General features: G+C 36.1%; 2 protein-coding genes across 2 annotated transcripts; both read right to left on the reverse strand.

Moving 5' to 3' along the window:
- Nucleotides 1-25,116: 25,116 nt before the first annotated feature.
- Nucleotides 25,117-84,766, reverse strand: LOC137400633 (atlastin-3-like). The gene is made up of 12 exons (XM_068086963.1): nucleotides 84,703-84,766; nucleotides 75,937-76,005; nucleotides 71,608-71,799; nucleotides 70,068-70,193; nucleotides 68,624-68,782; nucleotides 62,936-63,046; nucleotides 57,289-57,430; nucleotides 50,101-50,210; nucleotides 49,659-49,775; nucleotides 49,333-49,484; nucleotides 39,190-39,348; nucleotides 25,117-25,446 (listed from the first exon to the last, which is right to left on the reverse strand). Exons 2-12 carry the CDS (start codon nucleotides 75,952-75,954, stop codon nucleotides 25,161-25,163), a joined length of 1,572 nt encoding a protein of 523 aa, XP_067943064.1. The 5' UTR covers nucleotides 75,955-76,005; nucleotides 84,703-84,766; the 3' UTR covers nucleotides 25,117-25,160.
- A 7,243-nt stretch (nucleotides 84,767-92,009) lies between these two features.
- LOC137401082 (uncharacterized) lies at nucleotides 92,010-118,341 on the reverse strand. Its single transcript, XM_068087434.1, has 7 exons — nucleotides 118,281-118,341; nucleotides 106,238-106,387; nucleotides 101,546-101,758; nucleotides 100,314-100,523; nucleotides 97,872-98,026; nucleotides 95,528-95,751; nucleotides 92,010-93,591 (listed from the first exon to the last, which is right to left on the reverse strand). Exons 2-7 carry the CDS (start codon nucleotides 106,365-106,367, stop codon nucleotides 92,385-92,387), a joined length of 2,139 nt encoding a protein of 712 aa, XP_067943535.1. The 5' UTR covers nucleotides 106,368-106,387; nucleotides 118,281-118,341; the 3' UTR covers nucleotides 92,010-92,384.
- Between the last annotated feature and the right edge of the window lie 25,838 nt (nucleotides 118,342-144,179).

Here is a 144,179-nt window from a genome sequence, read left to right on the forward strand (position 1 = left end):
AAGAAAAATAAAACTTTAAATGTGTTTAAAAGTGAAATAATTAGCAAGTAATGGCTAAATATAATCTCTTTAGCTATGATTACAATGAAAAATTATTTATTAAACAAGGTAGGCCTAATAAAAAAGTCTTTGGACAGAAAATTTATTTGTACATAACATACTGTATACAACATTTACCATTCTAACTTTTAAACTTCATATCCTCAAAACTATTTTCAAGCAGTTCAAATGAAAGAAAAAGAAAACAACTGTAAAGGTTTTCCAGCTTTTTTCAAAGAACTACAACTTTTAAATTTCATATCATGAAAGATGTGTTTTGTTGAAATAAATTAAAAAGAAAAATAAAACTGTAAATGTGTTAAAAAGTAAATGTGAAATCATTAGCAATTAATGGCTAAATATAATCCGTTTAGCTATGATTGCAATGAAAAATTATTTAATAAATAAAGTAATAAAAATGTCTATTTTACCTTTATATAATTATAATTTAGTATAACTAAGTATAATTTATTTTTATTTACCATATAACAAAATTTGTCATTCTAACTTTCAAACTACATATCATGAGAAAAGTGCGATAAATTATGACAGAAAACAAAATACACTGTAAAGGTTTTTAAACTTTTTTAAACAACTGTAACTTTCAAACTTTATTTCATGAGGAAAAGGTTTTGTGCAGGAAAACTAAATCAAAAATAAAGAAAACAACTGTGAAGGTTTTCAAACCACTGTAAAGTTAAATTTTCATAACTTTCAGCGGCGTGTAAGAAGGTTGTTCGAAAACCGAGTTGTTCAAAATTTGAAACAATTTTTCCATTAAAATAAAACTATGTAAATTATGTAATCCGTTCCAAGGCAAAAAAACAACTTCGGCAAAGTGTTTTTTCAACATTTTACACTATAAGCTGTACTCTATACTGCATACTATAAATAGAATCGGGTAAATATAGATCGTGTTTAATTTTAATAAAAAGTTTTCTATTTATGATGATGGAAAAAGAAAACAAATGTAAAAATTTTCATAAAGTTTCAAACTTTCAAAATTTTCCAACATTTCAAATTGTATAAAATGCGATGCCTTTTTTTTGCGCTTTTGTGAACTTCTATTTTCCGCTTTTCGTAAGGTTCAATTGCTAAATCATTGTAAAGGTTAATACTTTTCACGTAAACAATTGCATTATCTCGAGTAGGAAGGCTTCTAGATTTTCTCACTTTTGATCAGACAAAGACACTACAAGATTTGTGAGATAAGTATATCTCGACGACAAACCTTCTCTACCTAACTAATGCCTCTACATACCAGCATCCTTCCGTTCCCATGTCAAAGCTAAATGACAATCGCTCCAACATACATTAATTCTAATAAACTTTATTTGATCTATAGATACAAATAACATTAGATGGTTAAACAATATCATTTTGGAATTCAAAGCCAGACATTGACATACACTAAATATACATTTGATGCCAATGTAAGATTTGATCATTTGACATCATAACATGCCAGCTTTAATGTTGGAGCCTGTTTATCCAAAGACATCTCTATATATTTGTCTGTTGCTTCTGCCTCTGTGTGTCTGAAACAAAATTATTGTTGTTATGTTATTCTGTTTCTTTTTGTATCTTTTGTTTGGCTCATGTCAAAATAGTTTAGCTTTGCACTGTTATATAAAAGCGAATGCCATCCTTTGTTGGATAGTCAGTTTTTCTACTTGCTTCACCTGTGTGTGACATTATAGCAAATAGACTCTGTGAATTTGAACCTTGTCTCTATTACTAAAGTAGCAAATCAATACAATATTGGGCTACTAAGAAAAGCCCCCCTTGGGATAGCACCGTTGAAATAACACACTATCACATCTGGTGTCAGAAGTTTGTATTGGTTAAACACGTGATAGGAGATAGTGAGGAAAACTCTTTAGTGAGCTGCCAAGATCCGATGGACCAAATAAACGAGAGATTTGAAGCTATGGGAGACATAGTAGATGAGCAGCAAAACCCTCTCAACGCAGTTGACCGTAAGGCAGAAAACATTGAACAGACGATACAAACACTAACGCAGAAAGTGTCGCAGTTGACTGACCGAGAACCAGAAATGATAGGAGAGAGCCGTTTCCTACCACAACAAAACCACGAGCTAAGTTATTTTTTGGGCATACGCCAGAAAGAGAAAGCTATGAAGTGCGTAAGTGCCATAAAAATGACTGGGTGAAGTTTGAGGCACCTTTAATGCCTTGACCCTTAGTACCTTGACTTTGAGGCATCTTTAATGCAATTGAAACTTGTTGCTTATTAAACGAAGTTCCGAAGTCTTCTTTTGTATTAATACTACAACTTTACCTCAAATATTTGGCAGCAGCCTATCTAAAAAAAATGATTACATCTGAAGGTAGCTCAGTGAGCTATGAAAGAGTGAAAAAGCTCATGAAAAAAAATTGCACGCTGAGAAAGGAGAGGAGCAGATAGCTATGGAAGTCTCCGCAGTGAGACAGGGTAGCATTAAAACTGCCTATCTAAAAAAAATGATTACAACTGAAGGTAGCTCAGTGAGCTATGAAAGAGTGAAAAAGCTCATGAAAAAAAATTGCACGCTGAGAAAGGAGAGGAGCAGATAGCTATGGAAGTCTCCGCAGTGAGACAGGGTAGCATTAAAACTGCCTATCTAAAAAAAATTATTACATCTGAAGGTAGCTCAGTGAGCTATGAAAGAGTGAAAAAGCTCATGAAAAAAAATTGCATGCTGAGAAAGGAGAGGAGCAGATAGCTATGGAAGTCTCCGCAGTGAGACAGGGTAGCACTAAAACTTTTCGAATGTATTACGAGCGCTTTAAAATTGTTGCTTGCGGAAGTGCGGGCGAAGATAGCCCGTATATCCTATTGCATTTCAGAACTGGCCTACGCCACGAAATAAAAGAAAAGATTATGTGAGGTTCATCGCAAAATCTCTCAAATATTTTACGCTCTGCTATGAGTGTAGAAACTGCACTCCTTGCAGATAAAAATATTTCTGATGCAGGTGCGAATTTCCAAAATGCCAGACTTCACCCAAGTCAAAACAGAAGATTTGAAAAATTGGTAAGAAGATGCTTTATATGCTTGTCTAAGAAACATTTGGCTCATTTTTGCGATAAGCGGGTGGCTAGCCGAAAGAGTCAGCCTAATATAGCCAATAAAGGCAGGTCTTCGGCTTACCAACAGCCTGCATATAGACCTAACTATAACAGTGGCAAAAATGAAGGTCAGCGTAGAGTGACCAATGAGCAACATGAGATGCCACACCGGTTTAGGGACTGGTTAGCCAGTCAAAAGTCTCAAGCTGCTCCACAGTCAAGCAAATATAAGCCACCAGTAGCATATGATTCGGCAGCAGTGCCTACAGCTACCGAGAAGCAATCGGCTATGGCGGCACCCAGCCAAATATAAAAACAAAACAGTCATTTCTGACAAATTGGCTATAGAAAGCATTGATATGCCTGTTGAGAAGGCAACAGTAAGACTAGCAGAAATTGTACCTTTTAACGTGGCCAATAAAGTGCCAGCTGTAACTTTTGAGGTAGCAAGAAGTTCTCACCTAAGTGTGAAGACAAGCGAAGTCAGCATTGCCTTTGAGAATGTTGGGATAGCGGGCAACGCAGAAATGGTTTCAGCTGTTGAAAATAATCACACAAGGCTGAAACAAACATATGATTTTGTCTCATTTGATGAGACAGTTAGCAATAAGCAATTAGGAAGCAATAGCAAAGCTTGTGTAAGCCAAGTTGATAGAAATTTAAATGGTTTGAGCCTACAAGTAAGGGATACTAGCAGAGCTTATTACCACTCGTCTAGACCATCAAGTTCAAACAAAAGAGCTAGAAATAGGACTGGAATTTCGTGGACACTAATTCTTTTACTGTCTTTCCTTGTAGTTTTGACAGAAAGTCAAGCTCAGTCTCTTATGCTTTGTAGGACTGGGCATACAGGCACAAATCTTCAACTGCCCAAGTTACTACCTTGTATATTACCAGACACTACTGCTGCACATGAACCGTACGGCCTGACGTTGACTCTGTACAAACCTAATTTAATACAATACAAAAATGCAGCATTTCATTGTAAAACTGTACAGACTAAGATTGTGACACACTCTGGATATTTTGGTGAAGGACAGACCAGGACTACTGACTATTTAGACCAACTAATTTCATGAGACTTTTGCTACTCTATGCTTAAGTGTCACACATCTTCACATGGTGAAATCAAAAAAATTTTCAGTACTTTCAGTAATCTCATGTCTACAGTGATCGACAAAACACAGATCAATTGAGTTGACATGACTACATACGTTTTGCATGCTTATAACAATATTACCCATAGTTCAACCCAATTCAGCCTTAGTTATATGCTGTATGGAAGAGAGCTAGACATGCCCTTTGAACTCTGCATGCCAATCACAATTCTCAGGAGCTATGGGAGTGAACAATCTAGTATAGACATGCGTGAATCTTTAGCTATTGCATCGCAACAACATTGAAAGCGCTCAGGCTAGCTATAGGCCTAAGTACTATCATGACAAACATATTAAGGTACAAGATTATGCAGTAGATAATTGTGTATACATTCTGGTAGCTAGGGTAATGCCTGGCAAAGGAAAGACATTTACCAGTCGATACCATGGCCCATATATTATCACAAAACTGACAGGGACAGTGAATACCCTAAACATACCTACAACCTTAGACCAATGGTTTAAGATTTGTTATGGCTTAACTAGCTTTTTACTAATGTTAATCCTTACTAAAATGATTTAGTTATTGCTTATTCCCCTAATGAGCTAATGCTATCATAGATTGAACGCTGAATGAATGCAAGGAATGCTCTATTAGAAGGCTCCCATGATATTATCCTATCGCTTCAGTACAAGGCATTACATTAGCTTGGAACTTAAACCATAACTGCCACAAACAGTGTTTTTGTTTTTACATATGTAAATCAGACATGCTGATTCCGATTTTGTAATCAAAATAAAAATTGGTCCACTAGTTTTCCAAGTTGTTTTTGTTTTTGAAGGTTTTTCACAGCGATTCAATATCGGTGTCAAAAACGACACTTCAAGCCCCGCCCATAAACATGTGACATAACCTAGCTTTTTAGGGACGGAAGTTGGAGATGTTTAGTCGACTGAGAAACATATAGCTATGCGAGCTGACCAATGAAAATCGACGTCGCAGATGTCAAATCATTGAAGGTCAAGGTAATTTTTCATAAATTTTTTCGAACTGCTCAGAAAACGCTTTATACAGAAAACGCTCTCAATGGCAGGAATCCAAGTACCCATGGATGAAGGTATGCATGGTTTTGTGGCTGCACCTCTTGTTAGGATAGAAGACAACGAGGTTGTGAACATGAGTAATATTATTTTTATTTCATTTAAGTGTAAATAATTTCATATTGATATTGATATATATAGATATACATGTATATTATATACATGTATTTCTCAAAGTATGTTTTATGTCTGTATGTCAGATGTCTGTCTGCATTCCGGCTATAGCTATTATTAGAATAGCTGCTCTGGCAACAATGCTGACACAATGCTACTGCGCAGTTTAGGCCTCATCATTATTTTTTTTTCTGTTTTCAAATCTTTTGATGAAATAAAATAAAACAAAAACAATCTCATGGCTTACCGGCATTTGAAGCTTACTAACTAGGTTAGTGGAATTTTCCATTGGCAATGTGCCAGGCCACTTGGCAATGGCCTGCCACTTGCTGGAGAGTTGCCTGCCAGCAAGTTCTAAGCAAATCTCATCACTTCTCATTGTTTATAAGCTGATTTTTAATACCCGGGCAACGCCGGAAGGCACAGCTAGTATATACATGTACATGTATATATAAACAGGACAGATAGCGCAGTTGGTAAGGTATCGGGACCGTGATCATTAGGTCCTCGGTTCAAACCCCAACAGCTGCACTTTTCTGGTGGTCCTTGGACAAGACCCTTGCTTGTATAACGTCTACAACCTCTATGATGAGTGCAATAACCAAAGCCATGCCGGCTCGGACGTCGCTCGGTCAAACAAGGTCCACGCTGCCTGTAGCTGAACCAGAACAAGGCAGTGAAATGGTTCAAAACTACTGGTTCAAAACGGATGAAATGAACTCGGACTGATAACACGGACCTCATGCAGTGCTACTTTATGAGTGAACCTCAAAAGTGGGGCTATATGGGAAGGATGCGGCAACTGTGGATAAACATGCGCCCTGAATTGCCACTAACCGCTAAGCAACTTGTAGCTCAGAGGAGTAACATAATCAAGCGACACCTCATATCGGAACTTGAGGTAGATGAAATTAGGGAACAGTTCACTCAGGTAACCTCAACCAACGAGAAGTGCATGTCAACACACACTGTCACACATACACGATAATGGGTTGACTCACGGGTTGAAGAAAACATGCATTTGGACCTTGACCCAAGGGTGAAAGAACTTGCGGAAAATATCATCAACAAGATGCCAGCTGCTAATGATTATGGAAGCAGGGTACCACTACAAAGATTTAGCAAGGCCATACCTAAGAAGCTGTTAGAAGACAAACTTGGCACTGGAGTCGATCTCAACTGGATCAATCAGTGAGACTAATGCCTTAATCTACAGTACAACTGTCATCTTGGAGGAGATGGGTATTAAGCCACTGCCAACAAGGCTTCAAGCCATTCCTTCCTGGCAGCTGAGGCTACAAAATAAGATCAAAGATTTGCGCAAGAAAGTTAGTAGGCTCAGTGAGAGATCTTACCACAGTTTGGAGCGTCCAAAAAGGGAAGCCACAATAGAAGCTCTAGAATCTGCCAAACAGCAGCTAGTAGCGCTCTCGGCACGACTGAAGCGGTACACCAAAGAGCGGGATAACAAGAGAATGAACAAACTGTTCATCAATAATCCATCTAGAGTGTATTCCCAGTTCAAAGGTGAACTGCAAAGGCCAATGTCTGAGCCTCCCCGATCTAGCACTTCAAAGTTCTGGAAGGACATCTGGGAGAAAGAGACTACTCATAACATCACTGCCAATTGGCTGAAGAGGCTTAAAGAGAACCATCAACACACTGTGGCTCAGCAAGGACTCACCATCAGCAAAGAGGACATTAAGTGCAGAGTGCAGCGTATGAAGAACTGGGCAGCACCTAGCCATGACATGATTCAAGCCTTCTGGTTAAAAAAATTGACACCACTTCACACTAAAATGGCTAAGCAGATGGAATGCCGAATAGAACAAGGTGACCATCCAGAATGGCTGACCAAAGGACGAACTGTACTTCTGATAAAAAATCCAAAGCAGGGGCCGATTCCCAAAAACTATCGACCAATAACTTGCTTGCCCACCACTTGGAAACTGCTCTCAGGAATAGTTGCAGACAAACTGGAAGAGCACATGAGTCACTATATGACCAGTGCTCAGAAAGGAATTGGGCGCAACACCTGAGGAGCTAAACATCAGTTACTGGTGGATCGGACGGTCTGTCAAGACAGCAGGAGAAGGCAAACCAATATTACGATGGCAAGGATTGACTACAAAAAGGCCTATGACTCAATTCCCCATAGTTAGATACTTGAGTGCCTCAGTATGTACAATGTTCACCCTGCTCTTGTGGCATTCATCAAGAAGGCAATGACCAAATGGAAGACGGAACTGGAGGCTAATGGCAAAAAGCTGGCGAGTGTACAAATTAAGCGAGGCATCTATCAAGGTGACTCCTTATCACCGCTGCTTTTCTGCATATGCCTAAACCCTCTAAGCAATATGCTGGAGGAGACTCAATATGGGTTCCAGTTTAAGAGTGGCACCAAGATAAACCACCTCTTCTACATGGATGACATCAAGCTGTACGCTAACAAAGAAAGGGACGTTGATTCGGTAATACACCTCACTCAGGTATACAGCAAGGACATCGGAATGACCTTCGGCATTGAGAAATGTGGAAGGCTAATTCTTAAGAAAGGCCATTCTATGCTCACAGATGGCCTAAGAATGCCAAATGGTATCATCAAAGATATAGAAGAAGGGTACAAGTACTTGGGGATTATGCAAAGCAACATCAACCACGAAGCCGAGGTACGTCACAAAGCCATTACCGAATACAAGAAACGCCTTCGGCAGGTCTTATGGAGCCAGCTCAATGCCAAGAACCAAATCATGGCAATAAATACCTACGCACTGCCAGTAATAAGATATCCAGCAGGCATAATAAAGTGGACTGAGGAAGCCATTAAAGAAACAGATATAGCAACTCGTAAACTGCTGATCATGCATGGAGCACTCCACCCAAAATCTGATACTACTAGATTGTATCTTGATAGGAAAGATGGCGGTAGGGGACTGTCATGCAAGTGCCAAGTATTATTGGTACTTTGCCAACAAACATTATGCTTTTTAGCTAAAGCTTTATACAAGCTAATATTATATAGTACTGTCTCATTATAGCTATTAATAATGCTTGTAGCTTTTTACAAAGCTTTTCTATGACCAAACATATAAATACTTGGGTTTTCTGTTATCAAATCAGTTGTCTCTGGAGTGTGCAATAAACCATTTCTCTAATTTAATACTCTATTTAATTGCTTCTGTGCAGAAACATAACAGAAGCTAATTGGCGACCAGGATTTCTCTTTTGAACAGTTACAAAGAGTTTTGTTCAGATTTTATCATTGATAAAATCGATACAAAGAGTTCTAGTTTATTACAAGAGTAACTGTTCAAAATTGCACCACTACAATGGCAGAAGTAGCAGACCTGATCAAGCTAATGCAGAAGCAGCAGGAGGACCAGAGACAGCAGCAAGAGGAGCAGAGAAAGCAGCAAGAAGAGCATAGACAAAAGCAGCATGAGGAGTTCAAGCAGCAACAAGAGGAATACAGACGTCAGCAAGATGAAAGAATGGAGGAGAATAAGAAACTGATGGAGCTACTACTACAAAACCTACAACGGAAACAGGAAACAGCTGCAACCACTGTTCCAGCCTTCCCAGGTTTTGACCCAACAGCAGAGCTACTAACAGATTACATAGACAGATTCAACACATTCATTGCAGCAAATTCTATTCATCAAGACAAGATTGCTGGCACTTTTCTCACCAACCAACAGCCTACACTCTAAAAGCAGCTTAGTAATATGGCAGCTCAGCTTCCAACACCCAAGCAGATCAACGACCTCAACATGGATGAAATACTGGAATTTCTCAAAGACCAGTATGACCCTAAGCGCTTCATTGTTAGAGAGCGTTACAAGTATTGGAGTGACATGCAGAGGAAACCTGGAGAAACTATTCAAGAGTTAGCTGCCAGAATTCGTCAAGATGCAACTACATGTGCCTTCATAGACATTACAGATCCATTAGATGAGGCTCTCAGAACAAGATTTATCTGCTCTGTAAACAATGAAGCAGTTCTCAAATCTCTCTTCAAGGTCAAGGACAATGAACTCAACTTCAACAAAGCTATACAGGTAGCACAGGAAACAGAAGAAGCAGCTAAAGTTGCCAAAGAGACAGTTTATGGAAACTCGTCTAAAGTCAACAAGGTTGCTCAACAGAAATCAAGATACAAACCAATCCAGAAAAACAACTCTACACCTGACAAGCAGAAGGAAGGAAAGCTATGCTACAGATGTGACCGAACTAACCATACAGCGGATGACTGCAGATTCAAAGCAGCCACCTGCAACTTTTGTTCTAAACAAGGTCACATAGAAAGAGCATGCAAGAAAAAGAAATCATCTGCAGCAGAAAAACCAGTAAAGATGATAGAATGCACATCAACCAAGATGGTGAAACTTGCTGAAAACATCAAACTGGAGGGAGACAACTTCACACTTGAACTGGACACTGGAGCATGTGACAACTTCATCTGTAAATCAATATGGGAGAAGCTAGGAAAGCCAAACCTAAAACCTACTACAGTTAACTATAAATCAGCCTCAGGACATCTCATAGAGACGCTTGGCAGATGTGAGCTAACTGCCCAATTGGATGCACAGAAAGAAGTCAGACTACCATTTGTGATTAGTGCTGTACAAGATCTCAACCTACTAGGAAGAACTGCTATACAGCAACTAGGCATCTCTATTGATGACAAGCTACAACAGAACCTTGTATCAACAATCACAGAGAACCAGCCAGATGGGAGGTTACAAATCAAGTGTAAGGAGATGTGCAAAGAATTTCCAGAAATATTCAAAGACGAGCTAGGATGTCTCAAGAACTTTGAACTAGAGATAAACTTCAAACCTTCAACAAAGCCAGTCTTCTGCCGACCCAGACCAGTTCCTATTGCCTTGACAGAAGAGCTCAACCAAGCATACGAAGCAGGTGTAGCTAAAGGCATATGGGAACCAACTCAATTCAACCAGTATGGAACACCAGTTGTACCTGTACGCAAATCTACAACAGGTCAAGCTGCAGGGAAGATCAGAGTATGTGGAGACTACTCCAAGACTATCAATAATCAGCTAGAAACACATAGGAAACCTATCCCACTACCAGAAGATCTAATCAGAAAACTAGGTGGAGGCTATTGCTACACAAAGATTGATTTAGCAGATGCATGCCTACAATCAAATATTGTTGGCACCAGAAAGTCAACGACGACTAGCACTATCAACACACCGAGGAGTACTACTACAGAAGAGGTTGCCCTTTGGCATAAGCTCAGCACCAGGGTATTTTCAAGAAATCATGGAGCAACTGACACAAGACCTCCCAGGAGTAGCAGTATACCTAGATGATATACTAGTGAGTGGAGCCAATGCAGAGAGCCATCTACAAAACTTACGTCGACTTCTTCAAAGATTAGAAGAAAAAGGGCTCAGATGTAGAAAAGACAAGTGCTGTTTTGCTCAACCTACAGTAGAGTATCTGGGACACAAACTCACTTCAAAGGGAATCACTAAAGGAAAGAAGGCAGATGCAGTACAACAGATGCCAGTCCCAACAGACTTAACTCAGCTAAGATCTTTCTTAGGAGCTACACAATTCTACAGCAAGTTCATACCCAATCTGTCACAACTCACAGGACCATTGCACAAACTGACACGCAAAGGAGAGACCTGGAAGTGGGGCACTGAACAAGAAAAGAGCTTCAACAAACTGAAAGATATGCTATCAACTGATAGTGTCTTAGCACACTTCAACCCAGATCTTGACATTGGAATCTCATGTGATGCTTCAGAAACTGGACTGGGAGCTGTACTATTTCATCGTTATCCTGATGGAAGTGAGAGACCAATAGCCAATGTTTCAAAAACACTGACCAGCACACAGAGGAAATATGGACAAATACAAAAAGAAGCTCTCTCAATCATATTTGCTCTAAAGAAGTATCACCAGTACCTGTATGGTCGACGGGTTATCTTGGTAACTGACCACAGACCTCTTCTCACACTTCTAGGACCTACCAAAGGAGTTCCAGCTCTAGCAGCCAACAGACTAGCAAGATGGGCACTGGTACTAAATCAGTATGACTACACCATAGATTACAGATCTACCCAGCATCATCAAAATGCAGATGTCCTCTCAAGACTGCCAGTTGGACCTGATAAAGAGTTTGATGCAAGAGAAGATGAGGATGATGTTGATACAGTATGCACTATTCACACTATTGGACAACAGCTCAACTCTACAGACTACAATGTTCTAGCAAAGGAGACAAAGAAAGACCCAACACTAGCCACAGTAATGCGCTACACAGCAGAAGGATGGCCTGGTAACAAAGAGATGAAGGAGACTCAGCTGTCACTCTTCCACAAGATCTCAGATTCACTTTCTATCACTGAAGGTTGTCTTCTATATGGCAACAGAGTAGTCATTCCTGTCAAGTTACAACAGGAAGTATTAAAGATCCTTCACCTTGGACACTTTGGAATGGAAAGAATGAAGAAGCTAGCTCGAACTGCTGTCTATTGGCCTCGCATTGACTCTGATATAGAGGAGACAAGCCGACAGTGCACTGCCTGTGCTGAACACCAGAAGCTTCCACAGAAGTATCCTATACATCCCTGGATGCTACCTGAGAAGCCATGGAGTCGTCTTCACTTAGATCATGCAGTGAACTTCATGGGCAGCCAATGGCTAGTGATGATAGATGCCTACTCAAAGTATCCATGCATACACAGGACGTCATCTACTTCTACCAGAGCTACCACAGACATCTTAGAGGAGTTATTCGCACACTTTGGATACCCTCACACCATAGTCACTGACAATGCTACCAGCTTCACCTCAGGAGAGTTTCAGCAGTGGTGTCAAGAGAGAAGCATTGTTCACCTCACTGGAGCACCCTACTATCCAGCTACAAATGGCGCAGCTGAAAGGCTAGTACAATCCTTCAAACAAGCCATGAAGAAATTGTCACTCTCACCTAAATCTGCACTACAACAGTTCCTGATGCACTATAGAAGGACACCACTTCCTACAGGATACTCTCCCAGTCAGCTGCTGAATGGAAGACAGATGAGATGCAAGATTGACACCCTATTGCCATCACCCGCACACATAGCACAGTTTCATCAATCCAGAGAAGTCAACCGATCGGCAGAAAAGACAGTTAGCAAGATACACAGCTACAATCTTGGAGCACCATGCTATGCCTTGTATCATGGACCTAGACGCAACAGACAACCTAGATGGGTTCCAGCCATTGTTACTAAGATATATGGAACTCGTAGTCTCAATGTCAAAGTGGTACCAAAGGGACCTACTTGGAGAAGACATGTTGAACAACTCAGACCAAGATACTCAACAGAAGAAGATCAAGACCCTGGAGATAAACCTGATATAACAGAGGAGACAAAACTGCAACTACCAGCCCCTACAACTGTAACAGAGCAACCTCCGTCTAGAAGAAGACCACGCAACCCTCGTCTACCTGATGGAGATGAGTATAGCAGAGACAAACCCCGAAGGTCTAAGAGAACCAGAAAGAACCTTTAGCTTAGTGAGGAGGTGTCATGCAAGTGCCAAGTATTATTGGTACTTTGCCAACAAACATTATGCTTTTTAGCTAAAGCTTTATACAAGCTAATATTATATAGTACTGTCTCATTATAGCTATTAATAATGCTTGTAGCTTTTTACAAAGCTTTTCTATGACCAAACATATAAATACTTGGGTTTTCTGTTATCAAATCAGTTGTCTCTGGAGTGTGCAATAAACCATTTCTCTAATTTAATACTCTATTTAATTGCTTCTGTGCAGAAACATAACAGGGACTCAAAAGTGTACAGCAGACAGTGAAAGAGGAAGAGCAAAGCATCAAAGCATATGCAGCCTCCATGGCCATCTCAGATGAGTTGCTAGCTGAATTTCAATCGGCTGCTCTTACAACGGACCTACGTCTTGATGATGAGGAAATTGACTGGCACACGAAACCTCTTCATGGTGCTTACCACCAACAAATATCTAAGGTTGGCGATATTCACCAGACATATATGTGGCTGAACAAAGGAAACCTAACGGCCAATACAGAGTCGCTAATCATGGCAGCCCAGGAGCAAGTGCTCCCAACAAGGCAACTCCAAATGAAAATCTATCACGCTAGAGACGATCCTAGATGCAGACTGTGCAAAGATGCACCTGAGACCATCCAACACATCATCAGTGGATGCAAGCAGCTAGCAGGAAATGCATACACTGTGCGGCATAATCATGTCGCAGGTGTTGTGTATAGAAGTCTATGTGATGAGTATGGCCTTAATAAACCACAACACTGGAGGGAAGCTACTGGTAAGGTCAATGAAAATGACCGCGCTAAGATCCTCTGGGACTTCTACATCCAAACTGACAAGCATGTGTTAGCAAACCAACCAGATATAGTGGTGGTAGACAAGGAGAACAAGAGGGGTACTATAATAGATATAGCAGTACCAAATGACTACAATATAGCCAGCAAAGAAAAAGAAAAGGTCGAGAAATATCTCCCTCTTGGAGAAAAAATTGAAAAATGCTGGAATGTAAGAACAACTGTAATCCCAGTAGTCATTGGGGCACTGGGCGCAATAACACTGGCGCATAAAATGTGGCTTGCCCAAATACCAACAACAATCAACTCAAGTGAGTTGCAGAAAAGTGCGCTATTGGGAACAGCTAAGATCTTGAGGCGAGTGCTCAAACTCCCAGGTCTCTGGTAGGAGACCCGAGTTAGAGCAGAAGTTACCACCCATACGGGGTATCCGGGGTGAGGAAACAATTTTTTTATATATATATATACATGTATTTATACATATATATATATATATGTATACACGAAAGGAAATATGTATAGGAAAGATGGCGGTAGGGGACTCAAAAGTGTACAGGAGACAGTGAAAGAGGAGGAGCAAAGAATCAAAGCATATGCAGTCTCCATGGCCACTACAGATAAGTTGCTAGCTGAATTTCAATCGGCTGCTCTTACAATAGACCTACGCCCTGATGATGAGGAAATTGACTGGCACACGAAACCTTTTCATTGTGCTTACCACCGACAAATATCTAAGGTTGGCGATCTTCACCAGACATATATGTGGCTGAACAAAGGAAAGCTAATGAACAATACAGAGTCGCTAATCATGGCAGTCCAGGAGCAAGTGCTCCCAACAAGGCAACTCCAAACAGAAATCTATCACATTAGAGACGATCCTAGATGCAGACTGTGCAAAGATGCACCTGAGACCATGCAACACATCATCCGTGGATGCAAGCAGCTAGCAGGAAATGCATACACTGAGCGGCATAATCATGTTGCAGGTGTTGTGTACAGAAGTCTATGTGATGAGTATGGCCTTAATAAACCACAACACTGGTGGGAAGCTCCTGGTAAGGTCAATGAAAATGACCGCGTTGAGATTCTCTGGGACTTCTACATCCGGACTGACAAGCATGTCCTAGCAAACCAACCAGATAGAGTGGTGGTGGACAAGGAGAACAAGAGGGCTTCTACGTGTATAATAGATATAGCAGTATCCAATGACTACAATATAGCCAGCAAAGAAAAAGAAAAGGTAGAGAAATACAATGTATCTCCCTCTTGGAGAAGAGATTGAAAAATGCTGGAATGTAAGAACAACTGTAATCCCAGTAGTCATTGGGGCACTGGGCGCAATAACACCGGCGCATAAAATGTGGCTTGCCCAAATACCAAGAGCAATCAACTCAATTTATATATATATATATATATATATATATATCACAGTCGTTACTTTTTAGTGTACCTATAACTACATATCTATTAGCAATTTGCTTTTCAAACTAATACCTAGACTGGCAGTAAAATTTGATTTGAAAGAGAGATATTACATAATGTAATTAATGTAATGTAATTATAATGTAATTTAGTGTAATGTAATTACACTATGTAATTGTCTTACACTGAATCATTAGGTTAATGCGCTTTTGAAATACTTGTTTTTTTCTAAATAGTAATTAAACAATAAATAATAATGAATCAAACATTAAACAACACTATGTTGTATGGAAATACTGCGAAGACAAGATACCAATAGGGAATACAGCCAGACCACAGAATAAGCATATAATACGTACAAGCAGCAAGACGCCCAAAGGCATCAAAAGATCCAATAATTAATAAACGTCAAAAGCAAATTAAACACTTCAAAATTAGAGAAATCAATCATAGAAAGTGCGTCAACACCAAATGGAAAATACGATAAAGGGAAGTTGCAGCAATTAAACTTACCAACAACCATCACCAAAAAAACCACCAGCGAAACATTAGAGAAGAGTCAAATGAGTCACATACAGATCTACCACTCCTGTCAAACATGGCCTAGATACCAGCTGAAGACTTACACAAGCAGGATATTTTCACACGCCTGACAGAAAGCATTGGACCTTAACACTTAACCTGCACTCACAGGTTAACCATCCCGCATGCCAGACATCTATAAAAGAGAACAGCTCCAATGACTCAGCGTTTCTATTTCTGGCCCTCTCCTTCTCTCTCCATCTCCCTCTCTCTCTCTCCCCCTCTTTCTCTTTCCCTCTCTTTCTCCTTCTCCCTCCCTCTTTTTCCCTCTCCTTCCCTCTTTCCCTCTCTCTTTCTCTCTCTCTCTCCCTCTCTCTCTCTCGCTCTTTCCCTCTCCTTCTCTCTCCCTCTTCCTCTTTCCCTCTCTCTTTCTCTCTCTTTCTCTCTCTCTCCCTCTCTCTCGAGCTCTTTCTCTCTCTCCCTCTCTCGCTGTCTCTCTCTCTCTCTCTCTCTCTTTCTCTCTCTGTCTCTCTCTCTCTCTCTCTCTCTCTCTCTGTCTCTCTCTCTGTCTCTCTCTCTCTTTCGCTCTGTCTCTCGCTCTGTCTCTCGCTCTGTCTCTCGCTCTGTCTCTCGCTCTGTCTCTCGCTCTGTCTCTCGCTCGGTCTCTCGCTCTGTCTCTCGCTCTGTCTCTCGCTCTGCCTCTCGCTCTGCCTCTCGCTCTGTCTCTCTCTCTGTCTCTCGCTCTGTCTCTCGCTCCCTCTTTTGCTCTATCTCTCACTCTGTCTCTCGCTCTGTCTCTCGCTCTGTCTCTCGCTCTCTCGCTCGCTCTCTCGCTCGCTCTCTCGCTCGCTCTCTTGCTCTCGCTCTCTTTCTGTTGCTCTTTCTCTCTTTCGCTCTCTCTCTCTTGCTCTCTTTCTCGCGCGCTCTCGCTTTTCTTGAGGGTCTCCTTGGACGCTTTCTCATCTGCCTGCTCTGCTGAGGAGCCTCTCTCTCTTCTCTGCCAATGGAGCCTCTTTCTCTTTCATCAGTTGAGCCTCTTCTACACCACTACATCAACTTCTGACACTCTCTACATATGGCCTCTAACGACTCTCACTTTACTGTGGAAATTCACAGCTGTACAGGACTGATCAACAAGCATAGATGACCGTTTGAGTAAGGATGTATTTTTTATTAACGCTTCTAATTGTTTGTCATTAATATTTGGGTTTTAATATTTTGTTGCAGTAGTTGTGTATTTCATCGTTTGTCTTATAGAATAAAAAAGTAAGTTTGACTGGTAGATATTAGTAATGCTTACGATAGCTTAACACCTTCACTATACTTGAACCAGTAATAATTAAATTAGTTTTCACAAGCTAAGCAAAAGGGCACAAACTAAACATAGTCACAATAGAATAATATGACAAGCAAATTCAACACTGATGTAGTGTGTGAATCTGAATTAGTTGTGAATAACACAATTTCTCCACAACCACACGTAACAACTAACTAGTTTTGTCTGTAACAATATAATTATAAATAGTGTCAAATTCTTAATTAAAATGTTTTTCTTTTTACACAAAATTTAATAGTATTTTTTAAATATAGCATCTGAAAGGATTTAATATTTTTAATATATGATGTAATATATTACATACATTGTTTACTTGGTTTTAAATCGCCTTTCACATTTACTATCTAAATATTATTCAATGTATAAGATCCAAATATGAAATACTTTTATTATTACTGGTTATTCTAATAATTAATAAAAATGGTACCACGTCACATTAAAGTATCACTTAGGCTCAGATTACAATGACTATTAGCATACATTTATTGTTCATATTTTGCCACATTTTTGTTAGGTGTTGCAAATGTTAGTTAATAACAGTTCGGTCAGTTATAAGACGAGTTACTATTTTTAGTTAGTAAAATTGGTAAACAAAACAAATTTTAAATATCTTTCATTAAATATAGATAGGTTTATTGACTGCAGCATTTGTATATTGTTGCAATTTTTTTATGTTGACTCTCTTTAATTTGTTAATGGATGTGCTGATACATTCTATGCATAAACTAAAAAATGTTTTACTTCGATTGATTTGAGAACAAAGTACTATAATAGCTACACAAGTTATCAATGAGACAGCATGAAATTTTCAATATATCATAGACCAATAAACCAATTTCATAATTTTTTTTAAGTTTCAGATAGCTAAGACATTGTATTATAGCATACTAAAATTTTTTCCGGTGTTGGCATAGTAAAGCTAAAATGTTGTATAAAGAGGTATAAAAATCCATAGCAATTATTGAATGCAAGCAACCCCTAATAAAAAAACCTCCAAACTTTGTATATGTATTGTACATATTAAAAATTAGTAGCAAAATAGTATATTAACTTTAGTAATTATAGTTACCTACAGTAACTTTAGTGTGTTTAGTGGTTACTATCTGCAATAAAATGTAACATTACATTGTACTATGTGCAGTATGTACCAAAGGGAGTTTTTACCTTTAAGACAGATGAATAACATGGACTTAGAATTTTACTTAAATAAATTTAGCTTATTAAACACACACATAAAGCAAGCTTCAAGTATGTATTTTACTAAACTAAAGTCTTATTTTTTCATCAGGTAAGAGTTTTTCCAGGATCTGTTTCCGGTTTCATTTGTACTATAAGTAATTAAAAGTAATACAGAACTGATAAAGAACAAGAATTGTATCACTTTTAGGCCTGTTGGTAAACAAGGCCTCGACTACCGAATTTGAATTTCAAAAGAAGTTTTTGTTGATTAGGATGACATTACGATGACCGACATCACGACGAAGTGGGCAAAAAGACACCAGGCAGAAGACATGACCAGCAGTGTGGTCTCCGGTCAGCTAAAAGTCGGCTGCCGAGTCAGATCGGTGGCTGATGAGGCGGAGTCAATTGAGGATGAAATGATATAAAAGGAGCGCCTGAAGTAATGATGAGCAAATATCCCTGGCAGTCTCTTGTATGCTGTTCATTGTACGGACACACTCTGAGTTTCTTGTATGTTTATATATATTGTCAAACATATATATCTTATTGCTTTGCGCTCAAAGGTTTCAATTTTTGTGGATCAGTAATGGGAACACAGCAGTTTTCTTTGCAGCTGCCCAAAGAGTAGAGGCCATCTTCGATTCGCTGCGAGCTTGGTTTGGCCTTTTTCCCAGGCAGACTCAGTTTGAGCTGAGCACATGAGGAGAGTCACAGCCACTACCTTCCAGGAGCGCTCTTGCCAAGCAGAGAGCCTAGTCCAAGTGGCGCACAGAAACTTGCTCACACCCTATATGGTAGACATGTCCGAAGGGCTGTTCTGCTGCTCTGTGAGCCACTTGGGACTGCGGGGGCATCTTTTGGCAAGGTCAAGCACTATGTTGACTAATGTGGTTTGAGCTGAAACAGAATTCTTCCAGGTTAAGTCTTAACGACGCCAGCCAACAGCCATCAAGTTCGTGAGTGCAACACAGACAGAAGGGGCTGTTGTATTTTAAGATCAGACTATCAGTCAGCTGGAACTACTCATGGTGCAGCTAGCTAAGGAGGTTTAGCGGCTACAGCAGAAGAACACTGGGCGCAATGATGAGGATGCTGAGAAAAGGGACATGTTCATAAGGAATGCATTACTTGAAGGCCACAAAACTAGGAAAACGGCAAAGGGCCGCAACAATAATGCCAACTACTGGTTGCACTAAGGTCCCAAACCGATCTCAACTTGGCAAAAAAACAGTCTGACCTGCTAGTCAGAAACATCCTATGAGAAGGGACTTTAGCCTAAAAAGCCCAAAGAGTGATAAGAAGACGAGACAGGAAAGGTCTGCCACTACCACAGCAGTCAAGATGGCTTTGAATGTTAATCCAGTCATAACTTTTAGAAATTGTTACAAGGCCACATAGGAGCTGGAATCTGAATGCTTAGAGGACAGCACGGCCATAGAAACATGCTTTGAACCAGATTGAGCAACATCAAGCTGTATTGCCAAGAGAGAGCTTAATAGTCAGCTAGAGGAACCCTCGCCAGTGCATTGTCGGCAGCCTGCTTTAAAATTGCATGGCTTACATGCATTACGCCTTTTTTCTGGATTGAATCAACACACCAGGAGTTTACTTCTGGAGTGTTTCTCCCAAAATTACCCTTGACACTGAGCCCAAAGAACCTTGGCCGTTCACAGTCAGAAAGCTACCTAAATGGCAGTAGAGCTAACGTACATTAAACTGCCTTTTCGAACTCAGAAAGCACTTCAGAAAACTACTGCGGTATATTCAGGAGTGTCTGCATGCTACTTTTTCCTCAAAAAATTAGAAAGGCTACCCAACCAGTTCTTGATGACACAGAATGTACCACAAATTTGCTAAACAAGTTGGTGTTTGACAAGCTTCCTCAAAGCAGGAGAAGCTTATTTGAAGAGAGTGACAGTTATGGTCTCATGGCCAATGAGACTTTACAGCCTTTCTACAAAATTATGCATCTGCCCATATGACTCAGAAATGTATAGACTGCAAAGTTATTTGTGGTGAGTCACATTGGTAAGGACTCTAACCTAAGAATACATATTTTTGGTGGCACGCCAGTGTGCTTTGGAATTTCAGCAACCTATGATTTCTGTGGGTGGTTGGTTCCTAACCTGCATGGACAGACACGAACGGCTGCAGTTCAGCAAAGTGCAGATAGCGTGAGATAAAGTGGTGTGGGTCTAGGCCGACATGGCCATTCATGTCGAGACACCACGAACAACTACCTCTCTTTGAGGTTGATAGAGGGTTGCCCGGAGGCCCGTCACTGGCTATAAGCTTGAATCGGCCTGAACCAAAAGGAAGTGTAGTCCCACAGTACCTTAAACTCACAAACCAATCACTACAGCTTCGAGTTGACATCACTATCAGCTTGTACATAAGAGTGGAGGGTAACTAGGTAAATGATAAACCACCACTCTTTGGCTCAGATATCGCATCTCGAAGTACAAAAACGTTAGAGGCAAAGGTGCCAGTCTACCTGAAAGACCTGTTTAGGGCAGCTAGGATAAACTGCATAGAACCAGTACATACAGAGCAACTGGAAAGACTGCTGACAAGCTACAACAGCATGTTCAGCACAGGCAACAGAGATGTGGTACGAACCATCAAGGTGGGGCAATCCATTCTACTGGCGAACCGGAGCCAACCTATTTGGCAGCCTCCCAATCGACCCGAAAGAGAGAAAGAAGCCAAGGCTAAGCAACAAATCCAAGAGCTCCCCAGTAGTGTTAGTCTGGAAGAAGGACAAAAATTGGCGTTTATATGTTGATTACTGTCAGCTGAATGATTTCACTGAACAGAATGCTTACCCTTTTTTCTGCTCAACAACAGCCTAAATAGTTCTTAGAAGCAGGTTTTTAGCACATTGGACCTAGTTAGTGGATATTGGCAGGTGCTTCTGAATGCCGATGTGCAGGTACTTTAGTACTTTTTCCTACTTGTAGAAATGGAAGGTCCTGCTTTCTGAAATTATCTCTACTCCAGCCACCTTCCAGAGGCTGATGGAGCGTATACTACATGGCGTCCGTTGGAAGACTGTTGCTCTACTTAGATAACATCATTGTCATTGTCCCTGACTTCAACACCCACCTACACCAGTTGAAGGAAGCATTCCAATGACTAAGATGAGCCGGACTGAAGCTGAAATCATGCAAGTGCGAGCTACTCTAGTCAGGGATGGGTTAGTCAGGCTATGTAGTTTGTACTGAAGGAGTGCCTACTAACTCGGAGAAAATGAGGGCGGTTTTGAAAATGGCCAACTCCCCAGTGGGCTCAGGAAGCTGCAAAGCTTACTAGTAGGATACTACCGGCAGTATATCTCGAGCTTCATTGACGCAACATGGCCTTTACACCAGCTAACAGGAAAAAGAGAAAAATGAATGTGGGTGAGGAAGAGCAGACCGCTTTCAAAAAGCTTGAGAGGCACTTGCCCTCGTTACTTGTTCCGAGCTATCCTAATCTGAGCCAGTCGTACATCCTCCTGGGCTGTTGCAAATACAAGATGGGACAGAAAAGGTCATTGCTTTATTCAGCACAGCATTGGTTCCTGTGAAAAAAAACTACTGTGATGCCTAAAGGAAGCTACTGTCTGTAATCAAGGCTGTGAGACACTTTGGCCTTACCTCTAAGAAAGACAGTTATTTCTTAGGACTGATCTTGATTTTCTGCAGTAGCTGTGCAAGAAGAAAAAACCCTCAAATCAGGTAGCCAGGTGGCTAGAGATCCTGACTGAGTTTCATTACACCCCAGAGCACTGAGCCAGAAAAGGCCAATGGGCTCAGCAGATGGACTTATGAGGACTGCTGGCAATGCGAGCCCATTGGGCTGAAAGATGGAGAATCGACTCAAAATAAGCTTGCCATAGAAAGCCAGGCATTGTTGGGAAAACTTGAGGGAAGACCAACAGCGGTTTTAGGGGTTGCCAGAACTGCCTGCAAAGTGGTCGGTTGCACTGGTCAGCTCCCAACTGTCAGCACCAGCTAGGCGATTAACCCAGGACTGGCCGAGGCCACTCTGGAACTTTTTGACAGATCTCGGGTGATGACTCGAGGTGACAGCATCAAGAAGCTAGTCCAGATGCAGCCAACTGGTCGGGAAACGATGGCAGCAAAACACGGAGGTACAAAGACAGCCAGCTGCGACACAGGATGCCTCAGACAGAAGGTGACTGTGGTTCTGGTGGGACAGATGCCCACAACTTTGAGAGGAAACAAGTGGATCTGAATCTTGGCATACCACTTTATCAAAGGGCACGCTGCATAGGCCCTCCTGGAAGTCACGACTCTAATGGTGGTTGATGCTTTGAACAAGTGAATATTCTGCTATATGTACCTGCCGGAAAAGATCCACACTGACCAGGGGGCAAAGGTTTGAGAGTCAGCTAATAACGGAAGTGTGCCAGCTCTGGCACATGGAAAAAATGCACACCACTCTTACCAACCTCAGGCCAATGATATGGTGGAGTGAACAACCAACAATTGGTGACTTACTCTAAGCACTGCTGCCGACACGAGACCAGGAGGAGTGAGATAGGTTGCTCTCTCAGCTGATGAAAGCGTATTAAGACACACCTCATTCGACAACAGGGAGACTGTCAATTACTGATCCTTGGTCGAGATTTGCTCCTGTCAGATTAGCTGGAGGTCCATCCACTACCCAGGGAAGCCAAGCCAATGGGTGGACTCAAATGAGAATAAAAAGGGCACTTGAAACGATAATGACCAGAGATCCTTAACAGTTTTTTGCATGCTGTTCATTGTAAATGCACACTTTGAATTGTCTGTTTGCTCATATCTATTATCAAATATATATCTCTTATTGCTTTGGAAGACCAGTAAAAGGAACTTGGCAGTTTCTTTGCAAATACATATCATTACTTTTTGTTGCTTCGAGTCTTTGTTGATAAAATAATGACAATATAAAATGCAATGTTTTGATTTTTTTTAGTAAAAATGCAACAATAGTTCTATAGTTCTGTGTGTAATGGTTAGCTTATGGACCGCAAGTTCAATTTTTCCTAAAACAGATTTTGACTGTAGACAAAGTGGCACTTCTGCCTCACAAAAATCAAACTGTTACTGCTATAAAGTAAAATTGAGCTAACAAATTAATCAATGGAATCGAGCACTTATGTCTCTAATTTTCTTTTAAATTGTATTATGGCAGTATTGTAATGTTGCCAATGATGAGCCTAAGTATTAATGTTCAAAACAAATAGTGTTAGGCTTTGAGCCATTTGAAAGTAATTATCTCATATAAACAACAACAGGTCAGAGGCTATGTTCCGAGTATCTTGAAGCTTTATTTATCTTCAAAAGGTTGAAGTATCAATTATTCTAGAAATACTCCCAAGCCCAAGCAAACATAGCACCTAGTGTACATTTAATGTATACTTAGCCCTATTTGTTATAGCTTTTTTAGGTTCAATGGGTATGTGTCTACTAGGCATGTCAGGATAGCTCTTTTTATTAGCAGGGTCTGATTAAACTTTGTTGCTCTCAGAGCTTCACGGCTTCCTGACTTGCCACCTTTTAAAGGAAATTGCGTATGCTGTGTATTTCCTTCCAGATGAGTCAATCCTCCCTAAGCTGCTCGCTGCAAGATCTTTGGTTATCGTGGGTTTTTGCTAACTTCTCCAGTTTGGCGCCTCTCTTCTTGCGGCCTTTTTTCTGTACTTGCTTCACTGGTTGCCTCGGCGGTTCGCCCATTGATTTTGTCCTTTTTTTATATTTGTCCTTGAGTCTATGCCAAATTTCGTTTGTTGGTTGAGTTTTGCTAGTGGTTCTTGCATCATTCCTAGTGTAATATTTATTATAAGAGCATTGTGGTCAGCTGACATTTCTCACTAATATTGGGATTCCAAGACAAACATGTAAAATTATTCAAGTCTAGCAACAAAATCTACAAAACTGGCCATAACTCAAAAACTATAAATAGTAACATTGCGAAATTATTTTTCCTGTAATCCTCATTCTAACACGCTTTTAGTTAATCAACTTACACAAAGCAAAAACCAGTTTATTCTATGCCATTGTTTTCACAGCCATTTTGGCTATCTTTTCTCGTAAAATACAATATCTGAATTCAAAAATAATTATGTTCGATTTTTTGGCTGCTGTACAACACGACATTGTCTATAATGAAGTGGTTTTTTAAGCTATATGCCAATATCTGTAATATACTAAAAAGAGTATTGTAAATATTCGTCTCGCTGAAGGTTGGTTGCTGATCTGGTGTATGCTGACTGCTACAATACTTCGGCAGGTTTTAAATCTGGCTGGCTCCTTAAAAATTGGTAACATACCTCTGATTGTGCCTGAAACTCTGCAAAGTCATTTGCTTTGCTGAATATCTATTGTTAATTGCTGTAGCCAGCTAATCTTTTTATATGCTGTAGTGATGATCAATAATAATCATGATTCAGAACTTTATGCAGTTTTTCATTTATAAGTTATTCATTATAACTGTCACACAACTTCCAAATCTACTCATGTCCCAGATATTACCATCTTATCAACTGTGGTTTGACAATTCTCATGTCTGATTGCTTCTTGATGTATAGCAGTGTTCCATGCGCTATTTTGTAGCAGTTGTTGTTGTGCTGACCCTGCAGTTTACTATTTTTTCAACTTGTCTGTCATCAATGTTTCAAATCCTGACTCCATCTTTCCATCTACTAAAATGAGATGATACATGATATGGTTTACGATATTTTATTTGATCAATCACTTCTGTTCCTGTCTAACAAAGTAAGATAAGAAATATTATGTTATGTAATAGCTTAATTAGAAAATCATATAAGGTAACCAGTACCTACTTCTAAAAAGCTTGAAAAAATTTATTCGTTTGAAATGTTTCTCTTTGTTTTTTATTTCGTATTCAAGTGTTTATTATGGATGTAATAACAAAAACTTTACATTATAGAACAACATTTGCTTTCTGATTTTTCTGCTTTTTCTTTTTCAGCTTCTGCGCGTTCTGCTTCTTTTTTAGCTTTTTCCTGAGCAGCTTTTTCCTTCATCAACTTGGCTTGTGCTTCTTCTCGTGCTTGCTTTGCTTTTCTGGCAGTTTCTTCTGCCTCTTTAAGTTGTTTATTTACCTGATTTAGTTCTTGCTGACGTTTCTGTTGTTGCAGAGTCTCAACGGTACCTTGTAATTTACACATTTGCCTTGCCAGATTGTGTTTTTCTGCTGTCGCTCTGGAAGCAAAGAATGTTTAATTTATTTGATACTATGTAGCCTATGACGATGATAAAGCTGTTGTTAATTCAGAAATGTAGGGCTTTAATAGTTTTCAAGTAAACAGCAGACGTTTTCATATCATTTAAAGATGTATGGCAGTGATAGTAAAGTTCAATTTTCTATAATTTTTTGATTTTAGTATTTACAGATGGAAAACAGAAATTAGACCCTAGTTACACATTTCATTCTAGAACTCAATGGCGCTAATCTCCAAGACCAGTTTTTTGTTGTCTGCCAAGTGTTGGCCGGTTAATGGATGAATTGTTTTAGTTTTCTTTTCAAACAAATAAGCTATTAGACAGTTTAACTATTTCTTTAAGTTGACTGCATAACTAGTAAAATTGCAGGGAAAAAACCTACAGATCCTGAATCTTTTTTCACAATGATGTCTACTAAATGGTTTAACAGGTGGTTTAGTTCAATTAACGATATTGTACTACATATTTTGTATTGAGAAAATGAGTAATGTTACAGTATAAGCATAAAGTAAATCCACCAACTGAAAATAAACCTCAAAGGTCAGTAAGGCTAAAGGAAATTTAAAGGTTTAACTCACCAGACAATATTAAGTTATGATGAATGGTTAGAATGATCTGAAATTAACAGTAAATGCTTGCAGAAAACATGAAATAATTCAGAAAAAAAAGGAATAAACCTATTGATAAATGGAGTCATCTTGCATTTTCCTACAATCCAGTAATTCAGTATTCATCAAAACCTGTCATGAATATCAGTTCAATGTCAAAATTATGTTCCAAATGTGCAAGAATGAGATGGGAAAAGGAGACCTAAAAGATCTGTTGTTCAGAGAGAAAATAAACTTTCACCATATCCGTCTGGAGCTTCAAAAGCTTTTTACAATATGTGGCGGAAGATTGCCGAGGCCAGGGCCGGAGCCTAGCTAACCTCAAGGCTGACATTACGACAGAGCCAAGCCCCAGCTTAGCAGATAACACAGCTGCCGGTGAGACTTCTGGTCAGCCGCCAAGACTGACACGCTACCGATATACCGATGGGACGGAGCCAGCCAAAGACGAAAGAGTAAATAAAGCTCAAATGAGCTAAGGAAAACAGTGATTCCTGGCCGTTTCTTACATGCTGTTCAGTGTATGCGTATGCATTGAATAGGTTATATGCTTATCTCTTTCGCTACCGTAAGCCATGTATCGGCTATCGCGGTAATAGAAGTACAGACCGTAAACCGATGAATTGGCTTATTAAATAGGGTTTCACTTTTCTTTTCATTTCGAAACCTAAACATTAGCTACACCAATCAAATTTTGTCTCTAACATAACAGCCCTGTTTTCAATTAGATACAACCAATCAAAAATCTTTTGGCTCAGCAATTCCAATTATAATTGTTTTTCAAAATGGGAACACTAAATCGTTATTGTCATGACAATAAAAAATTCACCGCATTCGATCAATGCAAAGAAAGCGTCAGAAACTTTGCGAGTGGGATTCACTAAACAACTTATTAATTATGTTGTAAAAAATTTTGATCAAAAAAAGATGAATTTTACAGTAAAACAATTTCTGCATTGATTCTCGAGATATTGCTTAAATACTAGAAGTATATCAATTTTTTCGAAAATTCGTTTGAATGAATTTGATCAGAATAACAAATTTAGCGCCGTAATGAAAGAGTTATTATATATACATGTATATTGTCAAATATATATTTCTTTTTTCCTTGCACTCAGTGGTTTTGATTCTTGTGAAGCAGTAAAGGAAACGCCAGTTTCTTTCACACTGTTGGCAGCAGTGCTATTAGGTTCACAAAAAGTGGCAGGCCTCCAGATGCTTTCACCGAAGCTATCCTAGTGGTTTTAAGCAAAGAGCTGCTGAAACAGAGGCTATCCAAATAATAGTAAGGAGTGCTCTGAGGCGATACCAGCTGATGATCCTGGAGAGCCATAGCTGCCCAAAGGGCAGATTGTCTCCAAAAATCTGCAAGGTACTCTAATGAGAATTGGCACAGAATGACTACCAGACACACTCAGAGCATGGATTGAGGTACTGACTATCTTGCCGAGGTACTAATAAAGATAATAATGGTGCCCCGGGCCCCGGCTCACCAGTTTAAATCACGTGGGTACTCTGAATTGGGAGACGTAAAGTATTTCATCAGCTGATTACAGGAGGTGGCAATACAAATGGCTGAACAAAAGCTGCCAGCCTACACCATCTCCAAGAAGCTCTGTGAGAGGTGGCAGAGAACTGTAGACAAGCCAACAGAGTAGAGGCCATCCTCGATGCGCTGCAAACACAGTTTGACTTTTTTTTAGGCAGGTTCGATGTAAACTGATCACCCCGAAGAAAGCCATGACCACTTCTTTCCAGGAGTACGTCTGCCAAATAGAGCGTTTGAGTGTTTTACGGAGAATTGCCTGTGCACTATAGGCCAGACATAGCCAAAGAGTTGTTTCACTGCATCATGGACCACTCAGAAAAATGGTGCTATCTGTTGATGGTGCCGACTCTTACGGTGATAGACGCGGTTCAAGCAAGAACAGAGTTTCTCCAGGTTAAGCCTGAAGAACGTCAGTCGTTGGCTTCGTCAGGGACTACTCGTGCAGTAGCTGATGAAGCAGCCTCAGCAGGTACATTACAGAAAGACAGGCCTGCAATGCTGGAGGTGCATAGGACAGGAACATGTCCATAACGACTGCCCTAGTTGGAGATACAAAGCCGTGGAAACGGCAAACGGTTGCAACAATAGTGCCAACTACTGGTTGCACTAGAGCCTCAACTGAATCTCACCCCTGCATTTGGCACTCGGATCTGCTGGTCAAAGATGGTCGAATAGCCCAAAGAACAGTAAAGTGACACGAAGGGGGAGTTTTATCCCTACTACACTAGCTAGTAACAAAAACTACGGCTGTAGCTCTTCAGAATTTTTACAAGGACCTAAAGGAGCTAGAGCCCAGTTGCTTACAGAACAGCACCAACATGAAAACATGATCCAAATCAAATCAAGCCACACCAAGCTGTGTTGCAGGAGGAAGCTCAAGAGATAGCTAAAAGGACCTGACAGGTGCATAGTTGGAAGTCTACTTGAAAAACGGCAGGGATGACTTGCCTTATGCCCCAGTCCATTTGAACTTGGAAGACATTTCAGAATGCTGCCTGGGCAAATTCAGGAAATTCCAAGAATCTTGCTTTGCAAGGCAAGGGTGGTATAGAACTGATCAGAGCACAGGCTGTGAACTAGCCTAAATCTGTAAGATACTTGCTTCCCGAGAAACTAGATGGGTAACCCAGCCAGTTCCGGATCAACATTGGATGTACCACCAACTTGGCGAGCCAGAAAGCGTTTGACAAGCTCCCTCAAAGCGAGGTACTAATTCAAGGCAAGTGACAGTCTTGGTCTCATGGCTGCTGAGACCCAAATGTCATTTGACGGAGTCGTGCGTCTGCTTATACGGCTCCGTGATGTAAAGGCTGAGGATGTCTTTGCTGTCAGCCACATTAGTGAAGATGCTATCTTAGGGATGCCCTTTTTGGTTGCACACCGGTGCGCTATGGAGTTCCAACAACCCGTAGATGGTCACCCCTGACCTGTACAGACAGACACAAGTGGCGGCTGCTGCTGAGCAAAGTGCAGATAGTGCAGGACATGGTGGTGGCCCCTAGACTGAGTAGGCTATGTCGAGTTACTACAGCTAAAATTTTAAAAGTCTCGATGTGTGTTCAGTTTGAATCGCAGAATAGCAACCGATTCTATTTCATCAGAAAAATAGTGAATAGAAAAGCTGTCAGAAAAGTCATTGATTCAGCAAGAGCATAAGGAAAAGCTAAGCAGCATCACATGGCTCTAACATCACATCAACATCACTCATCTCTTTTTAAATTGATTTTTTTCACCACAAGTGTAATTTTTTGTTATCATCCATCTTTTCTGAGAATCTTGACAACAATCACAGTTTTTTAATTTGTTCACATTTGATTTGGACATTGACTATCATTTGCTTTTTTTGGGGTTGCACATTGAACACAAGCTTTGCAAGCATCACGATATGGTCTGTGACACAATCAGAACGTCCCATGATTTTGGTGTTGTCACAGTGTGTGCTCACACTGAATGCTAATGACTCTACCGGCCCTACAGTAGCTGAGTCAGTTTATCCTATTATAATAAGATTACCTATGCTATCTGTGTTTGCGCTAGCTATGTTTGTCAGTCGCTTACACACATCCTATGCATACAGTTGACATTGAATATAACATTATTAAACTGACAAATACTGGCTTTATGATATGGTGTCAGGACAGGATTTTTGAGGAGAGCGAAAAGGAAGCATGGCAGGAGGGTTGAAACCGCCGAAAAGTTTTGTAAATTCTACAGACAACCCAAGCGACACTAGTAGAGGTTGAAAAGCATGGCTCGAGCCATATGATTTTTACATGATAGCGACAGAAAAGACTAAAAATGATGGAGAGATACAAGTTGCGACTTTATTGACACAACTTGGCGCACAAGACCAAGACATATTTCGGACACTGAACATAGCGGACCGAAAATACATTGCAGAAGTAAAGAAAGCATTTACTCAACACTTAAATCCTCAAGTAAAGACAGTCTTTGAGCGATTCAAATTTCACAGCAGAGTTCAGAAGCAAGGTGAGCCCTTTGAAATCTTTGTGACAGCGCTGAGAGATCTCATCACAATTTGCGAATTCTATGCTGATGAGAAAGACAAAGCGCTAGTGGACAGAATCGTAGCAGATATATCGTCTAAGTCAGTTCGTGAGCATGTATTCAACTTGCCGGGCAATCCTACATTACAGGAGGTTATCTCAGTATGCCAACGTAAAGAGGCTACAGCGCAATACTTCAGAGAAATGAACCACCCGAAAGATGGTGTTAATGCCATACAAACTGTCGTACCTCTACAACAGAAAGTATCATTGTCACAGAGCAAAAGCCCAAACCCACAATCGGATAAACAATATAGAACTGGACTATTACGAATAATAAAGAACTGTAAATACTGTGCTATAGAACATCAACGAGGGAGGTGCCCGGCTTACGGAAAGGTGTGCAAGAAATGTTGCCGTAAAAATCACTTTTCCACTGCATGCTTGTCTCCAGGAGATGACAGTAACAACACTGCCAATGAGGAATCGGAACCTAACAACGTTAATACCGGAGACATTGCATTCGCCATCAATGATGTAAGAAAATGGACAATCAACGCTAAGTGCAATAGTAAACCATTTCGATTAAAAGTGGATACGGGAGCATCATGTAATGTACTTTCACAGACTGTACTAAACAGCGTAAATAGTCAGGTGGCAATTGTCAAGCACGCTAGATCGTTAGTCTCTTTTAGTGAACATGCACTTGATGTATTAGGCAAGGTTATGTTACTGTTGGATGTATGTAATAAGTATCATACAGTGGAGTATATAGTCATAAAAACTGATACAAACATGGCAACTTTATTGGGGCTGCCCAGTTGCATTGAGGTTGGGTTGGTTGATTGGGCTGATTACGTTACAGATAGGGTAGCTAAACAATTCCCTGATGTGTTCAATGGTCTTGGCAGGTTGCCATGTAAGCATGCTTTGCAGCTAAAAGAGAACACTCAGCCTATTATACAAAGTGCTAGGAGGGACCCAGTTAGACTAAGAGATAAACTAAAGTTCACGTTACAAGATATGGAAAGTGAGGGCACAATAGCTAGAGTAAGACAGGCAACTGACTGGGTGCACCCTAAAGTAAACATACTGAAACCTGACGGGTCACTCAGGATTTTTCTATACCCTACACAGTTAAATAAAAATCTAAAACATGAACATTTTGCATTCCCAACAGCTAGCGAAATATTCGCTAAACCTTCAAAGTCTCGAGTATTCACTATGTTAGATGCAACCTCAGAATTTTTGCAGATTGAATTAGATGAGGCTAGCAGTTTGTTGATGATATTTGCCACTCCATTTAGTAGATATCGATTTTTTAGATTGCCTTATGGGATATACTCTAGTCCTGAGATATTCTGTCGAACCGTGTCAGAATTATTTGAAAACATTAAAGGAGTGGAATGGTACGTAGATGATTTGTTGATTCATGCAGGAACTGAGGCCAAACACAATAAAATCTTAGAGTTGGTATTGCAGAGATGCAGAGATTATAATCTGAAATTGAAAGAGTCAAAAGGCAATTTTAGGCAATCTGAGTTGAAATATCTAGGTCACATTATAGGTGATGGTACTATGGTAGGGTGGAAGCAATTACAAAAATGCCAAAACTAGAGTGTAAAGATGACGTCAGTAGGCTCTTAGAAATGGCCACATATCTAGCTAAGTTCTGTCTGAATTTGTCGGAAGTTACCACCCCACTGCGCGAGCTACATGTAACTAAAAAGGGTGTAGAATGGTCCTGGAGCAAAAGAGCTGAGGTGTTTGAGAAACAAAAATTCTTCGTATCATCTAGCCTAGCACTAAAAATGTTTGATCCGGAGTTGCCAGTTACTCTATCAATTGATGCCAGTCAGTTTGGCATGGGAGCAGTAATAATGCATGCAGGCCAACCAATAGAATATGCCAGTTGCTCCCTTACGAAAACTCAGAGAAAATATGCACAAATTGAGAAGGAGTACCTCGCGGTTCAATATGGTCTGAGGCGGTTTCATCAGTACATATACAGCCAGCATGTCATGGTAGAAACTGATCATCTTCCATTAATTGCAATTATGAAAAAGGGTTTAAATGATCTTAGCCTTAGATTGATGCGCGTAGGAGACTACGTGATCAAGAATATGATTACACTTTAATTCATAAACCAGGTAGAAACCTAATTTTGGCTGATACATTGTCACCCACATTTTTCCTTAGCTACAATGCTGAGGCTAATAAACTTGAAGCACTAGATCATGATCAGATTGATTCAATAACCACAGGCATTATCACACAAATTCTGTTCAAGGAAAAGTTGAGTCAGGCAACCAAACTACATGTAGATCCGACAATGCAGATACTCACGCCATACATAGAGCACGGTTGGACAATGACTAAACATGCTTGCCTTGAGCCACTAAAACCTTACTGGAATGTAAAATCTGATCTCACAACTCATAATGACCTGCTACTGTGCCAGGCCCAGGTTGTTATTCCTATAGCAATGAGGAAAACGGTGTTGGACCAAATACATGCTGGTCACACGGGAGTTAGTAAATGTACTGAGCGAGCCAAATGTGCAGTTTATTATCCAGGCTATTTAGGTCAGATTAGAGACTAGGTAGAATCGTGTTCTGTTGGTCAAGAACACATGAGATCGAACAGTCAGTATACTGTTGAACCATATGCTATCCCAGAATAACCTATGCAGTCAGTATGGATATTTTCCACCTGGATGGCAACGATTATTTGGTAACAGTAGATCGATACTCGAAGTGGCCTGCCTGCTATCAATTAAAAACTTCTCGGTCTTTAGAAGTCATATAATTACTAAAAAGGCAGCTCATCGGCTTTGGTCGGCCTGAAACCTTGGTGAGTGACTATGCGTCATATTTCAAGTCTTATGAATTTAAATGCTTCATTGAGGATAATGACGTTAAGCACATAACTTCCTCTCCCTGTCATTCACGCTCTAATGGGTTGGCCAAACGCATGAATCAAACCATCAAAAACCGTCTCAGAAAGGCGTTGATATATGGTGAGACATTGTGTGATGTTTTAGCCACATTACAGTCAACTCCATTGGGTGACCAACTCTACCAACTGCTACAGGCTCAAAATTTAAGAGGACAACTACATTGCCTACCCCACCAACTGAAGCCCCAAGGACTACATTTAGAAGAAGTACACAAGCGCTTTGTTAGAAATAATCACAAGCTATATTTCAGAACAACACAGCTACCCCTCCTACTGAGTGTTGCGTAGGAATGAAGGTTTGGTGTAAGCTAGGCCATAGAAGTTGGGCTGGTGTTAGTGTTGAACACCCGGAAACGCCTCAAAGTTACTACATCAAATTAGTGGATGGCAAAGTTCTCAAGCACAACATTAAGGCTCTGGGACCTAACCAATCTTCTCATGCTTATAATAAAACTTCAATTAATGATAACATTAAAAAACAACAGAGACTCGTTGAAAGCACTAATTCTGATACAACTTTGATTCCGGTTCAGTCTGCTCAGCAAGGGCAGCTAGCTGTTGTTCCCAATTCTGTTGACCAGAGCGGCACTGCCACTCCTGCATCGACAGGTTCAACCAATCTTAATCAAATGAGTTCAAGCTTTTCCTCAGCTGTCACTACGTCGGGAAGAGTGTCCAAACCACCCAATCGTTTAAGGTGAAAACACACTAGGCGATATTTAGAGCGATATTGCGCTGTGTGGCGCTAATCTGCGCTAGAATTCACTCAGTGCGCTCATGCAGAGTGATAACGTTAGACTTTCTCTACACAAATTAATTGCTAGCGAGATGCATTTCGATTGGTTGGATTTTACCAGAATGCAATTTTATGGCGGGTAATTATTTTTTATCGATGTTCACCAACGTACAGCGGCGACAATTTGCTATTTTGTTAATATTGAAGCATCTTCAGAACAAACACTGAACTGTTCAAAAATTTAATAATAGCACTCTCAGTCCTGTACACCATAACAAACAAAAAATACAAAAAAATCTGAGTTGAAAACCAACATTTGGAGTCAATTGTTGCGCAGGTTGACCATCTTGAGAACGGTAAATATTTAATATATTAAATATAAAAAACCACTAAAAAATAAAATATGTATTAAAATCGTAAAAATGTTACAGTTAAAAATACAATAATCGTTTTTTCTTATGTCTTGTTGCAGTGTAGGCAGTGTGAAATTCGTGAAAGTGAGATAGGTTTAATAACAAATGCGTAAGTTGTTTACGTTGTCACCTAAACGGCGCTATATTGACTTACCTAAATTTATTAACAACTCCGAAGAAACTAATGATACAGAATTTTGTTGGCAGTTTGTGAGCGTGCTCATTATATTGTTTGCTAGTGAATTGCTCAAGTGTGTTTATGCAAATGCCAGCGATATCTCCGCCCTTTTCATGACGCTCGCGATAAAATCGCCTAGTGTGTTTGGACCTTTAGGCTTCTCTTGATTAGGACAAAGTATTGTCCTAAACGACAATAATTTTGTTCCACCAGATTGTCCACCAGATTGTCCTACATCCACCAGATTTTTGTGATTTTCTATTTAAAAAGTCATTCATGTTTTGTTTTTGCGTGGTTTTGGACTAAGAGTCAATTTCTACCAAAAATCAGTTTTTGTACAATTGTGTTTTTGCAATCAACTTCTATTATTTTAAACTGTTATGCAGATATGGTATTTTTCTATAAGTGTCTAACTGGTGATATTTTAGAGCAGTTTGAATTGTAATAACAAATAAAAGAGGAAGATGTCACAGTGTGCGCTCACACTGAATGCTAATGACTCTACCAGCCCTACAGTAGCTGAGTCAGCTTATCCTATTATTGTAAGATTATCTATGCTAGCTATGTTGCCCTAGCTATGTTTGTCAGTCGCTTACACAAATCCTATGCATACAGTAACTGTTGACATTGAATATAACATTATTAAACTGACAAATACTGGCTTTATGATAGGTGTCAAACACATCCTTTAGATGTGATTGTCTTTAAATAATGTCGTCTAAAAGTGCCAGTACTTTGATCATGAATGTAGTGCATTCAAATAGTTTGACTATGTTCATTATGCTAAAAAACAGTGTTTGTGATGACCAATCCGTAATCTGAACAGTTACTCAGAGAAATTTGATTGTTTGAGTTGCATTTGTCTGTACTTTGTGCTCCTAAAACACCAACTCAGTCTTTCAACCTTGCCCCTACTTTAGCATTCATGTCTCCAGCAATAATTAAATTTTTGGTAGCGGAGACACCTTCAAGGTATTCCATAAGCAATTGTAGAATTCCTTGTTTTCTTGTCAGAGTTTGTCATAGTGGAAGCATAAGCGCTTGCGATGGTAACATACTTTTTCCCTTTTTGTCTGTTTAAAACATTAGGTGATTGAATACTTGATAGCCAATATGACCCCAGCATATCTTCACTAGTTATCTCGTCTTCTACTCCAAAAGAAAGTGTATCCAACTCTACCACACTGTCATGCTCCAACAGGCAAGTTTTGCATAGGGCGGATATATCTACCTTAACACCTCTAATTGAGTGTCACCTTATTTGAACAACACCTCTATTTGAATGCCACCTCTATTTGACTGCTACCCCGAGAGAAGGATTGAAAAAAAAGCGCCACTCTCTCATTGAACGGCACCTCCATTTAACTTTTGAACCGTAACGGCCAGTTTTCCGGCATTGCGTAGGGTGTATCAAGAATCCTAACGACTGAAAACCTGGCATTCGCATAGCTCTGTTTACAAAAGCTGTTTTTAAGTAACAGTCTAAATCAATTGAATTAATTCTTGCACACGATGTTAGACCAGAAATTTCACTTCTATTTGTAACAGTTTTGAAATATTTTGATCGACTTCCTTTGTTATAATAAAATATTTTACTAGCATTATACCACCAAAAAATCGGTACGACTCATTCGTTGGTAAGTAATAAATGATTGTGATGCAAGTGAAGAGTTTTATTATAATAATTATAATTTTCCAGCACATTTTGAGTCATGAAATTATGATTAACATGTGATCGATAGATATGATACTACTGCAAATGTTTTTAAGAGTTTTTTAAAAATCATACAAACTTCTATAGTTTCAGCCTGAATAATGATGCAATACTGTTTTTTTCTGTTGGATGAGACTTTCTGTGGATTGCCCAATTATTTAACTAGTGTTTTACCGACTATCATTGTATTATGAGCATATTTAGATTCATTTATTAAAAGTTTAAAAACTTCGGATAGCTGGACAAAGTGCCCAAGGCTACAGCTTATACACATTGGCGAGAACGGTCAGGGTTCCAATGGTTAATATTCTTTGATCTTTACTAGCCAATAATATCAATTGATCAGTAGAAAAGTTTCCACAAAATTGTATTAATAATGAACTTTTTATGTCAATACCAACTAATTCTCTCGTCGTCTAATTCCAAAGCTTTCAGTTTTTTTTTGTTAAAACTTTGAAAGCAACACCATGAAATAATTAATAACTGTCTCAGACTAATAGTAGTTCTTTGTTTAACATTGTCTTGATACTTTGATGTACATATAAATATAAAATGGTTTACATTTACGATGGTAGATTAACGACTAGTTTTGTGCCAAAGGCTACGTTTACCAAGCCAAACTGTGACGTGTTGCATTTGCGCTAAATGCAACGTGCAAAAGTTTAGCTGTGCCAAAAAATTGTTTATACACCAATATCAACTAGTTCAGCAGTGCAGAAGAGTCAGAAGACATTGTGGAAGGTATTGGACAACCAGAAGAAGTTTGTTCCGTCGAAAGCAACAATCAGAATGCAGCCATCCAAGCAAAATATTCAAAGATTTTTGTTTCAAAAACAATTAGTTTTGTATCTGCACGTAGTATAAGTATGGTTCGTTTATATCACTTGTTCATGAATATATATTTGCAACATCTGATAGATTATCATTATGCAACTTGATAGTTTATAAGTTGACTCAGAAACAGTGTCTTCAATTCAACTTATAAAATTGCAGATTTATACCATATTATTTAATAGCATCCTTACGGTTATCTTAACACGGCTTCCAATGGATTGTTGCTCATAACTCCTCTTCTATTGCCCATAAAAAAGAGTTAGTGCTTCATCATCATCCGACAGTGGTTCGGGTTATGATCCTATCCTATCCGATCATTCAAGTGACCATATTCAAGAGGAAAAAGAGCCAGAAGATGAAGCATCATCAGTCACAAAACAAATGCTTGAAGTTGGAATGTTTGTACTAGTAGAATACACAACCAAAAAATCGAAGTGCTGCTAGCTTAACTTGAAGAGATATTGAGGGATGAGTTTAATATCGATTGTCTAAGAAAAGTTGGAATTACTAACCAGTTCAGAAAGCCGGATATTAAAAACCCAGATATACATTGATCGTGTTAGGAAGATTATGATTTCTAGCAATCTTGCAATAGCTAGATTGCTAGAAATAGGCTCTAGCAATAGATTCCTAGCAATAGGGTCTAACTAGTTGTGGAGGCTATACTTTTGGCGTAGACTCAAGAATGGACATTCGTTGGAACTGCCTTGAACCAAGGCTTGTCCTTACTTTGTTTTCGTCAAATTCAACAATCAATAGTATAATTAACATTAGAAGTATCATATAATAATCAAAATATACTTTAAACGTACTACAAAAAACACAATGCTTCAATATATTATTTTATTTTGGTCTAGGAGGTAAGTATAACACCCATTTTCAATTTAATTCGTGCTGTGGTTCAACTTATACCACCTCCGGATAAATTGATCTGCATACAGGCTTTTGCAACAGATGACAGGTCACAAAAATATTACTGATCATGTATTGATATTTAGTAATAAGATATAATACATAATAGCCTACTGATTACAAAAAAGTTTCTGGTTGTTCCTATATTTAAATTGCTGTTGACTGACTTGAACCAAAAATGGTGGGAGTTTACCTCACCCTCCCCTACTAATAATGACTCAGTTACATCAATAACAATTAATTTTTGTTGTTGTAGTGGTTGCCATGCTTTTAGTAATGGTTTACCTAAAAAGATAGATTATCACAATCATCAGGACTACCCTCCGATTCAAGTTCACTAAAGTCACAAATACTATCTGTTGTTTTCCAATTTATTCATAATTCGGTTTACAATTTTACCTGAAGACTCTCAAGTGTTTTGATGAACAATGAGAATACTCTCTTCAGGAACATTGTACAATGTAATACTAGCAAAAGTTATGGCATATCAAAGTTCATTTTCTGACTGAAGATTTATTCTTGTTCTCTAAGACCTTGAGGTGACACTATCGGAATATATAATAACTATATGTGACTAATATGTCTTAGTCAAAGTAGCTCTTTATTTAACTCTTTTGATAAAAACGAAGTGGTTAAACAAAAGATTTGGTTAGCTTTGACATATACAAAAAATGTTTAGCAAGCATGCTGAGGCCGATGGCATTACTATCACTCCACGTGAAGAAGAGGGCAAAATATAGGTGAGAATAGCATCGCTTTACCCATAATTTGGTTACATTTTTTCCTAAAATTTCTGAGGAGCTCATCAAAAAATACTGTGCTACGCTCTATTTGAACATCAGCTCTAATTAAATGCTACTATAGAGAAATGGTTAAAAAATACAGCGGCATAGTGCCTTATCTGAATTTTTCTTTCTGTACAAAAGACCTCTGCAATTAGTTGATCCTGCCACTGATTTATATTCCTTGATATTTTTGACTCAGGTGGCTATTCAGTAAGCCCAAATAATTAACTATTTCGATTTGAAAGGCTAAGGAGGTTAGCAATTGCATTTGTTGAAAATATAAGTAAAACGTTTTTATCTAATATGCAATCCCAGTTAAAAAAGCAATCGATGTTGCAACAAAATATTTTAAAACCATTGAGTAGAACCGTCTACCCACTAGCTGGTAAGATATGTGTCACCTTGTTAAAGCAGATAGCTCCCAACTTGTCATTGGTTACCATAAGGATGGGTAACTTTTGCTGCTAAACTTTTTACATGTCTGCCTCAAACAGGCCCACGATAAAACTCTAATACACAATAACAAACCTGTCACATTCTCTGTTAGCCTCGGTCAATTTGCGTTCTGAGTCTGCAACCAACTTTTCCTTCGCTTGTAGCTTTTCCTTAGCTTCTCGTGCTTCATATTCACATTTCACAATGGTCACAATCTTCTGGTACATGGCCTTTATGAAGTTGCGGTATTCACTTAAAAAACAAATGGCACAAATGGCGAAAGCACTTAAAAAGCAAATGTTAATATACAATTCTGTAATATTTATAAAATGTATCACTCATGACACTCGATTAACTGAACATAAACTCTGATAAAATATGTTCAAGTACCTTGGCATCTGGTAGTGTTTGTAGCTCCGCCTCAAACACGGCGGCTCTATGGCACATTTCAAAACTATCATACAAAATACCTCTTTGAGTAAAATATCACACAAATAACCTTTACTTGCAATCCAAGTTTAAAACTGTTAAAAACAAACTATGTCCTGGACAAAAACCAATTCAAACACTTGATATATACATATATATATACATATACATATATATATATATATAACAGTTATAATAGTTATAACACTCCGCACTTTTTAGAGCGTTGAGTGCTGTTAGCAGTAGGCCTGACCACTTATCTATTATATATATATATATATATATATATATATATATATATATATATATATACATATATATAAAATCAATAAGACAGACTCGCTCTGATTTTATTATTAAGCACTCTGCTCGGATCTTACGCTTTCACTTATGTGTATATATATATATATATATATAGGATAGATGAGTATAAATTAAAAAATTAAATAATTTACTGATCTTTATTCAGCTACTGGCAGTTTCTTGCTAGTGCAATCCTCAGGCTGTAGACTTCAACTCGTTGAAGTTGAACGTGAACGGTGAACGCTCATTGTTTGAGGCGTGTTTGAGGCCCCGTGTTTGAGGCGGAGCTACAAACACCACCAACAACACCAGGAGAGGCAATCCCACCAGCCATTTAAGACAAGTCACCTGAAGAGTGCACCAGCACGGAACAGACATGCCGTGACTCCAAAATAAAACATCAATCAGGAAGAAAGATAAGTAACATTAACCTATACAGTAATATATATATATTTTTTTTACTGTATATTAATACATATATATTATATATATATATATGTGTGTATGTATATATATATATATATATATATATATATATATATATATATATATATATATATATGTGTGTGTATGTATATATATATATATATCATATTATATATATATATATATTTATATATATATATTATATATATTATATATATTATATATATTTATATATATATATTATATTATATATATATTATATTATATATATATATATATATATATATACTAGCTGTGCCACTCGGCGTTGCCCGTGTAATGGAAGAGTCTTTAGACAGAAAATTGATTTGTATTTAACATATAACAACATTTGCCATTCTAACTTTCAAACTACATATCATGAGAAGTTTTTTGTCTTATAAGCAATGAGAAGTAGTGAGAGTTTTGCTATTAGCCAGTTTAATAATGTGAGCAAATCGTTTCTCGTAACGTTATGCTATGACCCGTGTCATACGCAAAGCAGTTAGGTATTGCTCTGATATAATGACTTATATTGGCAGGCTAGCGATTCGACTTCCGTAGTCTAGTGGTCAAGGCGTCAGACTAGTAAACGGCTTGGTCTGAGATTGAATCCTCTTCGGTTTGGAATATTTATTCCAAAATTTTAAGATCTATAGCCGGATTTCCGACAGACGGATTTCCAACACGTGGACAGACTTTGAGAAATATATACATGTATATATTTCTCAAAGTCTGTCTGTTGGAAATCCGTATGTTGGAAATCTATCTATCTATCAAGTCTCTTCAACAAAGATTCTCCATCACCAGCTCTTCCTGGGTTGCTCTGCCATCCCTCAGCTCAATGAGCTCACACTGCGGGAAGTCTTCACATGTCTGTTGGCTTGGACTATCGTAATTCCTGTGGTGTTCTATCCCAGTGTTTCGGTAGATATCGGAACTCTGCCAAAGCTTTCAACCACCTTCCCACCAGATTGAATGGCTTTCTCTTCTGGCATAGCCAGCGGAGTGAAACATGGTCAGTCCAGAGAAAAAACTGCTGGTCATACGGGTATGCCCAGAAGTGCTTCACATTCTTGACTATAGCAAGCAGCTCTCTCCATGTGACAAAGTAATTCCTTTTGGTGACTGCTAGGGTCTTGCTAAAGTAGGCAACTACTCTCTTCACTTCTTCTTGCACCTAGAAAAGCACCATCCCTACTACACTTACTGGATTCCCTTTTTAAGATATAAGGCTGACTTAGATTGAGGTATCCCATTCTGAAGAAAGGCACAAAGGAGCCAGAAAAATTAAGTTTTTCATAGACTTAAAAGCAGTTTGCTTCGCTTCCCATTTGTCTCTTTTACGCTTTCCAGCCGCTTGTTCAAAGGACGTGATGTAGCAGAGAAGCTCATGGTGTGCTGACAGTAGCATCACGCTGTGCCTAAAAAATCTCACAGCTCCCGAAGCACACTGAAGATCAGTCATTGTAGGACTGCACTAAACTTCTCAGAGACTTCAGTGATCACTTGGCCCAGGTATTGCAGTAGAAAAAGCCTGCACTTGCCTAAATTGAGACCGGCTCCCTTCAATTGATGTAATACCTTTTCTAACCAGTGCAAGTGTGTGTCAAAGTTTGGTGCAGCAACTATCATACTAACTAAGGTAAACCAACAGCGTTCACCAATGCAGGCCATTCAATGCTAGCTCCACTAGCCCCTTTAAAATTGTTAGCGGGAGAGTGAGTCCGAATTGCAGAACCTTCTATTTCCACAAACCGCAGTTGGGTGAAAACACTGATTTATCTTGGGAGTCAGCATCCAATGACACTAGCTAGTAGCCACTGACCAGATACAATGTACAGAAAAAATTGTTGCCAGAAAGAGTATCGAGGCTACTGTCAATATGAAGAGGAGGGTAGGCATCTTGCTCTGTGACTGCATTAGGCCACTGATTGCTGACGCAAAATTGCCGTTTTCTATCTTTCTGGCTAAGACTACTAGAGAGCTCCAGGTGCTTCCTGTTGGCTCAATAATCTTTTTGCTAAGGAGCTCCTTCCTGTACTTAGCAAAATAATTTGGCTTCTCTCTCTGGTCTACGCCAGTAGAAAGGTTGATGTATAGGCAAGTCCACATTTCAAGAGAATAGAGTACTTCACTTCAGAGATCCAACTCGCATCATCTTTTTCTGTGTTTAATGTGCTCAGGTAGTGCATTAGTAGCCCTGCTAACCGCTCAGCTTGTCCCCGCCCCGTGCATTTTTTTTACTTGCTCATAACAGGTCATCCAAGTGAGTATGAATCCTTGCCTCAAATGCTTTCACACCAAAGGTTATGTAACTTGAGCCAAAGAAAGGCAGTTTGTCATTTACCTGGTGGTTTTCTACTCCGTATATTTGCTGTCCCACAGTGTCGACCCATAGTGTCGGCTCAGAGCTTAAGATGTTGGTCTGCGAAGCTCAGGCACTATGTAACTATGTTTATCTTTAGCCTGAGCCAGTTCCAGCTCATAGTCAACAAAAATCTCCTGGGTCCAAGCTCTCAGCTCTAATGGACAGTATTTCCAAGTAGTGATCCAACCCAAAACGGCCATTTGAGTCCACTAGCACCACTATGTCTCTCACCATCTGTACCTTGCTGAGCAACAGTCGCCCTTGTCTATCCATATAAGTCAACAGTTGCTCATCGGCAGAAACTACAGGCTGCTGGAACTACATAGCACACCGACGAGCGACCTAAAATGCATCCTCAAGATGGCACCCTCAGATATGTGACTTGCCAAAAAAGCACTTCAGTCCTTACATTTTGTATATTAAGCAATCGTGCAATGCAGCTGCAATAGCAGCTGTGTCTCATCGTGTCAATCAGACTGTGGTTGTCCCTTTTCTCGCATCGGTCCCTTGAGCTTTGAGAGGCAGCCTTTTAAACACTTCCTTATTCAGCAAGTTGCTGGTGCATCGGTGCTCAGCAAGAACTAGCTGGACTGTTCCCTAACCTCCTGGAGAGAAGGTAGCACGTAGGCTATAGTCAGTCCGGAGCTTGTGCTCTGATCAGCTCGGCAACACTTTTGCCTCAAGAGGGAACATAACTGGCTGCAGACACTTCTAAATTGGTCAGGGCTGACTTCTGATTTGCCGTCTCAACTCAAAAGAAGGCAAGCCATGCGACCTTAAATATTGGTTCCCGGCCACTTTAAAACTTTTTTTTCAGACCCCGCCCAAGCACTCTTCTAACAACACAGTCTTGAGTGCTCGCTTAGACCCCAGCTTTGCTTCTACAACTGAATAAGGTTCCAGGTGCTTGGGCTGCAGCATTTTTAAGGCCTCATGGTAGTTTTGAGTGGCTATGGCAGCAGAATTTCATGTCTTTCTTCGTTTCAGGTAGATATTGTAGGAAACACTAGCATCACCTGTCCATTATGGGTGGATATGCCAGGTCGTTTGTGTCAGCTCCCCATTTTGAGTGCATTTGGAAATGTGAAAATATGCAATATGAAATTCTCTGTGTTACCTCCTTGCCATTTCTTAAAACTTTGTTAGGTGGAGTCCAACATGGCTCATAAGATTTGCATTTAGTTGGATAGAGCACTTTTGCTAGATTTGGACGGTTGGGGAACTTAGCGCAATCAGCAGTCGACACTACTGTTACGGCCATTTGTCATTTTCCGGTTCGATAACTTTTGGTTGGGACAGTCTTTGCAGACATGTCCCTATCACCCACAACACAGAACTGAAAAGGTTTGGCTTGCACGGCCTCTTTGGGCCCTTGTCAATTCAACTGCAGTTGCCAGAACTGCTTCATCAATTGCTGCACGAACTACCCAAACTGGCTAATGGTTATGGTCCTGTAGAGTCGCAGCCTTTTTTGCTGGCTTCACTTCTGCGGACCAGACGGCAGCCAACTAATGTTTTATAGACATAATCTGTGAAAACCTTGTGCCGGGTCCAACCGTGTCAGTCAATGTGGGCATCAGTACTGTTAGCAAGTACTACTAGCTGCTGTTAGCTGGGGTTGCTCACCGTACTGTAGAACATTTATATGGACATGTTGGCCTGGTAATGGTCTGGTAGGTCACCATAGGCCTCTCAGGCCAGTTGCTCCACTTAGACTGTATGCTCCTAGATGGTGGTAGTTGTGGCCATCTTCAGGAAATACAGTTTAGACAAAGCATGCGGAAGAGAAAGAGGCCAACAATTGTTTGTCCACAATTTTTGCCTTATTTTTTGGAGCCTCTTAGAGGTGCAGCTGACTGGCTGCCTCGATACATGCCTAGGCCTCGATTTCCTTTTAAAAATGGCTGATGAAGTACTTTGCGCTTCCCGAGCCAAAGTACTGAGGTGACTTGAGCTGGTGAGTGGGTCATCAAGACACCACCATCGTCCTCTAGTACATCGACCAGACGGTTTGAACTCTTGTCTCCAATCCAAGCATGTTTGGTGCCTATCTTTGCGCCTACCCTCACAAAAGGGACCCTCAGATTTTCGGACGCAGGCTGCCACTTCTAAGGCAGCCAATATCTTCCCTATTCAAAAGATCAAGGTACTCATTTTTCCTGGTTTCTACCTCTTACTACCACTAGAGTTGGTATCGCTTTTTAAATATGGAGTGAATGAATCCCTAATGATACGCCCCTACGAGGGTGCATTTCTGTAGGCAATCCAGCTGAGAGCGCTCTTTTGGAGAGCTCTACCAATTTTTTTCAACATGGTCTTTCATCCGATAATAGTATGCTGATATTTACACAAATTATAAAGTATCATGACTGAGGCTATTTAGCTTTCTTGTTATGACCAGATATGTTAGTTTTGCTAAAAAGTTAACTCGATTCAAGTCAATTATCATTAAAAAATTAACAATTCAATTACCAAATATTTTGCATCATAGGCTGTGTAAGAATTGATTCAATTCACAATTCATTTCAAAATAGCACACTTTCATTTAAAATTTTTTATAAATTCTAATTTTAATGAACAGATTGAATTAAATTCTCCAAAATAAACAAAATCAATTCGCTACCTACAATTACTACAAGCTATTACTACTTAAACTTAACTTAGGACAATATATTAAATTAATTATAAACCACAATCCATAACCTATCTACAAGCATTGCCTCAGTCCCTTGACTGTTTGCATAGCAAATACCTACTCTTTCACTGTGGATTTCATCGCTTGTTCGGATGGAATTAAGTCAGGCCGACATTTTTTTGCTGACATACACTTGGTATTTTTGTTGCAAATGTTATAGTTTCTTATATAAAACTTTAATCTAAAGTTTTCCCACGACCAAACACGAGCGAAACGATCGGTTGAGAGATTTATGATAAATGCGCATGTGCACACAACTCCCGAAAATTATTCATCAACAATGCGACGAACCCTTGTCTCAAAATTTCATCAACAAATTTAACAATCGTTTTTTAGAGTCCGTAAAGTATAATAACGATACAAAACACACATAAGCCTATTTAAATATGTTACCAAGGCTTTGTAAACCGTCGGCATTGTCTTAAAACTCACCCATATGATCGGATTATACACAAATAGACAGATTAATTTGGTCAAAAATTGCCACAAAACGCTTGAAAAGCCTGGTTTAATAAAAGTTAAGACCGGAACTGGAAACGCCGAGCGACAGATAATAGAACGATTAAGTCGTGCGCATTTCATAAAAAAATAATGTGCACATTTCACCAGTCTATAGCATTGTCGAATTGCCGAAGGTTTCTGTAATTAACGTAGGAGTACAGAAATTGATTTATTTTTGCCGATTTCAAAGTAACTGACATTTTAGACACATTTGAGTACTTCGGTATTCTAACTGGTGTCCAACGCAGTGTAAGTAAAGGAAATGACGATGATAGTTTTTTTAACGATTCTTATGAGATTATTACGATATTTAATTATAAGTTTAGATATTCTTTTTGAAACTTCTAGATATTGTTAGCTATGACATTTTAAAATGTAAACAAAATTGTGCATTGGTTTTCTATTATTACTGTATTACTATTACTAAGTTTAGATATTCTTTTTGATACCTTTTGATATTGTTAGCTATAATGTTTTTAAATGTAAACAAAATTGTGCATTGGTTTTATATTATTACTATATTAATAATATTGGTTATTCTAATAATATCAGTGCATTTTACTTCTAATATTGGCCAATATTGCATTTCTCCTATTGCAGGGAGAGAGAGAGATATAAACATATAATCTTTTTCTTTCATTATTGCTGTTTGTTGCATATAATAACACCCACACCCAGTACATTACAGCCGCCATTGCAATTATCCTATTGCACTGCAGTGCCATTTGACTGCTAATATTGCATTTCTCAACCATCAGTACCCTTTCTTTTTTCCGATATCACTTTAGTCGTGGGCTGTATGGCAGTGGAATTTCTAGTTTTTAGAATGATCAAATAATTTTGCACAGGAATTAATGCATTTGACAGACAAAAATATTTTTTTCTTTTTTTGTAGTTTAGTGAAACCAGGTGCAAAAAAAATGCTATCGTTTTTTAAGCTACGCTAAAAATCAGACGCATAATCTTTAATATAAAAATGTAATGGTCAGTTTTATCTTAGGTCCAGTGTTGAATACTTCCGCTGGCAGAACTATGTTTACATCACTGTTTACAATTTTTCTTATCATCCGTCTTACCTAAACCATAAATAAAAATATTGGAAACCGCTAAATTATGCAGAGATTTATGATTATACATGTAGGACAAACTAACCGACTATTTTTTGTCTGCCAAAATGATAACTCAACATCCGGAATTTATTGTGGCAACGTTTTGGGTGGATCTGCTAATTTTGTGTTTTGTGGTATTAGTTTTTATGTGCTAAAGTGAGCCATTATAAAGCCTTTTTATAAAGAAAGATTTATGGCGAGTATTCAAAATTCATCAATACAAAACAATAAATATAAGCATGACAATAGAAGCATAAAATTAAACATACCTTCCTGAATGACTAGCATGCATAATTTAGATGTAACAAAATTAATACATATAAGTAAAAAACGGTATAGATAAGCTTATTGTCAGTGCGCTGGCAAACCATATAGCTATAATATATTAGCGTGTAGTGCATATTTTCGACCAATAAAATATACGCAGTGATATCGAGGTCTTCTGGAAACGTGTGTGGCTAGCAACATTATACTGCACTGTCATCTTCGTTTTGGCTCACGTCAAATCACAGACTGAGTTACTTATGTTATGACTGTCAGAGCTGGATTTTCTGTCAACGCAGTAATAATCCTAGAGGTAGAAATAATAAAGGAAAGCATTGGTGTAAATTGACTCGAGCCATTTTGCTTATTGAAAATAGAGAATCAAGTCAATTTGTTTATGGTGGCAGTCAAGAGTTGATTCAATTTAACTTTCATTGAAAGGGTGTGCCGAGTCAGTTCAATTCTACAGTATGTAAGATACCAGAGAGTCGATTCAAATCAATTCATCTGTCAGATGAGCCTTAAAGCTTGCTCAAGCAAGCTTGTTAAGTCACGCACCCTTCTTTGGTTATGACTAGCCATGTCGCAACCTTTCCTTAATAATACTAATCCTTTCTATAAGGGATTAGTATTCTTTTCACTGCAGATTTCTCAAAAATCTAAACTGTCTAAAAAAATCTGAAACAATCTGAAAGTCTGTCTCAAAAATCTAAACTGTCTGTAAAATCTAAAAGTCTAAACTGAAGAAAATTTACCCTGCTACTACTCAATTTAACAATCAATTCACAAATCCTCATATATTTCTAGCTTTCTTTGAGGAGCCCACTGCGTGTTTTCATTATGAAGGAAGTATTAGCATTATCATGCTAACTTTCTTGTAAGCGTATGAATAAAGGACTAGGTCTAGTTATTGTCTAATTAACGCCACACTAATTGAAAGCTAACACTAACACGAAAGCTACTCATCAACGTCAGCTAGAACAATTTCATTTCCTTCAGACCTTAGACTAATCTCATTTTGACCAAACATCCTTTGCTCATGAACTTTAGCTTTGTCAACATTACCGATTACATTTGAGCAGACTCAAGAATCTTCAAGGAATGTGATTGCGAGGCGATGTAAATCTAGATGGACCTCCAGCACATAATATTAACATGTGTTTTAATGTGTACATGGACTTACTGCACTGATGGCATCTGCCGCCTAAAGCACCATTTCATCTGAAATGGTTTGTTGACTTAAAACCTGGACATACACTAACTCTAACAAAAAAATTAACCTGAATATGTCAGTCATCCAAATGCTAGGTCAGTTAAGAGCCCTTTTTCCCTCCTTACCCATGCTGTCCAGTGAGCTTAATGTAATTAGGAGACAGCTTGCATCTGCCGCTGACCTTCTTCAACACACCCAACCTTACCAATCACCAAATTCCTTCTTTGTCATTTGGTACATCGTAAAAACCACAGAAACTTTTGCAATCACGTACCATGTCATACAGATGTGATAGCACCAACTAGTTATTTAATCTCTAATTTTAAAAACGTCCTGACTTTGTTGTTAACAAATCATTTGCGCCGATTTTACATATCAAGTAGAAAAATTTTAATGGCAAGATGGCGACGTTCTTAGAAAATAAGGAATTTGTAATGGAACTTTGAGGCCTTTTCAAGCCACTTTTAACTATAACGCTCACCTATATGTTTCATCCATACTACTGGTAATAGTAGCACACCATTAACTCAAAGTGGAAACAAGCCTCAAGGTAATGGAGCAAACAAAAAAATCCTAACTTTGAACTGTTTATTCTTGACAGTTTTAATAGATAATTGTTTATTTTGTGAAAGTTACTAGTAGACAGCATTTAAATGTTGGAATGTAAAAACAAGGTCATATCTCCAAAAAATGCCCAAATATTTGCTGTTTATTATTGATGGTTACCTCTTAAGGTTAACCATGTATTGAAATGCTATAAGGTCAGCCATTTCTTACTGCTACATTATGTTTTTCGCAGGCCAAGTACATGAGAATGTGAAGGAAGTTTAGAAAATCAGAAAAGCTGAGGTAAGTATTTACACCGCGATATACTGGTTTTCCAAGAAGGACAGAGGGAGGTACTTACTTCACCACGCCCTGGTTTGCGCAGCGTTCAACACTTGGATGATGATTATATTTTTCCATCACATCTTTAAGCATTGAAGGGAGTTTTGCCTCTAGCTGTCTCCAAACAGCAAAGCTGCCGGCCTTTGCTGACTTTTCTAGCATCGTCCTTTGCTGTAAGAAATATCATGGAGATTGCTTATTTACAGTATTTAATAACATAACTTAAATCATGAGAAGACTCTTGCTTCTAAAAGAATTCTACAAAAATTGCTCATAAACATTCAGCCTCTTTCATGCTTACTTCCAAAAAATATCAAATAACAAGACTTGAAAAACTTTCTTTACCTCAGCAAGGTTCTTTTCAAATTCTTTGCGCAGCTGCTCACAAATTGTTTTGATTACTGATTCCTCATACGCTTGCTTTGGTGACAAAACCTTTCCTACAGATCTTTTCGAGAGAAACTGCAAGCAGAAACGTCATTCGTAAAATAAATCTGTTCGCAAAAATATACAAGGTTTTACAATAGCTAAATGCATAATCAACATGCTGCTTAATCTTAACAAAGTGATCAATATATGCTTTTAAAGCAAACACGGCACATTAAAGTTTTGCATACATTATCCAGAAATAATCAGACAAACATTTCTATAACTGCTCAGCAAAAAGCTACACCAAGTTCTATAGCAACTTATTAATGACCAGTTCAGTCAATAAACATTTTAGTTATCTTAATGTTAGACAATGAACTTTATTGAGTAGAATTAAAAGAAAATTACTTTTTCTTACCTGAAACTTTAAAAGTAGGTCAATGCTAGTGACTTGTGAATCAACCGACATAGGAAACAGCAATTTAAGAAACAGGTTAGCAGCCTCTTCCAAAAACTCTTCATCTGCGTCTGTTAAAAGAATTCTTACTACGTAAATAAAACATACACACTTCAACTGCTGCCAAGGAGCACTATGTCATAACGACAGTGCCGGATAATAGTTTGTGTGTGGAAGAATAGCACTTGCACCATAAACTTGTTAATTAGTATTGAGACCAACCTAATTTAATTAGTATTTTCAATAACCCCTGCTTTGTGCAACTGTTTTGCGTAAAAATTTGCCACATCTTATGTCTGTAACACTTGTAATTGCTCACCTGCGTGACCTTGTATGTAAATGTACGTAACAAAAAAAAATCAGTGACGTAGTTAACTAGTAAATTGGCTTGCGGCCTCCTTGATTTTAGGCAGTGTGACGTAATAGTTTAGCGGATGAAGTCAGTAAGTGATGTGAGCATGAGCAAAGTGCTGTCAGTGTTACAATGACTTATCAAGGGTATGCTGAGCATCAGACTATGAACCCGCTGTAACTTAAGTAAAAATTTAACATTGATGGCCCACTTTACTGTGATGCTCAGATACAAGTTATACATTTTAGTCCGTTTGTGGGGCCAAAGTAAAAGTTTTGAATGGGACAGTGAAAATAGTTAAAAACTCATCAAAGATTCATTAATCTTTTTAAAAAAATTGATATTTTCTTTTAAGAGATTTACTCAGCACTCCACAAAATTTAGTAATTAGTTAGAAATTCATGATTAAAAAGAGTAGCTAATCAGCATTAGTTGGGCTGTCATTCAGGCTGGGCACATCCATGTAAGATTTATAGATGACTGATATCTGGTGTTTTGGGTGCTTCCACATGTTCTATGTAAGAACAGTTAATCACCTTTGCTAGTCAAATTAACCATGTGAATGATGCACAACAACAACGACAACAACAACAGAGCATGTAAACAGCTTACCAATAACATGCAGTTGGATTGGAATGTTATACTGTGGGTAAAATAATCAAAGTTCATTATTTACCTGCTCAGTCAAGCCTGACCCTAAAGATAAGCATTTTCATCACCCTCAAATACCAACAGATAGACACAGAAAACCTCTTCCACTCATTCAATAATACAGTATATTAACCAACATGCCATATCATCCCCGACTTCGGGACAATATTGAGAGTTAATTTACTCAATTACATCAAGCCCCTCAGTTCATTGAAACAACAGAGTTGACTTCTGAATTGTTTAATAAATGAGTGAATGAACTTCGGAAAAAATTGTGTCATCAACTAAATACTATGTAGATGTCATTGTCCAAAAAGATACAAAATTTTGTGAATTGCCACGCTGCAAAGAAAGCACACTCACAGTCCCAACATCTAGAGAACAAGGTTCAATTTTGAATCTGCTAGGTGAGTACCCGGCGGTACACGAATAATAGAAAGGTTTCGCAAAGAAAGTTTAGCATTCCTTGCTAAATTTACATGTAGTTGAATAACTTAAGCTAGTAACCTAAACTAGAAACTTTTACTACAATAAGAGTCATGTATGAAGCTGTTCAAAGGCAGATTGCTTATAATCATTAATTTATTATAGTCGTTTCGTTAGACCTCAAGAGTAACGTTAAGTGTGCTTATAGTAACCAATAGTATTTTCGCAAGCTGCATAAGTATGTGAAACTTGTTGTAATTAATCTGCATAAGTATGTGTATAATTAGCATATAATATGGCAATGACATAATATAATAATATTATAATAATATTGCAAATTGGACAGCGCGCCTGTCTGCAGAACTTGAGGTTCTGAGTTCAAATCCAGTGCGAAGCAGTTTTTCGTTGCTAGAATCAATTCTCTATTAATGGACACATGAACGACGTACAGATCGACAAACACTAATACATATATATATAATATATATAATATATATATATATATTATATATATTATATATATATAATATATATATACAGAAACGAAAGTTTAAAACTTATGGTTAAAACACTTTTATTACTAATAGTTTCATGCTTTGAAGGAGCAATCATCAGATAAAATTTTTAATCAACTACAGGTGTTTATATAATAGAGGTGAAGTAGCTAACAGATTGAAATTTTTAACCACATAGAGTCCATGGTCTTACTACAGATTATGTCTTGTGGTTGCATAACAAGAATTTGTCTACATGTCTGCATGTAGATGTCAGTTCATTTCGCCTGTTCAATGTAGCCAACTCAGGCGTTCGAATGATGTAAAACTTTTCCCACAAGCACAAGTTACATGTCTTAGTTGAGCAGTTAAATGATGTTGCCTTTCTAATAATTCTCCATCTTATATTAAAATCAATGTTGTTCTCCTTCAAGTTCCATACGTATTTACTAAGTTCGGTGCTTGACCGCTTTTGTGCATGTCTAAATGTTGACTTGTGGTTTGCGTAGCGTGTTCTAAAGGTATTATCAGTAAGTCCAACATAGTGCTGGTCTGGCTGCTCATCTGCTCTTGTCACTGTTGCTTTGTACACTAGTGACTTAGTTAAGCACTTTCCAACTAACGGGCAATCTTCCTTAATTCAGCAATTGCATTCTCTTGTAACCTCTGGGTCAGCTTGCAGTAAGGCGCTATTGTGTGAGTTTATAGTCTGCTTGATGTTTTTCATGCAACTATAACTCACTTTGGTGTTGTTTCGGTTGAATATCTTTCGCAGTGGGTGTGTGTTTGGGAACTCACTGTCGAGCATGCGTAAAAATGTTCTCCCGATGTTGCTGGTCACATTTTTGCTGAAAGGTGGATTATACCAAGTTATCTGCCTTTGTCTGTTTTTCTTTTCTCTAAAAATTTCTAAAAATTTTTTTAAAAATTTCAATCTGTTAGCTACTTCACCTCTATTATATAAACACCTGTAGTTAATTGACATATTTTATCTGATGATTGCTTCCTCAGAGCATGAAACTATTAGTAATCAAAGTGTTTGAACCATAAGTTTTAAACTTTCGTTTCTGTATAACAGGGTCTATTTTATAATATCGAGCACTCTCTGCGGAGATTTTACTCAAAGTTTATATATATATATTTATATGTATATAGATATATATATATATATATTTATATATATATATTTATATATATATATATTTATATATATATATATATATATTTATATATATTTATATATATATAGAGAGAGAGAGAAAGAGAACTGGGAGAAAGAGACTACTCATAACACCACTGCAAATTGGCTGAAGAGGCTTAAAGAGAACCATCAACACACTGTGGCTCAGCAAGGACTCACCATCAGCAAAGTGGACATCAAGTGCAGAGTGCAGCGTATGAAGAACTGGGCAGCACCTGGCCATGACATGATTCAAGCCTTCTGGTTAAAGAAATTGACATCACTTCACACTAGAATGGCTAAGCAGATGGAATGCCTAATAGAACAAGGTGACCATCCAGAATGGCTGACCAAAGGACGAACTGTACTTCTGATAAAAGATCCAAAGCAGGGGCCGAATCCCAAAAACTATCGACCAATAACGTGCTTGCCCACCACTTGGAAACTGCTCTCAGGAATAGTTGCAGACAAACTGGAAGAGCACATGAGTCACTATATGACCAGTGCTCAGAAAGGAATTGGGCGCAACACCCAAGGAGCTAAACATCAGTTACTGGTGGATCGGACGGTCTGTCAAGACAGCAGGAGAAGGCAAACCAATCTTGCCATGGCTTGGATTGACTACAAAAAGGCCTATGACTCAATTCCCCATAGTTGGATACTTGAGTGCCTCAGTATGTACAATGTTCACCCTGCTCTTGTGGCATTCATCAAGATGTCAATGACCAAATGGAAGACAGAACTGGAGGCTAATGGCAAAAAGCTGGCGAGTGTACAAATTAAGCGAGGCATCTATCAAGGTGACTCCTTATCACCGCTGCTCTTCTGCATATGCCTAAACCCTCTAAGCAATATGCTGGAGGAGACTCAATACGGGTACCAGTTTAAGAGTGGCACCAAGATAAACCACCTCTTCTACATGGATGACATCAAGTTGTACGCTAACAAAGAAAGGGACATTGATTCGCTAATACACCTCACTCAGGTATACAGCAAGGACATCGGAATGACCTTCGGTATTGAGAAATGTGGAAGGCTAATTCTTAAGAAAGGCCATTCTATGCTCACAGATGGCCTAAAAATGCCAAATGGTACCATCAAAGATATAGAAGAAGGGTACAAGTACTTGGGGATTATGCAAAGCAACATCAACCACGAAGCCGAGGTACGTCACAAAGCCATTACCGAATACAAGAAACGCCTTCGGCAGGTCTTACGGAGCCAGCTCAATGCCAAGAACCAAGTCATGGCAATAAATACCTACGCACTGCCAGTAATAAGATATCCAGCAGGCATAATAAAGTGGACTGAGGAAGCCATCAAAGAAACAGATATAGCAACTCGTAAACTGCTGACCATGCATGGAGCACCCCACCCAAAATCTGATACTACTAGATTGTATCTTGATAGGAAAGATGGCGGTAGGGGACTCAAAAGTGTACAGCAGACAGTGAAAGAGGAGGAGCAATGTATCAAAGCATATGCAGCCTCCATGGCCATCTCAGATAAGTTGCTAGCTGAATTTCAATCGGCTGCTCTTACAACGGACCTACGCCCTGATGATGAGGAAATTGACTGGCACAATAAACCTCTTCATGGTGCTTACCACCAACAAATATCTAAGGTTGGCGATCTTCACCAGACATATATGTGGCTGAACAAAGGAAACCTAACGGCCAATACAGAGTCGCTAATTATGGCAGCCCAGGAGCAAGTGCTCCCAACAAGGCAACTCCAAACGAAAATCTATCACACTAGAGACGATCCTAGATGCAGACTGTGCAAAGATGCACCTGAGACCATCTAACACATCATCAGTGGATGCAGGCAGCTAGCAGGGAACGCATACACTGAGCGGCATAATCATGTCGCAGGTATTGTGTATAGAAGTCTATGTGATGAGTATGGCCTTAATAAACCACAACACTGGTGGGAAGCTCCTGGTAAGGTCAATGAAAATGACCGCGCTAAGATCCTCTGGGACTTCTACATCCAAACTGACAAGCATGTCCTAGCAAACCAACCAGATATAGTGGTGGTAGACAAGGAGAACAAGAGGGCTACTATAATAGATATAGCAGTACCCAATGACTACAATATAGCCAGCAAAGAAAAAGAAAAGGTAGAGAAATATCTCCCTCTTGGAGAAGAAATTGAAAAATGCTGGAATGTAAGAACAACTGTAATCCCAGTAGTCATTGGGGCACTGGGCGCAATAACACCGGCGCATAAAATGTGGCTTGCCCAAATACCAACAACAATCAACTCAGGTGAGTTGCAGAAAAGTGCGCTATGGGAAACAGCTAAGATCTTGAGGCGAGTGCTCAAACTCCCAGGTCTCTGGTAGGAGACCCGAGTTAGAGCAGAATTTACCACCCATACGGGGTATCCGGGGTGAGGAAACAATTTTTATATACATGTATATATATATATATATATATATATATATATATATATATATATATATATATATATATATATATATATATACGTAGCCTATGTTCATTTATATTTGCCGCTATGAAAACATATAAAGTGGAACCTCTACTTACAAAATTATTTTGTTCAGAAAGCAGTTTCGTAAGCAAAAACAGGTTTTACCTTATACATAAATGCCCTAATCTTTTTAAGCCCACAAAACACAGACATGATGTTTCTATATATTATTCATACATGTAATTCTTAAAACCTACAAAAGATGCATAAAGACGTTAGAGTTATATTAATTTAATACAAAATAAAACGACTAACACAAACACATCAAAAGAATAGAGAAATAGCAAACAAAAACTTCATGTTTGTTTACATTTGGCATTGGTCGTCTAGACGAGGCTAAGCAAAGATTGTGTAGAGTGGGAGGGTATTGGTCAGAGGAGGTGGGTATTTCATTGCTGTCCTGGTTTTGTTTTATTCAGAGTACATGTTTCAAGAGTACAAGCAACAAGTTTGTTTAGGACGCTACAAACTGAAAAATGTTATAAAGAAAACGTTGAGCTTGAATTGTTAGACAACAGTTGTTCGTCCCTTTACATAACATAAGATAACTCGAAACAAATAGGGCCAAACGCAAATAAAAAAGTTGTGGTTTGCTGGCTTTTGCTAACAATTGAAACATTTTAGGCATGTTGTGCGCCTTACCCGTGGAAAGTATTATCAAAATATAAAACAAACAACTGGGTCAAAACACAAAAGCCCTGTTGCATCTAAACAAATATTTTGTAATTTGAAGCAAATTTTTCACCAAAAGATGTTTTGTAACTTTAAAATTTTATATGAAAGTAGTCTTTTGTAAGTACAAGTTCCACGGTAACAAAATTTCAGTAACCACAACCTATGAAACACCAAACACACACAATTATTTTACTAAATAAAATGGCTTTTCTTTTATTTCTATCACACCCACTAGACTAACTTTAGATTTACTAACCAACTTTAATCAAGAAAAAGTCTAAGTACACAATGCGCTTTACTAAAATTGAAAATTAAATAATTTTATTTGCAAAATAACCATTACGTGGTGGAAATTATATCTAGAAAAATAGTCAGAACAAGAATCTTTTTGCATATCTTTATTTAAACTACCAATTGGGCTGATAGTGAGAACGAGTAAAAAATGGGATTTTTTGTACATGATATATAAGATGCCGTTCTTGAATTGTTGAAGCAATGATCTTAATCAGTTGCCATAAAATTAAATGTGTATTTTTTTAATATTAGGTTCCCTAGTTCAAAACCATTTCTATTATTATAAGCGAATAATTAGCTGGGTCACTTAAATCATAACTTCAATGATATTTTATTTTGATGTAAAACCATCTTTGAAATTTTGATTATACATGTAGTTGAAGACTTGAATGTCAATCTATTAAACTGAAGTTTAGCTAATAAGTAAAAATACAGGCCTTATTCACTAACACTGGTTACCATCAGATCCATTTGAGTTACAAATAATTCTTTGATGTTGCTATACCATATAATGACGGTAACTCACTGAAATATTCATGTTTTCAGCAAGGCTATGGTCTCAGTAATTCTCTCAAACTTACCACCAATAGTGATACCTGCTGTCTCATCTGCTTTACCAACTGTTTTTCCAGGATGAGGAAGAGTTTCAACACCAAAAATACGGAAAGCCTTCATGATACCCTTCAATTCATCTTTAGCAGATGCCGACTCTGTCACTTTATACTGTAAATAATTGACTAAATGAAAGCAAATTTATGTCTGAGTTATTGAGAGATACATGTAGGTCTACGTACATCATTTTAACGTTTCTAAAGGCTGATGAAAAAAAGCTAATGAAGAGGTAAGTGTTTTGAGTAGTCTGAATAATCCCACTTAGATATACGTACGAATGTACATTTGCTTTAAGAATTGATATTAGGCTAGTAATCTGCTCTAGTATTTTTATTAGTTCTAACAGCATCACCTCACCACCTTGAACCCAATATGGTGTTTCAGTTAGTCATATGACATGGGAGACTAGAACAAGAACTACAGTAAGATCAATCCATGTCCCATACTTTATACAACTTTACTGTCAGCTGTGAAACTCGAAATTACACATTAAATTTACAAAATAATCAAAGCAATCAAAATATTTTAACAAAATTAGCAACAATGCCATTTTTTCCAAACAATTTGATGGCTAAAAATTTCCCAAAGAAGATAATAAGCAGCCGCCGGAAAGCTTATTTGACTACACATCTGATTTAAGACTAAAAATTCTAGAAGTGAGTAAGAGCTTTGTGACAGGAATTAACTGACTAGGTTAAGTCAAAAAGAGACCATCAAGAATTCTAGCATTGTGAAGCCATTGACGCTTAACTGAGTGTGCTCTGTGATCATGATACATACTAGGCCTATAATGTAGTAGTGTTTAAGAGATGCATTAAATATGTCTTCAATGTTGAGAGAAGTAGAACCAAAAATACGCTAACTGATATTTCGGTAAATAATCAAATTTTTTGAGCCAGCAAAAGTGGAAACATTTTTTTACCTTGACCAACTAAACATTTTATGAAAAATGACAAAACTTCAGTTTGATCATGTTTAATTTGTAACAACTAACCAAAGCAGATCAAATACAGTTCCATTTTTTAAGCAAAACGAACTATTGAACACTAATAATTGATAAGATATGACAGCCATGTTCATGTGTGATATCAAACAGCAGTGTATGTCAGTAGATGTGCTTTCTTTTAAAACTAGTTTGCAGCTGCAAAAATTGGCTGGAAGCTAATAACAGATTATTGACTAGTGTATTATTTGTGTATCAAAATGTAACTTGGGAGCAGGTAGTTATTCACACCTAAAAAGGCTTAAAATTGGTAAGTGGGCTCTGTTGGCTCTGCGTATATCCTGTAAAACCTTTAATTGCAGGAATTGTCGTTCTATTTTTCAACCGCTCGTCTAGTAGAGGTCAAATAGAGGTGGCGTTCACATAAAGGCTGGCATCGGTATTTTTTCAAGTAACTCATCAAAATTTTGTGAAGATAAATTCACGGGTGAAGCAAATCCGCCTATTTTTTTACACTTATCTTCGGGGCGAGAGACATTAACCCTTTTATGTGCAAGAAATCTGCCAACTCACCTTCAACATGTTGTAGATGTCTAAATAAATATGCATTGAAAAACCAAAAAAATAACTCTACCATTTGATATCTACTGCTTGCAAAATACCTGTGCGGATATTAAAACCTGTGCTCTATGTTGCAAATTGTTAGAGCTTCCAATTTTCTATTTCCTTCTACATACATTATAAGGCATATTGTTATTTTGCATCTATATTTAACAATGTTGCATAAAATCTCATTGTGAATATGCTTGCTACAGTTTTCAGGCAAAACTGGCTATTTGTATGCAATAGAAAAGGAGTTAAAAGCGTCGATCGTTTGTAGGCCAAGTTAAGATAACCGCAAGGATGATATCACGTAATATGTTGTAAATCTGCAAATTTGTTAAGTTATATAATAATATTTATCAAATGCTATAAATATATCTTCTAAAAGAAGTGACATAAACAACCATGCTTATGATACATGCAGAAACAAAAATTTACATTTTGGAAACAAAAATATTGGCATCGTTTGCTCGGCCAGTTGCCTTCTGATTGTTGCTTTAGTTGGGAACAATTTCATCTTCTTCTGGCTGTTCAATTATACCTTCCACAATGTCTTTTGACCTCAACTTTTTTTCTGCACTGCTAAACTAGTCGACATTAGCGTTCAAGCAATTTTTTAGCAGAGCAAAACTCTTACGCATTGCATTTCACTCTAATAATGATAAACTTTTAGCTGCATGGGCGCTAAGCCTGTTTTTCACATATGTCGATGCCTCAAGCCCGTAGTAAACAAGAAAGCACTATTACGTTGATGCAGTTATTATTCTTATGGTGTTGGTGTCAAAGTTTTAACAAAAAAAAACAAAAAGCTTTGAAGTTAGAAAACGGACTTTGATTTGAACAAAAACCCTGAAAGCATCAATTAATGTATTTATTGATGCTATTAATGTAACTGAATCCTTATAAGAATGATTTTGTGAAAACTATTTTATTTATCATTTGCTATTATGGACTCGCAGATATCAAATAATGGGCGATTCATTAAGATTGAAGAATCAATTAAAGGTTGGAGCTAACTTTTTCTATCCTTCCCCTACAGTGGTGATCAAATAGAGCTGGTATTCAAATAAAGAGGTCATTAAGTTAGAAGTTTAAGGGTATCTTGTAGACTATTTTCAGCCATTCCTACATCAATGAACGAAAGAAGTATGTTAGACCTTGTAGTTATTAAAGAGTTAGGTCAGCTCAAATACTTCCATCTGCTAGCTAATAACCCTGATACAGCCTGCAACATAGGCTGGATTGCCAGAGACTAAACTTGCAACACAAGCTGCCAGTTTAGCTAGGTTAACGGCCACATAGCTAAGAGACGAATCTGGGCATTCTGTTGGAGCAACATAAGATTCCCAACAAAGAGTCACACCAAACTGTATGTCATGACCACAACCAAAGGCGGAGTAGAAAACTTATCCTCTGGCTAACCACTAGGATGTCAGTTTATCTGAACCTGTTCTGCCCACTAGATAACATTTCTGTACGGCCGAGAGATACTCTAGTAGCGCAGCATATAAGGTACTGAGCAGACCATCCAGCAGACATCAAGATTAGCTCAGAAAAAATGAGAGGGAGAGAAAAAAAGGAGAAAGAAGAGAGAGGACAAAGACAAGAAAGAGGAGTTATTAAAAATCTCTACTACATTTAAAGGCTGCTCTACTTTGTGATAGTAATTTAGTCTAAAATAGATAATTGCCAATAAACTGATATATACATGTATTATGAATTCATTAAATGCTAGCATTCCAAGTAAATAAACTTTTTCACGGCACAAGTTTGACTACCTAGATACAATATCTTGCTCTTCATATTCACATAGCAATAGTGCAAAAGTAAATTGACATTTTCTGATAAAGAATTAATTTGGTTTTAGCTTAAGCTGATATGCCATTTTTCTTTCAGTTTTACGCATTAAAAACAATGACTCATCATTATTTATAGCCATTCCTTCTTTTGATTAAAGTGTAACAGTAAGAAATTTAGTATCGACATTACTACAACGCTACTGAAATTACTCACTGTTCAGGTTAGTCTATGAGAAATCGAACAACTGGTCTTTGAAACGATAGATATGCCTAAAAATAATAGCAGATTTAAATATTCTAGGGAGTTGATTATTTCATTTATTTCAATAAAGCCACTACTCATTGGCCAATCTTTGGCCAGCACCAAGTGCCATCATTCTGTGCTTACTCAACTCATTTCCTTGGTAATTAGAAGGTAAACCTCAGATTACCTTCTAATAATTGTTCACATCTAATCTGTAGCAGACGCTGGAGTCCAACAAAGCTTTATTGCTGACGCATTCAAATTTATTCTGATTTAAGGTGAATCAATGGCAAAACTGTTGTAGTCATATCAAAATTAATTAACTTACATGAACGCTTGAAGTGATTATGTTTACCAAGGTTTTTGGTCTGAATGAAAAGTTGTTCCTCATTTTGTAGTATTCTTAATACAGTCATACTTCAACTTACGAGCTTAATGCGTTCCGAGACTGAGCTCGTATGTCAATTTACTCGCATGTTGGTGCAATTTATTTATATATAGAACAATTAAATATATATTGATTGGTTTCCATACTTTAAAAAAAGCAAATAAAACACTCAAAACAAGATATTGTAACAGAAAGAACATGTTGGTTATTGTTCTTACGTACTACATGCTTTCAAAAAGCAACAAATAAAAAATAATGCAAGAAAATGTGATTAATTAAAATGTAAAATTAAATACATACAATAGCAGTTAACACTCGCATTTGCCAGGGAGGGAGATATAAGTTATCCTTCGTTACAACAGTTGACTTTGATAAATTTGGATTTTATCAAAGTGTTAAAAGACAAACTTAGAAGCAAACCTATAAGCAAACTTTCATTTTCAACTAAACGTAATTAAAATTTCTTCGGCGTTCATAGTTTGAAGTTTGTCGCTGGTTGGCGAGAAATTTTTCCTTTTTTTCCGCTTTCACGACTAGCCGGCCATTTTAAAATAAACCTATCTAAGGACGTTTGCCTTTGTTGCCCTTGCAACATGTTGCGATTAGGACGAACACGGGTGTCGTCACAAATGGTTAATGCACGACCCCTAGCCAGCTTGTCCGAATGTCTATTAAACAGTTGGGATAGATAGCGCCGGCCTTTTCACATAGCATCGTTTCAGTTACGCTGTCACCGGCCCATTGTTTGTCCAATGCCATCAGCGGTCGTGAAGATCGCTGCACCGTTTAGAAACTATAGTTAGTCCTTTTGCGAACTAAATGCCCTGAATATAATCTTTCTGTTTGATAATTATGAATGTAGTTCTGTCATATTGCCGAGCTAGCTCAATCACGCATACACATTTCGCATATTTTTCAATATTCTTCTGTTTAAAATCAATTGTTATCAGTTGCTTTTTTTTGTATTATCTTTCATTTACTGGCAAACTTTCGGTCTACGCACAGTACGTTTAATTCACATAATTCTGCACAGAAAATCGTGCACAAAAAACGCGGTACAACAGTATAACCTGAGCAGTTGAAAAATACAGAGTGATGCTGTTCTCATAAAACACCTCAGGCATACTTGGCAACTGACTCAAGTGCTCGTATCTCAAACATGGCTTGTATGTTAGTGCTAAAACTTGCTTGAAAGCTGGCTCGTATCTCAAGTTTCTCGTACGTTGAAGCACTCGTAAGTTGAAGTATTACTGTAGTTTGAAAACAAAACGAGCCTGTAGAAAGGTGAGGTGATATAATCTATGGTACTAATAATAACAATAATAATCTATTACTATTATTATTAATAATAATCTATTAACAATAATAATCTATTAATAATAACAATAATAATCTATTACTATTACAATAATAAACTATTTTCTATCTATTACTATTACTACTTTTCAGTCAGCAACTGCCTTCAACATATTGTTCATCACAATCTAGATCATGCATGAAATTAATAAAGGCTATATGACAACCCTACCCTAGTGTTTACTAACTTTTCGACCACAGCGAAAGTAGTTTTGGTTGTTTTTTTCACAAGAACGTTTTTTAAATGACTTTCAGTAATTTATATTAATGTATTTTGCCTTACCATTTCCTCAAGCGTCATTGGTCTCTCATCAAATTCCCAATTTCTCACCAAAACAACGTTTCTTTGGAAAATATATCCTGTTGCATCATCATCAGCATGAAGGGCGCATACCTAAAATATTTGATATAATGTGTTACCTGATATGCAAGTTGCACTCAGCAATATGTTAATGTAGACAGGAAGAAGCTAGAGGAACCTTACACAGACATGACAATGTACATACATACTGTACGTACTGCATTACATTCAGCAAATATGATTGAAACCTATTAAAATATTATCTTGTTTCATAGAAAAAGCTGGTTCGTTTCATATTTTTGCCACCAGAGATGGTGAATATTTAATTTTGATGACCAATTTGCAAAAAACCAGAAAAAACTGGCTAACACTAAACTCTAACAATTCATTCAATTCAATTCACGAGAACACAAGTCACTTTCTTTAATGCACACTACACTTTAAGACACTGAAAACGGTTTCTACTGCAATAGCCTGTTAACCACACATACCCGTGTTTACTGAGGTAAATAGACATTAAATACGGCAGCCAAACTATCTGCTAAATTATTGCTGGATCAAAACCAAGTAATGTTCAGCCATCTTGCAACTTTACGTCTGGAGAAGGTCACCAAATGTTATCACCAGGCAATCCACCTTTGGTAAGACTTTGAACAAGCTTTTGTCAGAGTATCTAGCAGCTACATTTCTAACAGAGAACGTCTATGTTAGCAATACACTTAAATATACTGTGTGTTATATCCATGTATCTATACAATTCTCAGCATTTGTTGGTTACATGGTCTGTCATCGTCCATATGTCCAGTTATGACGATTAAAATCTAGAAACAAAACTCGACTTCTTACTGGTATTGAATTCAGAAACAACAATTATGCAGAGAGGTGTGCTATTCATTACCCTAGCATTCATCTGGTCAAACCAATTGGGGTGGTGATTTTTACACCTGCCAATATTTAATGCTTCACGCTTTATCTAGCACTATTGAAGTAAATGATGCATGACAGATCATGATGCAATCTTTTTCTCTAATACTGGCTTCAGACACGGCTCTTAGTTACTCGCTAAATTACTAGCCTATATCATTAGCTAAAGTTGCTCGAATTTATTAGATAAAGAAACTTAGAATACATTACATTGCAATGGGTAGCGTAAGAAAAATGCAAATTAAAAATTAATTTGATTAAAACCTTTCTTTATTACTTATGCAACGCGGGCATTCACTAGTGTATTTATATTATAGTATATATTATATACTATTATACTATAGTATATATTACAGATATAGTATATATTACTATAGTATATATTACAGATATAGTATATATTACTATAGTAAATATTACAGATATAGTATATATTACTATAGTATATATTACAGATATAGTATATATTACTATATTATATATTACAGATATAGTATATATTACTATAGTATATATTACAGATGTAGTATATAATACTAATGTATATATTACAGATATAGTATATATTACTATAGTACATATTACGGATATAGTATATATTACTATAGTATATATTACGGATAAAGTATATATTACTATAGTATATATTACGGATATAGTATATATTACTATAGTATATATTACGGATATAGTATATATTACTATAGTATATATTATGGATATAGTATATATTACTATAGTATATATTACAGATATAGTATATATTACTATAGTAAATATTACAGATATAGTATATATTACTATAGTATATATTACAGATACAGTATATATTACTATATTATATATTACAGATATAGTATATATTACTATAGTATATATTACAGATGTAGTATATAATACTATAGTATATATTACAGATATAGTATATATTACTATAGTATATATTACGGATATAGTATATATTACTATAGTATATATTACGGATATAGTATATATCACTATAGTATATATTACGGATATAGTATATATTACTATAGTATATATTACGGATATAGTATATATTACTATAGTATATATTACAGATATAGTATATGTTACTATAGTATATATTACAGATATAGTATATATTACTATAGTATATATTACAGATATAGTATATATTACTATAGTATATACGTACGTATTGTTGTATGTATGTATGTATGTATGTATGTATGTATGTATGTATGTATGTATGTACGTACAGACGTATGTACGTACGTACATATGTACGTACGTAGGTATGTACGTACATACGTATGTACGTACGTATGTACGTATGTATGTATGTATGTATGTATGTATGTATGTATGTATGTATGTATGTATGTATGTATGTATGTATGTACATATGTATGTATGTACATATGTATATACGTATGTATGTACGTACGTACGTACATACGCACGCACGCACGTACGTACGTACGTACGCACGCACGTACGCACGTACGTACGTACGTACATACGTACGCACGCACGCACGTACGCATGTACGCACGTATGCACGTATGCACGTATGTACGTACGTACATACGTACATACGCACGTATGTACGTATGTACGTACGTATGTACGTACGTATGTACGTATGTACGTATGTATATATATACATCTATATATATATTTCTCAAAGTATGTCGTATACTATGTTGTATATATATCGTTTTCTACTACGTAAATACAAATCATCATATGTACGTAACTCATATATAACTAGCTACTTAAAGGGTGACTTGCAACAAAATTCACATTACAGTTATTTGGTATCAAAAGATTCACTATGTCTTACTCTGCTGTGTTGTAGATGCAAAAAAAGTGGAAATGTGATTACAAGCTCTTAAAAGCTCAAAAACGGACAGTTATTCGCGGCCATCACGAGACCGCCGTAGATTAGATTATCTTTCCAAAACGGCCCAAATGGGACGTAGTTGCTACAAGATGGCTTCTGTTTCTGCAGAAAAAAAGAAAAAAAATATTACGTTCCATATTGAAAGGCAAACAAAATCTTGTATCAGGGCACTGCTACCTAAGAACACGATGTATTAATTAATAAGGTAGCATATGCAATAGCAAAAAGGGTATACTGTATATCGTAAGAGGTAAGCTTACGCTCATATATATAAGCAAAAGCATAATTATATACATGTATATAGTGTATATAAAAGCATATGCATAATTATATATAGAATATATGTAAGCATGAGCAATATTGTATGAGATGTTTATAATCGTTGTAAGATTTTTTTCATCCTACTATTTAGAACACAATGTTTTTCCGTTCTCGCCATATGATGACCAAATTTGATTCGGCCTTCTTCGCCAGAGGAGATCAACAAATGTTAGTCTCGAAATTGAAATTTCGCAGTCGGTGTACTGATTACGACTAAATAATGAAAATGCTGATATGCTATTTGCCAAAATCTCTCCCAAAATGCCTTAAAGAGATACAAGGCTCACTTGCTCTATATCTCTAATCCGCATTATTTGTTATTAGTCATAGGAAAAAGGAAACTAAAAACCGACAAGTAATAAAATTTTAGCCTATGAGAAGGTTGAGGTCTAGTTTAGTAAAATACATACTAAAACTTAGCTTTAAGTATGTGCTTAGTGAGCTAGATTCATTTAAGTTAAAATCAACATGTAATATCAATGTTATACCTCTGTGTCAAAGGTAAGAACTTCCCACGGTATATACTGCACTATATACTGCACGCGGTGTATAGTAATGTTATGTCTCTTGCAGATCAAAACCACTAACTACGCTAAAGTTATTGTAAGTAATTATAGTTACTATGGTTACCATATTATTTTGTTACTACTTTCTAATATGGACTGTTCGTATATAAAACAGTGCGTAATATAACTTAGCCTTAATTATGTGTTTAGTAGGCTAAACTAATTTAAGTTAAATCAAAGTTTTTGTTATACGTCCGTCTCAAAGGTAAAAACTCCTCACAGTATGTTCTGCACATAGTATATGGTAATATTACATTTTCTTGCCAATCATAATCACTAAAAACAATAAAGTTACTGTAGGTAACCATAGTTACTAAGGCTAATATATTAATCTGTTGCTAGTTTTTAATATGTACAGTACTTACATAAAATGTTGATTATTTTCACCACTGCGTGCTTGCATTAAATAATTACTATGGGTTTCTATACTCCTCAACACAACATTTTTGCCTTACGATGACAACACTAAAACGAATTAAAATCATATAAATGTATACCACATAATTGTTCATTGTAATCGTAGCAAAATAGACTTTATTCAGCCATCACTTGCTAATTATTTTACACTTACATTTAAATACCTTGTACACCGATGTTTTGAACATTGGTGTACAAGGTATGCAAGGTACAAGGTATTGGTACAACTTTGCACTGATGTTTGTACAAAATTAATTTTAATACTATTAGAAGCACATTGTAAAGAAAAACATAACATGTCACTTCTACTACATAAAATCAGTAAGGCCTTTTTTAAAATTTGAAAGTCAACTTCATCACAATAACGAATCAATTATCTATTATTTTTAATGCATCTAGTAATTATTATCTGTTGCCATTGCTAGACCCAAGATATAATATAATGCGTTTGAAGCAAAGAGAATGCATATAGTAATGCTTTACTATTCATGCTTGGTTAATAATTATCTAGATGTTTGTATTATCGACTGTGAATGGGGTTTACATTCCAAACTTTGTCTTGTCACTACCCTTGTGGTATATGGCTGTATTGCCAACATGAAAAACTGACCATATACGCTAATTGGCAACTTGTCTGAAACAGAAAATTACTAAAATAAATATTTCATTTACGATTAACAAAGCTCCCTTTTCTTCTCTATCGCCTCTTTCTTTGCCTCCCAGTCTCATCTCTCACCTAACAACTTTTTGCCTCTACCTCTTTTTCTGTTTTTTCTTCTTCCCCTTTTCCTTTCCCCATTCACCTACTTCATTATGCTCTATTTTTCTCCTTTCTTTTCTTTTTTCTCCCTTTTCTCCCTTTTCTGTTCTCCTCTCTTCTTCCTATTTCCTCTTCCCTTTTTTTATTGCATTTCAATTTCTTTTTTTCCCCTGTCTTTTCCTATTTGCTCCCTTTTTGCTTCATTTTTTTCTTTTTCATTATTTTCCTTTCTTCTCAAACCTTTTGCTTCTTTTCTCTTCTTTTCCCATTGTCACAACTCTCCCTTTTTCTTTCTTCTTTTTTACCTTCCAGTTTTCGTTTTTTCCTTCACTCTCCTCTCTTCTTTTCTTTCTTTATTTTTCTTCCTTTTCTCCTTTACTCCTTTTTTATCTTTCATTTTCTCCTTTCCCATCTTTCTATTTCCGTTTCTTTTTTGCTCTCTTTTGTCCACTGTCGATTGTTTTTTTTTTTCATGCTTTTTTTGCTCTAATAATTGTTTTCTTTTCCGCTCTCCTCATTTTCCCCTTTCATCCCCTTTTTCTTTATCCCACCCTTCCTTATCTTTCGCTCATTGTCATTCCCTCCTTCTTTTTTCTAACTTTCACTCCTCCCAATTTCACGCTCCATTTCTCTTTTTTCTCTCCGTTGCTTTTCCTCCCTCTTGCTCCTTTTTATCCCTCGGCTTCTCCTTTCCATTCTTTGAAAACGGATTCAAAATAATTTGTTCAGTTTTGACTTCTGAGCATTGGTTAAAACTACTTTTTATATAAACCATATAGAGTTCTACTCACACTGAGCTGAGAAAGATCTTCATTTCCAAAAGTCTGATTGACATTCAGAATGTGCACATCGCCCAACTGTAGAGCGATGAACAGAATCAAGTTGTCCAAAGTTGGGTCACTTCTCGTAGGATCCGCATACCCTTGACAGTCTAGTAGAATGATTGCTTTCTGTAAAACCAATTATTTGTATAAATCAGTAACTCACACAGAATTCAGTTTAATTAGTACATAAATGTATGAACGATTTCATTTCATGTTTAACTAGCTCTGCTATTATTGACCAACATAATAAATAGCTTGTTAAGTTGATGAACTAGTTAAGTACACTGAATAAAAATCAGAAAAACTTTACAAGCAGCCTAATAAACTAAGTAGAATTTCTATTGGTCAACCATGAAGCCAACTAATTATTTTGTTATGGTATCTATTTCATTCTGTCAATCCCAAGTATTTTGGAGTTATCTTATCACGATCCTTGTTTAGCAGCTTACATTTATCATTGAATATGTAAACTTCAACAGTCATGTATAAACTTCATAGCCTTCAACAGCCTTTAGCAGTCATGGATAATAGAATTATTCGAACCTGTTTACTGATTGAAAACATAAAAATTCTTAAGATGATGCACCTTTCTATTGGTACTGATGTTGGATTGCATATAGAGGTCATTATTCGAATACATTACTAATGAAAATGTTATTTACTGAGTCAATCACTACAATAGTTTTTTTTTAATCAGTGATGATCATTGCAGATATCAAAAGGCCCTTTCTGTGCAAAAAGGTATCACGTGACTTATAGAGCCTTAGCAATTATGTTTAATATTTAGGAGTGATGAACTTGATTAGAACTGAAAGAAGAGAATAATGTAGACAGTAAAAGTTATCACAAATACAAAAAAGATTAATTGTTTTCCCGAAAAACAGGAATAATAAAGTTTTTTTGCATTCAAGTGTATGAATAAGAAAAATTATAAGTTGATATTAAAATATAGCCACTATAAAGCCAATATATAAAAAGAAAGGAGTAGTTTAGTTATACTTGTGCTTATAATACTTCGTAATCTTTCTTGAAACCGTCTCACTGAAGAAATAATAAAAGCAGAAATTAAAGGGCTTCATAAAATATTGCCTTGCATGGGACTTGAACTCATGACATCCTGTTTATAAGCTGACACTTTATTGCCTGCACTAATCAACTGTTCATGAACAGTTGATTAGTGCAGGAAAAGATGAATAAAATAAGTTTTAAAATAAGATGAGGACCTCACCTATGGCACAGAACATACGCTTGTGAAGTTCAGATGAAATTGACTAAAAATGTGGCAACACATAGCATATACGCATACTTACAGGCACATGCATACACACACAATGTCAAAGTGGGATGTATTGATATAGACTGATGAATAACAGGTATATACGCGTTGTTGATGAACTTTGGACATACAAACCTTATTGACGATCTTTGGGTACACATACATCCAAATTCCATGTGTAACGCCTATTTGGCACTTCCTCCATTCCCATCCACGGATTGGTATATCTCTCGCAACTGTCCATCCATCATCTGTTTCAAACTACAACATCCGTATACAGCACATATTGATATATACAGTGATTGTTTTCTGTTTGCATCTGCTTGCAAAACCCATTTTGCAAAGAAGTTAGCAAAAGATTAAACTAGATAAATAGGATAATAGAAACACAGGCTTGTGATTGTTTCTGCTACAAAAAAACTAGCTCTAGATTTTCGCAAATGCTTTTCACAAATTCGTAATTTAATATTTGAAAAACTAAAGCTTAAAAGTATTAAAAACATTTACAATACCAGAAACCCTATTAGTTCACAGATATGAACAATTTAATTAATTTATTAATGAATCTTTCACATTTACAGTAAGGTTACTCATAATTGACTGCATTCCTGTATCTAACAGACTTAATAGAATTTTTATCTAGATTGGCTATACAGTGCAGTATTACAACCATTCCATATATTGCAACTAGGATATTACATAAATACAGTAGACGCTTCTATAACGTACAACTCCTATAACGTAAATTCCAGATAACATAAAATATTTTTGTGAAGTTTTTGCTTCCTACTACGTAAAAAATTCTATATAACGTAGAGTGTCGAGTCGGGTGAGTTTTTAAAATTGTTTTGAATGTTAGTTTAATTTGCCGCACTTGCAGAAGAAAAAACGCCATGCATTTAGCATTATATCTATTACCAGTATACAGCATATAACTTTCGCAACATTTTAGTTCATTGTAATAGATCACTAGATGTGTCAAAAAAAGGCGAATAGCATAGCTGCACAATTTCATGAATACAAAGGCGATCAATTGGTGCAGGTGTTACAGTGTCGGTCTACCAGTCTTGATGTCACGAGTTAGAGTATCGCCAAAAATTATTCTAATTCTAACCTTGACCCCCAGATAGTGATAGATGACAGACACGTAGAACTGCTTTTTATAGTGAAAGATTTTGTTGTTTTGTCTTATTGTAGACATACAAAATATTTGTTATTAGCTTTACTTTGCAGTATAGAATTTGCTGCGTAGAAAAATAAGCAAATCGTTATAAATGAACATCGCAAATTTGCAGTTCCTATCAAGTTGTTGTAAATTTACCGCAATTATGGTCTGTAAAACCAGTGATACTGATCGTAAAAAGGAGAAAAGTTGTCGATGAAAACCAATAATTCTGTGGTTACGGTACAGCCCGCAAATTAAAAGAGTTAAGTAAAGTTTTTCCTTTTTGCATGGCGAAGGGGTGAGTTTGGAAAGATGTTGGAACGGATTAGGCACTTTACATGTATTTTACTCTTGTTATAGTGTAAACGTTCCTGGAACAGATTATTTACGTTATAGGAGCGTCTACTGTAATATGATGATTGCAATATACCTCTCATAATATTTTAACCATGATATTACATTATTAAACTTCTTAATTTCTCAAGTTTAACCTCTTATACCGTTACCTACCTGACTGTAGTAGTCCAGGTAGATCTTGAAGAGATTGAGGAGGAATGATTTACCAGATCGGTATTTGCCTGAAATACTTATAACATGCACCTTCGTGTCTTTATTGCCAGGCACTTGTTTCAGTAGTTGTTTGAAGACTGGTATATCATATTGAGGACCTTGTTTAGTCAGCTGGATGATTGCCTGGGGCTTCTGTAAAAGGAGAAAACATGCATAAAAGGAAAATATATACATATCACTTGTAATTGACCAACTGCAATTCAATAAACAAAAGTAATATCGCAGCAATTCTTTTTATAGTCATGAATGACTGTATTAAAAAATTGCTTCATCGATTTTGGCTGTTCCATTGTCTCCTTTAGAGTTTGGATATTGGTATGTACCTAACATGTTGTAGACATTGTAATATCACCACCCAAATCTTATCAATTTAAATTAAAATGTTTGCTGCTTGGTTAATTTTAGATTTGTAATCAATTGGTGCCACTTTGTGATTTTTTAGACAAAATAGAAAAACCAGTTTTAAAAATAAAAATCAATAACTGAAAATTTACTCAAAATTATTGTTGCTTTCGACAGACATTTCAATAGTCTTAATTCATAATTATGTCAAGTTCTACAACAATAATTATAATACTTTTAATATTTTTGCTCTCCAATAACAAGACTTACTTGTAGTTTATTGAACTCAAGTTACTTGTCTGAATTTAAATTTATAGATTATTAATAAAAACATGTACAATTCAGAGTGAAGCATGAGACATTTTAATGTATGGAATTTTAAATACTTACATGTAGGTAAGATCTAGTTTATTTACCTCAAGCTACTTGTGTGAAAGCTAGAAAAATAATGACAATTTTGTGAAACATTCAAATTCGTCGTAATTCAATAATCGAAACGTCTGGCAACTTTTTACACTAGGTTTCTCACAGTTTGTAACCACAAAAATCTATTTAGAGATCAAAAAAACTTCTAGCAAACGTTTTGCACCTGTAGACTTCTAGCAAAGATCTGCTCTAAAGTCGGAAATATAGTGAGCAGGTTGTACTCAGTTTGATGAGTCATGTAATGTGTCACTTAAGAAGTTGAGGCAGTATTCTTGAAAATGACAGTTTCAGAAGCAGAGAGACTTATTGATTAGAGATACATTACTCTTTTGAATTATAGGTTAGTGGTGGCAGAATAGATAAATAGGAACAACAAGCAAATCTACTAACATTCTGGTAGTAAGAAGTAAAAAGCAAACTTGGCCTACCAAACAATCAGAGGATACAGAAAACAAAATCTAATATGGGCAGATGTGACAGAAATCGCAATAAAAGCTATGAAGCAAAGGTATAAACAACCGTCATAAACTGATCTATTTTGTTAGAAAATGGAAAAAGAAGTGAGCAGACATACATGTAAAAAGTAATGATTATAAAGAGCCTAAATATTAGAATGAAACATGTCTGGGCTGAATAGATCGGATGAGCTCTATGAATATTTCCTGTTCATGATTATGATAAGGCATGCCTGGATGAATTAGATACAATTAACTCTATGAAACTTTTACAGTTCACATTGAAACACATCTGTCTGACCAAAGATAACCAAAGATTTATTGTAAAAAGACGAAAAAATGTGTTCAGCAACACAAACCTGTTTGTTTGAAACTCATAGACACCTACATTTGTTATCCCAGAATCAGTGAATCATGAAATAAGTAGTGCTTTCAGGCGTGTTCAAAGTAATGATAAAACTAGTTGCTGTTGTTTTTAGATGTTTAGCTAGACTGAATAGAATAATGCATCTTTGGAAAGAAGACCCTTGTTAGACTGTGAATAAATTTTCTCAGTATGTGGCGAGTATCAAAAATTTGGCTTTCTATATGAATCAACTTTGTCACTTTCGCTAAAATATCTATTAAAATATGCATTCTACAAGTTAAAAGAGAGCAAAATGATATGTGTAAAAGTCATGGAGTGCTATTCAAAAAAACAGCAAGCCCTGGAATTAGAGCTTGGATAAGTTGGATAGATTCAATGAAGAACACTGAGACCACAGCTTGACACAGACTGCTCATTATGTCAAAACTGGATGAGCTGTCTCATTCCTTAAACTGTATGTGAACCCTATGGCTGGAGAAACAAACTGAATGTGGTTTATCGGTTTTGTGGGGAAACGACTTTTCTGTCGTTTTCGGTAGTCCTTTATAAAGCTTTTGCCTAGTAACAATAAACAAATGGTATAAACGCCATTAAATCTTTAATATTATTGACAAGATGTTAGTCAATGAATTACAATATGAAACGATTATCTGAGAAGCGTTGCTTTGTGCTAAAAGCTTAAGAAATCGCGATTCCTTAAAAAATGAAAGTTGGAAAAATCGGTCAAACTGCGGCGCGCAGTTCAAAATGAAAAAAATACAACTTTATTTAATCCCACGATCATTAGTGATCTTCTGTCTGATCAGTATGATAATAATTCAGACGATGGTAGTGGTTTAAACTCTGAAGACTTTGAATATACAGAGAAAAATGATCGTTGTAGTAGCTTGGACGATGACGATGCTACTGGCATTGGCTACGCCGTGGGGTTGGACTCTGCCAAAAGGAATGCTTCCAAGCAATTCATACATGGACAGTTGTACATAGTCATAACTATTTTGTAGCAGTACATATGTAAATGAATGTTTATGTACAAAAGATTTTGTTAATAAAAATAAATTTTATTTTGAGCTATGTATGTTCATAGAATACCGAGTTTATTGACTTTTCAAAAAATAAATTACTCGATTTATGATTGTTTTTGCAGGGCTTTGACCCAGCCAAAGAGTAAATAAGAACTGCTGACAAAAGACTCTTTTAGCATTTCATACAATTAGCGGCTCTTGTTTCGGCAAAATCAGGTTCTCATAGATACAAGCAAAGAGTTTCAAAACATGGAAAGTTGCCAGACATCAACTATAAATAGTTTATAAAGAATGTCTATAGTAAAGGCTATTTAAAAACAAATAGGTAATTAAAGATATAATGTATAAAAGAAGGAGTTTGTAGTCTGTAAGTTTCTCAGACCACATAGTCTCAGTAAAGATATTACACCAAAAAACAAAAAAGATTTTTAAACATGACATTCTACATGTAGATTGATTGGTCTCAAACAACAAACTCAGCTTTTATCAGATAATTTTTAGAGATTTACGAAAAACATAAATTAGACAAAAAAGACAGTTTTGATCAGAAAACCTAGAGACTTGAAAGAGAATTTAAGTTCACTTATACTACTAGTGGTCTAATGTATGTAAGTAGCAAAGGTGCTTCAGAAAGATTAGTTTCAAGTGTGAAGTCTGTATAATACCTTTACAAATAGTATATAAACCAAAATTAGAGATGAGCTCCCTGACTAAACTTTAAACAATATTATGTTAAAACAGCCATATCATGAATTTTTTAAAGCTAAGAATGATGAAGGATTTGTTAGCTGTGTGTACTAGGGGAGGTTGTAGAATAGTAAGATGCTACGAAGGTCAGATAAAATGCTTGTGGCAATCATAAAGTTGTTATTGAAGGTGCTCGTGGTTATTACATGTCGAGCAACAGATAAAAATAATTTCAGTTGTTAACTTCTCCACAGACAAAAAATAGCAGATATGGTGCTAGAAATTCCTAAACAGTAAAGCTTAGATCAACCTGCCACATGTGAAGTGTAACTGCATGAGCAAGGTAACTTATATTATAATGATTTGCCTTGTGAGTATTTAAAAAGACCTTGCATTGTTTCTTTGTAATTAGGAGTAAGTTCCTCTGATCATCACTTCAAAAGATTGTTCAAATAATATTATAAAATGGGCTATTTTCTCAAATCTGCAAATAACCAAATAGTTCTTGAGTTTTTCTATAAAACTAGTCAAGTCATCCTTTCCTAAGTTATTATATTAGTGAAACAGCAAATATCTCCAAGTTACACAGTTTATTTCTTCTAAGCAGTTTCAAGTTAAAAATATATTTTATTTAGGCAAATTATTCAAAAGCATTTTTGCCTCTATTTTCCTTGTGATGTGTTTTGTTCAGTAAAACCTTGTTTAGATAATTGGCAGCAATTTCCAATTGAACTTATTTTAGTTGAAGCAGTTTGGTATCAAAATGGTGCAATAGTTGGAATTCATGTAGCTGCTAAATTGGTATGTTTACTCTTACATTTAAATTAATGCAGGTTACAAATGAGAGCATGTTTTCTTGGTTTTATTCATCTCCGGTACAGCCAAATTCATCACTGTCTATTTATTATTACAGTGATTACGCTAGTATTATCTGTGCTACGAACAAATACTGGAGTTATCATCTCACCGATTCTTCACTTCCCATGATTTTCGTAGTGGAACTCTAAGATTTACCACATCAGAGGTAGAAGATCAGCTAAAATAACAGAATAGTTTAAAATTTACACGTGCAACAATAATTCTTATATAGTTTCATATAAGCTGCTACTATCATTTGTGTTCATCATTTTCAGTGACCCTAGACAAAATATAAAATAATTTTTTTGTTTCTATCGACTGCTTTTAAAAAAACTACATATTTTAGTAATTTTATGTTATTTATTTGAAGGTGTAAAAATAAATATTCCATTAAGAATTGTCCCACAACCAAATGAGCGGAGCAAATGTTTGAGAGTTTTATGATAAATGCATGTGCACACAACTCACGAAAATTATTCATCAACAACGTCGCAAACCCTTGTACCAAAATCTCATCAACAAATTTAACCATTTTTGTGTAAAGTCGTTCAAGTAGCCTATAATAACTATACAAAACACATAAAAACATATTTAATTATGTTACCAAGTCTTTGAAAATTGTCGACATATTCCTAAACCTTACCCATCTGATCGGATTATACACAAATAGACAGATTCATTTGGCCGAAAATCGTTATTAAAACTTCGCAAGCTTTGCTTTTATCAAAATTAAGACCGGCAAACAAAACGCTGAGCGACAGAGAATAGAACGATGAAGTTGTGCGCATTTCACAAAAGAATATCGTGCAAATTTCACCAGTCTATAGCATTGTCGAATTGCCGAAGGTTTCTGTAATTAACGTAAGAGTACTGAGATCGTTTCGTTTTTGCCGATTTCAAAGTAACTGACATTTTGGAAACTTTTTAGTACTTTGGTATTCCAACTGATGTCCAAAGCAGTGAAAGTAAAGGAAATGACGATGATATTTTTTTCTAACGATTCTTATGAGATTATTACAACACTTAATTATAAGTTTGGATGACTATTGAAGTGTTATAGTCATACTAACAACATCGATGATGGGCAATATGTTACTGTTATTATTTTTTCTTAATAGTTTTGTTAAATAGATTTTCTAAAAATCTATATAAATATCACAACTTCTTGATATTGATAGCTATGACGTTTTTAAATCTAAACAAAATTGTGCATTGGTTTTCTATTATTACCATATTAATAATATTGGTTATTCTAATAATATCAGTGCATTTTACTTCTAATATTGGCCAATATTGCATTTCTCCTATTGCAGGGGGAGAGATATAAACATATAATCTTTTCCTTTCATTATTGCTGTTTGTTGTACATAATAACACCCGGTACATTACAGCTACCATTGCAGTTATCCTATTGCACTGCAGTGCCATTTGACTGCTAATATTGCATTTTTCAACCATCAGTACCTTTTCTTTTTTCCAATATCACTTTGGACGTGGGCTGTATGACAGCGGAATTTTTAGCGTAAATAAATTCAAGCAATTATAGCTAGAATTAGGTAATTAATCGCAGCTAACAACTTCCTGGTAGTAGTTACAGTAAAAGAACTAAAAAATTGGTTAAATTTTCCGCAGATAATTATTGGGAATAATAAAGGTAAAACATAATACATTCAATACGTAGCCCATGTCCCACCAATGTTCAAAAGTAGATATTATAAAAGTGTGAGCACTTGAGATCTTCTTAATGCAAAAGGCTAGAACATTATGCATATACACTATTTTTCTCTAGGAGAGAGTAAGAGTGTTGAATATAGAGAGCAAAAAGGTAGAAGTAAGTTCTGCAAGAGAAACAAGGAAACATGATAGAAACTTGGTTAAACACAAAGTTAGCAATAAACTAGATGTAAAACATCACAAGTCTTGCCCTATCACATAATCTGTCAGTAGGTAAATGAGCAGGAGATCTAATGCAGCTATTACAACTAGAAATTCCACTGTCATACAGCCCACGACCAAAGATATATTGGAAAAAAAGAAAGGGTACTGATGGTTGAGAAATGCAATATTAGCAGTCAAATGGCACCGCAGTGCAATAGGATAACTGCAATAGTAGCTGTAATGTGCTGGGTGTGGGTGTTATTATATACAACAAACAGCAATAATGAAAGGAAAATATTATATGTTTATATCTCTCCCCCTGCAATAGGAGAAATGCAATATTGGCCAATATTAGAAGTAAAATGCACTGATATTATTAGAATAACCAATATTATTAATATAGTAATAATATAAAACCAATACACAATTTTGTTTACATTTAAAAACGTCATAGTTTTTATAATCTCATAAGTATAATCTCATAATCTTAATATCTCATAAGAATCATTAGAAAAAAATATCATCGTCATTTTTTTACTCACACTGCACTGTACATCATTTAGAATACCAAAGTACTCAAGAGTCTAAAATGTCAGTTACTTTGAAATCGGCAAAAATGAAACGATTTCAGTACTCTTATGTTAATTACAGAAACCTTCGACAATGCTATAGACTGGTGAAATATGCACGTTATTTTTTCGTGAAATGCGCACAACTTTATCGTTCTATTCTCTGTCACTCCGCGTTTCAATTTCCAGTCTTAACTTTTATTAATCCAAGCTTTTCAAGCATTTTGTGGCGATTTTCGTCCAAATTAATCTGTCTATTTGTGTATAATCCGATCAGATGGGTTAGTTTTAGGAATTTGCGGTAACCTTTCAAAGGCTCGTATTTAAATAGGTTTATATGCGTTTTGTATCATTATTATACTTAAACGACTTTACAAAAAAATAGTTAAACTTGTTGATAGGATTTTGTTGCAAGAGTTTGGTGATGGCCGTTAACGGATAATTTTTCGGGAGTTTTGTGCGCATGTGCATTTATCATAAATCTCCCAATCAATCGCTTCGCTCTTGTTTGGTCGTGGGATGAGTAGCAGCAATGTGTATGGTTCATAATTATTTTACAAAATAACAAGAATGATTGAATATTAACAACTGTTTTACTGAGTGAATCATGAATGAAACTTTCTATATCTGCACTAAACTAAAAGCCATATCAGTGACTTCCAGTACCAAGGTTATGTATATAAAGTGTAAATTAACACAGAATTGCTTATTCAACACAGTCCATGGCAAATACATGTATATATCTATGCTTATATTGATTTGCTTATAGTAGCTTGAAATTTGAACATTTATTGTGTCCATATTAAATAGGCAATATTTTAATTTTATAGGTATTAGGCTATGTATGTTATACCTATGCTATTTACGATATAAACTGATACAATCAAAATGGCTTCTGACACATTCTTTCCCCAAAAAAGCATACCTAATGAGAGCAATAATAGTTCCTGATCTATACATTTCTCAAAGTATGTATGTCGTCTGTCTGCATTCCCGGCTATAGATCTTAAAATCTTGAAATTCCACATTCTGATGGATTTGAACTCACGATGATTGCATCTACAATTTCCTATCCAGATATACTCTACCACTGAGCTAGGACGCCATAGTAATCAGATATCATGTTTTCGACAAAAGAGTTTGAGTTTCCCAAACCAAAACCCAAACAAAAATTTCCCTAACCAATCTACCCATTTCTATTTATAGTATGCAGCATACAATACAGCTTATGGTGTAAAATGTTGAAAAAATACTTCACCAAAGTTGTTTTCTCAACTTGGAATGGATCAAAATTTACTTAATTTTATTTTAATGGGAAAAAGTGTTTCGGATCTCGAACAACTTGGTTTTTGAATAACCTTACGGAATGGATTAACAGAACGGAATAACTTTACACTGTTCAAGAACTGAGGTTCCACTGTGCGTTATTAAAAGCTATACGTCGCTGAAAGTTATGATCTTTTAAATTTACAGTGGTTTGAAAACCTTTACAGTTGTTTTATTTATTTTTACTTTAGTTGTCCTGCACACAAAAATTTTCCTCATGATATGAATTTTGAAAGTTACAGTTGTTTGAAAAAGTTTGAAAACCTTTACAGGTGTTTTTATTTTCTTTTTTAATTTATTTTAACTACCCAAAACACTTCTCTCATGATATGTAGTTAAAAAGTTTGAATGGCAAATGTTGTTATTTGTTAAATACAAATCAATTTTTTGACCAAAGACGTTTTTATTACCCGGGCAACGCCGGGTGGCACACTACATATTTTACTTTTATAGGAAGTGATTAGGTACCACTAGGACATACTGTAACGGCAAGGCATCGTGACTAGGGCCGTACTAATAATAAACTTCCTAGCCACCACAATCATAGGATTGAGCCTAGAAAGGACCAAGACAGGCCCGGCCTCTAGAAGAAGCTCAGGCTCCCAAGAGAAAATTGAGGAACTAGGAGAGAAGACCGAGAGACTGTGAGAGGAGACAGAGGGACTGTGAAAGGAGACAGAGGGACCAAGAGGACACCCGTGCAAGAGAACAAAAGAAAAGGGATGGAGCCCAAGCTACGACAAAAAATATCAAAGAGGAGAAGAGATCATTCGAAAGAGGGAGACGTAACGCATCCGCCTTTTGCATGTATGCTCCTTGCTTGTCATGCATGTACATGTATATATTTATTAATTACGCATATGTATCAATGCAGCTTAACAAGCGGCATTGTTATCTGACAGACTTTTGGAAGGTAAATGGAATCGGCAGTTTCCTGTACAATCTATATACTTCTCAAAATATTTTATCTGTTTTCGGTATGTCTAGCTATAGCTATTAAAATCTTGGAATCATAATTCCATTGCTCTAACCACGAGATTACGAAAAATCTTCTGATACATAGCACATACTACATAATGTATACACTCTTTTCCGTTTTCGCGCAAAATAGACGTATTAGTTTAAACTCTATGAACTCTTTTAGCTCTATGAAACGCAATGCTTTTTTGTCCTCACTGTAATCGAGCTAATATGTTTTCGGCAAAAGGATATCAACAATAGATTATCTCGAAATTAAAATTTTGTCAATGTTGCACTGATTAAGACAAAATAACGATTTTTATACTTATTTATTTCAGCTGTTCCGAAAACTTTTTTCCAGCCATACTACATTTCCTTAATTTTGATATTAGCCTATTATTTTATATGTATTTCCAAGCAAAATAACGTGGTAACTAAAACTCTATGACTTTTATTAACTCTATGCAACACAATGTTTTTTTTTCATTTTCGCCATATTAGGGCTAATTTGTTTTCCACAAAGCGATATCTGCAAAAATAATTTATTTCGAAATTAAAATTTGGTGATTATTGTACCGATTACGATGCAATATGGATTTTTAATGGGTTCTTTTCAAGTTGCTTTTTTGTACAAAATCATCCGTTTGATACATCGTTTACATCGTAATCGTATATACGTATCGTATATTACGTTTACATACTTGCTATTTATTTCATATCTACATTTTGTTGCTTTTCTAATTGATTTCAGCAGCTCCGAAGACTTTTCTCAGCCACACTGCATTTCCTTAATTCTGATGATAGCACATTAATTTATAGGTATTTCTTGACGCTCATATTGCGATCCACAATCATTAAATACGAACTAAATCTTTTTTTTTTATTTAGTTACGTATTTTATGTTCATTCTTCAAATAAAAACAACTTATTCAATTAACTCTAATCAAAAAATTTTGTCTGAACATTTTCGATTTTTAATTCAACATTTGTTTTAATATCTATATAGTGTATTAAACCTTTGGCTGGGTTAAAGCCCGACAAAAACACCAGAAAGTCGTGTGATTTATTTTTAAAAATTCAATAAAATCGGTTTTCTATGAACAAGCATAACTTAAACTGAAATTTATTTCTGTTAACAAAATATTTTGTTCATAAACGTTCATTTGCATATGTACCACTTCAAAACAGCTAGAACTATGTACAAATGTCCTCGTACGAAATGCTTGGAAGCATTTCTTACGGTAGAGTCTAATGCTACAGTGTAGCCATGCGAGCTCCTATAACGATTATACTTTTCTCTGTATATTCACAAGTTCTAAAAGTTTACATCACTTCTATCATCTGAATTATTTTTATTCTGATCAGACAAAAGATTGCTAACAATCGCAGGATCAAATAAATTGTTATTTTACCATTTTGAACGTTGAGCCAATGTTGCCCCGTTTTTCCAACTCCAATTTGTTTCCAAGGAATCGCGATTTCTTTAGTTTTTAGCACAAGGAAACGCCTCTCAGATAATCGTTTCAAGTTGTAATTCATCGGCTAATATATTGTTGATGATATTTAAAACTTACTAGCGTTCATATCCTTTGTTTAATGTTACTAGGCAACAGTTTTATAAACGTCCACCCAAAGCGATATAAAAGTCGCTTCCTCCAAGCAACCGATAAACAACATTTTTTTCGTTTCCCCAGCCAAAGGGATTACCTGCGCAGTTTCCTCTCCTCAATAGACGTTCAATATTGAGTTCATTAAAGCAGATAAATTATATCAGTACTGTGTTAGCTTACTCATGCTCTTCAATATCTTTGCTTTCAAATGAGCCATTGTTTGACATGGTGAGACAGACATGGTTGGTGTTTATATGATTCCCCCAGAGTTCTACCACAGAAATTTTCAATGGTATAAGCACGCAAATCATGACGGCACAATTTTCATATTCGGTGTTGTGTGCTCTTTCTGCTTATTTTTATCGCTTATCGCTTACATTTATTAACTACGATAATGATGCTAGTGGCAGGCGAAGGTAGGACAACTCTAGAGAACCAATGAAGATGACAAAAGAATCAGTATCATTAGCTCTTCATGTACAGATTATTTCTATGATAGATAGCTTAGATTCTAAGTACCATACTATATTTTCCTGATGAGATTATGTACTAGCTCTTTCTTTTTATTGTGATGTTGAGGAGCATGACTAAGGCTAATTAACTTCAAGCATTGCGTGATCTTGCGAAAGTGCAATTTACATATAGTCATAAGGCCGCGCCACTGCAGGTCACAGTTTAATTGATGTGATTTCATCACTTCTATCAACGACAGTATATTTATTGAAGCATACTCATATTTATAAAGCAACATGGAAAGCCATACAAATTCTTCAGATAATAATACTACTACAACAGCAACTACTTTTACAACTTATGGTTCTAAAGGTATATAAAACGTTGTGATAATAATTACTAAAAATGTTTAAAATGAACGAAAGCATGAAAAAAGCAAACTCTAACATTCACCCAAAATCTATTAACCCAGACCGTGTGTTTGTATTGGTCGGGCGTTAGCACGATCCCGGGCATTGTTGATTATTTAGAATCCTAGTTTATTATTAGCGCTTTCTGGGTTTAAGAGCACCAATTGTCACAGAAAAGAGCAGCCTCAATGGCAGCGAGTGAGATCAACGACCTAAGGCTAAATTATAATTATGACATCACATTGTGTGATGTTTCACACAATGTGCAACAGAGTGCAATGTGATGTATCACATTGCACTCTGTTTTTCATAGTTTTATTATTCTTTGTGTATTGAATAAAGGCTCATTCAAAATCCAAGACTCTGATATATTAAAATATATGGTAAAAGTACTGATGTAATTGATTTGCTTTAACCATGTGTTTCACGAAAGTTCATCACAGTGCTCGCTTTGTGTAACAGCTTACACATTCTTTCCACACCTAACAAATTAGCAATTCATAATTAATGTCACATTTTATAACAAGATTGTTGTAAAAGTAAGATTAACTGTTAGATTAGCTGGGAGATTTACTGGACTATCGTGTAAGATTAGCAGTATGATGCTCTTTCCCTCTGGCGTCGGTCGAATGGCTCCCGTGGCCAGTCCTGGGGGAAAGTGTGATGGAAGAGCATTGCGGACAGATCCGGTGCCAGCGTGACGATTGATTGGCAGGCCGAGCCGCGCCTCCTCCTTTTTGCCCGGAGGCCTGGCCGGCAATAAAAAACAATGGTGACTCAAAGTACGCGGATTACGTAGCAGCGAACATTACGGCGGGAAACAGAAACCGCAAATGGGTGGAGCCAACGGGAGAGAAGAGAATAAAAGAAAGAACGGGTTAGAGAGGCAGGCAGAGCAGCGCAGCTTCCTGCATACGATAGACATTGTATACTAATACTGTTTATTATTTATGTATGCATGCTTGACCATTGCTATACTAGTGCAAATGTATTTATCACATAAATATATGCGGTAAGCTCTGATAACAGTCACTCTCCATGATTTATTCGGCTTGTGGATAACAGTGAAGGTGGCACGATAAAGTCTTTCACAACACACACTTCTACGCAAAAATTGTTATTATCAATTCTACATATTCAGGATTTTTATTTTGTCTCCTCAGTTTGTATTAATTGTATCATTACCAAATCATCTTTTATTGTAATCGCAGCAAAACCAACTTTAGCTATTTAGCTATTACCTGCTATTTATTTCACATTTACATCTAAACCTTGATTATAGCAGTTTAATTTTTTTAATTTATTTGACCTGCATGAAACATTTTCCTCATGATATAAAGTTTAAAAGTTAGAATGGCAAATATTGTTATATGTTAAAGGCAAACCAATTTTTTGACCAAATACTTCTTTTATTACTTGGGCAACACTGGGTAGCACCGCTAGTACTTCGATATTAACAATCAACCCTACACCATCTAAAGGTAATAAGTTACTACGAGTATAATCATCAGCACCAATGCTTAGCAATTTTTGTAAAACTAAATTGGCATAACAAGTCTGTTGACATCTTCATGATGGTAGATTAAACAATATGTAACAAATGTTCTTCGTATATCTAGACTGCATATAAATATAGTCGGTAAGGTTGAATAGCAAGTAATAAGCTCACCTTAGTTTCTCTTGCCTTGGTTATTCCTCAAAGACAGTCTGAGCTTGACTTGGCTTGATCCCAGTTTGACCTTACAAATAATACAAGAATTAAATAAGGACCATCTTATAGCAACTATAAATAAAATAAAAGCTTCAATTATGACGCCATCTCACGGCATATTTGTTAGCAATCTGCTTCCACCTTCACAACTAAATCATTAGAGTTTACTGCACTGGTTGTTAAACAATGTTTTTGGTTTTTGTAATATTCTCTCGCCTTAAAGAACTCTCACCAGGAACATCTGGCCAGCCCTAACTTCAAAGCTTAAATGATGGCACATACATAGCCTATAGTTTTAGGCATGGAAATAGGAACGTGTTTGCATTAATTTTAGAATAAACAGATCCTGATAAGAGCGGCATGTTAATGCTAGGCATGCTAGTGGTAAGTAATTCTAATCTATATGCCCTGAGAAACTTTGGATGGTACCACTGATAACATTTACAGATATCGCTATTGTTTACTTACGACAATAGCGAGGACCTCCTCCTCTTGACCTATTATATAATAAAATAACTGGTCATAACCCACTTGTCGGCTAGTGATAATTCAGAGCTGGACTCAACCCTGAGTTGAAGTCAGTTTACATTTAGTATTGATTTATTGATCTATTGATACACCTTAGTATATAATACCTGTGCAAGCTTTAATAAAATACATATTTATTATTGATCTATTGATCTACTGGTACACTTTAGTATATAATAAATAAAAAAGCTTCAATAAAATAGAAAAGCTATGAACTAGTCAGGACATATAGTTCCAATATTTCCTGATAGAAAGCTTCAACAAATACACATTGACATAAATGCTGCTGCAAATATGTAGCACTGAATCTTTTATGTAATAACAATATTGCATAGAACAGTAATGAATGTGACTTAGATTGTATAACATTCACATATCATAATATGGGCCTATTTGTGGCAAAAGGTTTTTAGGGCTTTAGCAAATGAAAAAGACAAACTATTGATTGCAGGAGTGACCTTCTAGACTGGATGACTAACTTATGTTTATTTACAAATCGGATTACATGTATTTTTTCCAAATATTTCCACAAATATATCAAAAGAGTTCATCACCGTATAAGATATAACAGCAAGGACACCTAATTTGAAAGTTTTCTAAATACTTTCGATGTACATAAAAGGCTACAGCAAATCCATACTTTAATACCTTTTCAAGCCTGTAATCAATGGGTTGCAAGTAGTTGTACATCACGCTCTGTGCCACAACATGTTGTAACACTTTCACGCGGGTCAGCTAAATCAGACTCAGTTTGTACTAAGTTTATAACTGGTAAAATAATGTTCAACTTGCAACAGTAACCGGAGGAAGAAAATAAAAGTAGAAAGGAGATGAAAAAGGAAATGCTGAGGCCTGTGTCTGCCACTGTGTGAACAATGGTCAGTACTGATGTGTAGCGGTTCATAAACTATTTCTGTCTGATCACGGTAAACCACTACAGTGGCTACATCATTCACAGTAAAACCTTTATTTGAACACCATGCCACTCTATTTTTCAACCCATCCATTATGATGGCATTCAATTGGAGGTGTCGCACAATCATCTAATTGAATAGCTGTTTAATAAAAGGAAATAATGAGCCATGATGTTTCATTAAAAGTGACATTCAATTAAAGGATGACGTTCAATTTTTCAACCACATGTAGCAGCTCGAAGTTTTAAATTAAATTAAAGTAAATTATATTTAAAAGATTTTAAAAGATAATATAACATCTAACTTATAATTATAACAAAATTTAAAGAGTTTTGAATGATAACACAACAGTCAACATAAGATTATAATCCAAGAAACTTTAAAGAATAATGACACTGTAAAGAAACGAACAACATGAAAGTATAATACAGGATTATGAAATATAAAATAACAACTAATATACAATTACAATATAAGAAATGTTATACAAGACATAATATAAAACAACATTGGTGAGTAATGAAAAGTTTACCACTGACAGTAGACCAGATTTTGTACCTACAAAGTATATACAACTAGTAAACAAAGGCTCAACTGCTACAGTAACAGTGGCGTACCAAAAGGAAATGCTGAGGCGTGTGTCTTCACCAAATATTCTATAAACAGTAGTCAGTACTGATACGTAGCAGTGTAAAAACTACCTATATATGATTGCTCTCAAGTATCACAGTGGATATATCATATACAGTCAAACATGGATAACTCAAACTTCACGAGACCGAGCGAAAGTGTTCGAGTTATCAAAGCGTTCAAGTTATCAGAGCACTGTCACAAGTGCATGTATTTATCAGTAGATACATGTACATATACAAACTAAATTTAAATCAAAAGCATAGATTGCTTGTTCCAAATTAAAGGGTCCCTCATGTGAAGTTTTAAGAGATTTTACCAGAAAGTATATATATTTGTCTATCACTTGAGATTTGTTTGTTTTTTTAAGTGATCTGACTGCCTGGACAATTTCGAATTAAAACCGTAGCGGACAGTTGGCCACGAATCTAGTTCTGACATTTTATCTTTACATGTCTGCATATAATCACTCTGTATTTTGCATGTTGTGTCTACCTTTATTATATTTTCATCGCTAATACTTTGTAACGTTTATAGTTTGGCCGTAACTAGGCCAGAGTGTTAGCGACCCTATTAATTATTTTTACATGGTTTTCTACCCGGTTTCAATATACAGTACGCGGGAAAATGTATGTACACCATATACGTATAGGGAGCTCTCTCACTAGGAGAACAGAGTAATCGCATTTCCGCGACTAATGCAAACTCTTTTGGAATAAAATGAACGAAAACCATGTATGTTCCTTTGGCAAAAAAACTGTTCGAGTTAATGATGTTAAGTTCGAGTTATGTAAAACAATTTATCATTGTGTGGGAACGGACCAAAGAATCCATTCGAGTTAACAATATGTGCAAACTGTCTGTGGGTGAGTAATCCACGTTTAACCGTATGTAAGAGTACTACACAGTATTTTATACATGATTTGCACTAAGATAGCATACAACCTTACAATAGCCTTAAAAGCAGGTTTGTGTGTTGCAGTGTACTTACTCAGTTAGAAAATCACTACATACCATGCATCGCTTCAGTTTTGAGCTTTTAGCGACTTACGGAACTTCAAAAATCGTACTTGTAGTTCTTGCTACCAACAGCAAAACTGCACAGCATAGAAAGCAGTTGAGATTTTTAAAGGGCTATTACGGTACTTAATATAATTTACTAATTTATCCTTCTGACCCTTTGTAGAAGATAACTTGTGTCTTGTCACTGAAACAGCTTCCGATATTAAAATATTTCTTGAAAGAGGGTGTCCAACATTTAATTGCTACCACCTCCCCTTGGACTATGTCACTAGAAACCAAGGCTATGCTTGTTTAGGTGAAATACATTGTAAAAAGCCTTCCTGAACCGTGTATTCTATTCATTCAACCGTGATAACAATATATAGTGATTTCAACATTAATAAATTCACCAACGATCTAAAGTTCAATATTTGGTAAGCTATCAGAAATATAAATCTAAAAAGCAGCTTCTGCAATGTCATCAGATTGTTTATTATCACAACGTGAAAATTTAACATAGGTGCATCGAAGAGATAATTAATCTATTTACTATTGTGTTTGAAATTGAATTCCGATTAATAACGGTTTGTAATGAAACTATTTACATTTTACTTCATAGACATACACCTTTAATGAACTTTAATATACAAAGGTCATTGACCGCATATTTTACCTATCTTAAAGGGGCATTTCATGCACATAGTTTCAGAGAAGGAAAATGACTTTGCTACACCAACATGTGTGAGGGAACAAATGATTACACGGGTTTTATATGACCAGCGCTCTGGTGTTAACTATAATAAATGTTATACCGGTGTGGCTATTGTCTCTTAGGCTATCATTTCCTAGAATGTAACCTCTAAAAAACTTTCATGTTTTATATTTTGATCAAATAGCAGTGAACATTGCTTCAGCATAGCATTGAATTTGAACTAGATGTCTATAAGATGAATGAAGGCCTGGTAAGACAGACCGACAAACGGTATCGTTTGGATAGCCAACACTTTAGCAACACATCGGTGACACGCTGTCGAGTCGACGTTTCCAAACAAATATATTGATCCATATTAATAAGGATGGCTAAAATAGTTACCCGTTATGATTGTGAGTTAATCTTATTTGCTTTCAAAGCATCCAAAGTTGGATTTCAAACGACGGCAACAACAGGATTTCACACAAACACAATTATCCCACGACCAAACGAGCGGAGCGAAGTTTGAGAGTTTTTATGATAAATGCATGTGCACACAACCTACGAAAATTGTTCATCAGCAACGTCGCAAACCCTTGCATCGAAATCTCATCAATAAATTTAACAATTTTTTTTCTAGAGTCGTCAAAGTAAAATAACGATACAAAACACATATAAACCTATTTAAATATGTTACCAAGTCTTTGAAAGGTTACCGCAATATCTTAAAACTAACCCATCTAATCTGATTATACATAAATAGACCGCTTAATTTGGCCAAAAATCGTTATTAAAACTGGCCAAGCCTTACTTTTATCAAAATTAAGACCGGCAAACGAAACGCCGAGCGACAGAGAATAGAACCATTAAGTCGTGCGCATTTCATGAAAAAATAGCGTGCACATTTTACCAATCTATAGCATTGTCGAACTGCCGAAGGTTTCTGTAATTAACGTAGAAGTACAGAAATCATTTTTTTTTGCTGATTTCAAAGTAACTGACAATTTTGAAACTTTTGAGTACTTTGGTATTCTAACTGATGTCCAAAGCAGTGAAAGTAAAGGAAATAATGATGATATTTTTTTCTAACAATTCTTATGAGATTATTACAATATTTAATTATAAGTTTGGATGACTATTAAAGTCTTATAGTCACACTCACAACATCAATGTTGGGCAGTATGTTACTATTATTATTTTTTATACATAGTTTTGTTAAATAGATTTTCTAAAGCATTAGGCAAAGCATTTTCTTAAGATTACATCTAAAGCAAAATGACAATACTATGATGAAAAGTAATATACAACTTACTGTATTCATTTGATTACAACGCAATCTCAAGATTTTTGAGTGAACTTCAGTATAACATTTTCCAAACTTTTGCAGTCTTGTACATGATATACCAGACTGGTTTCAAGTTATAAACTAAAATCTATACTTATTAATTTATTAAAAACTTCTCTAGATAGCATGTACATATTTGATGGAATAAAGTTAACTGTGAGATTTATGTGTTTTTATTTAGTTTATTTATGTGATTTATTTAGTTCTCTGAAGGTCATGTGGTCTTCATGGTGCACCAAGTTCAAGTAATGAAGTAACTATAGTATACTTTCAGCTGCTGCCCTATTGTAATGGCATTGAAATCAGAACATAAAAGGAACAGATATACTAGTGTCAAGTTACATCTGACTTTTATGCTTTTATTCTTTCCTTATCCAACTATACGAAACTGGTGGGGAAGTAAAAGGCTTTTACTTTCCATATGAATTCCCACAATAAGAGCAGAAAGTTGGTTGTCTGAAACTTTCCACATTCTCTTTTATCTCCCATCCTTCTTTTTTAACACGTTCTCTTGAACAAGCTCTACAAATCCACATATTCAATCGTTAAACAATCTAAACTGTTATGAAAAATTTTATTGTGTTTGAAGGGGTATATCCGACCATATTCTAGAAAATGTCATCCTAAGTGAGCAGTATAAAACAGTACTGTTTATAGCTACACACTGATATTGAGTATGAGTAAAGATCATAACAGTAAACTGATCTATTAATCATTCCTTTAGAAATTTATGCAAATCATAAATATTTAGGAATTTTACACAAACTGTTCTAGTCTGATACAACACTGTACCATAGCCTCACTCCCTGGAAAACCAAGTGGCTAGTTTCCAACAATAGAGCTCTCAGTCAGGGATTGGTGCCAGCAAGTGTCAGCCCATATCTTAAGCTCTCTAATCAACTTCACTTCTAATCCGGTTTTTCTTCAAAGCGAAAATCTACACTGTGTCACTATCACTCTTTACTAAAGAGAATCAGGTAAATGAAGTACCCGAAAAAAATCCTCCAATAGGACAATTTTACACTAGAAGAAATGCTTGTTTATTATGATGAGGCGCGGAACGGTAAGCATAGCCACGCGAACAACAAGCCCATAATTTTGCGCACGTCAATTAAGCCCTTCAAACCTGACAAACTGATCAAGAACAACAAATATTTTACCATCGCCCAAAAAAAAGGCAGTGAGACTGATCAATAAAAACAATGCGACCAAGGTTGAATCACTAACAATTGCTCTGCAATGTATAAGGAAATGAACTGCGTGTACAACGGTATAGCAGGAACAACAAACAAGCAGCATGCAACTGGCATCGATAGCTATGGTCCCTTGACGTAGAGCTAAGGTAAGCAAACAGAACTCCATTTCCAGCCAGGTGTTTTGATACCATTAACCACTTACTTTGAAAAGTAAAGGATAAAATGATATGGGAGATATGGGACTAGATATAGTCCTGCACATATCAGGTCAAGCGTTCTTCATGCATGGGAGGGAAAATTTTATGACTCTAGGTTTCACCTATCAGCTAGAAGTGACCAGGACTATGAAATGTTGGCAGAGGTCACGGGTCGGGGTTTATGATGTAAGTGCTTATAGAATAATACTTCTGTACTTGGGCCAGAAAAAGCTTGAAAACTCTGTAGAGCTGCTAGAAAATTTTATGGTTCAGTTGAAAGAAAAAACAAGAAAAGAGTTGGCAGGAACAATCAGCCATTATAAAATTTCCATGTTGTGGTTTGGCCTTATCACTAAAATGGCATACTGAATACAGTGTGGATGAACCTACGTCATCATCATGCATCAGTTCAGACATAGCTCAGTTGACATAAAGGTCAAGGTGAACTGTATTACATACATCATTATATTTGTAGACTTCTATTTATTCACGCAAAAAATGACTGTCATGTTATAATGCCAAAACCTCTCCAAAGCTCTCATTGTCAAGTGTTCTCCAGAGCACCGTTGATGCTTAAACTATTATACCAATAATTGTTAGCAGTTTTAGCTTTACCAAAAAGATTTTCGAAAATGCCCTGAAATTGTTAACAAATATGTTACTGTACACCAACATTAATTTCCATCCCATGAGGCTTAAAGATTTGTAAAGAGTAAGATTTTGTAAAAATACCCGTACTTTATCAGCTAAGTTCACACTAGATCTAGTTAAAAAAAGACCATTTATTAGTATATAACAATAGTTTATAACACTATTGGTTATTAACAGTATATAACAATAGTCTATAACACTATAGGTTATTGTTAGTATATAACAATAGTCTACAACACTATATACTACTCAGGCAAATATTTTGAATTTCCCGACAAACAGCGAGTCAACTGAGAGGTTGACATTTGAGCAGTTTTGTCTAAGCAACAGGATATTTAACAAAATGCATGAAGGCCTACTTATTAATGTCTACAAGCTAGGCCTTTTGAGTAATAAAGCATGCATAAGGGCAAGAAAAACCATAAAAATACTATAAATAAATGGTGAGTTTTGTACAAGTTTTTACACACAATAATAAAAGGGTTATTAGTTAAAATATGATTTACAGCTGCAGTATAGCCTCATTTCAAAGTCAGCAACACAGTTAGCTGATTGGCCGTAAAGACTGACCCTACTGATGCCCTTCACCTCTGCTTTCTTGGAGCCATCCAAATACACATGAACTGTTGCTGAAAACTCGGCATCGCTCGGCTTCATTCCGATTGTCACTAAAAGTTCATTAATATTAGAGTCTTGAATATCGTACCTGTGGTTGATATTCGCAGCTTTAATGTAGCGTAACTGATAAGTAAGGCAGAGGTTTCTGTTAACTTCGGTTAACTCGTTAACTCGATCTACAATAGCTTGTGCGGCTTCCTGTGTTAGCTTATCATCAAGAGGGTATTCTGAAGAGCTTCGACAGCCACAAAAATGGTCAGAAATACCGGCATCAGCGCAAGTCCTTTTTTCGTCTATCGGTTCAAAAAAACTTTTTCCATAATTTTCCATACCAGCGGCAGCAGCTGACAACAGCGCTCCGTCCGCAAAATCTAGTAAAGTTCTATGCAAGTCGTACGGTGAAGTGAGTCTATTGTCAGCATTTACTTTAAATATCTCCATTTCCTTAGCGTACTTGCGCTGAAACCATTCCGGAATAATCCAGTGCATCATGGGACTGTTTTCCTCATTTTGACCTATTTTAGTGGCTCTAAGTCCTCCATAACGATAGCCATGATCCGAATAGAATACTAAAATGGTGTTGTTTAGAGAGTTCGATTTGTCAAGGTCTCGAAAGAGATTATAATAGTACACATCTGATTGGCCGAGAGAGTTAGCGTTCTCGTGAGATACCATCGTTGTCCAGCTCCATAAAAAGTAAGTAAAATTGATCTTAGAATACTGTTTTACGAACGATGATGTCCAATCTCCTTCCCACACATGCATCCCCTTATCGAGGTAACAAAAGTCGACCCACCAACTTTTAGCTATTCTCTGCTCGGCCACAACAGAAAATGGTTTAGAATAGTGATCAGACGGCTTGTAATGAAATCCCTTTTTTAGCCAGTTAAAGAGGGCTCCAGTCTTGCAGTCCTCATAGTAGCCAGTTACGAAACTGTCGTTGTTAAACCACTTAAATATAAGGGGGTCATCATCAAAGAATCTGTTGAAACTGATGCCGATCCCTTCTTCTACAGGCCTGCCTGTCAGCACCGTGTACAGGTTCATGAATGTGTTATCTTGCAGCCTATTATAGCTAAAAACATAAAGTAAAACAGCCATTATTATATTTCTTGGTTTTATTATTACACACATGAATTATTACTTGAACTATTACACACAAACGCTGGACTTAAGTCAGACCTAGCTAAAATATCATAAACATAAACAATCAAATACATGTTACAACCATACCTCTACACATGGAATAAAATTTGTTCCAAGATTCGCTTTATATGTTAAAACTCATGTTTTCAAATATTTAAACACTTGTAAAAAAGCCTATAAAAGTAAAAATAAAACATTTAGTAAAGGGTAAAGAAGGATATACATAAAGCAATGAGCATTAAATAAAGGTTTGTATTGTTATCTTTAGCCTAGAGACATGAAATAAGTGTAAGTACAGCAATGAACAGAGGTAAATGTGGTGCTAGAGAATTACAATGTTACTTACTCTACCATATACTAGCTAAAGCTTCAACTAACTTAGTTTTATTTTTTTTATTATTCGTGTAGATTTTTGTTTTTTGAAATTTCTCTGGTCTTTTTACCTCTAATTATAAACTCTGAGATGTTGAAAATTTCAAACATTGTTTGTTTGGAAATACTTTCGGTGTAGAATCAAATATTTGTGGGAAGTCCATATCTCATGTTGAAAAGTTGGTATACCAAACGACTTTAACAATGTAAGGAAATGTAAGTAGTGTAGCTGCTCAACGATTGCAAGAATTAACAGGATCATAGGTAATGACTTCAAGAGAGAACTTAATTCAGAGTAACCTACTAACACAAAAATGATTTAAATTAAAAGTTGTCTAACCATTTATGATTAAATGGAATCCTGTCAAAAGAATTGTCAAAATCTAATTTAAAACTTTCACGCAGGGTTGAATTACGGATGCTTTTAACTGAAATGAATGTTGTTAGCCAAGCATTGTCAAGGATTTAAGGACATTTTGCCTGCTGCCTTATTTAACAAAATTCAGTGCTGTTACATATTTATCAAGTAGGATTATTTCTCAGTTTGTATAAGCAGCAGACGCTGTCGCGAGTATGGATAGCTTCTATTCTTTATACAGATAGACTTCAGAATTGTACCTTCAATCTAGTGGCTCTTTACATAGAATATCCATCATCCAGAGAAATGTAAAATGGGTGAATATAATTTTGGACAAACCAGGCTGTTATATTTCACTTAAGAAAGAGAGGCTGTGAATAATGTTGAAACTGATAGATTTGATAATGTTAGAGATGATTAAAATAAAATTGGAATCAACTCAATTGACAGTTCACCTCTATATAGGTGAGTACATCGTCAATAAAGAACAAAGTTCTAGTGTTGGGCACGAAATACTGAAAATCAATTAAATATAGACAATTATCACACTCAGGTCTTCAGACAGACATCCTCTCGGCGGTTATCTGTCGACTGTGTTCACTGTAAACCGATGGCATCATTGAGGCAATGCTGATACGTCGAGAAAGATTGCTGCTTCCGATAGTGTGCCGAGCATTTGCAAGAACCTATACAATGTGCATCACTTCAGTGATTGTGATTGGCCGTTATGAATTGCTTGATCTATGTTTTCTTTCATGACAGTTGCTGCGGGACTAGTAAATCATCGTTTCAGCAACTGTGATGTGTAATAAGAATGTCAAGTCACAGATGATTTGATGGAAACACGGATGGGTTTATGATAGTATAAACATTGATATCACAGACGATGACCAAAGTATTGTGTGAACACGTATGTGTGTTAACCCGGACACAATGATATAGTGTGAACCAGCCTTATGTAATGCTTACAACATGCAATGTGAAAGTAAGTAAGTCAAACCAGCAATTACGACAGTAAAGCTGACGAATGAACATTGATAAATGCACCAACTGAAAAAGCTTGTACAGGAGTTTGTACTGGAAATATCTGTCCCAAGCTTACCAGGCATGAAAAAGTCAATAGTGTGCTACTAACCCTTTGAATGTGACCAGATTATGATTCTGTCTCAAATATCCGACAGTCCTCGGCAGGTGTCTATAGCCCTGATTCAATGACGTGGAGTCAATACCAAACATCAAAATGCTCATCTTTTCTGTGAATCTACGTGATTTAGTTTGTTTGACTTTCCTTTCTAGAGCTTCCTTAGCTCGTCTCTGTGCGAGTTTACTAGGTACATAGCTGGAGTAGTCTCTGTATGTCTGTAGAAGGAGCAAAGTTTATCACTAAATATATGAGTTTACTAGGTACCTAGCTGGAGTAGTCTCTGTATGTCTGTAGAAGCAAAGTTTATGACTAAATATGTGAGTTTACTAGATACATAGCTGGAGTAGTCTCTGTATGTCCGTAAAAAGAGCCAAGTTTTTGACTAAATATGTGAGTTTACTAGATACATAGCTGGAGTAGTCTCTGTATGTCCGTAAAAAGAGCCAAGTTTTTGACTAAATCGTCCAAGCAAGGTTAGGTGAAAATAACAAGGAATAGAAATGGTGTGTCTGGACTATGAAAAATGAAGCTCTCATAAAAGTTAATAGTAGCCACACTTGAAGAACCAACAAATGTTTTGATAATGGTATTGATGATTCACGAGCACATGTAACGCAAGAATTTTATTAACTCTAATATATCTTGTTCTGACTTTGATCTATGTCAAAACCACTGAACAACGCGTACAACTAATAGGTCAGCCAAGGTCAATTATAAACAACAATCAATGCAGAGTGCATGCCAAAAATCTATGGGAGGATACTGTGATGAAGTCAGCAAAGGTCAATTGTAGGCAACAATGAGCAGAGAGTGTATCCCTGGGCTGTGGAAAGCAAAGCTATCATAACGAGTAATGCTGTTAAAATTCATAGATTAAACTGTACTAGGGAGTACCTAGTATAGTAGTAAATCTTATTAGGCTCTTTAAAGGTGTTCAATATGCAGAGCTATGATTAAATGCTGCCAGAAATACATGTTTACTTCTGCCTGTGCAATAGTATAGAATAAAAATAAAGATGGACTCTTTACATAGTCTTAGTGAACGAAGCAAGGAAACAAAAAACCACATGATATACATATGCGTAATATAGTGTATATACCACAAGTAACTAGATAGCATAACAATACATGCTTCACATAAGGAGATACCATAACAATACATACATCAAGTAACTAAATACCATAACAATACATACCTCTAGTAACTAGATACCATAACAATACATACCTCAAGTAACTAGATACGATAACAATACATACCTCAAGTAGCCAGATACCATACCAATACATACCTCAAGTAGCTAGATACCATAACAATACATACCTCATGTAACTAGGTACCATACCAATACATACCTCAAGTAGCTAGATACCATAACAATACATACCTCTAGTAACTAGATACCATAACAATACATACCTCAAGTAACTAGATACGATAACAATACATACCTCAAGTAGCTAGATACCATACCAATACATACCTCAAGTAGCTAGATACCATAACAATACATACCTCATGTAACTAGGTACCATACCAATACATACCTCAAGTAGCTAGATACTATAATAATACATATCTCAAGTAACTAGATACCATAACAATACATACCTCAAGTAGCTAGATACCATAACAATACATACCTCAAGTAGCTAGATACCATAACAATACATACCTCATGTAACTAGGTACCATAACAATACATACCTCAAGTAACTAGGTACCATACCAATACATACCTCAAGTAGCTAGATACTATAATAATACATATCTCAAGTAACTAGATACCATAACAATACATACCTCAAGAAACTAGATACCATAACAATACATACCTCAAGTAACTAGGTACCATACCAATACATACCTCAAGTAGCTAGATACTATAATAATACATATCTCAAGTAACTAAATACCATAACAATACATACCCCAAGTAACTAAATACCATAAAAATACATACCTCAAGTAACTAGATACCATATGAATACATAGCTCAAGTATCTATGTACCATAACAATACATACCTCAAGTAATCAGAGTAACAATTATATATGTTACAATATTTATGTTCATTATGAGTGATCACACAGGGTCACCGTATGAGGTTGTCATATTAAAATTCTGTTTAATCTGGGTTAACATGGCCTCAGAGTGACAGACTCATAACAAGTTAGTGATGACAGCATTTAGACATTCATAGTTGCTTCGTGAAACCTAATATAGTGCTGATTCTTAGATTAATTATAGCATGCAGTACCTTCTCATGTAAGATTATTTGTAACATGTGTACAAAGAAAACCAGCTACACAAGACCCATGCACAACCTCCTACCTCTACAAACGCCCAAGTGCAGACAATTTCCACAAACTCATCAGTCAGTTCTGTGGGCTTGTTTGTCAGTGACAGCCAATCGGTGAAAAATGCTGCTTCATCCGTTTCGGCATAATCATATGTTCTGTATATGTATCGGAATTTACAACTTTCCCCTAAATGAGACCAACTCTGAAGTCATGCAAGTAGCATCACACATCACCCTGTGTTACTTTAAGGCAGGCTCGTATGCTAGCATTAGGTTAGTATTTCATCTAATGCTAAAATGGCAGAACAATTTAATAGACAGAGAGCAAACCTGTAGTTGTCAAAATTGAAATGATTAGTATAAATATGGCAGACACAACTAAACTGTTTACCACGGCTCGCTAAGATGAGTCATGAGAACAAGGGATAAAGTCAAAAGTGAAATGATTAGGATAAATATAGCAGACATAACTAAACTGTTTACCACGGCTCGCTAAGATGAGTCATGAGAACAAGGGATAAAGTCAAAAGTGAAATGATTAGTATAAATATAGCAGACATAACTAAACTGTTTACCACGGCTCGCTAAGATGTGTCATGAGAACAAGGGATAAAGTCAAAAGTGAAATGATTAGGATAAATATGGCAGACACAACTAAACTGTTTACCACGGCTCACTAAGATGAGTCATGAGAACAAGGGATAAAGTCAAAAGTGAAATAATTAGTATAAATATAGCAGACATAACTAAACTGTTTACCACGGCTCGCTAAGATGAATCATGAGAACAAGGGATCAATAGCAACAGCTATGGCGCCTTACAGTGCCTCGCGCTCCGTGTTCGCAACTCGAGTTGTAAAACTCGAGTTTTACAACTCGAGTCGTACAACTCGAGTTGCCGAGTTGTACAACTCGGCCTGGGTTTTTGATGAGCTTGAGTTATGTTACGCAAAACTAACACGGGTTTGTAAAAAAAGCAAAGTGAGTAATTGGGGTGTCTCATTTGCAGAACATTAACAGAAATTTAATAATAATTATTTAAATATATATACACATTTAAATTATATATATTGGCGATATTTTCGCATATTTATTTCTATAAATATAACGAGACAAAAACAATTGTAGAATGTAAAAGGCAAATTAAAAAACAATCTATGTGGGAGCCGGGCCACTTCTTTTTCAAATGAAAAAAGAGTTATCTCTTTACAACCTGACAAGAAGCTGAATGAACACCGAAAATTAACAAACTTAGAAATTATGTCAACGATGTTTAATGATGCACCAAAAAAAATTCCATATAAAAATATAGCTAGAGAAAATGAAATGATGAGATGTTCTTAAGCCGAGTTGTTGAACTCGAGTCGTTGTTGAAAGAACTCGGCTTGGGTTTTCGATGAACTCGAGTTGTGTAACTTGAGTTGTACAACTCGAGTTATATTTACAAACTCGAGTTTGCAACTCGAGTTGTACAACTCGAGTTGCAAACTCGGCACACTATAATTCGCCAGTAGCTTTAGTTTTACAGTACACACATAGTTTAATTTCTATTAGCTAACAGGTGCCTATTGATGTACCATTGTTAATACAACCAGATCAATGGTTATGCTACCGTAATACCAATATATTGCACCTTACTTTTACAAACTCGCGTTGTGTGTTCACAACTCGAGTTGTGCAACTCGAGTTATGCAACTCTAGTTGTGAACACATAACGCGAGGCACTGTAAGACACCATAGATAATGTACCTGATACTAGGTAAAGTTCCTGATACTAAGTAATATACCTGATACTACGTAATGTACCTGATACTAGGTAATGTCCCTGTTACAAGGTACTGTGCCTGATACTAAATAATGTACCTGATATTAGGTAATGTGCCTGATCTGATACTAGGTAATGTCCTTGTTACTAGGTAATGTACCTGATACCAAGTAATGTACCTGATACTACGTAATGTACCTGATACGAGGTAATGTACCTGATACTAGGTAATGTACCTGATACTAGGTAATGTACCTGATGCTAGGTAATGTACCAGATACTAGGTAATGTACCTGATACTAAGTAATGTACTTGATACTAGGTAATGCACCTGATACTAGGTAATGTACCTGATACTAGGTAATGCACTTGAAACTAAGTAATGTGCCTGATACTGTGTAATGTGCCTGATACTAGGTAATGAACTTGATATTAAGTAATGTGCCTGATACTTGGTAAAATACCTAATACTAGGTAGCAAAAAGAGCCAGCGAATAGACTATGGTTTATCAACAATGCAGACGAATCCAAAAATATGGCAGAAGTTTAACATATAATAACTGGCATGAATGTTTTATTTATAATACCTGGTAGGAATGTTTTATCTATAATATCTAGTAGGAATGGTTTACCTATAATATGTAGTGGAAGATGTTCACCTATAATATCTAGTGAACGTTTACCTATTATATCTGGCGAAAAAGATTTACCTATCATTGTTGAAGTTGTTAATCGTATTTCATCATTTTTAATCGCAAATCTTCGTTTTATTGTTTGCTTGCATTTATACTCTTTCATAATTGGTTGTCGATCAGTGATGTCAGCTATGGAGGCATCATAAGGGTGGTAATTCGGTCTGTGACAAGCTGAGGCATGAACTAAACTTTCTTCCTGGTACGACTCTATAGCATTAAGTTTTTCTGAAACAAAAAGACAAAGTGCATATTAATAGTACAGTGCAACCTCGCCGAACTACATTAATTTTTCCGGTGTTGGTATCGTAAAGCGAAAATGTTGTATGGAAGAGTATAGACACACAAAGCACACAAAGCTAAGTTTTAGCATGTATTTTTATAAACTTAACTTTAATTTTGTCATCTTTAAAATTTTCTTACTTATCTGTTTCTGGTTTCGCTTTCACTATAACTTATAACAAATAACACTGAACTGAGAGAGAGCCAGCATTGTATCTCTCTCAACCGTTTTGGGAAAGATTGCGACGAATAGCATATCAGCATTTTTGCTATTCAGACATATTCAGCGCGCTGATTGCCGAACTTGAATTTTGAAAGAAATTTTTTTCCATATTGTCTGGCGAAGAAATGTGGTATGGGGGGGATGAAAAGACATCGGGTGTCACATAATAAGACAAAAACCATTCAAAAGGGACATGGTAGCACTGTAGCAATTATAGTATATCACCCATTGCAATTTTGCATATAACATTGCAATAACATTATTCCATTGCAAATAACATAATATAATTTATATAAATATTTCTAAGAAATAGTAAAAATCTCTTGCTGTAATTCTGTTGTCCTCTCTCCAAAATAATCTGCATTGACATTATGCACAAGTGTGAATGATTGTAATCTTATCTTATGTTTAAGTTGAAGCCAAGCAATACACTTATGCTTGTGAATGGAGAGTAAGCAACCATACCTTTGGGTTGTATGATATACTCGGATATATTGTGTACTCATGCATGTGAATGGAGAGTAACCAACCATACCTTTGGGTTGTATAATATACTCGGATATATTGTGTACTCATGCACGTGAATGGAGAGTAAGCAACCATACCTTTGGGTTGTATAATATACTCGGATGTATTGTGTACTCATGCATGTGAATGGAGAGTAAGCAACCATACCTTTGGGTTGTATAATATACTCCGATGTATTGTGTACTCATACATGTGAACGGAGAGTAAGCAACCATACCTTTGGGTTGTATAATATACTCTGATGTATTGTGTGGCATACAGTCGCCTTGAGAGTCCCTAGCAAAGAGCTGAGTAAAGCAGTTGGAAGTAACGCGTGACGGATAAAACGCGGAGTAGTGGCACAAACTATCCAGAGAGCAAATCTCCCCACATTCTGACGCACTCTTGACAGTCAAGTAGCAAATATTTTTATATGCCCCACGCACGGGTTCTGCAAATGGTTAGAAAGAATATTATAGAGTGTTAGTAGAGGAAATTCTCGCTTTTTCTTCTGAAACTTGTAAAAAACATGAAAGAAACAGACATACAAAATTCATAGAAACATAGAATATGTGATAACCAAGCAATGAGCTATCTACACCTGCAAAAACATCTAGAGACCACAGACATAGAGGTACTTTCAAATACACATAAATGTACAGCAATTCATAAACACGCAGACATATATTAGAATTTATCTAAATAAAGACTTCGAATATGAGGTAAAGATTCATGTGAAGGCAATTCCTGATTGATGATATATTGATATGAAGGCGTACTCAGAAGATGCGCAGGCATCCAATATATTCGGAACAGACAAAGAAGCATCTCATAACATACATACCCATTGTTTGGACAGTGTATGCTTACCTGACAAAGCAGAGCGAGTTAGAAAATCAAACACTAGCAAAACTAGAATCATGAGTGCAAACTACAAGCGTGCCTACACAATTTATGCAAGCGTGGGAAACCTTGCCAACCGGTGTCATGAATGTTAGAAGCCACGAGAGTTTAGTTTCATGAAACCACAGTTGGCCAGACTTTTCTGTTACACAATGAAAGGGAGAGGTGAAGCTCTTCTTAGATGAAAGCATTATATAAATAGCAAAATTTCAGAAAATTAGGTATCAGAAAGAAACGGAAACCAAAAAGTGATCACATTTAAATTTTGATAACCTCAGCTATAAAATAGAGGACAATACTTCTTATTACTTGCAAATGGTTTAAGTAATTAAAATCATATAATACAGGCCAATCGAATTGCATCGATTTGTACAATTTGGGCTTTTTGATTGGCAGCATATACAGTGGTGATACAAATTATGGAACCGCCTCTATTTTTCGTTACATAGCAATGAATTCTGAGTTGTGTTTGTTTTTTCTACAATCAAAATTTTACGAAGCTATAAAAAGTTATATATCATTTGAATCGTCACAATGTTGGCTTTTTGATAAACTTTAATTAAAATCACATCGTGTTTTCTATAAAAATATTATTAGAGGTTTACTGAAAGCCGTCAGAGAGTTACTGTACAGTTGTCATTTCTATTAAATAGTGTCTGACCAAAAGTCATAAAATAACATATTTCTTTTCTTTGAAATGGCTTTTATTGTGAATTAACTTAAAGACAAGGTATAGTAGCTTTGAAAAGAGCTGTTTTGGTCCTGAAGATGATCAATATTTGGTTGGCCAGCCTTTGTTGTCATTCACTGCTCGGAAGCGCCTGGGCATACTATCTGTCAGCGTCTGAAGCTCTTCAGGTGTCACTATTCGATGCCAGAATTGCACAATAAGCTCCATCAATCTTCTTTTATTAGTTGGTTTGTCTTTAGTTACAAGATTGCCTATTCTGCCCTACAAATTTTCCATTGGGTTATGGTCTGGTGACTGAGAAGGCCAAGTCAGAGTGTTAACGTTATTGTCAGCAAACCACTTTTTTACTCTTCTGGCTGTGTGGCATGGAGCATTATCTTGCTGAAACAGCCACATTTTATCAAACAAACTTCTAGCAGATGGTATCATCACACTTTGTAGTACTCCACAATATTTTTTTGCAATCATCATACCATCAACAAAATCTAATCTACCAGAACCAGCAGCGGAGAAACAACCCCACACAATTACTGAGATGGGATGCTTTATCGTAGGTAAAATACATTCTGGTTTAAACTCTTCACCAGGTTTCCTTCTTACATAATTGTTGCCAGAGTGATTTTGCACAGTAAATGTGCCCTCATCGCTGAATAATACTGCTCTCCAGTCTTCTGGTGACCAATTCACATGATCTTTTGCCCATTGTAGACGAGCCTTTTTTGCTGAGATGATAACAAAGGTTTTCTACGAGCTTTACAGCCTCGTAAGCCATGATCTCTCAATGATTTGCAAACAGTTGATGGTGCTAACTCTGTACCTGTTGATTCTTTTAACTCACTGGCTAGCAGAGGACTGGTTAGATGTCTATCAACCAAAGAAAGCCTCACTAGGCGTCTGGTCACTCGATCTGTTGCTAGCTTTTTCTTTCCCCTACCAGCCCTTTCTTCAACTTGACCAGTTTCCTTCCATCTGCAGATTGTTTGAAATACACCTTTCTTAGAGCAACCTACCTCCCTTGCAATTTTCCTCTGCGATTTCCCTTGCTAATGAAGGTGAATTGTTACAGCACGCTTTTCTTTCGTGAGATGTTGAGGCATGATGATGAAGTTATTAGAATGACTTTTACTGAGAGCAGAAGGACTTTTCAATACTACTTGGGTTACGTTGCGTAATGAACAACATCTCACTCAATGCAATTGTTGTCTTAGATGATTGTTAAACTGAGCAGATCAAAGAATTTGGAAATTCTAGACATTCACCAGACTACTGTTTTTGAAAAAAGTGACTTGTTATGAGACACCCTGACTAGTTGCACTTTTAACTGCACTAGCGATGGAATTATGTTTGGATGCAGAAAAAAACTAAACAATGCGACAGCTGATAAAATTCCCTTTCTAATGATATATAACTTTTCATATCTGGACTGAATATAACTAATATGAGAGCCATTATAGTGCATTAGTTACTCAAACTCAAAGGCGGTTCCATAATTTGTATCACCACTGTAGCTTTGTCACTATATCGCCACAACTCTTTTGTTACTTCACATATACTCTAAGCTGAGTTTATCGAGAATTGAATGAGATGAAAGATTTTTGGTTTCCAGGTTTCTTTAACAGCAAGTTAATGCTGAAATCATTTGAATTTACCACCTGTCAATCTGGAAAACAAACAATACAGTTTTATTAAAATGAACAATTTGAAATGGCATCTATAATTGTATGTACATTTGATGACAAAGATAAAAGCATTATAAATACATGGAACTGACTAAACATTTACCACATGAACCTGCTGATTCAAAGTGTCTTAAACTAAGCTTTGGATGAAACTCAAGAGATTTTAACAAAGGTTTCCTTCGAGTTAACAATATGGACTTTGTAAAAAATGTTTTTGATATAATATTGATATTTGTGAGTTTTATAACAACAATAAAAATGAACACGAATAATGGTTCCACATAAGTTACTCTCTTTGACCTAAATAAGCATCAAGTCGTCATCTTTATACTATCATTCTCTGACGCTGCTCTAAGGGAAATGGCGAGTATGTTAGTAAGTGGCAGACAGGAAGTCAATATTATTTCGCTTCATTTAAACACAGATGAATGAAGGAGTTCACAAAACCAAACTGTCAACAGAGGCGCTGTTTATACTAACAAAATTGCCATATGACGCGATGGCCATTTTTTCAAATGAATAACTCTATCACTGCATTCCATCCTCTAATCATTCCATCCGCTAACCCATGCGTTATGCTGCCAATATGAGAGTACAATCAGAAAGAACATGAAAAGTTTGCCTATGGTTCTTGTGCCTGCCTTAATTCAACTGATGTTTCCACTACTTAGCAAAACTGCGGACAAGGAAAGTGTGCAAACGAATAGAAAATCATGCGCTGCGTTTTCATGCTCTAGCATTTGGCGACTCATGCACTTCATTTTCAACATGAGTATACAATAAAAAGAGCATAAAATCTTTTTATACCTGTTGCTAACTTAAACCTGTTCATGCTCCTACTATCATAATAAACATGCGCGCACCATGTAATTATCAACAGAAATTATGCTAAGGTTTAAAAGCTGGCACGAAGAACTATACCGTGATATAGGCAGTCTCACAACTCAATACTCTTGACAGGAACCATTACAGCTTTAAACACATGAACATAGACATTTTTCAATGAAGTCGGATAAAGTTAAAAAATTAAGTCTATGGAATACATACTGAACGAGCTCATGCAATATAGCGTAAACCAATTTGGTTGTTTATTGTAATAGAATAAAATGATGAGTGGACTATATCGGTTAATCCCATCATTTTCGACTTTTGTACATATGACATGTGTCCAAGTGAGAGTAGAAAGAACTCAGAGAATGTCAGATAAATAAAAAAAGACAAATTTACTTTTTTGAATACAAATGAAAGTATGGTAACGCACTTCCTGATAAACAGCTTCACATTCTGCACCAACAATGACACTATGTAGCATAGGTATATTTCGCTATTGTTGGGGTACAGAATAGAGAACCAAAAAATTATTCGAGAATGCAGCCAAATCGGAATAAACTGACGGCGAATACTTCCAGCCCAAAGTTTGCTAGCCCATTGGTTAACATACACGAAGCTTGATAGAACTTGCTAACTACAAATGGTGTGCTATGGAGACAGACTGCTCAGAGAATATGCATAATGATATCCTTACAAAGAGCTAGTTTTGTTAGAATAGGCTTTTACAAAAAGGTTTGGTAACTAATCTGTGTACTAGTAAATTGTAGGGTGAGGTAACTTCTATACAGATCCTTCTATAGACTACTAGCAAAGCCAAGATACGTACCTTCCGTGTTATAGTTGACAGACCTGAATAAAAGCAAGACGAAGCCAGCAAATAAACTGATGAGCAGTAGAATTCTGACAGAGAACCTCGTCAGTCTTCGAAAATATCTTCCAAAATGGCATCCAGACATGGCGTCCGCCTTAGAAAAGCCTAAAACAATGTCAGTGGATAGGCATTAGTTTCCTTTCCTACAAAGCTATCTAGACAGAATTCTTGAACAGAGAACTCTTAACAAAGTTTTTATAAAGAAGAAAGAAACATTGATCCTGATAACTTTAAAAGATTAGGTAAACATCATCTATTGATAAGTAGAGCTGGTTTGCTAGATTGCACTCTTGTCACTTCGGTGAATTTATTGTTGACCACTCAAATATTTAGACAAAATACAAATTGTAAACGAGAAAACCAGACTCATATTGTATTTGATGAAGAAACTGCAGGATTTTACCAAATCTGTTGCAACTTACACATAAGAATGCTGGAGTAAGGATAGTCTTCTCATGAAATGTGGGAAAAAATGTGAGAAATCGTGAGAAATCCTTTCTAGAATGGATGGCTGTAATATTACGTGAAAACGGTAATATAGAGTAATTCAACAATATAACGATTGATTCTTTTTATGGCCTCTGCCCTAGATGTTACATATTGTTATTATTTGATAAACCAATGCTGTTTTTCTTGATAAGCATAAAATATATCAATTTCAAACAATTAATCGTTGAACAGAGTAATTAACAAACACTGCAGTAAAAAAATGAACAGTTCGCAATAATGAAGTCTTTACAATCATGGAAGGCATCGCTGCGAAATGGATGCTGGAAGACTTCCTATCTTAAACCAATTACAAACTCTGGAGCTGATCCATTAGTTGTACAGACTTTGGATGGAAAAAGACCACAAACCCATGTTTACATGGCCTGAGTAACTTCAGTATGCTAAAAGGCTGTTGAGATATTTCGTGCCAAGTAGGAATGCTTATAAAAAGTATAACATAAACTATGTAATAGTGTGACCTAGATGCAGACATCACTAAAAGCAACAATGATAAGAAAATTATATTTTTATTCATTTTATTACCGTATTCATTAAATAACTTAACCTACCAGCTGTACAGATTCCTACTGGACTGGTGCTGACCTCTTCCTTTGCTTAACTCTTCTAGTATACAAATTTCTTTACTAAAACTGATTGTCGTTCATGCGACCTTTGAAGTAATATTTGTTTAGCAAGTAGTAAATTCTGTTGCTGTTTTGTAATATAAAAAACAGCAATAAGGAAAACAAAAAGAAAATTCTGATCATGTATCCTGGCTGAGTTAGTCAAAAAACTTGCAAAACGTAAAGTTTAAAGTTTACGGCTACTTTACACTTCACTTTAAGCGAATTGTAAAGTGTTCCTGAACTTAAAGTGAATCTGCTTTAACAAGTTTTGTTTTGAGGAGTACATAACTCCTCAAAGAGTACATCACTCGTCTTGGAAAGATCGTTAAAGTGCAGCTCCAAATTGTTGAACTGGTAGGGTATGAACTCGTCAGCAGAGGTCAACTTTGGAATAATTTGAGGCATGAAAACCCAGTAATAAAGTGGGAAAGAGACTCTACAATGCCTACACTTTCTGTAATGTACTTTGTAGAGGCTTTAAGCCTTCTTGCAAGGATTAATTTTACAAAAAGACAACAAACACTCTGAACATGAATTTGCTTTAAGAATATAATAAAAATACAAAGAATAATCTAGATGAGCAGTGTTAACCTGTAGGCCTACTATGGTTAAAGTTATTGTGATCAGTTTAAAAAAAACTATGCAGCATAGCAAAACACCTTCATAGCTGGTGTTTCTTCTTTCTATAAAAATAACTATTGATGGAAAAAACTATGAATTTGTAAAAATTGACTCATCCACATAATATGATCATAAGGCATTTTCAAAATTAAAGAGCAGTGGCAGATTCAATTTTCAAAGTAAAATCGATGTTTACAAACTAAACAACCGCATCATAGAAGGAAAAGAGTGCGAATGCACAGTATAGACACCCTGACAAAGAAAATCAAAACGGATTGCTAGCTACTATTACATTGATTTTCAATGACTACCAAGATGCCGTAATTTTGTCATATGCAGACAAAGATGTATGGTATAATATATCATTTCATTATCTACATATAACAACATTAAAGCATAAGACATTTATTACCCAGGCAACGCAGGCATTCAAATAGGTATATTTTATATGATATAATATATCATATATAATATTACTAGTTGAATGCCCGGCGTTGCCCGGGTATAGCATATTGATACGAATTGGTATGGCAATAGACTGGCAAACAGGAGGGTCCAAGATCAAATCCTCCGTGCTACGGATTCTCTATTCCAAGATTTTAATAGCTATAGCTGGACAAACACAGCCACAAACTTTGAGAAATATATATATAGATTTCGAATCAAAAATTATTATTTTGAAACAAAAGTTAACATTTTTAAAACAAAGTGTAAGCATCATTTGCTCGGCCAGTTGTGTTCTGATTGTTGCTTCAGTTTTAAACCATTACATACTTTTCTGCCTGTTCAATACCTTCCACGGTGTCTTCTGACCTCAACTCCTTTTCTGAACAGCTGAGCTAATCGATACTAGCGCCCAAATCATTTTTAGTAGAGCAAAACTTATACACGATGCATTTTAAAAAACATGTATACACTAGAGTTGCCCCGATTCTAATATCGGAATCGGTATCGGTGCCGATATGGGTGTTAAGTATCTGAATCGGTATCGGCCGATCTTTTCTTAAAAATCGAAAACTTCAGATACTTTTTACATGTCAACTATTTAGCAGAAAACCGTATTTTAGCCTGCTACACTAATAACAAATCATCAGCTGCAAGTTCCTTCTTTTTACCTAATGAATTCCGAGCCTGTCACACAATCTATTTTATGTCTATTAGCCTAATAAACATCCACACAGCTGAGGAATATTTTGGCTTTAGTCAGGACGTAATTACAAAGTGCGGTATTTCCCAATTACAGCCATATGATTTATTGCAGCCAATCACGAACAAAAGACCAATCATGAAAAACTTGAATGCGGTGTAATGTTTCCATTTACTAGCATTACGAAAGTAATTTGAGCAGACGATGCATAAACCCATAAAGTTATCTATCTGTCTCTTGATCCTGACTATATGATGTATCGTTTGTATCGCATAAATTAACCTCAGTGGCTTATCGGTGTTTAGCCTGTCCTCGTCATCTGTGGCAAATGAGGCTTCAGTACTACTGGCTACATCGATAGTGATAGAAGATAAAGACGTCTCACTGAGATAATTGAATCACTAACGGTAATTAAACGAAACATTTATTTGCTCTAAACAGTACAGGCGCAGCAGTTCGTTCAGCAGTAGAAGAAAGACTTAATTATCACAGATAAAGCTGTACCACTAACAGTAATTACCATTATTAATAACAGATTTCAAGAACCATGGACGAGATGCACGAACGTTACGAGATGCACGGTATGGCAGTATATGAATGTATATACATGTAGGTCTTTTTTCCATAAATACAAACAAATAATACATGAATATTTATATTTTCTTTGCATTATATTTATATTTGCATAATAAAATTAACAATTATCTATGCAACCCAAAAGATCTGAATCGGTATCTGAATCGGATTATTTTTCAATAAGAATCGGTATATCGAATCGGTATCTGAATCGACTGGTGAAATTAGAATCGGGGCATCTCTAATATACACTTCTTGAGCAAATAAAGAGAAACCAAATGTAACCAAAATAGACTCAAAATTTTAGCCTTAAAATACGTACGTAGCAGCACAAATTCCATCAAAAATGCAAAAACTTTCTTCATATACATCGAAGTATGAAGACCACATCACAAAAATGAACTACTATTAGCCTGTTACAGTTACTAATTATTTCTATGGTGCTGCATTCAAAGTTTTAATGAAAAAAAAGCTGTTAAGACTTCGAATTGAAAATGGTCTTCGGATACGAACAGAAACGACAAAGGAATTATTTGTTATTGATGTAATCGAGTCATTATTTCAGGGGTCCCTGACCTTTTCTCGCTGGAGAACCTTTCAGAGTTGGAAAGCAAGCCATGTACCCCCAGCAACATTGCAAAGATTTTACGAGTTGGAAATACCGAACCACATTATTAATTACCTATCCATTAATTCAAACATTGTCTTCTATTTACACATATTGCATGTAATGAAAAATGAAAAAAGTTCAAATGATTGTATTCCTGTTGGTGATTATATATAATAGGTGTATCTGCTATACTAGTCTTACTTAGTGTGATGGCTGCCGCTGCCTTGAACTTGTCAGGCATTGTACATTGGGTTCTGTCTTGGAAAGAGCAACTCTGAGATCATTATCCACATTTAATGCCAATCGATATTTGTTTTTTAGGGAAAAAGGGAAAAGAAACCTTGCTCACACTAGTAAGTACTAGGAAATATAAGCAATACTCGTAATACAACTCTTGACAAGCATGGGTATGAAGTAACCATTGCACCCTAGAACATGGTGAGATTTGTTGTGTTTACATTCTATGCTGTTTCCTGTCTAGTGATGCGCACATGCGCTCATGTTACGTGTGTTGAATGCTCTTCCTGTTAGTAATAAAATGCGAAATCGAGAACGATATAATTCATCCAGTGAATACTAGTGGATCTAGTGAATAACAATTAACATCCATAGTGCTGTACATAAAATTGGCGACGAGGAGGTTGTTACCTGCGTTTTTCTATGTGACAGTAATGGTTGCTGGACTTTCGATACCAAATTTTGAGGAGGGGACAGAAGTTGAATCTTATTTGGAAAGGCTTGATTGTCACTTTGCTGTAGCGGGTACTGAAGACGGTAAGAAAGTGCCTGTACTGCTTATGGGCATAAGTGCTGCGCAATATCAGACTATAAGAGATTTGGTTTCACCTAAAGTGCCCAGGAAAGTTGCGTTAGATGACCTAAAGGCTCACTTGACCAGCCACTACGGCAAACCGAGAAACCAATGTTTGGAGAAAACGCAGTTCCATATGACTACCAGAAAGGATGGAGAGTCCATAGCTGATTTTGATGTTCGTATTAGGAAAGCAGCCAGATACTGTAATTTTGCTGGAACTTTGGAAGACATTTTATTACTAGAAATTCCACTGTCATACAGCCCACGACCAAAGTGATAATGGAAAAAAGAAAGGGTACTGTTGGTTGTTGAAAAAGTAGTTCTCAACAGGAATTGACAGAATATAGTGTGAATGAGACTTGTTTAAAATAGAAATAGAAATGTTCTAGAAATAGCTTGAAAAGCTTGGTTTAATACGATAATAAATCACACACAAAATCACACCTAATCTACTACTATCTCAAACCTGTTTTACAACGATAAAAAAAATATTAATTTAAGCTGTAGGCCTAATCTACTGTAATGTATGTAATTCAACAACAATAAGGAAATATGTTTATTATAACACTGAAATGCAAAATTAGAAGTAAAATGGCAAGCTACTGTGTACTATACACAGTTTAAAAGTTGGTCGCGTTGAATGTAGAATGGTTTTGATAGCGATCTTTAACAGAAAGCAAGTATGAGCATTCACGCGTCTGAAAGTTTTTTGCAAACTGCAGCAAAATTAAGTGTTCTCGTCATAAAGGGGCGTTGTAGTTGGACCCTAGCTTGTACATAAGTTGTAAAGAATTTCGGCTAACGTTTTGAATAATGAAACCTTCGGTGATTGGACCAAAAAACATAGGCTGATAAACTGTGTACCACAATTTCATACCTGTAATTCGGTCTACGCCTCAAACGGTCTACGTTTATTACAGAAACCTTCGAATAAATTCGATTACAAGTAAACAATGCCATAGACTGGTGAAATGAGCACAGTTTTCTCGTGAAATGCGCACTGCTAAATAGTTCTACTATCTGTCGCACGGCTTTATTGGCGTATTGTAGGCTGGTCATAACTTTTATTAAACCACGCTTTTCAAGCGTTTTGTGGTGATTTTCATCCAAATTAATCTGTCTATTTGTGTATAATCCGATCAGATGGGTAAGTTTTAAGATAATGCCGACGGTTTACAAAGACTTAGTAACATGTTTAAATAGGCTTAATTGTGTTTTGTATCGTTATTATACTTTAACGAATCTACAAAACGATGGTTAAATTTGTTGATGAGATTTCAAAACAAGGGTTCATCTCATTGTTGATGAATAATTTTCGTAAGTTGTGTGCACATACGTTTATCATAAAAACTCTCAAACTTCGCATCCGCTCGTTTGGTCGTGGGATAACAGTTTATTTCTTGAGTTGATTATGCAGCCTAAACATGCAAGTTAGTAGGAAATAGTGATGTCAAGACCTTGGCTGCGGTTGCAAAAGTGGCTGGTACTGTCGAGCTACTTAATGGAGGAGCTTTGTACACTATGCCTGGTGCTACTACTGTTGTAGTTACTGGTGTTATTGCTAGAGTGAGTCACCCTAAACCTACCTATTCATCACCGAATGCTGAACATGGTAACAGTAGAGATAGTAGGATGGTGTGCTTTAGATGTTCTAACACTGGGCACAAGGCCAATGATGAAAGCTGCCCTGCACGTGGAAAAACATGCCGGACATGTCAGCAGGAAGGCCCTTTTGCTGGAGCCAAGTACTGCCGAAAAAAGAAGCCAGCATCAAAGACTAATGCTATAAATGAGGAACCTGTTAACACTGATGCTATTACTCAAGATTCTACTTCTGCTGTTGAGAATTACTTAGGACATCAGTTCGCAGTTAGTAACAAACTGTGTGGTACTAAGACTCCTAAGTGTAATGGTATTGTCAGAGGTAAGATTATATCGTTTCTAATTGATTCAGGAGCAGTGGACAATGATATTGATATACGTACTTACCATGAGCTAGGCAGGAACACTCAATTGAAACCTGCTACTAAGAGACTATATGCATTTGATCAATCTATTCCATTAACTTTATTACGTCAATTTGATACCTTGATTACTGTTAATGGCAACACTACTACTGCTATGTTCTTTGTTCTTGCTGGTAATGCTTGCAACTTACTGAGCGCTGACACTGCTAGCATACTTCATGCTTTGAATGTAGACCCTAATTTTTGTAGCTTGATGAAGACTAACAATGCTGATTTAGAGACTTTTTTAAAGGCTAAGTACCCAGAATTTTTTGTTGGTAAGCTGAAAAAAGTTTTGGTAAAGCTTCATATAGATCCTAATTGTGAGCCTGTAGCTAGACCTGCACAATTTTTCTCCCCATGCCATTTCGGTTATAGACCTCAACTTCAATCAAACACCGTTTATAACAGACACACATGATGACTCACCATGGCGTCAAACGATGTCATAATTGCTTGCGGTTAACATGACACTGAGGCCACCTGAACATCCTCATTTCATGAACCTTATTTTCAAATTTGTGTAATGACATATAAATAGCTTTCGAGAATGGATGTGAAATCTACATATATGTAAAGCAATGATTAAAAAATCTTTCAAGAGAAAATAGTGTCAACTTTCATGGAAGATTCTGTGTATCCGGTTAAAGCACGCAGGCGCAGTATTTATGATGTGGAAACAGAAGCCATACCGAAAAATCGCACCTCAAACTCGCACCCGTTAATCAGAGTTTCCAGTTTTGTCCGATGTCAGAAAATAAAAGATTTGACTCGATTTAATAGAAACTAACCGCAACCACTGGATCAAACTGAAACACCATTCAGGCCTACCTGTAGCCCAACCAGTCCATCATTTGCCATTCAGTTACAGAGATAAAGTAAAGAAGGCTTTGTTTAAGTTGATTGATGAGGATATTATAGAGCTAGTTCAAGGTGTAGCGTTGATTTAGGTTAGTCCGTTGGTAGTTGTTCCCAAAGCGGATGGTGAAGTTCGCCTTTGCATTTATATGCATAGGGCTAATACAGCTATAGTTACGGAGCGTTATCCTGTTCCAACAACACAGGAGATGTTGGCTGAACCGAACGGTGCTCAGGTGTTCTCCAAACTTGATTTGAGGCAAGGTTTCTTTCAGTGTGAGCTTGAGCCAAAATCACGGAACATCACAACATTTGTAAGTCACACAGGTTTGTTCCGCATGAAAAGACTCTGGATGGGTGTCTCAGCTGCACCAGAGGTTTTTCAATACACAATTCAGGAGATTCTCTGTGGGCTAAGTGGTGTTTTGAACATGGCAGATGATATAGTTGTTTTTGGTGAGGACTATGATCAGCATAGAGAGCGTTCGTTGCAAGTCATAGCACGTTTATTGGAATGTGGGCTAACATTGAATGGTCCTAACTGTAGCTTTGGTTTGAGTTCTATGAAGTTTATAGGTCACATCTTGTCCAAGGATGGTGTTTTCCTGAACTCATCTAAGATAAAGTCGATTCAGGCTGCTAGAAGGCCAGAAATGATGACTGAGTTGAGAGGTTTTTAGGTTTAGTTCAATCTGTAGGCCGATAAGTTTGTGACCTTGTTAGAGTTGCTACTCTTCCCTGGGAGCTGACTAAAAAATCTGTAACATTTAGATGGTCAAAAGTACACCAGGACTCATTTGATAAAGTCAAGAAGCTTATGGGTGCTTCTCACACTCTTGCATATTATAATAAAGATGCCCCAACGGTAGTCGTAGCAGATTTTAGTCATGTTGGGTTAGGTTGTGTGCTGTACCAGACTCAAAATAGAGTGTCTAGAGTTGTTGCCTATGAACACAGACGCCTGTCAGACAAAGTCTAAATACTCTCAAATAAAGCATGAGGCTCTGGGCCTCATGTAGGCTAGTGAACACTTTATGATGTACCTGGTTAGTATTAAGTTTCACTTAGTCACAGATCACAAACCTCTAGTTGGTATTTTCGGTAATGTGAAGTCAAAACCAACTCCCCGATTAGAGCGCCGGAGTCGAAGATGGCAAGCTTTTGACTTTTTACTTGAATATAGACCAGGCTGCAATAATATTGCCGACTCCCTTTCACGTCTAAGTGTGTCTAAGGATGACGTAGTTGAGTCTCTGTTTGATGATTCATATATCTGTTCTGTGACTGAGGCTGCTATTCCAAATGCGATGAATCGGTCTGACATTCAAGAAGCGGCAAACTTTTGCCAGGAGACGCAGATGATTCATCAGGCTCTCAAGTCTGGAGATTAGAGCCTGTGCTCTGCTGCAGTTAAGTCTCTGAGAAATGAGCTTAGTAGCTGTGATGGTGTCGTACTACGAGTAGATCGTATTTTTGTTCCTGCTAACCTTCGAGAGAGGGTTTCGGGTTTAGCCCATGAAGGACATCACAGCATACTCAAAACCAAGAGATTATGTCCGAAGGTTTGGTGGCTTGGAATTGACAAGGATGCTGAGGTTTTGTGTCGCGAGTGTTTTTCATGTCAGATAGTTTGTAATAGTGATCTTTCTACTCCTACTACCCCAACCAAGTTGCCCCAGGGTCCTAGGAAATTCTGTAGCGTACATCTTTTGGGTCCTTTGCCTGATGGTAGATCTGTACTAGTAATCATTGATTATTATAGTAGGCTATTTGAAGTTTGTTTATTAAAAAGCATCAAGTCTGAAAAAGTTATATCCTTTCTTGAGAGAATGTTTGCCATATATGGCTACCCGGAGATGTTAAGGTCTGATAATGGACCACAATTTATCTTTCAGGAATTTGACTCTTCCCTTGCTCAGTGTGGTATTCAGCGGATTTCTATCAAACCCATCTGGCCTCAAGCAAATGGTGAGGTGGAGAGGGCGAACCGCACTATTCTGAAGGTTCTTAGGATTGCAAAGTCAGAAGGAAAAGACTTGGAAAGGGCTATGATGGAGTTTTCTATGGCTTATATGGCTACACCACATGTGGCGACAGGTAGAACCCCCTATTCTATGATGTTTGGCTGGAAGATGAAGACCAAACTTCCTGTGGTTACCGATTGCGTAAAGAGCACGGATGAAGAGGTATCTGACTCCGATGCCCTGTTTAAAGGTTGACTTGCAACAAAGTTCACATTACAGTTAATTGGTATCAAAAGATTCATCATGTCTTACTCTGTTGTGTTGTAAGTGCCAAAAACGTAGAAATGTGATTACAAGCTCTTAAAAGATCAAAAACGAAAAGCTTGATTGTTTGTAGATTGGAATCTGTTTATTTCTCTGACGTATCCATTATAGCTTGGTTATCGTCTTGTCAAGTGATGTTCTCACGTGTATTGAAAGGCCAATAAAAAGCTCAATATAAAAGTTATCATAGTACTAGTTTATGACAAACACTTCGGGTCTTACTGAAGACCCTGTATTAAATATAGATGCTCGTTACTTTACAGTTTTGTTTCGGCATTATTCAATTGTCAAGTCGTAATCTGATCACGTGACTCAATACTTTGCAAATAATTTTTGCAGCACTTTTCGATTATCACAGGTGACCAACAGCTTCATCATGATTATCAGACAATATGTACTTCTGCGAGCTAAGGTTAAAAAGTTTAACGATTTTTTACGGTAAGTTATAAGATATCAGTGCTAAAAGTGACAGCATTACAATGACGATAAAAAAGACGCATAAGAACAATAGATATGGTTTTATTGAATGCGTGAAGCATATTTGTGAAAATACTTCGACGAATGAGGTTGCATGAAAGTGTAAACAGAAACCATCTTGTAACAACTACGTCACATTTGAGCCGTTTTGGAAAGCGAATCCAAACTATGGCGGTCACATGTGGCTGCAATTAACTGTTCGTTTTTGAGCTTTTAAGAGCTTGTAATCACATTCCCATATATTTGGAACCTACAACACAACAGAGTAAGACATGGTGAATTTTATGATACCAAATAACTGTAATGTGAATTTTGTTGCAAGTCAACCTTTAAGTATAAGATGAAAGAGTCTGCAGATGGAGGTACGAGAGATCACTTCATATCCCAAGGTGATACGGTACTTGTGAGGCAGGAGAATAGAAGCAAGCTAAACATTGCTTATAGTTCAGAGCGATTGTGTAGTCGCTGTTGTGTAGGCGCAGGTAGTCGATGTTCAAGGATCAGACATGGTATGTGCTAGTTCTTCTGGTAAGGTGTTGAGACGTCATGTGTCAGTACCTAAGAAGTTGAACTTTGGTTTTGAAACTCTGAAGAGTTTCAGGTTAATTTCAGTCCTAGCCCTAGTTGTAGTCCGATTCCACGTGAATGTTTATTACCAGTTCGATTTAAAGACTTTGTGATAGATTGAAGAATTAATTACATTCATTCTGGGTATCTTGGTTTTGGTATTTGTACAGTAGTCTAGCTGACTTATTGTGATAATTTGCCTTTATTCAGTTCCACTTATTGCATAATATAGAAGGCTCAATTAGTACTCAAGTTTTGCATACTCTGTGTTTGTATTGCTTACTATTATTTCATTTGGCTTCACACTTTATTCTTCATACTGTAGTGTTTGTTAATATTTTTAGAACTAGTCCTGGAGGGATGTTGTGTTTACATTCTATGCTTTGTTTCCCATCTAGTGGTGCGCGCATTAGCTGATGTTACGTGTGTTGAGTGCTCTTCCTGTTAGAAATAAAATGCGAAATCGAGAACGATATAGTTCGTCCCGTGAATACTAGTGGATCTAGTGAATAATAATTAACATCCATAGTGCTGTACATAAAAATACTGTTGTCATTGAATTTATTTTTAGCTCCCGAGTCATTTATCAAATCAATGAGCTCTTCCTGCAAGTCACTCTCTAAGTCTAGTTCTTTGAGTCGGAAAGGATTTCGAACTAGCTTCACATCTAGTTCATCTAAATCAGGAAAGTATTGCCGCATTTCTTGGGCCAATGCAATAAGGTGCTCATTTAAGTCTTGTCTGCCAAGTTACTTCTTTGATGTGCTCAGCAAAATCAAAAATAAGCATGCGTAGTGTTAGCAGAGACGCTTGATGCAAAGTAATTTGAGCATGAAGATGATAAGTAAAATAACGAAGGAATCTTCTAAAAAGTTGTCAAATTTATACGCGTTAAGCTGTACATTCAGTGAACACCTACCAACTTGCTATTTAAATATAAAGCGTATGCTGCAATTTCGGGTTCGTAAGCATTTGTATGCTGTATATTATTACTCCTGAGCGTATCCAGAAGTAGCATAATGGAATAGCTAGCGTGCATAGCCTTACGTTTGTCGAACAGCCCGAACACGCCTTGATTTTTTGATTCAAAAGAATAGATAACTCCAAAGTGAGTCGAAAATTCCAAATCTCGCTCTCACTGAATGTCTTTGCAGGCTGGAATATGTGATGTGACAAATCAAAAGACAACAACTAATGTTTTAACAGCAACCAAAGGGTTATGCAAAAAATGGCACAACTTCCATTGCTTTCAGATTTAAAGGTTGACTTGCAATAAAATTCACATTACAGTTATTCGGTATCAAAATGTTCACCATGTCTTACTCTGTTGTGTAGTAGGTGCCAAATATGTGGAAATGTGATTACAAGCTCTTAAAAGCTCAAAAACAAAAAGCCGCCGTAGATTGGAATCTCTTGATTTCGATGACGTATCCGCGGATTTTTGTTTTTGTCTTGTCACGTGGTGTACTCGGGTGAATTGAAAGGCCAATACAAAGCTCAATATCAAACTTATCGTAGCAATAGTTTATGGCAAACACTTCGGGTTTTACTTAAAACCCCGTATCAAATATAGATGCTCGCTACTTTACAGTTTCAGCTTGGCCATTCCGTCCGACATTCAACATACGCGTACATGTCCGAGTTGCGATAATAAAAAATGTCAAATTCTGAAGAGTTAAGACCCTGGGGTTTCGAGTCTGACGCTCTATCTGAAGAAGATCCTCAACAGAATCAAACTTCCTAGCAAGTAAGCACCGCCACTAGCCAGCTCTTATGTGCCAAGCTAGCTAGTAGTAATAGTTTTAGCTTGAGAGTGATAGAACAAATATTATTATTATTATATACATGTACAGTATATGATTTTAATGATGATAATTATCGCTTCATATTGCGAAAAATTATTACAGATTTTTCTCGAATGACAACCTTAACAATTCTAATATTTAATTCTAGTGCTGCACTGATATACTGTTGGATAACATCGACCTGATGTATTAGCTATGGTTGCATAGACATATCTGTTCATTTCTTTAGGAGCTAATACCACCGGCTATGGAGTAGTGTGTCTGCAAGCGCTGTCAAGACATGCCATCTCTTCCTGAATGTTTGTGCTGCCATGATGCTGAGTTTGCGCATCGTCTCCATGACCGCGGGGAGCATGAATGCCTGTGTATGCATCCTGGTGTGGACAAACTTGTGGCGCCTGCACCCCTTGAGTTGGGGTGGAATAATTACCTGCGATATCATAGTGAGTTGGATTTTCATTTAATGCCAATAACACCAAAGCTATGCTAATGTGTCATGCATTATCTACAATTCTTGTGTTACACATTTAATGCATCGGTTGAACACACATATTCTGAACTCGTGGAACACAAGGAGAATTGTTATATTTGGCTTGTACACTTACTACAGTAGAGAGTGTATTAGTTTTATGATTTTATTATATAAAGATCGAGATTATTTTGATGATCAGCAATTATTGTTTTTCAATAATTGTTTTGGTAGATAATCTATTCCCATTTGGAGAGCCATCGCCAAATGCTCGGAAAACGTTGTTTGCATACCGCAATCTTGTGTTTTGGTTTATGCCGCAAATCTTGTTTGCAAGTCTGCCAACTCTTCTTCATCATCCGTTGGTGGGAAAAGAGCCCGAATCTTAGACACCAAGCAGGCAGGTAGAGGCCGTCGCTCACCATGACGAATTTGCGGCATAAGCCAAAATACAAGCTTGCGGTATGCACACAACCTCTGTAACAACATCCGTTGTAATGGACCTCACTCTCAGGCCGTGGGAAATTAGATCGGACTGGCATCGCTTGAAGCCTTCCAGCTCCATGGCGTTAGAGCTGGTGGTCTCCATTGACTGCAAAGTAAAAAAGTTACGACAAACAATCACTTTAACATTATTTGAATAAATTATTTAGCTAGATCAGCAACTTCATGTTTATGTATTAATAACTACTAAAAAATTTCGGTTTTTGTCAGGCTGTGAAGTAAAAACTGTCAAAGTTTTACCTTAACAAGATGGCTGCTGACTATTAAACCGCAGCTCTGATCCATCATAGTGTAGGCCCCGTATAGTGCGCAATGCCCCGGACTATCACATCTACCGTCACCTGCCAAATCAAGCTTCCAATCGATTGCTGCCATCAATCCCTCGTTATGCAGGGTGTACTGCTCAGCAATGCACTGTAAAATATTGTAAAAATTCATTATACAAGATTAATTTGCATCATTCTCATTAGTCTAAGAATGTAGAATCCTCTTTCCCCTTTTTGTGTTATATTATGATGAAGAATCAGAATTTCAAATTGTAATATACATTGTATTTCGCTTGAAGGATGACATATTTTCCTTTCAAGAAAAAAATTGTTTCTGAATGTCGTTATTCAATTAGTGTGCCTAGCTTTTACTCACATTTTCCAAGTTTATGGGTAAATATTAACACTCACACCATGTAAGTATTCTCTTTGTTGGTAGAGGCAAACGCTGTAGCTTGGTATCGCGATGTTCAGGAGCGACAGAAAACGGAGGTTCTGCGTAAGGCATCCGCCAGAAAGGAGTGATGCAGCTGCCAGCAGGGGGTTGATGGCGTGAGCTCTGTTCACCCTGGCAGTTGTTTCCCAAGTGTACGATTGGTGACAGGAGGCACATGTAACCTTGAACTCTACCCATCCGCCTTCTCGCACCATCGTGAATGAGCAGGGGAGGGCGCAGGCGTGAGAGTGAAATAGTCGCTGGAGTGCTGTCACACTTACTATTATTTTCTCCTCTTTGAAGGAGGATTCGGGTCTGAAATCACAACACAATAGTTGACTTGCAATAAGATTTGTACAACATCATTTCCTGTTATTATACCATATTTGCTTGATCAGAAAAAGAATAAATATATAACCATGCAATCATGACACAGATTTTACAAAACCTTATCAGAATCCATGATATTGTAAACATAAAAATGTGAGTAATAACTCTATAGATATTCTTTATATTTTGTCAAGTTTGGTTAAGTTCAGCTCTATCTTACATGTAATTGGAGAGTGTTTGACGCTGGCCAACATAGCACTCAAACTCTTCCCAGTCTTCAGTGGTTGTCACAAACTCTTCATCATCTAATACTAATAATAATCATCTAATAATACTAATATGCTATTAACGATGATACCAGAAAATGACAATAACTATTTTATATAACATATCTATAAGTGAGGGGTTAAGAAATTTGGCGAAATTAATCGTGAAACTTATAACATTATTTTATCAATTATAGATTAATATATTACGTTTTACAGATAGATATGCAGTATGAATTAGTTTTGTTATTATAATAAGAATAATACACGTAATTAAAAAGATAAAATACTAATAATATCATACTACAATTAAAAGACATTAATATTGTAATATTAAATATAGATTAATACAGTAGTATTAGGAGAATACTAGAAAATAACCCGAGTTACTACTACTAATACAAGTGGTTGATAAAATAAATTACTGACGTGCTTTGGTGGCATGTGGAGTATGCAAACAGGTTAGAAAACATGTCGTCTTTGAAATGGCGAAAACAAAGGTAAGAGTAAGCAGGCGAATAAATAAAGTTTGTCACATCCAGCTTCACCCAGTTGCTCCACGCCTGGTGAAGGTATGGTCCTTTCTCTGCTCTTGGCTAAGAAAAAAGATGCTTCTCAGCTTACCAGCTGCACAAGCACGATGTGGCGCGTTAGAGATTATGACGAATTGAAATTAACAAGTTTAATACGAGAAAGCGTATCTGTTATTTGCGATAGATCAAACTTGAACTGAAACTAACATTATCTAATCATGTGACTTACAATTCCCGCCATATGGCGCGAACAACTTCTACAGCATTTTTCGACCATCATAGCAGACCAAAAGACTCATCATTTTTATCAGAGGATGATATGCAATCGTTCAAGCTAAGTTAAAAAAATTAAACTTATTTTTATGCTATGTTTTGAGATATCAGTGCTCAAAGTTGCAGCATTTCGATGCCAATAAAATAGACGCGTAAGAACAATAGACATGGTTTTTATCGCAAGCGTGAAGTATATTTGTGAAAATAGTTCGACGAATAAGGATGCATGAAAGTGTAAACACAAACCATCACATACGTCATGTTTTAGCCGTTTTGGAAAACGAATCCAAACTAGGACGGCCTCGTGTCGCTGCGATTTTCTGTTCGTTTTTGAGCTTTTAAGAGCTTTTAATCACATTCCCGCATATTTGGCACCTACAACACAACAGAGTAAGACATGGCAAATCTTTTGATACCAAATAACTGTAATGTGAATTTTGTTGCAAGTCAACCTTTAAATAAATGCACATAATATAGTTGTCTTTGCGCAATCAATAAGAACCTGAATGATTTAAAAATAAACAAGCTTTTTAGGGTCTATGGAATAGCAAGAACTTGTAAAATCTAGATACCCTACATTACTTCTATCTGTATATAAATGCAACATTTTCGACCATTTTTAGTAAAGTCTAATTGCAGAATGTTCGCAAGTTAGGCTGTAAAGGTTGTGATGCAATCATGTGCCATCAATGTGGCATATAAAATGTAAATATGTTTGCCGCTCCTTTAGAACAAATAATTGACATTGAATTCAGATAAAACGCCTAGTCTCTATTTGTTACGTGCAAAGCAATAACGTCAGTTTAACTAGCTTTCTGTATCTTTATAGATGCTGACAAAATGAAAATATTTCTCACATTGAGTTCGCAATTGTATTACTTTGCAAATTTCCAGATTAAAGTTTTCCACTCGTGTCATGTATTATAACCTGTTTATTTATCCACAATGTCCATATATTTGAGTTAACTCCTACAATAACTAAAGATATAATGTACACTTTCTAGTTTGTGTATGTTTGAGACATCTATACTCTTACAACCCAATCTTCTCGCAATAATTAAGATATCACGATGAGATCGACATTCCAATCTTGGTTGATTGGCCAGCCTCAATTAGGCCTCTCTTTTCATGCAGTCAAAATCAGGCAAATCCATATTAGATTCACTTTCTGTTTCAGCGACTATGCCATTCTCACTGACATTTTGGCCTAATAATCTGATCTTTGGTCGCAGTAACTTACACTTAGATGGCTTCAGTTTGCTTCGTGTTTATATGTATGCAATGATTTACATTTAGTTATTGGTATCTAGTTACACGCAGTTGTGATGGCACATTGTTTAGACTTAGATACATTGTATGTAATATATGATATGTATAACAAATGAGACTTACTGTGCGTAGCACTTTACACATTGAAGAACTCAGTGTTTATATGGAACAGGTTTCCCCATCTTTATAATGCAGTGTTGCTCAAAGACCACTTGGTGTGTATTCATGACCTTATACAAACACTCTGATGATAATACATGTACATTTATATATCGTCAGTAGAATGGCTACATTGGCAAACACTATTCAATAAAGCTGGTTTCATAAATACATGTGATATATTTGTTTCTGATAAAAGAAAATTATTTTAAAACCTTCGAGGAAACTACTAAACAAAAAATCCTCATTAAAACTCGGAGAGCCCTGAAAATATTTGTGGAATGACTTTTCCACCACAAAAAATAAACTAACCAATAGTGTGTGAAGCAATAATGAAGAAATAGATATAACCACTCAAAACACAAAAGTTTTGAAAAAATAAACCTTGTTTGGCAGAGCTTACACCAGTACAAAATTTCACCCTTTATATAATCACTGGCTTAATAGCTGACATACATGCATATGTAGATAAACAAAACACATCATCAATTAAACAACGGCTAACTGTCCATTAATGTGTATAGCAAAATAGGGTTGTATATAAAAGTTTTTCAGGCTACTATCGACTATTGATAATAAATAGTCACTGCAAAAAATGGTACTTGGCTATGATAGGAAAACCCTAACAGTATGTTCTTCAGTATTTGAGCACCTTTCTCTTGTTCTATGCTTTTTGACCAACCACCTGTAAAGAGTGCAAACTATTATGTTATCACACTAGAATGGTGAAACCATCCTTCATCCCAACTGACTAGACCGGTTTTTAGACATCAGTCCTTGATGGCGAATGACGCTCCGCAAGAACATCCCATTTCAGCCTGAGGATTATCAATCAGCCGAAATGCAGAGCGAATTAATTCAGTATTGTAATCGAGAGTAGAACCGCGGACGTATTCCAGTGAATCTGAGTCTATAACTACTCCAAGACTTCCATGAGTAATCAACCTGAAAGTATATAAAACAATGAATATAATATAATACTAACTGCTAAACAGACTTCTGCAGAATGGAGTTATCTGAATATTTCAAATGGTTTTACAGAATAATGAATCATCAAATGCTGTATGACTCAAATAGTGATGACAATAATTGTGTTTCCATGCTTTAAATGGATTTGGAATTGCCTGCTGCTGACGAATTCGCACTCTACCGTTTCAATGAGTTGCATAGAATATATAAATATCACCAAGATTCATGATGTATCCCACAGCGAATGACTTTGCAACTCCAAGCCCATTTGAAGCAATGAAGCACAGTGAATAGAATTCATTTTTGTTATAAGTTATGCTGCTACACAGCATATGTTCATAAACTAGGGTTTTTAAGATGTTAGACATTTTCCTTTTATGCATTATATACGATGTAAATATGCTGCTTTATTCATATGATAATGACAATCCATGTTGTACAATTTTTGTCGACTGCTAAAAATGCTGTGTTTTGTTAAGATAATAATGATGGTAGCAACAATTTTCCCCATTACCAGCCAATGGTGAGTAATAAAAACCATATGAACTCCAAACAGCACCAGACCATACAAATGCTATGACAGCCATTTTCACTTAGCATTTTGTATTATCATTGGCTGTTGTCTGCTCGCCTTTTCTGTCATAAAGAACATGGAAAAAAGATTGTCACAACTATTCCGGCAAAGAATGATGTGGCTGATTAGCTTGTTAATTAGAGTCAGCGTAATAAGCTGAAAGTTATGAGGTTGAGCCCCATATCGACCAACATTTTAATCAACTCGTTAATTGAATGTACAGAATTTTCTGATTACTTGAAAATTGGCATATTAAAAACAACTGCAAGACTTTGAAATCCATACTGCGTTTATTATTTCTGGCAATTTAACATTAATTCAAACGTCATATTTTGTTGATAAGAAGTCTGTGAGTCCTTCTTCTTAAATAAATCTCAAATTAAGCAGATTTCAGATAGAAGGTTTTACAATGAAAATTGTGATCTGTCCAATGTGGACTAATAATTTTAATGAATAAAATATACATGAATTAATTCTCACTCACTGATTACGAAGGCAACAGATTATATATTCCAACACCATGGTTGTGCCGTTATATCATGCAGTCTGTGATGTAAAATTGTATGGCAACATTGACAATTGATAACTTGGGTTTCACTAACTCGGCTATCTTTTGATACTCTTCAATTTAGTTAACTTCATGGACTTAGTCAAGCCTAAAAAGAAACTTACCAAATTTGAAATACAAACATTTAAAAGTGTAAAAGGAGAATGTAGTAACATCTAGTAACAATATATGTACTCTAAATTAGTCGCAAATTAAATTTGAATTTACTTTGCGTCTTCCGCGTAAGTGCGATGAAAAACATTGTACAGTCAAATATTGACATAACATACAAATTTTACGACATCGTCTTACATTTGGAGCAAACATGATTTTGTATCGGCTTACAATGTAAGTTCCAACATGAGAAATTTGAAGTTGTTTGAAAGACTAGTTTGCCAACAAATCTAGTCTTTAATGATTTCTTGACTAGTCAAAGACCAGCCAAGAAATCATAAGTAAACTAATAATTAACATAATTTGGTTCAAAATAATTCAAGTGGGGGTGAACAACACTTCATTTCTTACTTTTTTAGTTTTAAAATAGTGGATATCACAAAAGCCAGTATGAGTGATAAAGAAACACAAAGTTCATGTTTTTGAGACAAAGCCAAATGTTATAACAGAATATGAGCAAGTATCTTAGCATCGATTCTTTCAAAAATATTGTAGGTACCATGCGGGGAATATTGTAGGTATCACAGGAAAAATATTGTAAGTATCATTGGGAGAATATTGTAGGTATGATTGGGAGAATATTGTAGGTATCACAGGGAGAATATTGTAGGTATCATTGGGAGAATATTGTAGGTATCACAGGGAGAATATTGTAGGTATCATTGGGAGAATATTGTAGGTATGATTGGGAGAATATTGTAGGTATCACAGGGAGAATATTGTAGGTATCACAGGGAGAATATTGTAGGTATGATTGGGAGAATATTGTAGGTATCACAGGGAAAATATTGTAAGTATCATTGGGAGAATATTGTAGGTATGATTGGGAGAATATCATAGGTATCAGTGGGAGAATATTGTAGGTATCACAGAGAGAAAATTGTAGGTATCACAGGGAGAATATTGTAGGTATCACAGAGAAAATATTGTAGGTATCACAGGGAGAATATTGTAGGTATCACAGGGAGAATATTGTAGGTATCATTGGGAGAATATTGTAGGTATCATTATTGAATATATCAAATATCAAGTATAAAATATTGAACCTAGGTGCCATAGGGAGAATATTCTAAGTAACACAGAGAGAATATTGTAGGTACCATGAAGCAAGTATTGTAGGCATACCAGGGAAAACTTTGTAGGTATTGCGGGAAGAATGTTGTAAACTTGTTTTACAAATGTAAGGAACTAATGAAATTGCATTCGTAATTTATTTTTTTCTTTTCGAGACTCAACATGCTAATGTTTGTTTTACAAACATCTGAATAGGTATGTATCGAATTTCGTTGTTAATGTTTGTTTGGGGCATACGATGATCTCAAATGAAACCTTGTATATTGGAGGCATATTTGTAAGATAGCTTAAATAGAAACATGACTCACACATCATCTTCGCCCATATCAGTTTCAGATCCATCAAGTGAAAACAGATACTGAAAGCCTGAACAGCCTCCACCCTCTACCGTGATTCTCAGTCTGCTGTTGTCTGTGCAAACCTTCTTCATTTGCTGACAAAACAAGCTACTAGTGAAATACAAAGTTCTAGTTAAAAGCAAACAAATTTACAATTGATTATAAGCAGAAAATATATAGATTTCTCAGGTTTCATTTTGGAGTTATCTGCTGTAACATAGACATTTTATGATAGCCATTGCATAAGAGTGTTGAATGGTTTTGAAATTTTTTTCAAGTCATTGAAAGAAATTGTGCCATTGCTTATATCCATAGACCTGTTAACTATACCGTATAGTTAATTGGTCTATGCTTATATCTTCAAAACTGCAAGCTATCCCATGCATGACTTTATGATTTGCAAGGTTATGAGAAACCTGTGTCTTGCAAGACAATGTGCAACAAGCCAAATGCAAATACATTTATACATATTTTGTATAATCAGACTCAATCAGGAAGCAGCAGCCTGAGCATTAAACTGGGCCTTTATAGCAAGCTATCAGAATGTTAGAAAAAGAACACTAAAAATAAAAAAACAACGACTAACAAAACAAGAATGTATGTCAGCAGCTTCCCAAATTTAATAAAAAGACACTACGCTCTATGTCTTGTTGAATCTGTGAGTAGCAATATGCTAAAATGCATGACGAGGGATACTGATGAAATGTAGCTTCAATCCTCATTGGTCAAAAAACTGGAGAAGGTGCCATTGATAAAGTTTAGACCAAACATTGACAAAGAGCAGCTTGACTTGGCCTAGATTTCTAGAAAATGGGAGAACTACATGTAGTAATAATCCACTTGCCAGCTACTGATAATGCACAACTGGCTCAAAGGCTAAATTAAATTCATTATCCATTCATTATTAATTTATTATATAATTTGTTCTTGCAGCAAAGAAATGAGGCAACATAAACCATAAATTAATATTTGAAGTGGTATAACAAACCATATTTATAAAATTTGGGTACTTTTACATCTCAGTTCCATGAGTAACACTCTTTTGACTACCAACCCAGTGTCTGCCTTCTATTGGTATTTGTTTTGCATTTTTCTAACCATCATCAGTTGGATGCTTAAACATAAACTCATAGCAACTGAATTTATGCAATTCTGCAATATTTCAAAATACTTATAAAAATTAATAAAAAAACATTTATGACTGAACAAGGTGTTAATGTAATTGGTTTAAAATTTTGCAATTTTGTGTGACTTCGCAAGGTTGTTCGCATATTGTGCATTTAAAATTGAACCAAACAAAGCCAAATGGATAATGTATAATGAAACATTAGTGATTGTGTGTTAAAAAGACATTTCTAATAGCTAACTTGACCCGAAGAATTTTATTAGTAGTCTTGTAGCCTATCAGTATTATAAGCTGTAATTCTGTATCAGTAACTTGTATTCAGCCCAACGGCTGACAGAAAAGTGAATCTCGTAACACAGAATGGCTACACACTGCAAGCTAGAAGCTCACCTCTTACATGAGCCTAGCAAGTACACCTATTACTACTATCCCATTACATAATTAAAGAAGTGCTAATGAAAAAGCTGCCCTTGTTTTATAACGCGTAACCCTTGATTTACATGTCAACATATAAACATAACTATACACAAAGTCTAACTAACAATAGTGCATAATAGTGCAAAAAACTAACTACTTCTAGCGTTCATATGATTCTTCATAACGCTGAGGTGGGCGCCTATTTCTCATAGGCGTAGGACTTCCAGGGCCGCTATTAACTAGTTTCTCGGTATTACTGTTCAGAACATTTGTTTCACGTTTGCTTCCACTCACAACAGTATTATTATTCTCATGAGACTGATTAAAACAAAAACTTTCAAAGCAATGTCACTTGATATTTGATCACTACTGGTAGCCCCATCGTGACTTGACAACCGTGTATCGGCATTGTGCTTGTTTATGCCATCAACCTCTACCACAGTTTTAGATACTGTCCAGTGACTAACCCTTTTATTCCCACAGTTGTACATTTAGCATGCACTGGCTTTATAGTAAACTATATCACCAACTCTCTATGGGTTACCATTGATGCTGCGAGTATGCACTCCTACGAAAATATAGGGATTTTTATTTTGTATGAATATAGAAATTGCGAGAGAACAACGTCATAGCAGTTGGGTGTATTGCTGTACAAAAAACCATAGCTTCGATACCTTTACTACCCCTATCAGAGCATGCGGCCAGTTGTTTGATAGTTCTGCGATTGCGGTCAACGATTCCATTCCCTGATTGTCTTATACGCACAACTTAACGCATGGTGCACATTCCACTTTTTTAGAAAAGTAGAAAGCGACATGTGTTTAAAAAATGGTCGATTGTTAGATAGTACTCTACTAAACACATACACTAAACACGCTTGATAGGTGGGCTATCACAGAATTCATCGTTTCTTGTCTTTTCTTCCACTATATAGCAAATATGCTGAGGCCACTTTCTATAATGGTCAAATAAGGTACCTGACCAGCGTGTTATGTCTGTGGCCAGCCTACTTCATACTTGATCTACTTCTAAAACGCCTTTTTCTCAAGTTGTCGGGGAGAGATCTATTTGCTTACAAACCTGGCTTTTCTTTACAACCGTCTCAACCGCTTCCTATGATACCTTTTTCTAAACCTGCACTTTATAAAGTAGAACATTTTGTCAAGTCCAATATGATGAACTTCATGTATTTCATTTATTTTCTTCTCGATGTCTATTTGTTTCCATACTGTTACATTTACGGATGTCTTAGGTGACTTTAATTACTTTTGGTTCACCCTGATAAATGTATCAGCTAAATTTTCAACGGAGCGGACTAAAGATATGCAGGGTGATAATATATTTGTCAGATAACTTCGAAATCGCCACTAGCCGTCTTCTCACTATCATTTCGAAAAAGTACAAATAGTATGTGTTTAGGCCTATTTATAGTTACACCACCTGTGTAATAGTATCAATCTCCAATATTATTTGACAATCGCTCACTAGCTAAACTGTGATCATGCATCGTACAGCTATTTTTCGCCAAAAGTTAAAATCCAAACCCAAAGATACTTTCCTTTGCATGTTGTCTCATGTCCATTTAGCATCATTATTTGGCATTCAATAATTAACATCAATAATAACCTTGCTTGCTGAACCTATTTCTCTTGTACAGTGTGCCTTCAGGTTACAATGACTCTGTTATACGATTCTTTTGCCTCATGATGTGGAGCACAATGTTTTTCCACTCTCGCCGTATGATATCAACCAAAATTTACTTCGAAATTCAAATTCAGTGGTTGGTGTGCTGAATACGTCGGAATATCTAAGATACTAATGCACTATTCATCTAAATCTCTCCCACAACGCATGAAAGAGATTCGATGCTCACTCTCTCTCAGTTCAGCGTTATTCGTCATACTGAAAACAAATTTAGAAACATGGGTTAGATGAAAATAGTTGGGTGATAAAATTTTAGTCTAACATACTAAAACATTTTAGACATACTAAAACCTAGTTGTAAGTATGTGTTTGGTAAGCTAAATTTAGTCAAGTTAAGTTTAACGTTTATGTCATACGTCAGTCATAGAGGTAAGAACTCCTTACAGGAGATACTGCACATAATACGTTGTAATATTGCATTTTATTGCAGATTATAACCACTAAATACACTAAAGTTGCTATATGTAACTATAGTTGCCAAGGTTAACACATTATTTCGTTACTAATTTTTAGAGCTGCACAACGATTATAAAATTAATCGCGATTAATAACTGGTCTTAACCAGTTAATCTTCGATTAATCTTAGAATTAATCTAGCAAAAACCTGCATATTCAAAAACAAATAATACAGCTACATATAAGTTAATTATATTTGAGACAATTGTTAACAGGAGTACATGTTATGTACAACGTACATAAGTTACAATGTAATAATTATTATAAGTATGAAAACAGTCTATGAAAGTCTATAATTAAGTCAGCCAAGAGTTGAGGCAGCACAGTTTATTCACATTATCTGAATAAAGAGCTACTCTCTTCCTACATACAATATTGCCAGTTTTAGAGAATAGCCACTCGCAGGGGACAGTAGTAGTAAATATTGTTTGCGACAGCTGGTGATGATTTCTGCGCAGTAGGATGAGAATTAGATAAATTATTTTTTAATGATGATGTGATGTGGTGGTAGGCAAATTCTTTCTGGCATTTAGTGCACTTCGCTTTATTGTTTACACTTCCAACAACGTATGGAAATGCGCTAGCTAGTGCGGAAGACATTTTTCTGCTTTCATGGTCCAATAAAGTGTCAATCTTATATTACTAATATTCTAAAGCTGAAATATGATTGTGATTTATTGAAAAATGAAAATACGTGAATAATTTACTTTAAATTTTTTTTTTAAATAAACAAAAAATAGACTTTGAGATACATGTATTAAATACTACTAAAATCGCTTTTCTTGCTATTACCTAGAAACATGTTCTAACAGCTAACAACATGGCTACTTATGGCTAGATCGGCGTGGCGCATATGTGTTGTATTGTATAAACAAGTTTAATGTTAGCGACTCACTTTGTGTTTTCATAGTTGAGTGCAAAATAATTGTGGCTGTTTATAATTGGTAAGAAAGTGCTGCTTGTCATAATATTCATTTGTTAGTAAATTAAATGGTGGTAACCTGCTATGTTAGTGTTACCAACGTATGGTACTAAACAGTACAAAGGAAAGGAACCACATCAAGGTCATCACCTCGGTTGCATTTTAATTGAAGATTAATTGGCCCAACTCAGTTAATCGTTTATTTGTTCTGGTCACAATAATCGTTTAATTAACGCGATCATTGTGCAGCTCTAATATATATATATACATGTATATATATATATATATATATATATATATGTATATATATATGTATATATATATATATATATATATAAATATACATGTATATATATATTATACATGTATATATACATGTATAATATATACATGTTAGGGCTATATATTGAGCAATACAAAGGCACCACATCATGATCACCACCTCGGTTGTATTTTATTTGAAGATTAATTGGCTCAACTTAGTTAATCGTGTGTTTGTATTGATCGCATTAATCGTTTAATTAAGGCGATCATTGTGCAGCTCTACTAATTTTTGATATGTACGTATATAGAGATTTGATGATATTTTACCAGGGGAGTTTGCATTAAATAATTACACGGGTTTCTATACCACCCTATACGATATTTTCGCGACAACACTTAAATGAGTTTAAATCATATAATTGTATACCAAATAATTTTCATTGTAGTCGTAGCAAAACAAAATTTTTTTAGCCATTACTTGTTAATTATTTCACATTCCCATTTAAATACCTTTAAAGTTATTTTATACTCTTTTTTCCAATCTATTTCGCCAAAACACTTTTTTTATGATATGAAACTTAAAAGTTAGTTGTTTAAAACACTTTGAAAACATTTTGTGGCTTTATATTTTTTCTCCTAATTTATTTGAACTGCACAAAACACTTTTTCTCATCATATGAAGTTTGAAAGTTAGAATGGTAACTGTTGTTATATGTTAAAAACATATCAATAAAAATAAAGTTTTTCTCGGCATTCAACTAGTCACTTTGTATTATTGATTCGTAAGCAAAATGAATTTCAAAGTTGCTATCTAATAGAGATGGTGTTCAATTAAAGGGCGGCGCTGTATTTTTCGACCCTTCTTTAATAGTAGCATCTCATTAAAGGTGGCACGCAACCAAAAGTTTTACAGTAATTATTGTCATGATTTTGTTTAGATAACAAATGTTCTCTTACTGTTGTGGAATAGTCAGAACAGAGATCAGGCAAAAATCTGATTGTTGTGCTGTCCATCTTATTCTATCTCCGCCTATCACTTTTAAAACAAGGTGAGAATTATCAGGATCTATCAGGCTCTTAACCTGACTTGTTATTGTCCTGGTTTTGTTTGGATAACAAACTTTCTTTTCAAGGTAAATTTTTGTTCTGTCAAAATGATTTATCACATTTGTAAACTTCAGACACACAGATCACAAATGTCTGAATGCCTTTAAGACCACGCCCTTCACTGCCTATCTTTTCCAAAGCATGTGAGTCATAGAGTTTGGTATCACCTTTCATATGTTTCACCGGGCATTGTTTTTGCTGCAAAAAAGCTGAGCAGATGGATTACTAATGCTTCACTTAATACTATTTATTTGTTACCCAAACCTGTTTTAAAACTGAAACAGGTAAAATATAATGTCTGTCTACCAGGAAAAAAATACAGATAAATGTTTATGCATTATTTCAAACCCATCATACAAACAAAATTACAATCTATTACAATACCAGGCACTAGTTAAACCAAAAACTTTCTTTTACTTTTAGTTTTCAAGAGCCTAATGCCTCAATAATCCAACATGAATACGTGATTTAATTGAGCTCTATTTACGTGAACCATCCCCATAAACTTGTAATGGCTCCTCCAACAGTTTCCCCAACTATTTCAACCGGTCTCGCAACGGTCTCTAAAACCCTTCTCCCAAATAATACGGTTGCTTCACCGAGACCAATATCATCTATTCTCTCATTTGTTATGGTTTCCAGTTGGCTTTGCTCATCCTTGACTTGCTCTTTTGATCTTTCCGCATCTTTCACACGTTCCAAATCTGCCTTGGCGGCAGCTTCAGCATCTCTAGCATTTTTTTCTGCAGTTTCCACAGCCAACCTTTTCAACTCGATTTCGTGAAGAAGCTTCTCATTGCGAACTGTTTCTTTACCAAGCTTTTGCTGCTGCTTAAGGTTTTGCTCAGCTTTCTTGAGCGTTTGTTTTGCTTCTTCCAGTTCTGTAGTTGCTCTAAAGTATACAAAACCTTTCAACAATTCTACCTCTCTCTGTTGGTGTTACACACTATTCAGCATGGTTTTATAGTTTAACATACCTCTTAGCCATCTCATCACTTTTTTGCCATTGACGACGTGCTTCTTCTAAGCGGTTTGTCAGGCTTTCGATTTGCCTCTGCAATTTTTGTATTTCAGACTGATGTGTTATTCTTACTTTGGTTTCTTGGTAAGCTTTTTCCAGATACTCTCGGTAGTCGCTAGCAACAAAAAAAGTTCTGTATAGCAAGAGAGCCTTCAAATCCTTCAAGCACTTCTTTTGAAGGTTTTTGAAACTGCACTCAGGCTAAAGTTTCAAAAAATATTAAAAATTACTGTTTATTGTGTTATATGTACATGTACATGTATTTATATGTAGTTTCAATGTGTTTGGCAGATTTAGTAAACTGTCAAACTATTTGTGGTTGATCTCTTCATAATGAATTTCTTTACAGAAAAAGAGTAATTGCTGTAAAAAGCTTGTAAAACCCTTATAAAGCCAACCGGTTCCAATTCAAGTCAGGTTCGTATATATTATCTTGACCCGCAGTTTTTACATTAGCTTTGTTAGATAAATATTGATCAATTCAGAAGAGCTCATAGCAATTAATGAGGCATTTGCTCCTAACATACGCACATTTATTTTGTAAGATTAATGATGAAGTGACAAGTCTGTACATACTACAATACCATAGATTCACCCTAATTGTAAGTTTGATAAAAATGAAAACTCTGAGTGTCTATAGCACAAATGCATATAACTGGAATTAACAAAAACCTACTATAACTGTACACCTGCAAACTTTGTCTGAACATTTCAAAAAAAGGTAGGATTGTTGCGGAGGAAATGACAGCATTGACTCTGCGATCAATTCTAATCCTAAAAGTTGTTGAATGTACTTGGTATGAATATTAGTGAACAAGCTACCCTACTCTATAATTATGTTTAGATTTAGGAAAAGAAGATCTCTTTGGCTAATAGCAAAAGTTTTTGACATATCTCTGTTTTATAATCTACTTAACAACAGTGAGTTTTGACTGATTGCATTTATAAATATTATGGGTTTAGTCTTACATGCATGGATAGTTTTTGTTGAAAAGGTTTTTAGCCCTAGCCATATGCTAAACACATTGTTAACCAAATTACTTATATTTAGTTTAATACCCTCACAATGGTCCCAAAAATTGCCATGCATGCACTCAGTCAAACACACTAATTGAATTTAAAAGGTTTAAAAGCTTTGTAGTAAAAACTTACCCTTTAATATCCTCTGATTTACTGTTTGCTACACTTGGGTTGTTCTCAAACTGCGTTAGAGCTGCTCTATATATATCTTCAATCCTTTGTTGTACTTGTGACAGGGTCATGTTTTCACTTTCAGCCAACTTAAGCAGCTACAATATAAAATAAAGCAATGCTGCAAAACCTATACTCAGAACTGATCCACAAAAAGACTTCATTCTTTAAAGCACTATCAAGAAGATGAATAAACCAGTGCCTTACAATTTAATGATGGAAAATCAAGAATATTTTGCACACAAAGCTGTCTAATGTTTGTTACCTGATCCAGTTCGGTTTCAAAGAAGCGACTCACTTCTTGGAACTGAGATTTGATTAAAGACTCCTCATACGCTTCCTTTGGTGTTTTAACCCTTTTAACAGCCCTCTTAGACAAGAACTACAAAATAAAGCCATTAATAATGTAAGTTAAATTTAAATACAAATATTTTACACCATAGATTGATAAGCTAGAGAAAGCATCAACAATAAAATAGCTTAATTTGGTAACATGCTAAAGAGCGTGAAAACATCTCCTAACAACAGACATACTATGTATAACTCACTTTTGTTTATGCCTGTCTGTTTATTTGCTAATCTTACTTTTAGTTTGTTTTATTGATGAAAAAGATGATTTAATTTGCTAATGTTAACTACTGTTGAACTTTTGTCTAAAAACTACTGTTTAATAAATTTTTAAAAGCATGTTACTGGCTCACAATTTTAGGCAAATGAAAATTGCATCTATATGAATTCTTTTTGAAATAAACCATTGCTAACAGGTATCTAAAAAAGAGAATTTTATACAAAAAAAACATTTTCATCACTATTAGCATTATTCCGATTGCTGCTGCACAAGAAAGAGAAAAACAACAAATAATACTGTTAATTTTTTTAAACTGCCTGAAAAAACATATAGAATGCAATGATCGACTTTTGTGGCGATCTATAAGTAGGTCTGGATATCAAATGTAGTTTACGATTAATTGGTTTGTATCATTATAGACCATAAAAGTAAAATTAAATGTTTCATTATTGTTTTTCTTTTTCAATCCAAACTGAGAAAGCTTGAAACAATCTCATCAGCCATAAAGTGTCAATAAACCAGTCAATCTAAGCAATAATCATTAGTTATTTTTTGATCATTTTTGTATGGCTGCTTGTTTAACTATTCATTTAATTTAACCCTTTGAACCCTGGCTGCCTGGTCAATGTGTCAGTATTCCTGGACAAGTTGTCAAACTATAGGATGCTCTGAAATGTTTATTAAATATGTCTAAATATGCTCATAATCCAATGATATGTAAAACTTGTATTAATTTGACATATTCTGAAAATCGTTGCATGAGCATCATATCTATCGAGCACACTTCTGCTTTCGGACTCAAAACAATCAGCAAAATTATAGTTAGTATCACAATTGAGATTGCATAATTCTCAATATGCAATCTGCATTATAATCATCTATCACCTATCAACAAACGAGTAGTATCAAATTTTTTGGCAATATTGCCCCAGTAAAGTTGTTATTATAATAAAAAAAGCAGATAAAGATATTTTAAAACGGCTAAAAATGGAAGCAAAATTTTCGGTCTAATGTCCTATGAAAGAATTAATTTGATTGGTTTACAATGTTGCTTACTAACAGTATTTGTAAATAAAGACTAGTGGATGGCGGTGGGACGATTGTCAGGGTTTCTTACGCATGCTAGGCTATACCGGAATACCCGCAGTCAGGGTTTATAGAGTTAAAACTAATTATCAATAAACATAAAAAGAATGTCCAGTTATAGTATTTTACTACTTACTGACCTGTAGCAGGTCTATGAAAATCCATAACTAGAATTACTCTCCCTTAATAATTTAGAAGTGCTCAACATGATAAACAGTTGTTGTTCAAAATAGAGCTATGAAGGTTCTCTAGTTTTTGGAGCTCAATCTCAGAGACGCAGCTTTTATGAGAAACTTTAGCAAAAGGTTATACATCATGATAAGGTTTTCTGCTAGTAAATCTAAACATCAGAAGCATGTTAATTTTGAAGTACATAACTGACCGTAAAGTGACAGCGAAGTTCTCTGTAGTTGTAGGCAGCTTCTGATGATAGCTCAAAAACCAGTTTCCTAAAGAGTTGCTTGGCCTGTGCAAGGAACTTTGGATCTACATCTGTTAAAAGAACAAGTTATGCGTTAAATACAAGCCGCTGATACTATTAGAATATACACATGAACCTGAGTTAACAACTACCAAAAAAATACAAAACCGAGGGGCTTTATTGGGGATGGCATTTGTGGTTTGGAAAGGTACTATCGTTGGAGTTGTCCTACCCATAGCGATAGTTATCGAATTATCAATGAGCAGACAGAGTTCACCGATAGTTATCGTGTGACTTGGCAGCTGGTAAAACTATCGTATTATCGAACCTGAAAAGATCGAGGATTGTGGGAAGGGATAGAAGAAAATGTGTTCAAGTTATCAGAGCATTCAAGTTATCAGAGCTATTATTATCAGAGTTATTAAAAGGCTTCTAGTGTAAAGTTTAAAAAAATTTCATCAGAAAGTATAGAGACTTTTCTATCACTTGAGATTGGTTTGTTGTTTTAGGTGATGTGATTAGGAGCACAGTTTCAGATTAAAATTGGCAAAACTTGATCGCTGTTGAAATGCTCAGAAGAAAAGACATCTTTTTCTTTTGAGCGTTTTAACCAAGATCAAGTTTGCCGATTTTTTTTAAAGTTTATTTGAAGGTTAGCTCACTTTTCCTAGCTTTTGGAGGGCCATCGCTAAGTGAATGTTTGGCAAAATTTGATTTTTGCAAACCTTTAGAAAAGTTGTTAACGAAAATGCTTTGCCGATGATGGTAATAATGACATCTAAGAACTACATGTACTAAAAGTTGAGGTTTATCTCTATTGCTTGGAATAAAGTGATATTCTAAAGCGATAACAACCGTCGCAGTAGCCGTTGGGCAAAAAACTGTTCGAGTTAACCAAGTTGAGGTTGAGTTATCTAAAGCAATTTATCATTGCGTGGGAACGGACCAAACAAATCCGTTTGAGTTAACCATGTGTTCGAGCTATCCGAGGGCAATAACTATCAGGTTATATTATTTTTTATTATTCGATAACGTTATATTAGTTTCGGGCGTTTCGATAGGCTAAAAATAGGCAACATATTCATAGTGAGAAAGACAACTATCGACTATCGCAATCGGCTATCGAGCTATCATGCAACCCTACCGGCCAGCCTCTATTTTAACGCTGCCTCCAATTGACCGCTACTATAAAGGAAGGGTGGAAAAATAGAGCGCCATGGAGTTCAATTAGATGTTTTATGGTATATATATATTTAAATGTCAGTGCTGGTGTGTTTTCTGTGATTCTGTATTTTGGTGAGTCCAGCTATAGCTATTAAAATCTTGGAACGAAAAGTTCACACCGTACTGGAATTGAACTCACGAAGGTCGTAACCACATGTTTGTAAAAAATCATCTAACCACAACTCTACGAATGTTCTTACAATTTCATCGCTCTTACTATATAGTGTATACCCTTTTCCTGATTTCACATGCATAATGACATATTAATTGATACATTGTGCCTACGGGTTACAATGCCCCTGTTATAAAACATTTGTGATATAACTTTAAATTTACAAGATGGCCACTTCAAACCTTTACAAAAGCCAGGTAATACAATAATATATGTGCACAAGCAAAGCAACCATCCACCTTTCTATTGAAAAACTTGCTAGACAACATAAAAAACGATTAAACACACTCTCATCAAATGAACAACAATTTAACAGCACAGTGCAACCATACCAAGAAGCATTCAACAAGAGTGGCTACAACAGCAAACTACGATATGAAAAATTCCAAAAAACGTAACAGACAAAGAAAGATTACATGATAAAACACCCCATTTAGCGCTAAAGTTGAAACCAATCGTTCCCACAATTTTTTTTAAATAGTTGCGACATGCTTCCCAAAGAAACACCTGCTCCACACAATATTTAACAGACAAACCTTAAAAGTAAGTTACTCAGTAATGCCAAACATGAAGGCAATCATTGATACAAGCTAGTAAAGACTTACAAAAACTATTACACAACAAAGAGAAAACCATAGATATAGTAAACCCTAGATATGCAATAATCAAAACAAGTGAGGCCTATAATTAGTATGACGCACCGTCATGGTGATGGGTAAAGTGAATCAGCTGATCTATGAACTCCTATTGACTTAGCACTAAAAACTGCTCAATTTTTCCATAGTTTGTGCATGTGAGACTGCATATTTTATAAACTAGAAATCCCACTGTCATACAGCCCACGACCAAAGTGATATTGGAAAAAAAGAAAGGGTACTGATGGTTGAGAAATGCAATATTAGCAGTCAAATGACACTGCTGTGCAATTGGATAACTGAAATGGTAGCTGTAATGTACTGGTTGTGGGTGTTATTATATACAACAAACAGCAATAATGAAAGGAAAAGATTATATGTTTATATCTCTCCCCCTGCAATAGGATAAATGCAATATTGGCCAATATTAGAAGTAAAATGTACTGATATTATTAGAATAACCAATATTATTAATATAGTAATAATATAAACCCAATGCACAATTTTGTTTACATTTCAAAACGTCATAGCTAACAATATCACGAAGTGATATTTATATGGATTTTTAGAGAATCTATTTAAAAAAGTGTTTGGTCATGACAAACAGCAATAATAAAAGGAAAAGATTATATTTTTATATCTCTTCCCCTGCAATAGGAGAAATGCAATATTAGAAGTAAAATGCACTGATATTATTAGAATAACCAATATTATTAATATAGTAATACAGTAATAATAGAAAACCAATGAACAATTTTGTTTACATTTTAAAACATCATAGCTAACAATATCAAAAAGAATATCACAAACTTAGTAATAGTAATACAGTAATAATAGATAACCAATGCACAGTTTTGTTTACATTTCAAAACGTCATAGCTAACAATATCAAGAAGAATATCCAAACTTATAATTAAATATCGTAATCTCATAAGAACCGTTAGAAAAAAATATCATCGTCATTTCCTTTACTGAAATGAAACGATTTCAGTACTCCTACGCTAATTACAGAAACCTTCGACAATGCTATAGACTGGTGAAACGTGCACGTTATTTTTTCGTGAAATGCGCATGACTTTATCGTTCTAATCTCTGTCGCTCGGCGTCTCAATTTCCGGTCTTAACTTTTATTAAACCAAGCTTTTCAAGCATTTTGTGGCGATTTTCGTCCAAATTAATCTGTCTATTTGTGTATAATCCGATCAGATGGGTTAGTTTTAGGAATTTTCGGTAACCTTTCGAAGGCTTGGTAACATATTTAAATAGGGTTATATGCGTTTTGTATCATTATTATTCTTAAACGACTTTACTGAAAAATAGTTAAATTTGTTGATAGGATTTCGTTGCAAGGGTTTGGTGACGGCCGTTAATGGATAATTTTTCGGGAGTTGTGTGCACATGTGCATTTATCATAAATTTCCCAATCAATCGCTTCGCTCTTGTTTGGTCGTGGGAACTAGAAATTCCACTGTCATACAGCCCACGACCAAAGTGATATTGGAAAAAAGAAAGGGTACTGATGGTTGAGAAATGCAATATTAGTAGTCAAATGGGATAACTGCAATGGTAGCTGTAATGTACTGGGTGTGGGTGTTATTATATACAACAAATAGCAATAATGAAAGGAAAAGATTATATGTTTATATCTCTCCTCCTGCAAAAAGAGAAATGCAATATTGGCCAATATTAGAAGTAAAATGCACTGATATTATTAGAATAACCAATATTATTTATATAGTAATAATATAAAACCAATGCACCATTTTTTTTACATTTCAAAACGGCAAAGCTAACAATATCACGAAGTTGTGATATTTATATAGATTTTTTGAAATTCTGTACTACATAATCATTGTTCTGTAGTCATCCAAACTTATAATTAATTATTGTAATAATCTCATAAGAAACGTTAAAAAAATATCATAGTCATTTGCTTTACTTACACTGCGTTGGACATCAGTTAGAATGCGAAAGTATTCAAATGTGTCGGCAAATGAAAATGAAAAAATTGAAATCGGCAAAAATGAAACGATTTCTGTACTCCTATGTTAATTGCCGAAACCTTCGGCAATTCGACAATGCTATAGACTGGTGAAAAGTGCATGTTATTTTTTCGCAAAATGCGCAAGACTTTATCGTTCTATTATCTGTCGCTCGGCATTTCAATTTCCGGTTTTAACTTTTATTAAACCAAGCTTTTCAAGCGTTTTGTGGCGATTTTCGTCCAAATTAGTCTGTCTATTTGTGTATAATCCAATCAGATGGGTTAGTTTTAGGAATTTGTGGTAACCCTTCAAAGGCTTGGTAACATATTTAAATAGGTTTAAATGTGTTTTGTATCGTTATTATACTTCGACGACTTTACAAAACGATGCTTAAATTTGTTGATGAAATTTCTTGACGAGGGTTCGTCTCATTGTTGATAAATAATTTTCGTAAGTTGTGTGCACATGCATTTATCATAAAAACTCCCACACATCGCTCCGCTCGTTGGTCATGGGATAATAAATAAAACTGACTTTGGATGAGAAAGGCAAGAATCTTAGACACATGGTAACGGATGACACCAATGATTTGTAAGCTTCTATATCATTGATAATACAAAGAGTGACCAAATAGAAATTAAACTAATAATTCTCTGCTGCAGAGTTTTGATTCTTCTTTTTAATATTGATATAGATGTGACAGCAGGCTGTTTAGGTCTACCACCACGTCGGCAGCTCGTTGTCGAGGCTGTAGGTGTGTCCTGATTGTCAGAAACTGCAGGTTGCTCATCATCATGGATAGTAATGTCACCAGGTGTAGTATTTTCACGGTCAGGTATTATGGTGCTAGCTGCAGTCTGAGATGTTTTTTCACGTTTCGGCAAGCTTTCTGTTCTCATGGTTGGTGTTCGTCTTTTTATAGCTTTTGGCTGATGGTAGGTATAATAAGCTGTAAATATTGTAGGTATTGTGTCAGATTTTAACATTGGTTTTCTTCCAATACCTGGTGGAACCTTGTAGCAGTCTTTATGAAAATGTCCACTGCATAATACAGAGCTTGATGTTGGAGTCCAATTCTGTCTTCGCACCGCCTTTACATAAGCATTACGGGTTTTAGCTCATTTCTCGCTTGGAAAGCAGTGAAACGCCAGATCTGGGCATTTCTCAGGATTGCTTGAACATCCTTAGGCACAGCACCAGCCGGGGCCTAACTTTTTCTTAGCCTAAACATTGACAATACATACATGCATGTAGTAGAATGAATATCATTACATTACTTGGAATGAGACAAAAAAGGCATTTGATCAATCATGCCATGCTAGATTACACCCCTATCAGCTGAGAGACAAGTTTGTAATATGTGTTGTTGTAATCAGTCTAGACACTCTTTCTTTTGATAGTCCCAAGCATTTATTCACTTCACTTTCAATTCAGAATAATTATAGAAAGGTATGTTCGTTGTTATGAGACCATGATAAGACAAGTAAGTTCAGTTGAGTTGGTAGTTAGTTTGTTTCCAGTAGTTTCTTACAACGTAAACCAATGGTATAGTACACGTGCAAAGGTTAGATTTACCAAGTATTTAAAATTTTTATTGTAGATTCACATACCTGGGGTGTTGTAGTCTCCTCTGATGACATTTCACTAAGAATTTGGTCTTATTGTAACTTTTATGACTTACAAACTAGTAGGACAATCATGCTTTCACTACTAAACTCATTGCTCAGCTGAAGGCTCTGTTGTCGTGATGCACATCAATGCGACGTAACGTAGTGAGAACCACAGCCAATTATAGGCCTAACTTTTGCTCTATTGTAATAATAGCTATTTGCCAATCTAGGGTTTACTATATCTATGAAGAAAACAATGGAAAAAGTTGCAACTGCAGACAAAAAAACAATTGCCCTTTGGAAGAAAAATGTCGATCAAGAATGCAAAATACCAAACAACAGTGAACAACCATATAGATAACCACATAGCAACCTACGTAGGACTTTGCTCAACAGAATTTAAAACGAGATATAGCAGTCATAAAGCCTTTTTAATCACAAAAATAATCAGCACCACACAGAACTGAACAAGCACATTTGGAAATTGAAAGACAGCAACTCAACATACAACATAACATGGAAAATATTAGCTCAAGCACAACCATATACAAACAGAACGATGCAAACTATATTTACTAAAAAAGAACTTCATGATATGCGAACTACATTTGAGCACATTGAATAAAAAGAATGAGTTGTCTTCTAATTGCAGACTTGTTAAGAGTTATCTTCTCGGTTACTCTTAACACTAAATCCCATGATTAAAGCATCAAACCCATTTCTAGCATTTCGGTACAGCTTTTCATTTTAGTCAAACTGCGCCTGAGGAGTTCATTGCATGAAACAAATTTTTAGCGCTTTTACTAAAAATTTACTTTACTCTTAACATTTTTTCTATTATTCTATAACATTCCACTATATATCTCTTAGGTTTTTAGTGTAAAGTTTTATTTTATATGCTTTAGCACCTGTTTTTAATTGCT

This window comes from Watersipora subatra, chromosome 7 (genome assembly GCF_963576615.1).
Source record: "Watersipora subatra chromosome 7, tzWatSuba1.1, whole genome shotgun sequence".
Lineage (NCBI taxonomy): Eukaryota > Metazoa > Bryozoa > Gymnolaemata > Cheilostomatida > Watersiporidae > Watersipora > Watersipora subatra.

Coding starts and splice junctions, on each gene's coding strand:
- LOC137400633 (XM_068086963.1), bottom strand. Junction 68,783..70,067: donor ACCCAAAGATCGTCAATAAG/GTTTGTATGTCC, acceptor TTGGTTTTACAG/AAAGCAATCATTCTACTAGA. Junction 57,431..62,935: donor CAATGACGCTTGAGGAAATG/GTAAGGCAAAAT, acceptor AATTATTTACAG/TATAAAGTGACAGAGTCGGC.
- LOC137401082 (XM_068087434.1), bottom strand. CDS start 106,367: ATGTCTGGATGCCATTTTGGAAGATATTTTCGAAGACTGACGAGGTTC. Junction 100,524..101,545: donor GTATATTATACAACCCAAAG/GTATGGTTGCTT, acceptor TTTTTGTTTCAG/AAAAACTTAATGCTATAGAG. Junction 93,592..95,527: donor AATCTGGTCACATTCAAAGG/GTTAGTAGCACA, acceptor TTATGTTTTTAG/CTATAATAGGCTGCAAGATA.